Source organism: Pleurodeles waltl, chromosome 1_1, assembly GCF_031143425.1.
Source record: "Pleurodeles waltl isolate 20211129_DDA chromosome 1_1, aPleWal1.hap1.20221129, whole genome shotgun sequence".
In the NCBI taxonomy this organism is placed as follows: domain Eukaryota; kingdom Metazoa; phylum Chordata; class Amphibia; order Caudata; family Salamandridae; genus Pleurodeles; species Pleurodeles waltl.
Window position 1 is genome coordinate 632,160,597 of NC_090436.1, and position 144,179 is coordinate 632,304,775.

The window sequence follows — 144,179 nt, forward strand, 5'->3', positions numbered from 1 at the left end:
CTGTAAATAGACGAGATCTTTAGGAAAATTATTTATTTTATATAGAAACATATATGATGATCTATGAAAAATATGACGTTAACCCTCTAACTAAATTGACTGCTTATTTATCTTGGAAATATTAGTAATTTGTAGTACCGTTTTACGTTTGTTTGAGCCCTAGGCAAGACATACTATGGGCCCTGCTGTTTGGAAAAACTTTGACTGTATTAACCAATTTGAACTAACTGAAGCACTTGTGATACCGAACAATGATGACATTTATAGTAATTTTTCAGAAATAGGGACAAACTAAAACAGCCAAAAGCTCAAGCTGTCTGGGACTCACCATCCAAACAGTATCATAAGAAACTTGAACAAGCAATGATAATCCCATATATTTTTGTGCTATCATCTTGAATTTTTCACTTGCACAGCAACATTTTATGTTGAAAATAAGATCTAATCAACCTGTTCTTTACATTGTAGGAAAGACACCGTAAAGGTGATTTAGTAGCTGTTTAATGGACTAGTACCTACTATTAAGATAAGACATAAGCCCACATAGTACTTCAAATGTAGCTTAAATTGGCACATATTAGTGATTACAAATACCCCCTCCCCTTACAGTGGGAATCTTGATGCTGTTATCAGCCTCTTACTTTATTGGACAAATATGGATCCCCAAGAGGAAATATACCTATCAAACTCTCTTTAGGTAAAAGGAAAACTGGCAGGAGTCTCTCACCCCTCTCTGTAATATGTTACTCCCTTTACGGCACAGAGTATTAGGAGTCAGACTACCCTCTCAGAGTACCTCTCATCTGCAAGAGTTATTTATATAATTCAACACAAGTTCAATGTGGTGTACTTTAAAAATAATAATACATCAAATTATCACATCAAAGGATTATCACGAAAAGTCTTACTGTTATTATGATGGAACTTCTGGGATTTCCCAAACGCTTTGCTGGGGCCCCAGAAAAGGTAGGGACATTGGGCAATTGTCCACTGTGCCATGCCCCAAAACATCCGAAGTTGCAAGTAGATAAGAGCTCCAAATAGGTAGAGACCTGAAAGATAGAAATGTCAGAGATTTACAGACTTGTTTTCTTGAAAATACATCTGAGAGGCAAAACAAAGCACAGACAAAGCTTCATCCTTAAGGGTCCTGAAATGTGGGGCCTAAAGTACCTGGAACAGAAATGGTTGTTTTCATAAAGTTTTACTGGTTGCCAGTGGAAAAGAGAATCTGCACAAAATGAGGAATACATAAGATGTGTAAATAGCATCACAAAGGGTGAGGAGAAGAATGGAATCAGGGTGGGCAACAGGAAAGGCATCCTAGAAACTAATAGGAAACTATAGAGCATCAGGTGAGGAAGAAAAGGTTTGAAAGGACAAAAGGGGTAGCAACTATTCCTCAAGTAAAATAACAGGACACACCCCTTCAATTAAAAGAGTCAGGATTTCATAATTCTCTTCATTCTGGCTAATAAATTTATTGGGAATTGTCTGTCTGCTTGCCGCAATAATAATAATAGTGCTTATGTGGTAAATATTAAAATCACAATGTCTTTACAGTAAATAACTCTTATTGGTAAAAAGGCAATCAATATATCATATTAGAAGTGGAAAAACGTTTCATATAAAGTAAATGCATTTGATGAAGTTGCACGCACAAATTTACACAAAGCCTGCTCTTCTGAAAAGGCTTTACAGCTGGATCAAAAATATTTTTTGGGGGGAGGGGGGCAGAGTGCATGGCAAGGGGGCTGGTCTCCAAACTTAGTCCCACCCGGTGGCACTATATGACACAATCCTTTTATGAAGTTGAATTGGAGGCATTGAGTACAGCTCTGACCTGGGTAGAACTACACTGGGAGTGAATTGAGGCCTGAACTGGATAATTCATTGCTGTAAGATTAAAATAAACAGCGCCTAATTGCTGCACATGCCTAGAGAGAACCCTCAATGGACAGTTGGTCTGAGCAACAAGGGGACGATCTGCAGAAATCATGGTCCTTGGGAGCTCATTCTCCATAAACAGTGGCAGAGCAGGCCATTGGAAGAATAAGAAATGCAATTTTTAGAAACTTGGCATGTTTCAGCCTAAAGCAAAAGTGCCTTTCTGCCGGTGTCCAGGGTCACACGACTGTGAATGGCTCTCCTGTTGTGTATTCTTCCCAGACATGGAGATGAAGGAGGCCTAGGCTTGTGGGCTAATTTAGCTACTTCATAAATTGCTGATATGGGCTTATCTAATGCAGCACATCCCGTTAGAGTTCGAGTGAAAATCAAGCGTAAAATATCGCTACTCTAGCTACTCTAGTTTCAGGACACCTCACTTCTTTGGGTTTGTGGTCCTGTAAGTTAATTATTGTTTTCATCCTGTTGATCAGTAGTCGGAAACGCCCTATGAGTGTACTGAATGTAGTATATTGCTCTCATAAGAATATCTGAACTTACCTGGATTACAGTAGTGCAAGTCATTTTAATCGTTTGAGAGGGAATAGGCCTGCTCACTTATCTCTGCTGCAATCAAGTCTAGTGCTCTTGTGTGTTGATAAGATCATAGCCTGTAAGCGACTTTCTAATTAGGTGTTCATTTGAAAAGGCCAATTTCTAATTAATTGTCTTTCCGAAGAAACCACTCAGCTGCTGTAATTGTAAAAACGTCGTTGGGTATCACCTGTGGGAAAGAATGCTGATAATGTACACGTTAGTTGGATTTTTCGTTTTAACCATGTGCTCAGTTTTTTTGTACAAGCTATGTTGTTTTCTACAAATTCCATGAAAATCAGTTAAACTTAATTAAATATTGTAAATGTTCTTGAAATAAAATGTGGGAATGTTTGTAATATCACTATTTTTCCTAATGGAAAAAATAAAGTTTATAAGAAATTAACACAACATTAGAGGGTCAATATGAATGAATTACAGTTCTCGTTTACTTATGCAAATATTAAAATCACAGTACACACTATGATCTCGTAAACTGAAATACAAGGCGCATACAAAGGCATGGGTGCTCAGGTACACAGAGGCTTCAAATTGAATCCTAAAAGGTTTGCAGTTAAGAGTAATAAAGACATCTGAAAGAAAAAGAATTTCACAACATATGTAAAGACAATGCCTGGTTAAGGAAATATAAACTTTATTACAAAATGAATATAGGATCAACAGTAGAAGTGTGAAGATTCCTCTTCTCACAAAGTTCACACTGATGAGTTTTCTACTGATGAATTTTAACTGGATTCATAACAGACACCAAACACATTGGCAAAGCCAATAGGTCTTACTTGCATTTTGTGTCCTGACAACAACATTAAAAAACCTTTTGTTGGGATAAAACAATAGAAAACTGAATTCTTTCTGTATGCAAAGTATTCATGAGATTAAAAAATGTGTTGATTCAGTGTGCTTGCAATATGTAATACGGCTCCTCATGCGTTGTAATGTAAGCAGTACACAGTAGGCGCAATAATACGCTCATCAGCGAATTGTGTGAGGTGAGAAAGACATATTGTGCTGAATAGAGCCAAAACCCATTCTATGTATAGTTAGAGGTGTAACCATAGGTCAGTTAGAAAGGCGTTCCATTATACCTGACAGGAGCTATGCCGGTGAAAGATTTAGGAACAACCTGAGTGCGTGACAGGGGCAGGAGGGGGCATCCCTGTAATGGAAGCTGAGAATGTCAAATTATTTCTCTATTACCAAATATTCATGCTGAGCTGAGAAAAAGAACAAGAACACTACCTGGCATCAACACTGTGGTTTATAGATTGGCACCATTGTTTTGAAATTCTAGGGTGACTTAAAAGTATGCAATACACATTGACTAAATCATATTAGTAACGCTGAGGGAACCCGGAAGATATCATTTCAAACACTTTCCAGGACTTGTATGCTTAATGAAAACAGATGTAGAAGCATCTAAAGCAGCACTGCTTTGGCCATCTGTCAAAAGATGCGAAGCGGTATTAGAGTAACAGTATAACTTAAGACAGATCTAGGTGAGCCCAGAAGCTATTAAGGCTTGCTCCTAAGGTAGACGTTTTCTGAATACATTTTATAATTTCGTGTGTTCAACTTTAGAAGTTTTTGCAAAAAAAATGATAACTATAAAAAGGATCATGCTGGTTAGGTCTGAGGGACAGTTCTGCTCCATCAAGTTGCTTTGCTCATACAACTGTGGTTTCTATATCGACTCCTTGAGCTGCGTGTCAAACGTTGTTAATGGTACTATAGACGACTTCTCTTCATAGTATGCGCGATCGTGCTAGTAAATGCGTTGAGCATTAGAACCCTGACGTTTGAAAATCCCGACAGTAGAGAATTAACCTGGAATGATACACAGTCACTCGGTGAGGCACACAGCCCCATCAGTGGTGCTTTCAAGATGGTACTGGAATAACAGCTGCCATCCTGCAAAGGCTGACATTTCACAATCGGGACAGATCAGTTCTAGGAACCAAAAATTCTTCTTGGTAGAAACTGATTGAGCACATGCAATGGCACCCACTTACTGTCCTCTGAGGTAAACCAGGACTGAAAATGTCATTATGTCACTTCTGGCGTACCTACATATTAAGCCTGGCAACCCTCTGTGATATTAAACATATAGGAGACTGGTTTATATTAACCCCTTCGCTGCCAGACCTTTTCCCCTCCTGTGCCGAGCATTTATTTGGCTATTTGGGGCAGTTCGCGCTTAGGCCCTTGTAACATTTTGTTCACATAAGCTACCCACGCCAAATTTCGTTTATTAAAAAAAATGGGAAAAAAAGGGCTGCAGAAGAAGGCTTGTGTTTTTTTCCCTGAAAATGACATCAACAACGGGTTTGCGGTGGTAAAATCACCCTCTTCCTAGCTTTCAGGAACAGGCAGACTTGAATTAGAAAACCGAATTTTTCAACACAATTGTGACATTTTACTGGGATATACCCCATCTTTACTATTTTTTGTGCTTTCAGCCTCCTTCCAGTTAGTGACTGAATGGGTAAGGAATCAATGCTGGATCCCAGAAAGCTAAACATTTCTGAAAAGTAGCCGAAATTCTGAATTCAGCAAGGGGTCATTTGTGTAGATCCTACAAGTGTTTCCTACAGAAAATAACAGCTGAAATAAAAGAATATTGAAATTGAGGTGAAAAAAACAGCCATTTTTCTCCATGTTTTACTCTGTAACTTTTTCCTGCAAAGTCAGATGTTTGAAAACAATATACCATTACGTCAGCTGGACTCTTCTGGTTGCGGGGATATATAGGACTTGTAGGTTCATCAAGAACCCTAGGTATCACGAGGCAATAAATGAGCTGCACCTTGCAATAGGTCTTCATTCTATACCGGGTATACAGCAATTCATTTGCTGAAATATAAAAAGTGAAAAATAGGTTTCAAGAAAACCTTTGTATTTCCAAAATGGCCATAAGATAAGATGTTGAGAAGCAGTGGTTATTTGCACATCTCTGAATTCCGGGGTGCCTATACTGAGGAAATTCGATTTTTAATACGATCGTATCGACCCGCCATTTTGTGGCCCGCCGCCATTTTATGTTGCCTTCACTCAGGCAGCACAGCGAACGAAGTCCATTCTGCCTTTTCTGCTTATTCTGCAACATGGTGTTCAAAACAGCCTTCTGCCTCTATCTTTACAAGGCTGGTATTAAGGTCTGACCGAGTACACTAATCCCTGTCTGGTTTTCTAATGCTTGTTTCAACTATCTGTAGGCTCACACTATTCTCCGCCGATCTTATCTTATCGTCTGGCCTTCGCTGTCCTTTGCTAGTATTCTCTCATTTCACAACTGTCCTCCAAACGCACACAAACTTATCGCACCACATGCAACTTCGTTGTGGATCGGTTAATGAATTAGTTCAAGGGAGGGGTGACAAACACAGCTGGAGGGGAGGCAACCTTAAGTCACTTGATACTTTGTTTTCCAATTCCTTCTATTGGTGCTGTCTTGTTTTCCGACATTTCTATTGGCTCTGTTCTATCTTTACATTATTCTTACTGGCTCCTTTCTATGTGTTCTGGGAGTGTATGTAGTTAATAAATGGTTTTTATACGGTATATAAGATTGTGCGCCACAAAGTAAAGTGGCAGTCTCCTGAGAACATACCTTGTGTACTTCTTGGACAACTGTACTAGCTGCAGCTAATAAAATCTGATCTTTTACGCCTGACAGAGTGTCCCGTGTCTCTGTTAGTTGAGGCAGGTGAATCCAAGGAGATTTCAGGCGTACCCTGCGCCGCCAGGCCCATAAGGTTCTGGTTCTTCAACTGGCGCCCAACGTGGGGCGGCTTCAGCGGTACCGGTTGTGCCTGAAGGTCGTGAGGAACCCCGCAAGAAAATTCTGGAGGAATCGCGAGCCACGTCAAGCGACCCCTGTATGTCGAAGTGGTCCGAAGGTCTTTTTCAGCGCGGTTACTCCTTCCTGACGGCTACTGACGACTGCTGCCCTGACTGCCGCCCTGCCTTGGCCCTTTCTTTGATGATGTATGGTAAAGCGAGACGATAGACGGGCCTCTGTTGGTGTAAGAAGACATCCTTAGTTAAGTATTTGGTGGGTCGCGCCCACAAATTTTGGTCTTTGTTTTGTCCTTAGGTCCTTAGATTTGGCCATTGCAGTGGCCAAAGCCGAGGGGTAAGTGCATTTGTGCTGTGTAAACTGAAAGTTTTACCCCCTTGATGTTTGTGAACAGCCAGTAAAAATCGTGAGATGTCTGGTCTGACTAAGTTTGGAAAACTTTGTTGCTTTGGTTGTAATAGGGACTCCCAACTTGAGGACTCCTGTCCGATTCCTTCGGTTGGAACTCCCACATATGAGCTCTATTCTAAACATGGTGTTGGTCCTATTGCCTTTAATAAGACATGGACCCGATATACAAAGAAAGATGGTGTTTTAAAATGGCCAGAAAATGGTAGTTTCGAAACTGATGTGCTAGATAATTTAGAAGCAACGTTATTTAAAAGAAAAGCCCGGCCGGCAATGTTTGACTCTTTTCGCCTTTGGCGTAAGGAAGCCAAACAGAGAGAAATTAAACAAGCGAAACGAGATAGGAAAACACAGGGAATGACGATTATACAGGCTGCTCAGCAATTCAAAAATGATGAAATAGATAATGCAATGGAAATTTCAGACAGACAGCATCGAATGGCAATAGATAAATGCTATCCGACGTTGCCTATTTCTTCCCTTGATAAGAGAAAAGATTTTGAGGAAGATTCCTTAATGTCCCACTTATTGAAATTGCCTCCGCCCTATGTATAAGGTGCTAATGCACCCCCGATGTTACAGCCTGTTCAGCCGCCAGTTGTGCTTCCGCCTGCTCCAGCTTTTCCACATTTGCCTCCTCAAGTATTGCCTATGCCAGCTTTGCCTTTAACTCCTTTGCCTTCTGCTCCTTTGGCAATTCCTAATGCTCCTTTAGTTAATTCACCTAATACCTTGTCCCCTATCCTTATGTCAAATTCTCCATCTATGCGTAAGCAATTTGCAGATACTGTCTCTGGTCTCTTATCACCTTTCTTTGAAGCTTTAAACGTGTCTCCAGCTTTTTCTCGAAGACAGTCTCGTAGTCAATTCCCAGACTCCGAAGAGCGAGAAAAATTGGACTCACTTGCTTGTAGATGGATCAAGAAGGGTCCCCAATATAGTACGTCTGATATTATGTCCACCTTTCTGCAATGGAATGCACCTACGCAGAGATATGTTTTTAAAGTTATGTGCGATACTCTCGCTAAAGAATGGGAGGATATGAATTTGGGTTCGGTCCCACAGGATCTGTTAGATGTTCAGGCTGACTTTGACAAAGGACTTATTGTGGGTCCTAAGGTTGAAAACGCTGTCAGAACACTTATTTCTTTCAGATCCCTATTGTTCTCACAGACTTTTCCTGATTCTGATCCTTCAGTTAGGACAGCACTGAAAAACTATCCCATGAGAGAGGTTTCTCCAATATGGAAGGAAGAAGTTGCAGCAGCAGGTGCTAATCCAGCTATTCCTGCGCATTTTCAGCGCATATGGATACATGTCCCCTGGAAAAGGTCTGAAGTTTTAGCACTTAAACAGTCACTACCAGATCCACGCAAAAATCCTGCTGGTTACTATAAAGAGTTGTCGCAAACAGTTGATGCATGTACTATGAATCTAGCAGATATTGACATGTTGATGGGAAATGTAGTTCCACAGACAATATGGGCTAAAATTCGTAGAGAGGATCACACTCAAGAATTAGGCGGCGATTGGAACGCTATTATTGCCGCAGATAGAGGTCAAGTAGGTGGTGCAAAGCCCGACGCTTTGATCTCAGAACTCCCTGGTAGGATTATTACATTAATGAAAACAATGATGCCTGCTTTGAGAGTTAATTGGGATAAGCTAGCAGCATGTAAACAAAAGAAAGATGAAAGTGTTTCCGATTTCTTTACCCGATTCGAGGAGACATTCATTGATCACAGTGGTCAAGATATGGCTACAGAAGGGGGACAGCGATTATTTGTGGATAAGTTCGTATATAACTTGCTTCCTGAACTATCACACAAGCTAAAAGACTCCGAGAGTTCATGGGCAGTTTCTTCTTCCGCCCAGATATTGGCTACTGCACAATATTATGAAAATAGAGACAAAGAAGAAAGGGAAAAACAAGAGAAAAAGACGAAAGAATTAAAAACTAAAGTTCTCTTGCAACAGGCTTATCCTCCTCGTTATGTTCAGCCTCAGTTTCAACAGCCTCCGCAGTTTCAGAGGTTGTATCAAAAGCCTGAACCATTCATTCCAAGACCTTTGCTAGGTCCCAATCAATGTGCTTATTGTAGGGAGGAAGGTCATTTTAAGAACAGTTGTCCGGCATTGTTGCAGCGTAATGGAGCAACATCTGCTTCACGAGGTCGTGGTGGTCTTCAGTCAGCAAATAGAGGTAGAGGTCGAGGTGTGTTAACCCAAGAGCAGCGTTCTTTTGTTCCTCCAAATTCCGGAAATTACTTTGACCAGCAAAATGTTAGGTCTACACAGTATTACAGTGAGGATCAGTATATTGAAGGAGGGAATGAAAGTCTTCATTTTGAATAGGACAGCCATGGACAAAGTAAGGGGGTTACGTCAATTCCAGTGGATCAGAATGGACCTTATGTTAATGTCACTACAATGGGTGTTTCAGAGCCATTTCTTTTAGATACTGGTGCCATGAGAAGCTCTATCATTCATTCTAAACTCCCTGGCGCACCTTTGTCTGGCTTAACGAATGTATCTGTAGGATTTTCTGGCGCCCCTGTTCGCAATCCAGTTTCTTGCCCTTTGCCTGTTTCAATAGGCCCTTATGATTTAGAAGCTCCGCTTCTTCTGACGAATGGTTGTGGTGAAAATCTGTTGGGTTTAGATCTATTAAAAAGAATGCATGCTACGATATATTGTTCACCTTCTGGTGTATACCTCACTCTAGGACAGAAAATGACTAGTCCAATGTACTTATCAAAAGATCAATTCCCACCTGAATTGCTTTCTCTTCCCGAAACGCTTTGGGCTACGGGTCCGAATGACGTTGGTTGTCTTGAGATCCCACCTTATGTTGTTACTCTTAAGCCCAATGCTGAAATGCCACGTATTCCGCAATACAGAATCTCTACTGAAGGTGAGAAAGCACTTCTGGAAATTGTCCATGATTTGATTCAGAAGGGTGTGGTTGAGGAAACGAGAGGAAATACATGTAACAGTCCTGTTCTTCCGGTTCTTAAACGCACTGATCCTTCTCAGCCTCCTGTTTATCGTTTTGTAATTGATCTTCGGGAGGTAAACAAGATTGTCGTACCGCAGTTTCCTGTAGTCCCAGATATCACTGCTCTGTTGACGATGATACCTTCTACAGCGACTTGGTTTTCAGTTATTGATCTAAAGAATGCTTTCTTTAGTATTCCCATCGCCGAAGAGAGTAGAGATATTTTTGGTTTTTCCCTCGGAGGCCGAAGCTTCCGGTTTAAACGCGCACCTCAAGGTTATTGTGAAAGTCCCTCTATTTACAGTCAAGCTCTAAAATGTCATCTTGATGCCTTTTCCTTACTGTCCGGTGCCGCTCTCATTCAGTACATGGATGACTTATTAGTTGCCGCTGATTCAGAGGAGATTTGCAAAAACGTGACCGTTGCACTGTTGCGTCATTTGTTTGATCTGAATCACAAGGTTTCTCCTTCTAAATTACAATATGTCTGTCGCGAGGTGACTTATTTGGGTCATCTCTTGTCAAAGGAGGGACGACGATTGACCCCCGAACGAATTCAGGCAATTGCACAAATGTCAGTGCCATCCACACAAAAAGAGGTACGTGCCTTTTTGGGCATTACTTCTTATTGTAGACAGTGGATTCCGAGTTTCTCTTTATTGGCTAAACCGCTGTTGGCGCTAACTTTAAAAGATACGCCTCAGCCTCTTCCGTGGACTGACGAATGTCAGAAGAGTTTTACTGATTTGCGTATTGCTTTGTGTTCTGCTCCTGTATTGGGTACTCCTGATTACAGTAAGCCCTTTACGCTCTATGTCCACGAAAGAGAGGGTTGTGCATTGTCAGTCTTAACGCAGCGTTTTGGAGATCAACAGCGACCATGCGCATATTTCTCAGCTACGTTAGATCCAGTAGCTAAAGCATTGCCTAGTTGTCTTAAGGCGACAGCGGCAGCAGCAATTTCTATTCGACAGTCTGCTGGAGTAGTGCTAGATAATACTCTCATTGTTATGGTGCCACATGCAGTGGATACTTTACTAAATAGGACAAAAACGCAGCATCTTACGAGTGCTCGGTTGTCCGGATATGAGCTGACGCTTTTGGCTAGTCACATACACATCAAACGATGTAATACCCTGAATCCAGCTACTTTGTTGCCTCTTCCAGAAGAGAGAGATGTCTCTGAACAGCATGATTGTTTTCTCCGTACTGAAGAAGAGACTAAGGGTAGAATTGACCTAAAAGACACGCCATTAGTGAATCCAGATGGAACACTATGGGTAGATGGTTCTTGTTTCAAGCTCCCGAATGGAGATACAGTTTCAGCCTACGCTATTACTACTTTGCATACGATTGTGGAGACAGCACGCATTAGACATAATTCAGCTCAGGCAGCTGAATTGATAGCCTTAACTAGAGCGTGTGTGTTATCCAAAGGAAAAAGAGTAAACGTGTACACTGATAGCCAATACGCTTTTGGTGTAGCGTTTAACTTTGGGCGTTTATGGAAGGAAAGAGGATTCTTTACTTCCCATGGTACTAAGATACAACATGGTCAATTAGTGACTGAACTTCTTGAGTCACTTACAATGCCTACTCAGATAGCGATCGTGAAGTGTAGTGCACACAAAAAGATTGTGGACGATGTTGGTCGAGGAAATGCATTTGCAGATGAGGTAGCGAAAAAGACAGCCAGAGACAACACAAGTCGAATGTATGTTGCAGGTCCCGCAAACTGCGTAAGAGAAAAGGGAATGTGTGGAGATACAGTAGAGAGTGTGAAATCAATTCAAGGAGAGGCTACGGAGAATGAGTTGAGAAAGTGGAAGGAAAGTACAGGAATGTTAGATGAGATGGGATGTTGGGTTGAATTATCAGAACATCAACGTTGGCTGTTACCAGATGCTTATGTACTACCTGTAGTTACTATGGCACATGGTCCAGCTCACCTAAGTGCAAAAGGAATATGTAAACTTCTGGCTCCAGTGTGGCAAAATGAGGGGATCCCAAAGTGTGCAAATAATGTAGTAAAACATTGTATTGTTTGCTTGATGTACAATCCGGGAAAGGGAACCCCAACTCCAGCAGGTCATTTTGCTCCTCCAACATATCCATTTGAGGTGTTGCAGATCGATTATATTCACATGGAACGATGCAACAACCTCAAATATGTTCTGGTGGTAGTATGTGCTTTTTCTAGATGGGTAGAAGCCTACCCTCTGAAGGACAATACTGCTTTATCAACTGCCAAAATACTTTTGAAAGAATTCTTCCCTAGGTTTGGTTTGCCGCGCATTGTCTGGAGTGACAATGGGAGCGAATTTGTGGGTCAAGTCATGCAAAAAGTTTGTGCAGGTCTTGGCATAAAACAGAAGTTCCACGCGGCGAATCACCCACAGTCGGCTGGTTTAGTAGAATGCTACAATGGAACCTTGAAGCTTAAAATTGCTAAGGTGCAAGCTAGCACAGGACTTAATTGGCCTGATGCTTTACCATTGGCTCTTCTGTCCACCAGAACAGCAGTACACTCTCGTTTGGGGCTTAGCCCTTACGAAGTGATATTTGGTCGCCCAGCTAATGTATGGGGAGTTCCTCGCCCTAAGAAATACTCAGACTTGCCATACCCGATGTTGATTGACTACTTGCATGACCTTACAACTAAATTGCGTGTTCTTCATCAACAGGTTCAGAGTGCTCTACCAGAGGCTTCCACAGACCCAGGTCATTCCATCCGACCAGGTGACTGGGTCTGCACGAAAAATTTCCAACGACAGAGAAATTTGGAGCCCAGATGGAGAGAGCCACGCCTGGTTCTTTTGACCACAAGAACAGCAGTTAAAGTCGAAGGAAAGAAAAACTGGGTGCATGCCGTGCACTGCAAGAAAGTGCCTTTGCCCTTGCCTTTCGATCAGTGGGTCCGTAGAGGCATCAGTGACTCTGAAAGTGAGAAAGTTCCGCAATTTGTACCATTCAGTGATGCGCGTCTAATTGGAACACTTTCTGAGAAAGAGGACGACGACATCCTTCAAGAAGCAATACCATCGCATCGTCGCTTGAACACGACAAATCCAGGAACATTGTTTCAAAACCAGACTGCCTCTGGACAGGAACGCTATAATTTGAGACCAAGACCAAAGAACTTGTAAATTTCTCTCCTATGTAGTACTCTATCCCGGTTGCAGGGTCACGGTAGGAGTCTTAGTTACGACCTGAGTAAGTGGCAATAGGCCTGCAGGACCTCACAGTGTCATAGGACGGTAGATAATCGTGACTACAGTGATTGAGGAAGATTGCCGTGAGCATCCACTTAGAAAGATGGAGGCTACATTAGATAAAAGAGAAAGTAAAAATGTAAAGAATAATTGTAAAGAAATATATAGTCGTTGGAGTATTGCTCTATGCGTCATTATATTGTCGTGTATTCTTTTGGCATCTGTAAACTGGATCATTATTACTCTGCAGCAAAAAGTTGTCTCTTCTCCTACCTCTACATCTTCTTCTACTATCTCTCCGCACCTATTTCACACTCTTCCCCAGCATGAACTCATCAGAAGAACTGAATACTTTAACAATTCCTTCGTCCAGTTGTTACATCAACATCAGTTAGTGATCAATACAACTGACTGTTGGGTGTGTGGACTCATACCACATACGGTAGAAAAAGGAATGCCATATTTAGTTCTTCCATTCTCCTATGAAGGTTCCGCTTGGGCTTATTTTGTCATTTTCAATAATGCATATCAAAGTAAAATTAAACAACCTGTCAGTTCACATAGTGTTGGTTCAGATTTCAGTCATAGTTTATTGATAAAGGGAATGGTAGCTATGGCTAAAATCATGGAAAAAAGTGAAGCTTCCATAGATGAAAGAAAAGCATATACCAATTGGAACATAACTAATTACATTTCCAGCCTCAATGATAAGGTTAAGCAAGGAAAATCTCCTCCGATACGGGTCATACCCCAACAAGGAAATTTCTGTCTGCAAATAAATGGTAGAACTCCAAACACCGGACAAAGAGAAAGTTTATGTTCCCATACATATGTTTATTCAGCCCTGAATTCACCGCCGTTAGTACCATCTCAAGGTACATACTTCGTTTGCCACGATAGGGCTTATACATGGTTGCCAGCTGATTTCTCTGGTACTTGTTATATAGCCTTCCTTCTTCCCCCTACATACACCGCTCCTGCGAACCATCATAAAAATAGATATGGCAGAGGGATTGTGGATTCGAAAGACACAGCAGGACAAGAGGGAGGAGATTTCCTTAAAGGATTTCTTCCCTTCTGGGGTCCAATGGCCAACAGCAGAAATATAAGGCAATTGGTTCGTGTCGTAGAAACCACCATAGACATCACTGTAGGAGCTTTAAGTAACATTACAGCTGAACTACAGGCTGATCGTCTTATGACCTTGCAGAACCGTGTTGCCTTAGACTTTGTTCTTGCGGACCGTGGTGGAGTATGCAAATTGATCGGATCAAGTTGCTGTATTTTCATACCTAATGACGCTCCGACAGTATACCAAGCTATCTCTAAGTTACACATAATCTCCGAGTCGATTCATCAGGACGAAGGAGATTGGTCCTTTTCAGAGTGGTTTTGGGGATTACTGTCCAAATGGGGTTGGAAGGTATTGACATTCTTTGGAGTAATTTTAGCTTTTATATTCTCTTGTTGTCTTTGTATGCACTGCGGTCCTGCCATCTGTAACCTATGTGCTACTACATGTATTCCCAAACCCAAGTCACAAAGAGCAGAGAATATCAAAATGATGGTACAGCAACAGCTTGATGACCTCATGGCCATAGACATCGACTCAGATTAACATGAGTTTGTGTATCTTGCCTGAGTTCTGGCAAAAGGAGGGTCTGAGGAAATTCGATTTTTAATACGATCGTATCGACCCGCCATTTTGTGGCCCGCCGCCATTTTATGTTGCCTTCACTCAGGCAGCACAGCGAACGAAGTCCATTCTGCCTTTTCTGCTTATTCTGCAACATGGTGTTCAAAACAGCCTTCTGCCTCTATCTTTACAAGGCTGGTATTAAGGTCTGACCGAGTACACTAATCCCTGTCTGGTTTTCTAATCCTTGTTTCAACTATCTGTAGGCTCACACTATTCTCCGCCGATCTTATCTTATCGTCTGGCCTTCGCTGTCCTTTGCTAGTATTCTCTCATTTCACAACTGTCCTCCAAACGCACACAAACTTATCGCACCACATGCAACTTCGTTGTGGATCGGTTAATGAATTAGTTCAAGGGAGGGGTGACAAACACAGCTGGAGGGGAGGCAACCTTAAGTCACTTGATACTTTGTTTTCCAATTCCTTCTATTGGTGCTGTCTTGTTTTCCGACATTTCTATTGGCTCTGTTCTATCTTTACATTATTCTTACTGGCTCCTTTCTATGTGTTCTGGGAGTGTATGTAGTTAATAAATGGTTTTTATACGGTATATAAGATTGTGCGCCACAAAGTAAAGTGGCAGTCTCCTGAGAACATACCTTGTGTACTTCTTGGACAACTGTACTAGCTGCAGCTAATAAAATCTGATCTTTTACGCCTGACAGAGTGTCCCGTGTCTCTGTTAGTTGAGGCAGGTGAATCCAAGGAGATTTCAGGCGTACCCTGCGCCGCCAGGCCCATAAGGTTCTGGTTCTTCAATACTAGCATGTGAATTACAGGGCATTTCTCAAATAGACGTCTTATTTACACACTGTCTTACATTTGGAAGGAAAAAATGTAGAGTAAGACAAGGGGCAATAACACTTGTTTTGCTATTCTGTGTACCCTCAAGTCTCCCGATAAAAATGGTACCTCACTTGTGGGGGTAGGTCTAGTGCCCGCAACAGGAAAAGCCCCAAAACACAACATGGACACGTCACATTTTCACAAAGAAAACAGAGCTGTTTTTTGCAAAGTGCCTAGCTGTGGATTTTGGCCTCTAGCTTAGCCGGCACCCAGGGAAACCTAGCAAACCAGCGCAGTTTTGAAATCTAGACACCTAGGGGAATCCAAGATGGGGTGACTTGTGGGGCTCTGACCAGGTTCTGTTACCCAGAATCCTTTGCAAATCTCAAAATATGGCCAAAAACCACTTTTTCCTCTCATTTCGGTGACAGAAAGTTCTGGAATCCAAGAGGAGCCACACATTTCTATCCATCCAGCGTTCCCCCAAGTCTCCCGATAAAACTGGTACCTCACTTGTGGGGGTAGGCCTATCGCCTGCGACAGAAAATGCCCCAAAACACAACATGGACACATCACATTTTCTCAAAGAAAACAGAGCTGTATTTTGCAAAGTGCCTAGCTGTGGATTTTGGCCTCTAGCTCAGTCGGCACCTAGGGAAACCTAGCAAACCTGTGCAGTTTTGAAAACTAGACACCTAGGGCAATGTAAGATGGGGTGACTTGTCGGGCTCTGACCAGGTTCTGTTACCCAGAATCCTTTGCAAACCTCAAAATTTGGCCCCAAAACACTTTTTCCTCTCATTTCGGTGACAGAAAGTTCTGGAATCAGAGAGGAACCACATATTTCTATCCACCCAGCGTTCCCCCAAGTCTCCCGATAAAAATGGTACCTCACTTGTGGGGGTAGGCCTAGCGCACGTGACAGGAAAAGCCCCAAAACACAACGTGGACACATCACATTTTCACAAAGAAAACAGAGCTGTTTTTTGCAAAGTGCCTAGCTGTGGACTTTGGCCTCTAGCTTAGCCGGCATCCAGAGAAACCTAGCAAACCAGCGCAGTTTTGAAATATAGACACCTAGGGGAATCCAAGATGGGGTAACTTGTGGGGCTCTGACCAGGTTCTGTTACCCAGAATCCTTTGCAAACCTCAAAATGTGGCCCAAAAAACACTTTTTCCTCTCATTTCGGTGACAGAAAGTTCTGGAATCAGAGAGGAGCCCCAAATTTCCTTCCATCTAGCGTTCCCCCAAGTTTCCCGATAAAAATGGTACCTCACTTGTGGGGGTAGTCCTACTGCCCGTGAAAGGAAATGCTCCAAAATACTATCTGGACACATCAAAATTATCAAGTACAAAACTACCTGTTTTTGCGGGGGTCACCTGCGTTTTTAGTCCTGGGCTCAGCAGCCTTCTAGGGAAAGTTACCAAACCAAGACATTTCTGAAAACTAGACACCCAAGGGTGTCCAGTGAGGTGTGACTTGCATGGATCCCCCAATGTTTTTTATTACCCAGAGTCCTAAGCAAACCTCAAATGTAGCTAAAAAATCTAATTTTTCCCGCATTTCTGTGTGGGATCACCGCAGTGGGACGAATTTCATACCACCCAATGTTCCTCTCAGTCTCCTGGTAAAAATCATACCTCATTTGTGTATGTGGGCCAAGTGCTTGTGAAAGGGAAGAGCCAAAAACATGTTGATATTGAGGGGGAATTAAAAGGGGCCCAAAAGGGCAGTTTGCAAAAAAAAGTTTTTAGGCTGACAAGTGCAGCAGAATTGTTATCGGTATAGATGAGACAATGCTGGGTGGTAGGAATTTTGTGGATTTCTACAGATTCCGGAAGGTACCATCACAAAAACATGGGAAAAATATGTGAGTTCCAGCAAAGTTGAAGGATTGCAGGGCATGGTGGGTACAAAAATGGTGTGGGGTGCATGTGAAACACACCACCCTGGAATCAACAAGATGTTTAGTTTTCAGATGTGTCTAGGTCTTGTGGGTTTTTCTACATGGCAGCGTCCCAAAGTCCACAAAGTGCAGCCCTCACCATTCCAAGTGGGACGATTTTGAGAGTTAGCCAAGCCCTCATGGGCCAAAAGTAAAACCAAAACCCAAAATAATCAAATGTCTTCTTGCTTGCTGTGAGATAAGATGTTTTAGAGTGCGGGGGAGAGCTGAAAGACTGTTACCCCCTTCAGTTGGGGTGGGGGCATAGCCAGGCTGGTTGGTAGCCACAACTTTGGCCCCATTTATTTGGGGTGGGGGTACCCACCCTCTTATTTTGGAAAAAACTTCCCTGGTCTCTGGTGGGCTTTCTGCCCCCCCCTTGGGGGCAGGTGGGCCTTCCGTAAAATAGGCCTATCTGCCCCTAAGGGGGGCAGATGCGACCAACAGTAATGTGCCCCCATGGGGAGCGACCCTTAACCAAGGGGCTGCCCCCCTAAAGAAAAGACACGCATACACGCACACTATTCCCTGGTGCCTAAGTGGTTTCTGCCCCCTTGGGGGCAGATTGGCCTAACAAAAATCAGCCGATCTGCCCCCAAGGGCAGAAATGGTGTAAATACAATTTGTCCCCCAGGGGAGCAACCCTTGCCTAAGGTGTCGCTCCCCACTTCTAAAAAAAAAAAAACATTTTTGTTATCCTTGGTGCCTAGAGGTACAAATGGCCTAAAATAAATTTGCCCCCCCCGGGGGGCGACCCTTGCCTAAGGAGTCGCTCCCCTTGCGTGAAATTGGTGCAAAAATAAGATCCCCAGTGCCTAGTGGTTTCTGCCCCCTTGGGGCCAGATTGGCCTAACAAAAATTGGCTGATCTGCCCCCGAGTGGGGCAGAAATGGTCTAAATACAATTTGCTCCACACCTCTAAAAAAAAAAAAAGAAAATCCTAATTTTTTTTATCCCTGCCGCCTAGAGATTTCTGCCCCCCCGGGGGCAATTCGGGCAAATAACAATAGGCCGATCTGTCCCCATAGGGGGCAGAAATGGGCTAAAATAAATGTGCCCGCCCCCCCCACGGAGAGCGACCCTTGTCTAAGGGGTCGCTCACCTTGCATGAAATTGGCACAAAAAAATAGGTCCCCGGTGCCTAGTGGTTTCTGCCCCTCTTGGGGGCAGATTGGCCTAACAAAAATTGGCTGATCTGCCTCCAAGGGGACAGAAATGGTCTAAATACAATTTGCCCCCCAGGGGAGTGACCCTTGCCTAAGGGGTCGCTCCCCACCTCTAAAAAACAAAATAATAAAAAACCCTAAAAAAATGTATCCCTGATGCCTAGAGGTTTCTGCCCCCCCCTTGGGGCAGATTGGCCAAATAACAATAGGCCAATATGCCCTCGGGGGGCAGAAATGGTCTAAAATAAATGTGTCCCCCTGGGGAGCGTCCCTTACCTAAAGGGTCACTCCCCTTGCGTGAAATTGGCGCAAAAAAAAATCCCCGGTGCCTAGTGGTTTCCGCCCCTTTGGGGGCAGATTAACCTAACAAAAATCGGCTGATCTTCCCTCAAGTGGGGCAGAAATGGTCTAAATACAATGTGCCCCCTAGGGGAGCGACCCTTGCCTAAGGGGTCGCTCCCCACCTCTAAAAAACAAAACAAAGCAAAGCAAAAAGGTATCCCTGGCACCTAGAGGTTTTTGCCCCCCGGTGGCAGATTGGCCGAGTAACAATAGGCAGATCTGCCCTCAGGGGGTGCAGAAATGGCCTAAAATAAATTTGCCCCCCCTGGGGAGCGACCCTTGACTAAGAGGTCGCTCCTCTTGCGTGAAATTGGCACAAAAAAAAAATCCCTGCTGCCTAGTGGTTTATTGACCTAACAAAAATCGGCCGATCTGCCCTCAAGCGGGGCAGAAAAAGTCTAAATACAATTTGCCCCCCAGGGGTGCGACTGTTGACTAAGGGGTCGCTCCCCACCTCTAAAAAAACAAACAAAAAAAGAATATCCCTGGCGCCTAGAGGTTATCAGCCTAATAACAATAGGCCAATCTGCCCCGGGGGCCTAAAATAAATTTGCCCCCCGGGGAGCGACCCTTGTCTAAGGGGAAGCTCCCCTTCCATGAATTTGCCGTAAAAAAAAAAAACTCCTTGTGTCTAGTGGTTTCTGCCCCTTTGGCGGCAGACTGGCCTCATAAAAATAGGCCGATCTGCCCCCAAGGTGGGCAGAAATGGCCTAAATATAGTTTGCCCCCTAGGGAGCAGCCCTTGCCTAAGGGATCGTTCCCCAACTCTAACAAAACAAAAAAAAATGATCCCTGGCGCCTAGTGGATTCTGCCTCCCCCGGGGGCAGATCCGCCTAACAACAATATGCCAATCTGCTCCCAGGAGGGGCAGAAAAGGCCTTGCAAAATATTGCCACCCTGGGGAGCAACCCTTGCCTAAGGGGTCGCTCCCCTTGTGCCAGTTTCATTTTTAGAAAATATCCCTGGTGTCTAGTGGGCATTTCAAAAGCTGGATTGCTTTACGATCCGGCTTTTGAAAGGCTCTGAGACTTCAAAAGGAAGGAGATTCCTTTCCTTCCCTTTGAAGCCTCTCAGGCCCCATCACATGATCGGAAGAGAAATGCTTTGCATTTCTCTTCCGATCGCGCTGGAAGCTCAGCTTCCAGCGCAATGGGGAAGTGGCCTCTGATGAGGTCAGCGCGCAAATGCGTGCTGATGTCATCTGACGTCACTGGGGAGGGTCAGGGGGGTCGGGTGGAAGGGGAAGAGGTTCCCCTTCCATCGGTGCTTTGAGGGGGTGGGAGGGAAGCCCGCTCCCTTTGAGCTCAGTGCAGAGGACGTAATGGTTACGTCCTCGGCACATGAGCACTGTCCAGTGGACGTAACCATTACTTCCCCGGCACAGAAGAGGTTAAGATGCTCACAATAAGGATGTGGCTAGGAGCTTCAGATTAAAACAAGTTCAAATAAAATAATAGTGCTCTGGTAACCATACAGTTTTGCCAGTTAGTTTGTTAGTGGTGCAAATACACACTGCAGCTCATCTATAACATTTAACTTCTATGTTACTGATGCAATTTCTGAACCAATGTAAAATGGTTTCACTGGAAAGTTAAGTACACAAACTAGGAGAAACCAATTTCACCAGTTCCATATTAGGAGCAGAACATACACTATGTTACTGAATAGCACTGATACAGTCTTATACCAGAAAATACACAATCCAGATAATGGCAAGCAAACTGGGGTGACCACACAGAAAAGGCAACCTTACTACATAATAGCCCATTGACTCTGCTCTTACTCAACTCAAGATGAAGGCCTTCATTATGTGTCTAGACCCCCCACATCACCCAGCCCCATGGCTTCCTCCTTATGACTCTAACCCTTTTCTTCCGCTCTATAATACTGTTCCTATTTGTGGGTTCCTTGAACACCTTTCTCATTTTCCAGTACTAGCTACAAAATTCATAGTTTTACCAGGCCACCGCTTATCAAATTATCGGAGGTATCTAGACTTCTTGGGAGGTCAAGGAAGAGTATGGATGTCTGAATGTGTGAACACCAACATTACTGCTTGCTTTTGTTTTTAGGGAGCCGTAAACAAATGCCCTTTACTTTTAAAAGAAGCATACCAATAAAAAAGTAGCATCATGCTACCCTCTTAAAACCTTGGTTATTTTCAAGGTGACTCAGTCCAACGAGGGTAGTTACTGGTTCCACTCATCTCCAATGGTATGGTGCAATGTGAATAATAAATATTGGTTACTCAGGAAGAAAAGCTGTAGATGGACATGGATGCGTGATTGAGACCATGGTCAAAGGTTTAAATCCTGACAGGTCTATTGAGTCTGTTATTCTCTTGAGGTCAATGGAAAGAGTACCATTGAGTTGGTTAACAGAATACATCTGTTTATCTGTGGCAAGAAACTTTGTACACTTTTTAATAATGTTAACATTAGATTTTATGCTAACAAATATAGGTGTTTATAGACCTAATTTTAGATTGAAATGTGGCCCACACTGAACCACCTGGAATGTTATATTTGTAAAATGCTTGCTTTACTTCTTTACTGCTCTCTCATTTTGAGGTGGCCTTGGAGGAGAGGGGCAGGTTACGGCATGAAGGAATAATAGACTGCACGGATATGGTAGTATTAATATTCTGCATGTCCTAATTTTAAATACTATACACCCTACCTTGTGGGATACAAGTGGTGACTTAATAATATTTATAAGTGAGGTATTCATCTGCACAAAAGTGTTATTTTAATAGTCCACACTGCAGTTTTTACACTGCAGCAGTCAGGCTACAGGGTAGGTGGGTAGTCTTACCTGCACTCCCACTATAGTTGACAGCATAACAGATGCTGCAGTCCACAAGTATCATGTAACTTCCAGGCCCTAGGTGCATTTTCTACACCACGTACTAGGGACTTACAGTTAAGTTAAATTTGGCAAGTAGGAATAAGTCAATGTAACCATGTTTAAAGTGTGAGCAAAAGAAGTCCACTCCTGGTTAGCAAAGAAAGAGGTGAATTTCTCACAGGTGTGTACAAAGTTATTATAATTTTTCCCACACCTAGTGAAGTTGTTTTAAAAACATCCCAATCTTTGTGAACTCTTGAACTTTGCAAAGTTATAAACAGAAAGATAGAGTGTACAGAAACAGGACGCATGCAAGAATGCAAAATCCCAGCTTCAGTCAGAAAACTCTTTCACAAAAGCTGCTATTTTGGGAAGCATAGCGTCACAAAACATTTTTGGGAAACATGGCAGCCAAAAAAGTGGATCTCTTGTGGCAGTCTTTACAATTTGTGCAAGGTTGTTCGATCACAGTCAAAGAGTAATTCTAGGAAGCTGGCTCTGTATATACTATATCATAAGATATAGGCCCTCATTAGGAGTATGGCAGTCAGCGGACCGCTGCAGTGGAGTTGGCGGTCGTACCATCGCAGGCCCTGGAGGTGAAGACTGCCATATCACAAGCACTTAGAAGGCACCTGCAGAACACAGCCAAGTTACCGTTCGGCCCGCCACAGTGGAGGGGCTGGTGCGACTGGCAGCAGCTATCTCCAGGTCAGTGGTCAGGCAGTATCCCACGACCACATTACGGGGTTGCACACTGCCAGGATTTCCGGGGCGGATCCACCGCCACCAAAAGCCTGGTGGAAACGAAGAATATAAAAGGGAACACCCACCTTTAGGAACACAGGCATGTCCACAGGCACAAGGACACACAAATTGCAACTCCTCCCAATGCTCTACCTGACCATGCAACTCCCGGACCAGCAACGGTGACCAACATACCATCAGTAAGTACACTAGCCTAGCACATCCTGGAGGGAACAACGTTAGTACACACACACATGACACAGGAAGTTAAGCCCTCATATACACATGCATACACGCTAATAACCACAACCACCACAAATTCATGTGGAAGGAAAGCCAGGAATAGGTAGGTACCATCAACACCAATGGTGTTGTGGCACTTATATATTATAAATGGTTACATTTTCAATAAAAATATGAACACACAGGCCCAAGGGCCAGTCCAAAAGTCCCACAGTACCCTGAGTACCCTAGGCACAAGGTGATGCCCCAACTTGACTCCTGACTGTAAAGTGCAGGCCTCCACAGGACAGGGGCATCAATGGTGAATGTAGGCACCTCAGGGGTGGGGGGGTCTTTGGGTTTGGAGGGGAGGTCCTTTGGTCTGGGCTTGGAGGGGAGTCGTTGGGCTTGCCCTTAGAGGGGAGGTGCTAGCCAGGGTGGGGGTTTGGGCTTGGCCTTGGAAATGGAGGGAGTGGGCATGGGCATGGGCCTGGATTTGGCAGGAGGAGTAGTGGACGTGACAGGGGTAGAAGTGGCAGGTAGTGTAGGGGCATGTCGAGGGGCAGTGGTGGACTGAGAGGTGGAAGGCAGGGGCCTCGGAATGGTAGCAGGGTGCTGGGGGGAACAGGGATGAGGGCAGTGGTGGGGAACAGGGAAAACTCTCTGAGGAAACGTCTTTTGGGGAAACAAGGGAGGTCAGGGTAAGGACGTTTTGGAGTGGAGAGAGTGGGAATGGTTGTGGGGTGTGTACGTGGAGGTGCCTTAGGTGCAGGCACGTCGGTAAATGAAATGTGTGTGCTGGGGGACTGTTGGGTGGGTGAGCGCAGGTGCTTAAATGCATTGGGAGAAGGTAGGGAGGGAGATGGCAGGGGTACATGTGTGTGTATGTTGGGGTGGTGTCTGGAGGTAGCGTGGATGTGCTGCATGTGGGTGTGTTGACAGACATGGTGTCTGCACAAGTGCTGTGTGGGGTGCATGAATGGGGGTCAGATAATGTGGTGACGGTAGCAGTGAGGGCACATGTAGCAGGATCAGTGACTGATGTGGTGCTGACTGCAGGTGTGAGTGGTGTACTGACTGTGAGGGGGTAGGCGGTGGGGAGTCGGTGCAGGGTGTGGATGTTGTCATGTCTACATGTGTCTGTTGTGTGTGTGTATGGCAGTGGAGGTGTTTGTGGTGCTTATGTCTGCCCTTGCGTACTGTGTCCGTTGATGTGGATGCATTTGGGTCATTAGGTGTGGCTTGGATGGGTGAGGGGAGAGTGATGTGGGTATGGGAACAGGTAGCTGGGGGGAGACCGAAGTAGAAGGGACACTGCCTGCCACTGAGGAGGAGGCCACAGCCTGAAATTACCTCTGTATGCCAGACAAGGCACTGGAATGCCTTCCAGGAACGCATTACTCTGTTGCATCTATGATGCCAGTCCCTGGATGGCATTCCCAATAGTTTTCTGCCCACAGAGATGGACCTCAGGAGGTCAAGAGCCTCCTCATTGAGGTCAGCAGGGCTGACTGGGGCAGTGGCAGAGGTGCCTGTGGCGAAGGAGATGCCCACCTTCTTGGGTGAGCGGGCACGGGCATCTCGGTGGGGAGCTAAAGGGAGGGTGGTGCTGGTAACAGGGTGTGGCAGACAAGGATGGTGCTGGGGTGGTCCCAGATGGGTCCGCCACCACCAGGGAGCCGCCATTGGAGGAGGGATCAGAAGATGGTGTGGTCGATCCTCTCTCCCCTGTGGCACTCCCCTCGCCCTCCATCCAAGTGGGCCCTTTGGCTCCGCTGGTGTCAGCCTTCTGGGTCCCATGGGCTGCAGATTCCCCACTCGCCGGTGCCCCTTCTCCTTTGCCAGATGATGCTGATGCACACAAAGACAGAGGAGGAAAGGGAACGAGAGAGAGAGAGACACGGTTAAATCGGTCAATCCAGCACACGGAGTAGAACATGTGCCATGCCATGATACACTATGCCCACCCCTGCACATCCTACAACAAGGAACACAATGGAGAAAACTACAACAATGCACATGTCAACTGCTGATGGTCTGACTGATGCTAACATCTAGATGAGGAGTGGCATACCGGCCACACCTGTCCAGTACCTCTCCACTACCCATGGCCGTTGAGACAGGCATTTGATGGACTGCACACGCAACAGAATCCTGCCTGTCTAGTTGCCAGGCCTACTTGGCTATTGTCAATTAGCACTCTGACCACTTGGTGCACCAAATCCACTACACATGCAGTGCCTGCCAACTAATTGAGGTCCTGGGATCCACCCCTGGCACAGTGTTTGGCAAGGACTCATCACAATGGCCTGACACCCCAGGTCCAACCATTCTGTTGCCATGAGCTGGTAAGCACATCTATATATTGGAGGTAGCTGCCCCACTACCACTGACTGCATGGCATTACCCATACCTGTGATGCTATTGTACCAAGCACCCACGCCACAGCTAACCAATGGTGCCCACCCGGAGCCACTATGGCAACACATGTAGGAAGTGAGAGTGGGTACTTACCCCCATGTGGCTGCTGTGCTGTCCTCAAGGAACATCCACCTCAGGGTAGGCCACCACCAATATGTGGGCCATTAGGGAGGTCAGTGTCCAACAGGAACCCCTCCCTTGTTCGGAGGACGTCCCCATCTGGGCCTCCGTGGAATTCTGGGCCTAGCGTCTCAGGTCCTCCCACCACTTTCTGCAGTGGGTGCTCCGTTGGGCATGGACCTCCTGGGTCCGCACTTGCTTGGCAATGGCATACCAAATCCCCTTCTTCTGATGGGCGTTGACCTGCATGGAGAGACACAGACAGAAGGACACAGTCATGTGGAGTGGCATCCCTGGGACAGCAGTGGACAGCACACGACACACATCACACATCACACATCACACTTCCACACCCACACATCATCACCCAATGTAGCCTTAGGCCCCCTCACCCATGTCCTTGCTCCAGACACATTGGCACCCACCAAGACCCCCATCCCCATACACACAACTCACATACAGGACAATGACATTGGGCTCACCTGCTGATCTGGTGCCCATACAACTGTCCATGCAGGGGCAGAACCCCATCCATTAGCCACTCCAACTCTTCCTGGGTGAAGGCTGGAGCCCTGTCTCCTGCAGGAAATGGCATCTTGGCTACCGGAGTCAGAACACATCAGCACATGCAGTGGAGCTCTTCAGTGCACGAGGTTCAGGAGTCAAGTGAGCATGACCACGTGAAATGGAGGTCACGTTTGCCATGGACATTACCGTCACCGCCGGCGGCGATCACCATTGGCTTCCACCTCTCATAGGCAACAGTGTTAACCAATGGTGAGTTGCACGGCGGTCGTGACCGCCTACCGCCGCCATGACATGGTACGCCATGCATGTAGGACTGGCGGCTGCCCTTTCACATGTCCAATTTGTGTTGTGGCTGAAATGTTAGTGCGTCATGGGTGACAATTGATGACCTGTGGCCACATCAACACTGTCTACACAGTCTATGGTGCACGACATAATACCCACTCTCTCCTGTTCCCAGGTATGATGTAAGGTTGAGGAAGAGCAATGCACCGGTGTACAGGCCCCTAGTTGACTTTGCTGCCCTGGAGGAGCGTCATGTCATCCAAACCTATCGCCTGAACCGTGAGACCATCATGAAACTGGTGGCCCAGTTGGAGCTGGATCTGTTACCTTTCATTCGCCATCCCAATGCCATCCCTCCCACAGTGCAGGTGTTGTCAGTCTTCCACTACCTTGCCTTACGTTCCTTCCAGATCACAGTGGGTCTGGCAGCAGGAAAGTCACAGCCCATGTTTAGCAACATCCTGAGGGATGTACTATGTGCCCTGCTCAAACATCTGGGCAGATGACCAGATGTTTGAGAACGGCACAGTCCCCCCAACGTGCAGAATAGCCCACTGTCAATGCTGAGTTCTACGGAGTGGCACACCTCCCTCATGTCATTGGGGCCATGGATGGCACCCCCATTGCCCTGGTTCCACTCAGGAGGAGGGAACAGGTCTATAGGAACAGCACAAAATGTCATACGGTTAACATGCAGGTAGTGTGTCTCGCGGACCAATACATCTCCCAGGTGATGGCCAGGTTCCCAGGCTCTGTGCATGATTCCTTCAGCAGCAGCATCTAACACATGATGGCACCACTTACGAGCGATCAGGCCTGGCTCATCAGTATGTACCCCTGCATATTTGTGCCCCTCAGCTCTCTGCACTCTTGTGTCCCTGCCATATCGCCCTCCTGGTATTGACATGCTTCTTACCTCTGTGCACACAGGTGAGTCTGGCTATCCCAACCTGCCCTGGCTCCCGACACCTGTGAGGCATCCAACAGATGCAGAGGACCATTACAATGAGGCCCACAGTCATACCTGACAGGTCATTGAGTGGTGCTTCGGCCTGCTGAAGGCCAGATTCCAGTGTCTGCATGTCTCCGGGGGTGCCCTTCTCTACAACCCACAGAAGGTGTGCCAGATCATTGTGTCCTGCTGCATGCTGCACAATCTGGCCCTGAGGCGTCACATCCCATTGATGGATGCAGAGGAGAGGTAGCAGTACCAGTTGCTAATGAAGGGGACATGGGGAGTGATGAAGAGGAGGATGATGATGATGCAGCTGACTCCAGCGCAGAGCTGATTCAACAGTGCTTCGACTGTGATGCAGGTATGTGTCAACTGTCTGGCAAGTGTCCTCTATGACTGTCTGCCTTGTCCCTGCTACTACCTGTTGCCTGTGACCACTGACGGTATTGGTTTCAGCTCTGCCTCTGGCTGGGTTGGGGGGTGTCACATGTGCCCATGACTTAGGTAGTTGCAGTGTACAGGTCAGGCCAAAAGTCAGGCAGTTGTTGTGCTGGTGCACTAGTGTCATTAATGTGTATGTACAATGGTCCCTGAGCTTCAAGTGCTATGTGTGTGCCACACAGGCTTCTTGCATCTGTGCAGCATTTATCCTGGGAGTCGGCACTGGGTGGCACTGCTACATTGCTGTTGGTGGCAGGGGGTACACAGTCAGATCTGGTGCTGGGTTCTGTGAGGGTGGTAACATAGGGTTGGTATGTGTTGTTTCTGTGTGTTGGTACGGGCCATACTGTATAGTTGGACTTGACTGCCATATTTTCATTGGATACCACTTCCTACAGTGCTTCTGTGACTCCTACTGTGATTGTTGTCCCTGTCGTGCTCTACTTTCAGGATGTTGTAGAGGTGTATTCTGGTCCCTGCCTGACCTGTTGCCTCCTTTGACACATATATCCAGCTACTGGCTGCTCCTCGATCGACCTCCCAGGATTTTGCTCCCCCTCTGTCACCCTCCCATGCATGTGCTGGGTGATGGGTTACCAGTTGCACATGTATTGGCAGTTCAATTTGTACAAATAAAGACGTAGGTGGCAACTGTGCTCAGTGGTCTTTATTTTGGGAGGGACAAGTGCAAGCAGTGATGAGTAGGGTCATGGCAGCTGAGATCAGAGTGTTGAGTCCAGCTGTGGGTAATCCAGGTCCAGCATGCTGGCCATGGGAAAATGGAGACATGAGAGTGGACAGTGGATAGGGTGTCTCAGTCACACACAAGGGAGAATGTTCAGGAAAGGGTCACTTCCTGGCGATGGTCGTTGTCTTGGCATCATGTCCAGCTGGGTGTCCTCTCTTGCAGGGGGGGTGGGGGGTCCTCAGCTAAAGGGGTGGGGTGCTGGAGTCCTGTGGGCCCTTTGGCTGGGCCTCCATACCACTGGCAGCCGCTGCCGTGGAGGGCTCTGATGAGATGTGGCCCGTGGAAGGGCCCTGCTGGTGGGTGGTGGACTCACACATGATAGTGGTCAGGTTCTTGAGCACCCCTGCTATGGTGGCCATTTGTCGCCCCAAGTGATAAGGGTATGCCAAGAGGTGGGTCCCGTGCTTGCTATGCCATCAGATTCAAGCTAGCCTGGCTGATGAAGGGTGATATCCTGAAACCGGTCCCAGGATGCTTGTTTCTGGTTCAGGGAAGACCTGTCCTGGCAGTTTGGGCTGGACTGTTCGCATGGGGAACAGGGTCAAGACTGATTTGTATATGGCTGAGTCCAAACTGGAATGGCATGGCAAGCAAAAAAAATGATAGATTAAACCCAGATCTGTGACTGGGGCTGAATGCTTGATTTGATCTGCATTCCGTCCATCATCTGCTGTTTTTGCGTTTGTCGCCCCAAGTGGGAAGGGTATGCTCGGACATGGGTCCTGTGCTTGCTATGCTGCGAGATTCAAGCTAGCCTGGCTGATGAAGGGTGATAACCTGAAACTGGTCCCAGGATGCTTGTTTCTGGTCCAGGGAAGACCTGGCATGACAGTTTGGGCTGGATTGTTTGCATGGGGAACAGGGTCAAGACTGATCTGCATATGGCTGAGTCCAAACTGGAATGGCATGGCAAGCAAAAAACTGATGGGTTAAACCCAGATCTGTGACTGGGGGTGAATGCTTGATTTGCTCTGCATTCCATCCATCATCTATTGTTTTTGCCTGGAGGCCATGGTTGAATTGTAGGTCTGCCACTGTTGCATGGCCTCCTGATGGTATTCCCCCTGCAGCCTCTGGGTCTCCTGAACGGTAGCGAGGATCTGGGACACTGGGTCCTGGGTATGCGGGTATACACCCAGGACTTGGTTGAGGGCCTCCTAGGCAGTCAGGAGGTGTGGCTGTCGGAGCCTTGGACCACGGTTCCCCTTCCACTACCCCTGGCCCCCTGTGCCCCTGTCACAGTGTGCCCACTCCCGGTAGCAGCAGGGCCTTTATTGTCTGGGGTGTGTGCCCTTGACTCTGGCCCCATACTATGTGGCACACCTCTGATTGTGAGGTCCCTGTGGATCAGGTTTGAGGTTCAGGAGCTGGCTGTGGTGTTGTTGCTACATGGGTGGGGGCGTCTGGTGTCTCCAGGGTAGGTCTGCTGTTGGTGGACTGTCCAGTGGCCGCAGACTGGCCAGGCAAGATGTCCCCATCCAGACATCCATTTGGGCCTTCATCCTGGAGAGGGCTGCCTGAGCCTGGCATCCTCTGCAGGGTGGCAGTGGCAGGGGTACCTGTGGATGGAAAAGGTAGAGATTAGTTGTGTAACTGTAGTTGTTATGTCCCTGTTGTGATTCACGCAGTGGCTCGACTTGCTTCCAAGTGATGGTAATGGAAGCTGCTGCACTGCAGACATTGACTTGGTGTAGGGGTTTGTGGCATTTTTCCATGTGGCATGGGGCGTAGTGGATGATGGTTGGCATTGCCTTCATTGCCATGCGTTGAGATGAAGTTGTGGCAGCCAGTTGGTGTGGGCTGTGGTATGGTTGTTTATGCAGATGTTCCACTGTGCAGTGGGTCTGTGGTGTGTTGCTGTGTGGGTTATTCTGGATTGTGGGAGCTGTGATTCTCCACATTGTAGTTGTCATCCATGCATTAGGAGTGAGTGAGTAGGGATGGTGGGAGTAGGGTGGTGTGGCATGCAGAGGAGAGGTGTGGGGTGTTTGGGATGGGTGCAGTGGGGTGGGTTGCAGTAGGTTGTTGGGTAGTGGGGAGGCATGCAGGGTAGGGGGTGGTTGGTGCTTGGGGGGTATCGTTGACTTACCAGAGTCGAGCACTCCGCTAATACCAGTCAGGCCCTCGGGTTCCATGATGTCCAGGACCTTCTCCTCCCAGGATGTCAAGTCAAGGGGAGGAGGTGGGGGCTCACCCAGTCTTGTTGCTGGCTATCTGATGCCTGGGCGCCATGGACACGACCTTCCCCCTGAGGTAGCTCCACCACTTCCTGATGTCCTCCCTTGTGCGTGGGTAGGTGGCGACTGTGTTGACCCTGTCGACAATCCTCTGCCATAACTCCAGTTTCCTGCATATATATGTTTGCTGTACCTGAACTCCCAGGAGCTGTGGCTCTACTCTGATGATCTTGTCCACCTTGACCTGCAACTCATTGTTGGTGAACTGTGGGTGCTTCTGGCGTGACATGTTGTGGGGTGGGCATGTAGTTTTCTTGTCAGGTGCAGTGCAGGGTGTGTGGTGAAGTGGGGTGTTTGGCTGTGGATGCTGGTGCGCTGCGGTGAAAATTTGCACAATGTGTGCAGTGTGATTGTCTTTGTTGTTTTGGGGTGTACTTCGTGTCGAGTGTGTCTACTTGTATTAGTCGCTAGGGATTGTGGGGGTGTTATATGGTGGCATGTGCAGGTGTGCGTGGTGTGTGTATGAGTTTCAGGTGTGGGATATTCGAACAGCCCAATGTGGTGTTGGCTACTTTTGGCAGGGCCTTTCCGTACCCCGCAGTGCAAACCGCCATCGGTTTTCCGTCTTGCATGTACCGCTGTGCTGGAGTTTGCCTCTGAATATGACAGTCGGAATGCCATCTGCGTGGCGGGGCCTGCAGTTGTTTAGTCACTCTTTCACCGTCGGTTGGCCCAGCGGTGTTGGTTTTGTGTCTGTTTTTGAGCAGTTTATGTTTTGTGACTCATTGATCAGTGTAGGGAAAGGTGCGGAAGACATTGTGACGCAAAGGGTTAATTAGCTTGAACAGTGTAGATGAGTGTGATGCCTGCTGAAACCTGAACAACGTGGAAAAGTCCACAATGTCGTTTTCAAGTTTGTTTTCCAACATCCCATTGATAAAATTATTCACAGCTGCATGTGTAAGAAACAGGATGTGTAGGAGAGAAAGACGGAGGTCGTCTCAACCTTGAGAACGAGAGTACAGGAAAAAGATGGAGTGAAAACAATGGCTAGGGAATGGCAGAGCTGCTAAGGGACACATGCTGATAACATAGCTAGAAAATGCGAGAAAGGGATAGAATCCAAGCTCCAGGTTATTTAAGCACTGAATTGCAGGTGAGGGGATTGAAGCTCAAAGTTGGGGTTGTGAAAGCTGCCATCGCCAGGTCCACAGTGCTGCCTCCCTGTTTTGCTGTTCAGAGACCATGACGCTCAAGGGGGAGAGAGTTCCACCCAGGAATGAAAGGACTTTGTTTCTCTGCTCTATTACTATGATTGATTATTATGCCTGCACTATGTTTATAATCTGAAGATTTCATCTCGTTTATATTTTACTTCCTGAACATCTTAGTGTGAGCTTGCTGCAGTAATTGAAGTATGCGTTTCGTATACAGTTAATCAAAGCTTATATCTGTCAATGAATCCTTTGCTTATATATAAATAGATGTCAATGAACTCTCTGCTCATATATAAATAGATGCTCTTTATTGCTATTTTTCATTCTACTTCGTTGATGTGCCAAATGCTTACATTTACCTGAAGTTCTAGTAAAGCTAAATTGTGTTCATAATTGGCGTGTGGTCCATCATTGAGCGTCCTTATTGACTTATATTGAACAGATCAGGTGTCAATCAATCACCTGGATAAGACACTCATGATCCGATGGTCGCTATACCGCCACCAGTGGCGGTATGGTGGTGCCATTTTGCATGACGGCCTTGCCCGAAAACCACCAAACTCGTAATGAGGGCCACAGTGTGCACAAAGTCCAGGGGTTCCCCAGAGACTTCACAGAGGCTAAAGTAGATAATACTAATGCTCTTTTGTGGTAGTGTGGTCGAGCAGTTAGGATTATCAGAGGGTAGTGCAAAGCATTTGTTACACACACAGTCAATAAATGAGGCACACAATCAATGACTAACTCCAGGTCAATTGGTTTTGTAATATATATATTTTGTAACTTTATTTCTAGGACCAAAAGGATCTTGTTGCAGGTAAATAAATTAGCAAGTAGGTATCAAGCATATTTAGCCACAGCACTTTGTTTAGGTTTGGTAAAGAAAATGGTTTACAGGCAAGTAACACTTTTCACTTTACAAAGTGGACACACTGCAATTTTCAGAACAGTCCTAGGGGAGGAAATATTTTAGTGCAGTTTTGCTGTAAGTACTTGACTTACAGTTCCAGTCTCTGGGGGTTAGGATGTCCATAGGTCAGGGTTCAGGTTGACCTCAAACAAACACCACCAGCAACATGGAGCCTGCCGGACGCAGAGGTCAAAGTTGGTGTTGGATTTAAAATGGAGTCCTAGGAGACTAGGAACACTCGGAAACAGATCTGCTAGCAGGTAAGTACGTGTGACTTCAGAGGGCAGACCTGGGGGGTTTAAGTGAGCACTGGGGGGGAGGGGCATAGGTTAGCATCAAACACACACCCTGAGCAGCATTTTGGCTGCCCAGTGTAGGGTGCAAACACAGCATCAGGCTCCCAATGCTTTTCAAAGTGGGACCGTAGGGGTCACAAAGAAGCTGCAGGCTGGGTCCAGGGGGTCGGTTCCAGGAAACCACATCTTGGACAAGGAGGAGGGCTGCCTGCTGAATGTTGCTGGACTTGTCGTTTGGGCTCTCATTATCCTAAATGAGACTACTGGATTTCTAGGAAGCAGGATCGATAACGGTGTGGGGGACTGAGTGTGACCCACGTGTAAAGAACTCTGTCACCCTAAATCCGGTTTTTGCTCCGGCTAACTAGCAGTGCCTCATTTCTCCCACGGGGAAGAGATGATTGGGCAGCCGAGCGCATGACATCTTTGGAACTTCTCAGGGAAGTCGTGGTCACTCAGATCCAAACCAACTCTCTCATTTAATCAAATCAAATCATTAACATTTATAAAGCGCGCTACTCACCCGTGCGGGTCTCAAGGCGCTAGGGGGGAAAAAAGGGGGGGTTATCGCTGCTCGAACAGCCAAGTCTTTAGGAGTCTCCGGAAAGCGGAGTGGTCCTGGGTGGTCCTGAGGCTGGTGGGGAGGGAGTTCCAGGTCTTGGCCGCCAGGAAGGAGAAAGATCTCCCACCCGCCGTGGAGCGGCGGGTGCGAGGGACGGCAGCAAGTGCAAGGCCAGCGGAGCGGAGGGGGCGGGTGGGGACGTAGAAGCTGAGGCGTCTGTTGAGGTATTCCGGTCCCTTGTTGTGGAGGGCTTTGTGTACGTGGGTGAGAAGACGGAAGGTGATCCTTTTGCTGACTGGGAGCCAATGCAGGTGTCTCAGGTGTGCGGAGATGTGGCTGTTGCGGGGTACGTCGAGGATGAGGCGGGCCGAGGCGTTTTGGATGCGTTGCAGGCGGTTTTGGAGTTTGGCGGTGGTCCCGGCGTAGAGGGTGTTGCCGTAGTCCAGGCGACTCGTGACAAGGGCGTGGGTCACGGTTTTTCTGGTGTCGGCGGGGATCCAGCGGAAGATCTTGCGGAGCATGCGGAGAGTGAGGAAGCAGGCGGAGGACACGGCGTTGACTTGCTTGGTCATGGTGAGAAGAGGGTCCAAGATGAAGCCGAGGTTGCGGGCGTGGTCTGCGGGGGTCGGTGCGGTGCCGAGGGCCGTGGGCCACCAGGAGTCATCCCAGGCGGACGGGGTGTTGCCGAGGATGAGGACTTCCGTTTTTTCAGAGTTCAGCTTTAGGCGGCTGAGCCTCATCCAATCTGCGACGTCCTTCATACCCTCTTGTAGGTTGGTCTTGGCGCTGGCGGGGTCCTTGGTGAGGGAGAGTACAAGTTGGGTGTCGTCGGCGTAGGAGGTGATGATGATGTCGTGCTTGCGTACGATGTCGGCGAGGGGGCTCATGTAGACATTGAAGAGTGTCGGGCTGAGCGATGAGCCTTGAGGTACGCCGCAGATGATCTTGGTGGGTTCTGAGCGAAACGGAGGGAGGTAAACTCTTTGGGAGCGGTTAGCGAGGAAGGAGGCGATCCAGTCCAGGGCCTGGCCTTGGATCCCGGTGGAGCGTAGGCGGGTGATTAGGGTGCGGTGACAGACGGTGTCAAAGGCAGCCGAGAGGTCGAGGAGAATGAGGGCGACTGTTTCACCGTTGTCCATCAGGGTTCTGATGTCGTCTGTGACTGAGATGAGGGCGGTTTCCGTGCTGTGGTTGGTTCGGAATCCGGTTTGTGAAGGGTCGAGCAGGTTGTTGTCTTCCAGGAAGGTGGTCAGCTGTTTGTTGACGGTCTTTTCTATTACCTTGGCTGGGAAAGGTAGAAGAGAGATGGGGCGGAAGTTTTTCAGGTCGCTTGGGTCAGCCGTAGGTTTCTTTAGTAGGGCGTTGACTTCAGCGTGCTTCCAGCATTCGGGGAAGGTAGCAGAAGAAAAAGAAGAGTTGATGACGGTCTGGAGGTGCGGGGCGATGATGTCGTCGGCTTTGTTAAAGATGAAGTGCGGGCAGGGGTCCGAAGGGGCGCCGGAGTGGATAGAGTTCATGATGGATTTGGTTTCTTCCGTGTTGATGTGGGTCCAGTTGTTGAGGGTGATGTCCGGGGAAGCGGGTTCAGTGGTGTATGGTTGGGTCTGGTGTCCGAAGCTGTCGTGGAGGTCGCTGATCTTGCGATGGAAGAAAGTGGCGAGGGATTCGCACAAATCCTGTGAGGGCGTGACGGCGTTGGCGCTGGCGCTGGGGTTGGAGAACTCTTTGACGATGCTGAAGAGTTCTCTGCTGTTGTGGCTGTTTTTGTCTAGTCTGTCGGTGAAAAAGTTCCTTTTGGCAGTGCGGATCAGGTGGTGGTGTTCGCGTGTAGCGTTCTTGAGGGCGGTCATGTTGTCCGCGGTGTGGTCCTTGCGCCAGGCCTTCTCTTTACAGTATGATCTCATATACAAATGACAAAGACAGTATAGGTTTTATATAATGTTTTAATAAAACGACTGTATTTTAGATAATAAGGCGTGAGCCGCAATAACCAGAACCATACAACACAGTAGGATTGAAATAGTCACCAGGAGAGTAAAACATAAGAACAAAGCTATCATCGTGTCTATTAGTTTCTACTCTCCCTCTGCTTGATCTATTTCGAGCACAGCATGTTAAGCTTCTAACTTGCCTTTCTGAATCACTGGGGAGACATCAGCCCTCATACCTGAGCAAAGGCCTGTGATCTTGGTTCAGCATCTGCAACGAGGCAGTCAGCGTCTAGTTGTGGTTCCCTGGTCGGAATCTCCCTCTTGCGTGTATTGGGACAAGGAAGTGTTTTTATAACTAACATGTCAGCGTGATCACAAAGTGGGTCATTCTGACCCTGGCGGTAACTACCGCCATGGCGGAGGTCGGCGGTAGCACCGCCAACAGGCTGGCGGTGCACCGCTGGGCATTCTGACCGCGGCGGTTCAGCCGCGGCCAGAAACGGAAAGTCGGCGGTGTACCGCCGACTTCCCGCTGCCCTTGAGAATCCTCCATGGCGGCGGAGCGCGCTCCGCCGCCATGGGGATTATGACACCCCCTACCGCCATCCGGTTCCTGGCTGGTCTCCCGCCAGGAAGAGGTTGGCGGTAGGGGGTGCCGCGGGGCCCCTGGGGGCCCCTGCAGTGCCCATGCCAATGGCATGGGCACTGCAGGGGCCCCCGTAAGAGGGCCCCACGAAGAATTTCAGTGTCTGCTTTGCAGACACTGAAATTCGCGACGGGTGCAACTGCACCCGTCGCACCTTCCCACTCCGCCGGCTCCATTCTGAGCCGGCGTCCTCGTGGGAAGGGTGTTTCCCGCTGGGCTGGCGGGCGGACTTTCGGCGGTCGCCCGCCAGCCCAGTGGGAAAGCCAGAATGACTGCCGCGGTCTTTTGACCGCGGAGCGGTCTTTCGGCGGGAACCGCTTGGCGGGCGGCGACCGCCGTCCGCCGCGATCAGAATCACCCCCAAAATGTCCCTACGCAGAAATGCCAAAGACTAAACTCCTACCATGTCTATCGGCAATGTACCAGACTGTATCCTTGACTGAAGCACAGAGTGAACAGGCATGTGTTATGGAGAACTCCAGTGCTGAAGTAGGCTAAACAGTGTGATATGAATATAAAACAAGACCGTAGAACTGGCTATTTGAAAAATAACAGTACGAAGCCTAATAAAAAGTATTTAGAGCAAAGTGCACAGAGGCTCTAAGCTGCAAGCAAACGAATAAAATATATCCAGGGCAAAGTGCACAAAGGCCTAAAGCCTGAAAGCTAATGCGCAAAGGATACGTAAAACTAACCACACTACACCCTCCCCTTGTCGGTAGCAAGTGGTTCCAATAACATAAAAGTATGCCTCAGATATAAACAATACCTAAAATATATATTTCGACAAGGTCAGAGGACAACAAAGTCATAAATTTGGGAAGCATGTGACGATAATGCCAAATTAAAAAAAAAAAGTCAATTTTCGAGAAGAAAAAAAATAATCCAATTGTCAGACAGAAGCAATAGAAAGCAGGAGCTCCTCCACTTCGATATATGTCAATATTGGAAGATCCACGCCAAAAAGTACCATGGAGCAGGTGTGTTCCAAAGCCCCAAAACCATTCAGGGTGGCACCCCGTGCAGGGCCTATAAATGAGACAAGACCATCTTCCTCCAGGAAGGGAATCTCATAAACTGCCTCACGAAGCAAACGCTACCGTAGTACACAAGCCTGGGAATGAGCCCTAATCGGGAACATCAACAGATCAGTATCGACCACCGGAGGGCGCTGCAGTGAGAGACAGAGAGCCAGTGCATGTTCAAACGAGCACCAAAGGCACCGAAACACGGGTTGCACACAATCCAAAACTGATCAGAATGACAGAGACCAGTCACACTCCAAATGTCCCAGGAGTGTTGCTCCAAAATGCTGCATCATGCGTTCACGACACAGCTGCGCTGACGGGAGCAGCAACATAGGATCTTGACGCGGCGGGACAGCCATTGCGGAAGAACAGCAGCAATAACAAGAATCCAGCCAATAAAGCCAAAGTAATCGGGAAACCCCCAAAAATGCTTAAAAAAATAGAGTGTATAGCCGAAGGTATTAAACCGAATATGGAAGAGAAGGTGTGAGCAAAACCAACACCAACGGCTTTGAAAAAATTAGCAATTCCAGCAGTGCTGGACGCATTAAATATACGTCCCACAAGTTCACCAAAGTGACTCGGAAAGTTAGTATTCAAAAGAGACTGTATTTCCGCCGATGACCTTGCCACTTGAAGTGCGTAGGTCTCGCTAGCAGATGTAAGGGCCACATGCTTTTGAAACAATAAAGCCTTTAGTCGACTCAACTTGTCGAAATTTACCTTGGAAGTAGCAATATGAGGCCAGATGTCCGCTACCTCCCTAATTTGAGTGGGGGGAAACAACACATTCCCGCAGCACGTAACGGCCTTGTTGACAACGACTACGTAAACTATTCTGGCACGCATGCCACAGCAGCGCTCGCTGTTAAGAACAATGTAACTGCCGTTAGAAAGCACCTGGAAAGTGTTTTTAATAACCGGGACTGGAACTCCCTTCAGATAACAAGCTAAGTAAGCAATCGAAGCGTTACACACCCCGTGCAAGGACAGCTGTTTACAAACCATGGAATGGCTGACAGAAGTTTCACATTACCGCTATGAAAAACCTCCCTCAAACCATTAATACATCTGTATAGAAAGGGAAGCTCCCACACCTCGTGTATGTAACTGTCTCCCAACCGTTCGTATCTACCCACCGGAATGTGCTTCAAACAAGAAGTAAATTGCAGAGTGGAGATAGGCAAATTAATAACCCCATGAATCAACCACTCAGCTGACGGAATCTCAGCAACCGTGAAAGGCAGTTTCTCCAATTTTTCAATATTTAACATGACATACGTTGCTTCCTTTTTTGCCATCAGCTGTTGTTGACGAGTTAAATTAAAGGAGACAAAGATCTCTCTGGCACGAATGTGCTGCCATGGAACGCGACCTGCCTTCAAGGTCTGAAGAGTCCAACCCAGCTGCATGATGGACTGCGTTTGACTCTGCCCATGATATAAAGAAGACATATCCGATTTAATAATGTCTATAGCAGAGGAAACGATGCTGTCAATTGTGTAAACACGGTCAGAAAGGGTATGCATGCCATTATCCACAACAGACAAAGCTTGTATCAGGTTTTCCTGATCAATTTGCCTCAGCCGGGCTGCTGCCTCCTGTTGTGAAAGCTTCCAAATCTCATTATATACTTCATATAAAAATCGTTTTTTCCAAGGTACCCTAGGACCTGACAAAAAATCTTGTAAGTCAGTCTCATTAGACAGTAACGTGAGATGTGATTTAACTGCATCCAGCGTGGATGACTTCATCCACTGCTGACAAAGCTTTCCCACGCTGTATGTAGTTATGATATCAGCATGTTCTGGTGAAATTTAGCGATGGTCTGCCCTACTAGTCCTGAACCCCCCTGAAGAGGAGACAAAACCTTGATGACACCCATTAGTGTCTACGGGCCATAATAACCACCCGCCTGGATGTATCAATGAAGTGTTAAGCGTACCATTCTGGACCCAGTGTGTAAACTCACTAAACGTCGTATTAACATATCGCTGCCAATTGTTCAATTTGGAAGGGACAGGTATACCAGGCAAATTCAATTCTTTAATGGATGCTAAGCCCAAACAGCTAGTCTGTTGTACTGTGTCATTGAGGAAAATCATCTGCACAGGGATAATACTTGCTCGAAATAATGCGTCCCTGCCTTGCATTTGCCAATTCTTCGTTCCCCAGACACTTTTTAAGTCAACAGTCTTAAACCAATATTCATACCCCTCAACCGAAAGTTTAGATACAAACAAATTCGAATACAGCAATTTAGTATCGGTCAATAACATCTGCTTAGTAGCATACGGAGTAACTTTAAAATAGTAAGACTTAGCATTTTGTTGGTTATGCCCAGAAAAATATGCAAATTTATCATAATACGTTTTAGAACTCCCCTGTGGAGGAGTTGGGCAATGTTCCCATTGCACATATTCAAATATGGACTTAGGGCTACTTGCTTTATGAATAAAGTGGTGTCCATAATAGTTGTAGCAAAACATGTCACCATGATTGTCTCTAAATAGGTAAGCATCTTCATCGTCATAGACAGTATAATATTGCAATTCTGTCAGCATAGAATCTACTGTCTTCACATCCCAATCATTAGAAACAATGCCTGGTATAACAATATCATTCATTGATAACTTGAGAACATACAGTATTTGAATCAATTCAGTGGGACCATATATGTCAAACATTACTTTATCCCACACAATCCCATCCGGAATCGGTATCGCAGAAATGTTTACATTGGACAAGTCTCTTCGAACCATATGAGACAAAAAATGTGGTTTTAGCACTGTGTCCACGTGCTCAATGTCAGATCGTTCAGGAAGAAAATGACCATGTATTACTAGAAAAAAGTAACCACAAATCCCAACCACAAAAAAAGAGTCATTACAGCCATAAAAAGCCACAAATAGTTCCAAGGAAAAACAAAATATGTGCGTTTAAGCCAACACAGCAGCTTACGTGGACCTCGGACCGAAGACAGTGAGGACGAGGAGCCTGACACGGCATCATCAGTGTCGTTGAAGCAGCCAGAGGCAGTTCTTGCAAAAGGTGCAACTGTGAACAAAGAAGCAGATGGAGGCTCTCGCCTTGGCACACTATAAACCACATGTTCAGAAACTTCAGCAGAACGTACAGCAACTTGATCAAAAGATTCCAAATGAATCGTCGTCTGTGGAACATCTTCCACCCTCCCCAAGCTCGGAGAGGAAACAGCATCGGTGTAAATCACCTGCAGCGGGACTTCTTCCCCAGTAGTGAGAGGGATTCCGAAACTACTGGGTGTCCCTCTTGGTCTGCTGTGCAGAATCGGCCACATGTTGTAACTTGACATTATCAATGGAAACAAAGCGATTTCCCTTTGCCCCGTGAGGGGCGGTAAAATCACAGTTCTCGTGCCGCTAACCACTAACACAGGGACAGGTGCTCGATAAAAAGGACCAAATTCTTTCTTTACTGTGACCTTTTCACGCACTAGATCCCCAATCCTGGGTATCCAACCAGTAGGTGTTACTGGCTCATCCTTAATTCCTGAGGAGGCAGCGCTTGCAGAAGAGTTATCTTCACGGAATTGTTGGAAATCCTGCAAAACAGTAACACGATCATTTATGTCAAAAGGCGTATCCGCCGCCTCCACACCAGTACCATCTAGATCAGGAACATACATTTGTGTTCCGAACAGGCACTCATATGAAGTACGAACCCCCAGTGACCTTCTAGGCAAGTTATTAAGTGCTCTCTGTACTCCATAGAGGTGGGTTTGCCAACCACGACCCGTACCTATAACTCTGGCCGTTAAGGATTGCTTTAAATCACAATTTTAACGCTCCACGACAGAATTTCCCTCGGGATGAAATGGAGACGAGAATTGGAGTTGGACCCCCAACGAAGGTATGGTGTCCCTGAATGCCTTAGAGGCAAATGCAGGGCCCTGGTCCAAATGAAAAGCCGCAACCGCAAATGTATCGACAAAGATGAGCAAATCTTTAATAACAGTTCGAGCGTCAGCCGAGCGTTGTGGCCAGACCCACACAAATCTGGAGCACGAATCTACAGCAACCAAAATATATTTGTATGCACTATCTGGTGTCAGCGGACCACAATGATCCAAGTACACACACTGTAAAGGTTTATTTGAAATCAGAATGGGCGTCTGCTGCGGGCGTTTAGCCGACGAAGCTTTAATTTGTTGACAAACGTCACAACAAAGGACATACTGCTTTGTCTCTTTATAGAGACCAGGCCACCAGTAACGAGCCTGTAAAAGTGAAATTGTGGCAGCCACACCAGCATGTGCACATGCTGCCCCCTCATGTGCTGAAGAAATTAATCGAGGTCTCTCAATTTTATTGGGCATTTCACGTACACCAATGCCTGGAATATTAACAATAGCATTCAGCGCACTATTCAAGCAGTAACTATATTTAGAAGGAAATCCTTTAGGAAATGGCGTGCCATGAGCCGTAGCCCTTATGGCAGCCGAAATCTCTGTGTCTGGTTTGGAACTCAAATGAGTCACTGCAGCCACAGTGGCAACTGCCACTGCCGACTTCGCGGCTTCATCAGCCAAAGTATTCCCAGCAACGTGTATTCCAACGCGCTGGTGTCCAAGTGTATGCACAACATGGACTTTAGGAAGCGTCTCTTTCAGATCCGCAACCTTATCCCACAACAATTTGTGTTTAATGGTGTTGCCTTTAGAATCTCTGAACCCATTCAACCTCCAATAGTGTAAATATTCTTTGAAAGACTGAACACAGTAGTAGGAGTCACAGACCAGCAAGGTTAAAGTCGCCGGATCCGCGTGCTCCAATGCTAACAATAGAGCTTTGAGCTCAGCCAGCTGTGCCGTACAATCTCCCAAGGTTTGAGTATAAGTATGTCGGGGGCAGAACACTTCCCCCTCCATAGTGCCGCTCACCACCGCACATGCAGCAGAATACTGTTGTTTAGTCCCAACCGCTGGTTGTGCAGAGCCATTGGTATACATGACCATCTGATATTGGTCAATAGGCAAGGTGCCAGCAGGAACTGGGTACTCCATTTCATATTGAAGAAATTCTTGAGTCTGCAGTTTAGGGTCAAATATGTAATCTACATCAGTGGCTGTCAAAGACGTAGCCCATTGTATCCATCGCGGGTGTAAAGCTTTCGAATTAGGAACACTCGCTTTTGTAACAGCCTCTAAGGCTGGAACTGGGGAAACGACAATGATGCGTTGTCCCTGGGCAAGCGGTCTTTCTTTAATCACAGCCATCTGTACTGCAGTCAGTATTTTCTCAGTTTGTGCAAATCGTTGTTCTGCAGCAGAATACAAGTCGGACTTGTATGCAATCTGGACTGTCTCACCCTCATTAAAGGTGACATATGTAAACCCAACAGCCCCAGGTATCACTCTGATGACTAAATGCGTTTTATTGTCCTGTGTGTGTAAATGTTGAACTGCTAAAAGATCAGTTTGCAAATCTCGTAGTATATGTGTATGCTCAATCGTCCAAAATCTACTTGAAAAATTCGGACGAATCAATTCGTATAAGGGTTTTATACGTGTAGCATAATCAGGAATGTAAGTTCTGCCAAAATTCAGAAACCCCAACAATGACTGGAGCTTCCGAACCGTATTAGGAGGCTGCAACTGAGCACATTTCTCCAAAAACTGTGGCGCTAAGCTCTTGCCCTCACTCGACAATTCATATCCCAGGAAAATGACGCTGAGGAAGGCAATCTTCGATTTCTTAAAATTAAACTTAAAGCCAATTTCAGCAAACCCCACAACAATGCGTGCTACACGCCTTAGATGTTGTAGAATCTCATCGTCTGTCAAATATATGTCATCAACATATGATAACGCTTCAGGGTCCAACTCGTGCAGAATTTCAGTTACACGAGCCGAAAATAGTCCTGGGCTATTCTTATACCCCTGAGGCAAACGACAAAACTTTTTCTGAGAGCCAAACACACTGAAACTGGTATAGTCCTGACTTTCGGGCGCTATATTTTGGCAGAAAAATCCATTCGAGATATCTAATGTTGTTTTGTATTTTTTACGCACAATATTATTCATAAGCGCTGCGCTATGTGAATTCTGTATTGCATATGTGCGTGTATGTCCATTTAAATGTCTGTAATCCACCACTATACTATATGAGTGGTCCGGTTTAGCAACTGGAAATAAGGGATTATTCATCGGTGAGACACAGGGTTCAATTACACCCTGGTACTCTAATTGTGTAAGAATTTTCCTAACCAATGCCCTTGCCTCAAATTTGATAGGATACTGCGGCTGAGGTTCGCCCTTTATTGGAATTACATGATAAGGTGATTGTCTATCCCACCCCACGTTATTTCTATATTGGGCAGGGGCCTGTGCTAGAGCCCATGTCTTACTATAGGACTCCGCTAGTTCTCTCGGAACAAGTTGCGAGAAGGAAGGCGTAATAACCTCCTCCCCAACCGGACAATCGCGAACAAAGTCAGGTGGCCAATCTTGTTCGGCCAGCAGGACGTCATATGATTTTACCACATGGTCCCAAAAGATGGCGTGCACAACGCGGTCAATGTCCCCTTCTAATCGCAGAGTCACTTTATATACTCTATCAGGATCAGAGACTCGCATATCCGCTGTTTCGACCTGTATGAAGTCATCAGTTGCTTTCACCTCCAGATGCTCTAGAAGACTCCGGCGAACTATTGTGACCTCTGCCGCGCTGTCTAACAGTGCTAACGCCCATGTCTTGTTCGTCAAGAGAACTCTCTTCTTGAGCGGCATGTCTAACTGAGACTGCTTGCCACTTTCTTCTTTTTAAATTGTTGTTTTTGTTGCAGTGGTTTCTCTTCTTGTTTAATAGAAACCTCTGTTGAGCGTTGTGAGTCCTGTCTCGGTTTCACGTACTCAGTTCTGCACTCAGACTGCCCACCTCTCTCACTTCTCTTGTCCGAGGAGTCCTGAAAGGAACGAGATTGGCGTCTATCAGTATTTTGATATCTATCAGGCGTCTTCAAATTATCCCTATTCCTGAGATTATACCTATTTTGCGGGGTCTCCGGTTGCGGAGACTGTCCCCCATCTTTCTTAGGTGTTTGCTGTTTCTTTTCCCAGCGCTTTTTAGTGCCCTCAGGTTGCTGTTGTTTAGCATTATCTTTATTATTTTTATCCTGTAATTGGGGTTTTTGTGGTCTAGCCCCTAGGCTATCGCGACCAATACTGGAATATGTTTCTGCTATTATTCTCGGGAGTTCCCGTTCTTGATTAATCTGCGGAACGTCCCGAAGACGCATTCGCACTGCTAGTGCTACTGCCTCTCCCTTGAGATTACTCAAAATAATAGAAGAAACGGCAGCAAAATTGCCCATCAACTGCATGCCTAAATCTAAGGCGGGGGCAGCCCCATATTCATCTTGAATTTGTTTAAGTACCGCCGGTAAATTAGCTAATGTCGGTGTACTGTGTGCCGTAGTGTAGAGCGCGGCAAACACCGTGCCCCAGGTATTACAACGATCCACAGTAGGAACCATCCCATACGGCAAACACATTGTCAAAATTCTATGTTTATCCTGAGGTCCCGTATGGGGAAATACTGCTTCCAGCGTATTAATTTTTTGCGCCAGCCAAAATGGAGTTTCCTCGCGTTTTGCCGGTATTTTACCCATAACTGAGTGTACAGTGGCCGGATTAATACCCGGAACCACTGCCTGTGGGTGCGCCGGAGCAGCACGCGCTGCGTTTGTATTTAGCGTCTGCATTACAAACTGAACTAATCGTTTATATGTAGCCGTTAAGTCTGTATATAAGCGACGAACTTCAGCCACTGCCAATTGAGCAACCGCAGGATGTGGTGTATATGTAGCCAATAATGGCCAGGTAGGACCATTATTACTTAGTGGACCTAACCTAACTTGTGCTACTGTGTGTGGGAGGGCGCCATCAAGCCAATTATGGTGTTCTTGATAAGATAAAGGTATCTCTAAGTATGCATAAGCCCTGTATTATCCAGGGGCATTCGCAATAGTGTATTCGTGAAAAGTGTTTGCACCTCCATCAACAGCTGGAAATACGACCCAAGAATAAAAAAGTTCTGTTCTGTAGGCTGCATGGGCGTCCACCACAAAAGTGACGGGACCCCCCTGGACTGTCAGTCCATGTGCTATCAGATGCCCTGTGAGCGGGTGTCGCATATTAAGCACTATATTCACTACATTAGGATTCGCCATTTGTAAAAACAGCACCAGTTCAGAGAAGGCACACCAATATCGGGGTTTTCCTTTCAAAGTTCAAGCTTGAACAACCAACCACTAAGTAATAGGATGCCTATCCTGTGGTGGCGGAAAGCCTCAGTCCCACGGACGTCTCCGCTTACGGAACCGAGGAGTCAAGACATATATGAGACCGAGAGAGTCAGCCGGACCTAAAAATTAGAGCCAGACCAATCGTTGGCGGCGCCATGTCGCATGGGCTCTCATTATCCTAAATGAGACTACTGGATTTCTAGGCAGCAGGATCGATAACGGTGTGGGGGACTGAGTCTGACCCACGTGTAAAGAACTCTGTCACCCTAAATCAGGTTTTTGCTCCGGCTAACTAGCAGTGCCTCATTTCTCCCACGGGGAAGAGATGATTGGGCAGCCGAGCACATGACATCTTTGGAACTTCTCAGGGAAGTCGTGGTCACTCAGATCCAAACCAACTTTCTCATTTATAGTATGATCTCATATACAAATGACAAAGACAGTATAGGTTTTATATAATTTTTTAATAAAACGACTGTATTTTAGATAATAAGGCGTGAGCCGCAATAACCAGAACCATACAACACAGTAGGATTGAAATAGTCACCAGGAGAGTAAAACATAAGAACAAAGCTATCATTGTGTCTATTTGTTTCTACTCTCCCTCTGCTTGATCTATTTCGAGCACAGCATGTTAAGCTTCTAACTTGCCTTTCTGAATCACTGGGGAGACATCAGCCCTCATACCTGAGCAAAGGCCTGTGATCTTGGTTCAGCATCTGCAACGAGGCAGTCAGCGTCTAGTTGTGGTTCCCTGGTCGGAATCTCCCTCTTGCGTGTATTGGGACAAGGAAGTGTTTTTATAACTAACATGTCAGCGTGATCACAAAATGTCCCTACGCAGAAATGCCAAAGACTAAACTCCTACCACGTCTATCAGCAATGTACCAGACTGTATCCTTGACTGAAGCACAGAGTGAACAGGAATGTGTTATGGAGAACTCCAGTGCTGAAGTAGGCTAAATAGTGTGATATGAATATAAAACAAGACCGTAGAACTGGCTATTTGAAAAATAACAGTACGAAGCCTAATAAAAAGTATTTAGAGCAAAGTGCACAGAGGCTCTAAGCTGCAAGCAAACAAATAAAATATGTCCAGGGCAAAGTGCACAAAGGCCTAAAGCCTGAAAGCTAATGCGCAAAGGATACGTAAAACTAACCACACTACAGACTGATGGTCAGATTCCACAAGGCCAGGGGGCTGCAGGTGCAGGGGTACGTTTCGGCATCAGAAATCTTCGTCTGGTTCTCCTGCTGTCATAAGATCCTCCAGATTTAGGCTTCAGGCATTGTTGTGTTGGCCATGAGGGGTCAACCCAGGGTGGACTCAAGGTTAGAATTGTCTGGGGACCTGGTCTGGACCAGTGGGCCACCAGGACATGGGCCATGGGCATCGGATGTAGAATGGGATGGTCTTACGGATCCGGGTGGTTCTGGGGTCCTTCTTGGAGTTTCTTGCGGACAGGGCCGCTGTCCTCTGGAGTTCTTGGTCCTCTGGTGGGCAGGCAGTCCTCTGGGGGTTTGGAGAGGTCACTGGTCCTGCAAGATGCGTCGCCTTTTTGTAGCAGGGCTTCTGAAGCTGCTGACAGGCCGGTAGGGTTTGGGCTAAGTCAGTTGATGGCTGGAGTATCCTCTGCTGGGGGTGGCCAAGCAGTCCTTCTTCTTGCTTCTTTCTTCTTCTTGTTGAGGTCTCCAGGAATCTGGTGAGCTAGGTTCAGGGGAGCCCTTAAATCCTAGATTTAGAAGTGTTACATGGGTCAGAGGGCAGTAGCCAATGGCTACTGTCCCTGAGGGTGTCTACACCATTCCTGAACCCACTCCCCCTGAGGAGGAGGGCACACTCCTAATCCTATTGGTCCCTGTCCTCCAAACAAAGATGGAGGATTCTGCAGGGAAGGGAGTCACTTCATCTCAGGACACCTTAGGGGTGGTCGTAGCTGGAGAGGTCAGTCCTCCCGGTTTTACCTAATTTTCCCCACTGGACTTGCCACCAATAAATGCGGCTTTGTCCGGGGGGCTGGCATCTCCAATAGCTGGAGAGCCCTGGGGCACTGTGACAGGAGGCCTGAGCCTTTGAGGCTCATCACCACGTGTTACGGTTCCTGCAGGGAATAGGTGTGAAGCACCTCCACCCAGAGCAGGCTTTGTTTTTGGCCTCGGAGAGCACAATGGCTCTTACCCTAGTGGTCCAAAACCTGTCTTTTAGTGGCAGGCTGGCACAGACTGGTCAGCCTTACACTATAGGATTGTTTACAATACAGGGGCATCTTTAGGATGCCCTCTGGGTTCATTGTACAATAAATCCAACATTGGCACCAGTGTGGGTTTATTTTGCTGAGAAGTTTGATACCAAACTTCCCAGGCTTCAGTGAAGCCATAATGGAGCTGTGGAGTTTGTGATGACAAACTCTCTGCCCATATACTTAATATGGCCACACTGAACTTGCAATGTCTAAGAATGGACTTAGACACTGTAGGGGCATATTGCTCATGCAGCTATGCCCTCACCTGTGGTATAGTGCACCCTGCCTTAGGGCAGTAATGCCTGCTAGAGGGGTGACTTACCTATGCCACAGGCAGTGATTTGTTGGCCAGGCACCCTCGGAGGGATGCCATGTCAACATTACCTTTTATCCCCACCAGAACCTGCCTTTTAAATACATTGCACCTTGCCCTCTGTGACGTCCAGGGCCTACCTTAGGAGTGACTTACATGTATAAAGAGAGTAGGTTTGGCCTGGCAAAAGGGTTAGTTTGCCAGGTCGACATAGCAGTGTAAAACCACACTCATACTCTCTGCAATGGCAGGACTTAGACATGGTCATTGGGCTACCTAAGCGGTGGCACAGTCTGTGCTGCAGGCTCACAAGTAATATTTAATTTACAGGTCCTGGGTTTATTAGGAACTTATTAAATTAAATCTGCCAGTTGAGGATAAGCCAATGTTGCCATGTTTATTGCACTTTTGTACTGGCTGGCAGGTGCACTTTAGTACTGGTTAGCAGGGGCAGAGGGCATTGAGTCCTGAAACCAGGAAAAAACGAGGTTGGAAAAGTGGAGGTGGTAGGCAAAAAGTTAGGAGGAAGACCAGGTCTAACAACACACATAAAATACTACTAAAACGTATGGCAAAAACACAGCCACAAAATACACACAAAACTATTATATTATCCACACCCACACTATTGATTATTCAAGTAAAAAACTGAAATAAAATGTATGACAGAAACTTCAACACCAGGGCGGTACGTTATACACACTGTAACAGCACTGCAAATCCATGTTAATGCCAGAACGCATGCTGCATAAGTCTGTATAACATGTTGTGAATGATACATCATAACACAACATAAAATTAGATTCTGATCTATCATTGATGAACTGTGATGGGGTCTATCTTCCCCTATATCAACAATGACCGCAGAGACAGTAAAAAAAGACATTCAAATGAAAGATGTGACTATTTCATAGCCACACCTTCTGAATAAATCAGAAGGGCTGCGATAATCCCTCATCCAATGAGATTCACCCTAAGGCAAATGTCTTACTGCGTAAAAACATTTATGAGAATAACCTCAGAGGTTTCTGTACATTTCTAAGACTGTTCATACAAATTATATCATGCTTTTGTAGAAGTGCTATTTCTTCCTGCTTTCAATCAATTGAGTCCACGTGTTAAATCCATAATTCAATTACTTCTGACCTACTGAGTATTGATCGTGCTATACTTCACCAGCATCATCATCTGAAGCCGAGTTGTGCAATTTGTGACTCTGACACTCAGAAACCTTAAAGAATGGATGCAATCACAAAAAAAGAAAAGCAAACAAAGCGTCCATGTCTCTGGGAATGATTTACTGAAATCTTCGAAGATCTAATGACCCATCATTTGCACGCAAAGTGAGTATAATAACCTGGTGTGGTGCTAAAATACCCTAAGTAAAAAGGACCAAAAAAGAGCTACTCAACTCGAGGTTGGGCAGGGGCACTTTTACCTTAACCAAGCATGTAGTACAATATGTTTAAACAATTTATTCCTAATCATTCTTATCCCATTTTTAATGGACGGATTATTAAATTGCGGACTGTGGCAGGGATGTTCCCTGCGGTTGCAGACTGCTCCCCTGCCCACGAGGGTGAGAGGAGGGCGCAAGGAAGCAGAAAGAGAAAGGACATAAAAAAAAAGTGAGAGAGCGGGAGGGGGACAGCGGACGAGAGTGGGAGACTCGAGCACGACTAAAGGAAATGGAGAGAAAGCTGAAGAGAGTGAGTGAGAGGAACGAGGTGAAAAAGAAGATAAGCACTTACAAAAGACACACGAAAGAGGGCTATAGTGAATGACGAGGATAGAAAAAAAGTAAGTTTTACGCGCAGCTGACTCCCATATTGGTGAACATTATTATGTTCTTGGGCAATCAGTTCTGATCCTGAGACACATCTCTATCGGTCTGAAGCAATTGTTTAAGAAGGACTAATGACAAAACTAAATAACAAGGTCAACATAAAAGGACAATAAGGTGAAAGACGAACGATAACAAATCACCTATACTTTGAGCCACAGAAAACAAGCGCCGGCCTACAAGAAAAGGGAGCATTAGGGAAGGGGCCTGCTTCAGCCCCGGGGGGACCATTGAGTACGCGTTGCCCCAGGGGGACTGGTGAATGCCATTGTATTCAGGGTTCACACCTCTGTGTTAGGCACAACATCCAGTGCGTCTGTCCAAATAACTTAATCTCTCTATGCCTGTGAAGCTCTCCTACACTTTCTTTGGGGTTCGTGCTATGTGTTGCACTATGTGTAACATAGCAAATCACTTAAGAAAGAAAGTTCCAACACCAAAGCAGATAAACACAGTGCTGGAGCCTTGGGAAACTGGTAAGAGCAAACAGAGAGGAGCAATCATTGGTAAATGCAAGTTATAGTGCTACAGCCAATAGAAACAGAGGAAAAGTTAAGTATAAACCACAGGAACCAATAAAGCAAGGGGGCAGGATGTAAGCCCCTCTTAACATTATATTAAATTCAATAGATTTCACAAGGGCAGCGCAAGCGAAACCTACAAAATGAATGGAAGTACAAAATAGTGTAGTTGAACCCTTTTATTTATAAGACAGATAAATAATTATCATATAAAAACAGAACTTCTCGAAAAAAGTAAAAAAAGTTATGCATTTTAAAATAATCTAGAGGATTGATTGGGTTGTGTGTACTAGTTAACAAAAAACATAACATTTCGTGTTGTGCTCTTTAATACATGTCTGTAGTGTTGGGGGCCCTAGGCCCTCATGCTACTAATAAAGGTGAAACAGACATGTAGTGAGGGTTCATATTACTGGCCTCGATCATGTGTGCCTGGCCTTTTTTATTAGCAGGGTCACTTGACTGGTGAAGCCTGTGATGGATGGGTGTGCGGTGAGTGTGGAAGCCAGCCATCAGCAGAGTGACTGGTGGAAACACTAGAATGTGTCCTGCCTGACACTACAATGTCAAACAGTGTAATGTTCTTCTATTTTGCTATGCAACTCTAATTGCAAAAACACGTTAGAACACCACTTAAATATAGAGAGTAGTAGTTGTTAGAAGACAGGATACATTGGGTAATCAAATGAAATATTATCAATATTTTGTTTATGAGTGAAAACTCAAAAATAATATTGAGAAAAATTCTTTCACAATGTGCTTTCAGAAAAAGATATTGTTCTTACAGGTTTTAATCCACAAGATCCTTCTTGTTAACCATCCACATTTAGTACAGATTTAAATGAATAAAGTTAGATTGTTTCTTGTCATAAAGCATTGTGTGAGCATTTGAAGGGGCAAATACGCCAACGTTACAAAAACATAAACCCACCTAAAGAGTAGCATAGAAGATGTGCAAGTGCACTTATCAAAATGTGTGCAACCTTTGTTTCTCAAATTATGGTATTCATTCAGGCATACAACAAAATAAGACATAAGTGAAAAGTAAACTCACATTAACTTTTAATAAAGATGTTATATTAATTGTTAGTATTTGCCACCCCAAGTGCTGAGAAGGCCAGCAGAGGTGGGACAGAGAGACCAGGAGAGATTAAAGATGGGGGCAGGAGGAGAAGCAATGAGCTTTATGTATAGAGGGGGCTATCCCAAAACATATATTCACACTGGTGTTGGGCAGCTGGCAGCATGTGGCTCTGGGTACCAGTACTCGCTGCTACCCCATCAGCAATGAGGTGAGGACTACTGCTGTTGCTTTGTGGGTACTAGGGAAGGAGGTAGCAGAAAATGTTATGTAGAGAGGGAGTAAGAGAGGCAGGAAAGAGCAGGAAATAGCTGGTGGTAGAACTCACTCTCTGCAAAATTCGTCCTATCCCACTGTTTAGGACTGTTAGACCAGGCATCCTTGGCATGGTATACCTGTCTTTTTTTCTCTGTTTTTCATACTTTGTCTGCTGGACATTTGCTGTTTTCGGTACTCTGGGCACTTTTAGCACTGCTGACCAGTGCTAAAGTGCAAGTGCTCCCTCTGTAAATTGTTTGTGTGATTGGCTTTTCCATGATTGACATATGTGATTTACTAGTAAGTCCATAGTAAAGTGCAGTAGCGGTTCTGAGGATCTGTAAATCAAATGCTACTAGTGGGCCTGTAGCATTTGTAGTGCCACCCACATGAGTAGCCATGTAAACATTTCTCCGACCTGCCACTGCAGTGTCTGTGTGTGCAATTTTTAACTGCCAATTCGACCTGGCAAGTGTACTCCCTTGCCAGGCCCAAACCTTCCCTTTTTATACATGCAAGGCTCCCCTAAGGTAGGCTCATGGGCAGGGTTGCAGTCTATGTTTAAAGTAGGATAAATACTTGTGTGTTTTACATGCTCTAAAAGTGAAACACTGCCAGATTGAGTTTTTACTGTTGCAAGACCTATCTCTCTCATAGGTTAACATGGGGGCTGCCTTTAAATATATTTTAAGTGCAGTTTCCCTTTGAGAACAGATCGAAATTTGTAGTTTGGTGTCTTTGAACTCCCAATATAAAAATACAAGTTTTGGTAAAGTTGTTTTTCAAATTGTCAGGTTGAAAATGCCACTTTTAGAAAGTGGGATTTTTCTTGCTTAACCTCTTTAGTATGGGTGTCAGCCAGTGGTAGACTCCCGCACTACCTCGGGGGTGCGGGTCATGACCAGTGGCCGACACCAGGGAGGTGTTTGAAAAATCCTCCGGTGAATCGTACCGGAGGATTTATTATGTTTTAATCCCCCATCGGGAGACACAGAAGAGCTTCTGTGTCTCCTCCCTCCTGCTATGTATATCTATATATAGATCTCTCTCTCTATATATAGATCTCTCTCTCTCTAAATATATATATATAGAGAGAGATCACTTTTGTCTATGCGTGTGTGGTTTCCCTGGGGAAAACCACACCCACATATAAAAGTGATCGTGTTACATATATATATATATATATATATATATATATATATATATATATATTCACCACCAAGGGCCTGATTATAACCGCGGCGAGCGGCAGTCGCCGCCCGCCATGCGGTTACCGCCAAATGACCGCACCGCGGTCACAAGACCGCGGCGGCCATTCTGGCTTTCCCGCTGTGCTGGCGGGCGACCGCCAAAAGGCCGCCCGCCAGCACAGCGGGAAAGACCCAGCAACGATGAAGCCAGCTCCGAATGGAGCCGGCGGAGTTGCTGGAGTGCGACGGGTGCAGTAGCACCCGTCGCGAATTTCAGTGTCTGCTAGGCAGACACTGAAATTCCTTTTGGGGCCCTCTTACGGGGGCCCCTGCAGTGCCCATGGCATTGGCATGGGCACTGCAGGGGCCCCCAGGGGCCCCGCGGCACCCCCTACCGCCATCCTGTTCCTGGCGGGAGACCCGCCAGGAACAGGATGGCGGTAGGGGGTGTCAGAATCCCCATGGCGGCGGAGCCGCCATGGGGGATTCTGCAGGGCAGCGGGAAACCGGCGGGAGACCGCCGGTTTCCCGCTTCTGACCGCGGCAGAACCGCCGCGGTCAGAATGCCCAGCGGTGCACCGCCAGCCTGTTGGCGGTGCTACCGCGGTCATTCGCCCTGGCGGTTTTTACCGCCAGGGTTAGAATGACCACCCAATTCTCTTGCAGTTGCAGCTTGCGTCTTTGAAGCAAGGCACATACTTCAACTGACGCATTTCAATTGTTTTTTAGGCAGCAATAAAAAAGTCAAGTAACTCTTGTGATTATGTTTCTGCTACAAAAGGATCTGACTTTTGTCTAGTGGCAGTTTTGATGCCATAAAGTAGCACAGAAGGTTTATATCAAATCTGTATTTTATGTAAATAGCTGAGTGGATTAGTAAAAGCAGCAATTACCTGCACTATAATACAAAATAAATGTATGTGCGAGGGGAGCTATGGAGTGATGGATGGCACTTTTGCTGGCTGGTAGTGAGAGAATCAGAGGAGAAGCTCATGGGGGTGGGAGCACAAATAATGATTGTTGGACTGGGCGCCAGAGGCGCTAAAGACTGTGACGATTGGTATGTGACAAGGTGAAGTAATAATGTGTCTTTTTTTGTTTTTTTGAGTGTCTTGAGAGAACGTGTTGATTGAGGGAAGAAGTGAAGGTAAGGTGACTGACCTTTATTGTTGCACGCATCACACACACACCCACCAGCAATTTTGTGACTGTCTACGAAGGCTAGTGTTTTAGAGTGAGAGTTTAGCCAGTAGCAGAGATGGCATCTCATTGGATGCATGCTGCTCAAGCCCTAACTCAGGTTATAGAGGACAGCTCTGATGTAGGATCAGACACTGAGATAGCCGATACTGAGACAGCATCTGAGGGACAGGACAATGGCGCAGACTCTGGGAGTGATTTTTCCTACAACTCCTCTTCCAGTGATTCTGAGGGAGGTGCTGAGGACAGTCCTGCTGTCCCTTCACGAGCAGTCTGTGCAGCAGGACAAAAGCGGGTTAGCCCAATCCAGAGCGCAGGTGTATGTGGCAGCAAGCACAGAGAGAGTGCTCTCTTGGGAACTCCCCAATTTAGTTCAGCCCCAAATTCCACCGCCCAAATCGAATTGTGGAGACATCAAAATTTTCTATCACAAAACAACCTGGTTTAGTGAGGCAGACACCTCAGTTTTTGGTCCCGGGCTCGGCGGCCATTTAGGGAAACCTACCAAACCCAGACATTCCTGGAAACTAGAGACCAGGGGGAGTCCACAGATGTGTAGCTTGTATGGATTACCCAAAGTTGTCTTTCCAAGAATACCCTGCAAATGTGAAATGTTGAATAAAAACTCTATTTTTTCTTGCATTTCTGTCACACAAACTACAGGAATATCCTGCGACCCACAAAATATCTACCTCCCAGTGTATCCCCACCTGTCCTCATAAAAACGCTACCCCACTTGAGTGCCTGTCCCTTGTGCCTGCATCAGGAATGGATCACCCCAGGGTCAACAGTTGCCCTCATGTAAGGACCAGCATTGACCGTTTTTTGTAAACATATTTTATTGGTTTTTCAATTCCACAACAACTCCCCCATTGGGGTACTCAAATGCTTATCTATACAATATTTCTTGACTAGTCACTGCTTCACTGCTAATACATAACTACAGAGCATGGAAATCATGACTGAGGGATAGTACAATCTGCTATTGCTCATCCTTCTCAGTACATCCTGGTCTTATTGTATACATGCTTGAGGAAAACAGTAGTGAGTGTATTGCTCTGGTCAGCAGACTAGAGTCATAGTTGTTCCGTTCCATTCAGCCCCATCCCACCCCGTGCCTCCTCACCCCCTCCGCCCACCCGTGCCCTGCCCTGTGCCAATATGTCCGGCTGCACCCAAGCTTGTATGGTGTCGGGGTGACTCTTTGCTTACTCCTGTTTATGGGACATGTATGTGTGCAGGCCTCTTCTCTGACAATGGTCTACTATGGAGGTAGTGTCACTGCATGGTGCAGTCGGTATAATATGGATAGACTATTCTGTCTGAGGAGGCTCTACCTCATACTTCAGTGCTGACAATCTGTTCTCAAGCATTCGTCAGGTGACTGGAATTGACTGTTGTGTGTTCCCTTCCTGACATCGTCACTATGCCTACTCACACAAGTGAGGTACCACTTTTATTGGGAAACTTGGGGGAATGCTGGGTGGAAGGAAATTAGTAGATCCTCTCAGATTCCAGAACTTTCTATCACTGAAATGTGAGGAAAAAGTGTTTTATTGCTAAATTGTGAGGTTTTGCAGAGGATTCTGTGCAACAGAAACTGGTGAGAGCGCCACAAGTTACCCCATCCTGGGTTCCCCTATGTGTCTAGTTTAAAAAAATGCACAGGTGTGGTAGGTTTTCCTATGTACCGGAAGAACTAGAGAACAAAACCCACAGCTAGACACTTTCTAAAAAACACGTTGGTTTTCAATGTAAACATTTGATGTGTCTATGTTGCGTTTTGAGGCATTTCCTGTCACGGGCATTAGGCCTAGCAACACAAGTGAGGTACCATTTTAACAGGAGACTTGGGGGAATGTTGGGTGGAAGGAAATTTGTGGCTCCTCTCAGATGCCAGAACTTTCTATCACTGAAATGTGAGGAAAAAGAGCTTTGTTTGCCAAAATATGAGGATTGCAAAAGATTCTTGGTAACAGAACCTGGTGAAAGCATAAAACGTTACCCATCCTGGGTTCCCCAACATGTCTAGTCTTAAAAAATGCATTGGTTTGGTTGGTTTTCCAGGGTACCGGCTGAGCTAGAGACCAAAATCCACATCTAGGCATTTGCCAAAAACACATTGGTTTTCAATGTAAAAATTTGATTTGTCCATGTTGCATTTTGGGGCTTTTCCTGTCGCGGGCACTAGGCCTACCAGCACTTGTGAGGTACCATTTTTATCAGGAGACTGAGGGGAATGCTGGGTAGAAGGCAATTTGTGGCTCCACTCAGATTCCAGAACTTTCTATCACCGAAAAGTAAGGAAAAAGTGTTTTTTGTTGCCAAATTTTGAGGTTTGCAAAGGATTCTGGGTAACAGAACCTGGTGAGAGCACCAAAAGTTACTCCATCTTGGATTCCCCTAGGGATCTAGTTTTAGAAAATGCATAGGTTTGATAGATTTTCTAGGTACTGGCTGAGCTAGAGACCAAAATCCACAGCTAGGCACTTTCCAAAAAACACGTCGGTTTTCAATGTAAGATTTTGATGTGTCCATGTTGCATTTTGGGGTGTTTCCTGTTGCGGGCACTAGGTCTACCAACACAAGTGAGGTACCATTGTTATTGAGAGACTTGGGGGAATGCTGGATGGAAGGAAGTTTGTGGCTCCTCTGAGATTCCAGAACTTTCCATCACTGAAATGTGAGGAAAAAGTGTTATTTGCCGCATTTTGGGGTTTGCAAAGGATTTTGGGTAACAAAATCTGGTGAGAGCCCAGCAGGTCACCCCATTCAGAATTCCCCTAAGTGCCTAGTTTTAAAAAATATATAGGTTTGCTAGGTTTCCCTAGGTGCTGGCTGAGCTAGAGGCCAAAATCCACAGCTAGGCAGTTTGTAAAAAACAGGTCAGTTTTCTTTGGGAATATGTGATATGTCCACTTTGTGTTTTGGGGTATTTCCTGTCGTGGGCACTAGGTCCACCCACAAAATTGAGGTACCATTTTTATCAGGAGACTTGGGGGAATGCTTCTGGGTAACAGAACGTGGTGAGAGCTCAACAAGTCACCCCACCCAGGATTTCCCTAGGTGTCTATTTTTCAAAAATGCACAGGTTTGCTAGGTTTCCCTAGGTGCCGGCTGAGCTAGAGACCAAAATCCACAGCTAGGCACTTTCCAAAACACAGGTCAGTTTTCTTTGGGAAAATGTGCTGTTTCCATGTTGTGTTTTGGGTCATTTCCTGTTGCGGGCACTAGGCCTACCCACACAAGTGAGGTACCATTTTTATCAGGAGACTTGGGGGAATACTGGGTAGAAGGAAGTTTGTGGCTCCTCTCAGATTCCAGAACTTTCTATCACGAAATCTAGGGGAAAAGTGTTTTTTGCCACAATTTGAGGTTTGCAAAGGATTTTGGGTAACAGAACCTGGTGAGAGCCCCACAAGTCACCCCATCCCGTATTTCCCTAGGTATCTAGTTTTACAAAATGCACAGGTTTGCTAGGTTTCCCTATGTGCCAGCTGAGCTAGAGGCCAAAATCCACAGCAAGGCACTTTCCAAAAAACAAGTCAGACTTCAATGTAAAAATGTGATGTGTCCATGTTGCATTTGCTGTTGCGGGCACTAGGCTTACCCACACAAGTGAGGTACCATTTGTATCGGGAGCCTGGGGGGAACACAGAATAGAAGAACAAGTGTTATTGCCCCTTGTCTTTCGCCACATTTTTGTCTTCCAAATGTAAGATAGTGTGTTAAAAAGAAGTCTATTTGGGAAATGCCCTGTAATCCACACGCTAGTATGGGGACTCTGGAATTCAGAGATGTGCAAATAACCACTGCTTCACAACACCTTATCTGTGCCCATTTTGGATATACATAGGTTTCCTTGATACCTGCTTATCACTCTTTATATTTCACCAAATGAATTTCTGTATACCAAGTATACAATGAAAAGCCATTGCAAGGTACAGCTCATTTATTCGCTCTGGGTACCCAGTGGGTTATTGATGAACCTACAAGCCCTATATATCCTCGCAACTAGAACACTCCAGCAGACGTAACTGTATATTGCTTTCAAAAATCTGCCATAGCTGGAAAAGTTATAGAGGAAAACATGGCCGGAAATGGTTCTTTTTTTACCTCAGTTTCAATATATGTGTTTTTTAGCTGTTACTTTCTGTAGGAAAACCTTGAAGGATGTACACAATGACCACTTGCTGAATTCAGAATTTTGTCTACTTTTCAGAAATGTTTAGCTGTCTGGGATCCAGCATTGGTTTCACACCCATTTCTGGCACTAACTGCAAGGAGGCTGAAAGCACAAAAAATTGTAAAAATGGAGTATGTACCAGTAAAATGCTAAAATTGTGTTGAAAATGTGGTTTTCTGATTCAAGTCTGCCTGTTCCTGAAAGCTGGGAAGATGGTAATTTTTGCACCGCAAACCCTTTGTTGATACAATTTTCAGGGGAAAAAACACATGCTTTTCTTCTCAGCCCTTTTCCCATTTTTCAGAAAAAAGGACGCAAATTGGCGAGGATAGCTTATGTGGACAAAAAGTTATGAAGGCCTAAGCACGTACTCCCCTAAAAAAGGGCTCAGCACTGGGGGGGGAAAGGCCCAGCAGCTTAGGTGTTAAACCATTCTGTGACTCTGCCTGCTTGTGTATTCCCTGTCTGGGTCAGACTGACAGTTGGGCTGTTTGTGAATCCCCTCTAGACAGTGACACAAAGGGAGCTGGGGTGTAGCCTTTATATTCTGATGGGCCATCTGGGCTGGAGTGGAGGGAGGAATGGTCACTTACACCTGAATTGGCAGTGCCTGCCTCAACACATTACTAGCCTGGGCAAGACAGGATCTTGTGAACATTCTTTTGAAGTTTGCCTACTTCAAAGACAGAAAGGGGTATAGGTAGTGGACCCAAACCCCCAGATTTTCAGATTACTTCTGGAACCATGTACTGCCCTTTACCTGTGATTGTGCTTTGCTGGGTTGGACTGCAGTTGCTGCGGCTGCCTGAAAGAGGACAAAGACTGGACTTTGTGGTATATTCCTTTTTGTGAAGAATCTCCAAGGTCTTGGACTGAGCTTGCCTCCTGTTTTGAAGTCTCCGGCCCATCAAAGACTGCCTCTGCCAGCACCTGGACCCTCTGCTGAAACTCCTGTCCTGCCAAGTGGTACCCTATCCAGTTTCTGGGACCTTGAAAGGTGAAGCTGGTAGAACAAGTACTGTAAAAATGACACACTACCCACCTTGCGGCTGAAATCGATGCACCAGCTACATTGCGGATGAGAAATAAATGCATCACCAGTATTGTGGCTGGAAACATGACGCAACACCTGCTTGCGGCTGCTGAAAATGACTCAAACCCAACATAGCGTTGTTTTCCCACTCCGTGCCCCTGGATTTCTCACACATCGTCGCTCGCGTCAAAATCATCATGAACCTGCGCGGATCCGAGGTGCCCTATCCGAAAATCGACGCATCTCTCTCATGTAGGAGAGAAAAACAATGGATCGCCTGTCTGACCGGAAAAGAAATGGCACATGGCCTCACTTGCAATGGGGAATCAACGCATCGCTGAAGTTTCCAACTCATGCTCACCCGGGTGGCTTTATTTTTTACAGAAATCAGGTACTTTTATTGTGTAAGACCCTTATTGTTTTGTGTTGGATTTTTGTCATTTTCGTTTTGTTTGATTTAGATCAGTGGTTCCCAACCTGTGATCCGGGGACTCCTGGGGGTCCATGAAGCCTCCTCAGTGGCTCTGCGACTGCTTAGAAATTTGAAAACTATTAACAGATTAGGTCCCCAGCTTTTGTACTGACTCAGTGGTGGGTCCCCGGATTCCAATAATGATTCAGTGGGGGTACCTGGGTTTCAGTAATAAGAAAAGTGGGGGCCACCAAAGTCAAAAGATTGGGAACCACTGATTTAGATAAACAGTGCCTATTTTTCTAAACTGGTGTGTTGTCTATTCTGTAGTGTTTTCCCTGTGCCTTTGAGATAAGCCTGACTGCTTCAGCCAAGTTATCAAAGAGGGTGAGCAGAGGTTATCTGAGTGTGTATCTTCATTGCCCTGACTAGAGTGAGGGTCCCTGCTTGGGCAGAGTGCAAACTGACGTGCAGAAGGAAGAAGGGGGACGCACAGAAGGAAGAAGGTGGGACGCGCAGAAGGAAGGACTCCACACCGGCACCAGGGGGTGGAGCCAAGTCCCCCTTTAAACTGTTCAATGCGCCCGCTTTGCGGGACACGCGTGGGATGCGCAGAAGGAAGAAGGAAGGACTCCACACCGGCACCAGGGGGTGGGGCCAAGTCCCCCTTTAAACTATTCAGCGCGCCCGCTTCCCGGGACGCGCAGAAGGAAGGACTCCACACCGGCACCAGGGGGCGGGGCCAAGTCCCCCTTTAAACTGCTCAGCGCGCCCGCTTCTCGGGACGCGCAGAAGGAAGAAGGAAGGACTCCACACCGGCACCAGGCGGCGGGGCCAAGTCCCCCTTTAAACTGCTCAGCGCGCCCGCTTCTCGGGACGCGCACAAGGAAGAAGGAAGGACTCCACACCGGCACCAGGGGGTGGGGCCAAGTCCCCCTTTAAACTGTTCAGCGCGCCAGCTTCGTGGGACGCGCACAAGGAAGAAGGAAGGACTCCACACCGGCCCCAGGGGGCGGGGCCAAGTCCCCCTTTAAACTGTTCAGCGTGCCCGCTTCTTGGGACACGCAGAAGGAAGAAGGAAGGACTCCACACTGGCACCAGGGGGCGGGGCCAAGTCCCCCTTTAAACTGTTCAGCGCCCGGAAGAGGCCAGGCTGGGCCACATCTCTTAATTTTTATTTTTATTGTTGTGCCTCTTAGTGGTGCTGAGTGAGCTCTTTCATTATTCAGCATGGGAAAGTGTAAGGTCCGCTCCAGCCCCGACCCAGCCTCAGCCAAGTCCAAAACCTCAAAATCTAATAGAGCAACACAAATTCATTCTAATTGTGTCCCTAGAGAAATTGACAATCTAATTGAGGAAGTGGAATCTATCCTTAAGGAAAAAGAGGGCAATGCCCGTAAGAGACTGAAACCAGGAACTTTACTCCCGTTTCTAACAACAGGCTCTAACATCTCTATCGATGCTCAGCCTTCGAAAATTCCAGTTCAAGTCTCCATCCCTTCTAGTTCGACTTGTTTGCTCAACTCTTTATTTTCGCCTGGTTTTGTCTCCAATTTGGATGCAACTTCTTCCAACCCCATCCTTAATGTGATTCCCTGTGCAAATCGGTTCTCTGTCCTGGACCAACCAGAATTGGCGGATGCCAAACAGTCTTTGCCTCCTGTGCTTCCTAACCCCAATTGTGATCCTCCCAGCGAAGATGTCTTAACAATGGTTTCTAGCCTAAAACGTGAAGTTGGGGAGCTGAAGGGTCTACTGTTTGAGGTCCTCAAACTCCTCAAAAAACCTGATTTAACCCCTCAGAGCATTCCGATCCCAGTGCCAGCTCAATCTCCTCGTCCATCGGTTCCTGTTGCACTGCCAGTAGTTTTTCCGCTGCTACGAGAATTTGACAAGTCCCAGTTATAGGCCTCACCACGGAAACTATTCGGCCCCACATCCAGCGAATTTGATATCCTCTTCTTCCAACCTTGACCAATCTGTGGCCCATTCTACTTATGCGTCCAATCAAAACTGTATTGACATGTATAATGTCCCCCATCTTACACCTCACATGAGGGAAGATACTCTTATTAATAAGGTGTCGCATTGGATTCGCCACATCAGGGGCTGTGGCTCCATCATCCATGCTGATATTGTTTCTGCCTCACGTGTGCGAGGTTGTCCTGTTGGGCGGGACACCATTAAACTTAATCTTGTTAGCCCCGCCTTAGTTAAGGGGCTTTTGCAGATGGAAGCTCGCAACCTGTCAAGAACAGACTCTGATATATTTTTTAGAGAAAGTTTGCCTGCTATGGGACACAAGATCTTGTCCTCTCGTCCACCCAGGGTCAAGTCAACTCCTCGCAATGTTCCTGTTTCTGTTGCCCCACCCGGCTTGTCGTCTTTCCCTGGTGACGGGGCTGTCATGGTCTGCAACATTAAAGGTGCTAACACTCGAGACCCTGTTTTTCCAGGGGACACATCCGGTGTGGATTGACTATGCCATCCTAATTCCTGCAAACGCAGCGCTCCATACCCCCAGGCCGTGCTACTTTCAAGATCTTCTCTCAGCTTGGGTGTTAACACTACAGGGGCTCCATCTTGCATTGTTAATGCGACTCCCAATCCAGTTCCAGATGCTGATTTTTGCATGCCTGCTTGTAGCACCATACACGCTCCAGGGAAATTACTGTCTTGGAACGTGGCTGGCATTAAAAGTAAATTATCTGATCCAGAGTGGGGGGCTTATATCGAATCCTTTTCCATCTGTATGTTCCAGGAAACTTGGGCTACGGATTGTGTGTACAGGCAAGGCTATTGTTCCTTTACTAAAAAGGCGATCCAGTCCCCTAGGGGAAGGGCGATTGGGGGACTATGTACCTGGGTTAAGCTGACTGAGGTGGGCAGGGTAAAGGAAATTGCTGTCGACTCTTGCGACATTCTAGCAATAGCAATATGGCCAAACCTAGGTACTCCTGTGTTATTTATTAATATTTATAACAGACCAGGTCCCTCTAATCATCAGTCTGACACTATTCATCTGCTGCATAATCTTTTATCTGAACTCCATTTTAAATATCGTGTTATTATTGCAGGTGATCTTAATGTTCAAATTGAATTTGACTCAGCCTTCGCCGAGTCTATTCAGGCTGAAGATGAAGTGTGGAATGTTCCCCCGCTTTTAATTCAATCAGCGTCATTTACTCCTCCCCCCAGGGTGTCGCACATAATAGATCTTGCAGTAACATATGGCCTTCGTTTTGGAAATGGTCGATTTCCAAATGATAATCCTGTTAGACCTACCTTTTTCAGAGGCTCTTATAGCAGTATTCTGGATTACGTCATCTTCGATCTACGAGTCTGGCATTTTATAATTAATGTAGAGGTGGGTTCTTGGCGTACTAGTGGCCACGCCCCTTTACAAATTGTTTACAACGCAACTCTTTTTAAAGGGCACGCACCGCCTCACGTTCCGGATGCTTCCAACGATTTGCTGGAATTGTCCAGCAATAGGCGCGTGGTGAGATGGCCTTCATTTCTGAAATCCAATCTGCTCAATGATAAGCTCTGCGCCTTAGTTTCCTGACACCAGCTCTTCGATGATTCTATTGTATTATCTCCCCCAGAAGTTATTTCTTCTCATGTGGCTCTCTTTGCGGACCTTAAGGAGCTTTTTACTAAATCTCCTACAACTCAAAGGAAACCTTCTGTACCTAATTGCAAATGGTTCGATAAGTAGTGCCGGGAGGCTAAGAGCCTTCTGTCTAAAGCTCTAAAGCTAAAGTGCCGGGACGCTATCATACATGTGAGAAGAAACTACGTTTCTACTTGCAAGTTATCTAAACTTAAATATGAGGAAAACCTATGGGAGTGCTTGGCAGAGGCGGCCAGTGCTCGCGATGCCAAAGTTTTCTGGACTCTGGTTTCACGCAGAGATCCCGCCCTTTCATTTATCCCTGAATGCCACATTGATGCAGAAACTTGGCTTTCCCACTTTGGGGAACTGTATGGCTCTTGCCCGGATTCGGAAAATACTCCTACTGATTCTTTATTGTGTCTTCCTGCTATGCCGCCCTTTACTCTAAAAGAAACAGAGCTGGCAATTTGTGCCCAAAGAACAGGGAAGGCTCCTGGCTCAGACGGTATCCCTTCGGATCTGTATAAATCAGACTAATCCGTATGGACCCGGTACATCAATAGGGTATCGAACATTGCTTTGTCAACTCGATCTTACCCGGACTCGTGGAAGGTGGCAATTATTGTTCCCATTCACAAAAAAGGAGATAAGAGCTCCCCAGGGAATTATAGACCCATTAGCTTATTAGACAACCTGCAAAAAATATTTTCTTTCCAGCTGCTATCCAGATTAAAACACTGGATAACGAAAAACCAGGTTTTAAGCCATCTTCAGGCTGGATTTAGGGACAAGGTCAGTACCATCGACCAGGTCTTCTGATTTAGTACCATCAAGTGGAAGATCGTAGACGCAGATCAAGGCCATCTATTTGTGGCCTTTGTGGATCTGAAATCTGCATTCGACCTTTTCCCGCGCACTAAGCTCTGGGAGGTCTTGAGCAATACTGGAGTCCCGGGTTCCATGGTCAATATTATTAAAGATCTTTACTCTGACAACTATGCCAAAGTTCGCTGGGGTCTGGCTGGCGATCTGACCCCAGCTTTTCCAACAGCCCGAGGTGTGAGGCAGGGGTGCATCCTTGCGCCTACCCTGTTCCTTCTGTTTATCAATGCATGTATTCCATACCTTTCAGAGTGCCATGGTGATGCCCCAAGCTTGGGTGGGCAGAAGTTCCCTTGTCTTCTGTTTGCGGATGACACCTTGCTACTTTCACGAACTGCCACGGGCCTTTCCAGATTGCTCTCTCAATTCACGGAGTTTTGTAAGGACCATGGGTTGGAAATCAACTCAGCAAAAATAAAATACATGGTCTTTGGGGATAATAGGTGTAAAATGAAGAGGCCGGTATACCTAGAAGGTGTTCCCCTGGAAAGAGTGGGTACCTTTGACTACTTAGGCATTAAATTGGAAGACTCACATCTTTGGCATGCTCACCGCCAGAAATCTTAACTGTGCCTGAAGCAAAGGGCGGATGGCATCATAAGATTTGCCTCTAGATCTCCCAAATTTGCAATGTCTATCGCCCTTGAAATATACAAATCTCAAGCCAGGGGGGGGCCCTATATGGTGCCGAACTTTGGGGCCATTGCAACTTGGTGAATTTGGCAAGGGCAGAAAATCAATTCTTGAAAATGTTGCTAAAAGTTCCCTCTAGCATTCCATCTCTGCCCATCCGAATGGATCTAAACCTTTTTTCTATCTCGCAGATTGCCGCTTTAAGGCCCCTGTTATTCTGGATCCGGCTTTGGTCAACAGATGCCCTTATTCCATTTCGTTGCGGGCTTCTTAAATTGGTGGGCCGTAATCCTATCATCAAAACCAAATGGTGTGCTTATGCAAATGGTCCCTAACTCACCTTGGCCTAGGGTCCTACTCGCTGGATCCATCCTCCATTCCTAAAAATGCTGTGCAGCTTCTGAAGGATGCTTTTTGGCACAATGTCCAGATTGTTCAATTTACCAAGATTGGCCCGTTGTCTATGTCTGATAGTTATTTATCAGTCAAATGTCATTACGAATTTGAGCCCTTCATGGACGTAGCACTATCTCCATTCGCACAAGCCCTTTTTATCAGATTCAGAATAGGGTCTCTCCCATTATGCTCCTTAACGCATAAATGGTCTAGTTTCACCAATAGATACAAGTTTTGTCAGATGGGTTGCAAAAGTGAAGAGTCTGTTTCACATGTTTTTTTTCATTGCCATGCATACCACAAACAAAGAGCTCTTTGGATCATCCCGCTTTGTAAATTCATAGGTGTCAGGTCCTATCTTAATGCTGAGAGAATTTTAAAAACTGACTCATCTGTCCAGATAGTTTTATCAGTGGCAAAATTTCTCGAATCAATCTGGCGTTTTAGATTAGCAATTTTAAAGAATAAGACTGGGTAGCTAACTTTTAGATTTATTTATGTATATTTATTGACTCTTGATGTTTGATTTTAGTTCTCAATTTTTAGTATAGAGATATTGTTTCACTATACTATTGACTATTTATGGACTTAGGGAATTGTTTTTTTGTAGAGTGGAACCTTCTATTATTAGGAGACATATACTTTGCTGTTTATCTTGTTTGGATCTTAACTGTTTTTTTACTTTTTTAACTTTTCTATTGTGTTTATATCTTTAGTGCTTTCCTTCTCTCTCTTAAAAATTCGATGTGTATTGTACTTTTATGGTATGTTTTTACTTACAGAAATAAAGTTAAATGATGATGATGATGACTGCCAACAAGAGACCCGATTTCTAACACTGACCTAACATGCAGGCACCCCTTAATAGATGCATTTAAACCTGGGCTGCAGATGAAGAATTAAATTGAATTAGAGATTAGGGGATTATTTATTTCTCTAGATGTTCTTGGCACTATGTGGGAATGCAATTCCAACAAGAACAGGAACTTTGCAAATAAACCCCACTTCTATCACTAAGTAATCAGGTACACCTTTCATGCATATCTGTAGTTGTCTATGGTATGATAGACAAGTTTAAGTCCAGAGTCCAATGTTGAGAATATCATCATGAGTGTCAACATATCCAAAGAAGTCAGTTCAAATAATTTCTAAGCCTTAAGGCCACAGTATGTATACATGCTGCAATACTACATAAAAGAGAACAAGGAAAACATGCCAAAGGGAACTCCTTTTGACAATACGCTTCACATGCTCCCTCACATTAATTACTTTTTGAGTTAATCAAATTAAACAATTCACATCCAAGATGTTGCAGTCTATAATCAATCAACTCACTTGTCCGGAGGACCAGTGTAATTCCACTCTCTCCAAATTCCATTACCTGCAAGGGGGCCTCCAATCTGAAGGCTGTCCTTGAGGTGCTGAGAGACATGTCCATACTGTGCTGCCTCACAATATTAGAGAGGTCAGATGCTGAGACAGAAAGGAGAAATATAGGCACTGAGGCCCTCATTACGACCCTGGAGGTGGGTGATAAAGTGGCAGTAATACCGCCAACAGGCTAGTGGTAAGTACTGCCAAATTATGACAATGGCGGTGATATCTCCCATAGACAGCCAATGTACTACACCGACCGCCAGGGCAGAAACAACAGTCACCACGACGGTAGCCGCCTACAGCCAGGTGGAAGACAAAGTACCACCCTCCATATTTTGCCACAGGAAACCGCCATCTTTTCTGAGCCGGTACCAATGCAATCAAAAGCCTGGCGGAAACAGAACACAAAAGTCAAAGGATTCACCATTGGAGACACAGGGAAGAACCACGCCGCCATGGAACCCGAACTGCAAGTTTTCCTGATGATCTTCTACGTTATGCTCCACCTAGAACACCAACGCCGGCGAAGGCAACAATGGTAAGTACAGCCCCCTAGCACACAAGGGAGGGTGGGAGGAAAACGAGAGTGACACACACACAGACGCACAACACAAACCCGGCACACACACCCACCATACACACAACCAGCTGCATTACAGTAAACAATTTGTCCCTGAAAATCCACAGAATAATGCAAGGAATTGACAAAAGTGATCGTAATCAGTTCATCAACAAAATCAATAATCTGATTTGGCCATGAAATGAAAAAGGGACATTGCCCAGTCCATAGCTCAAAGGGCCCACATGGCCACAGAGCACAGTCCCGGGCCCAACTTGAATCCTGCCCAAATCCGGACAGAACACTGCAGGGGCATCAATTGTCAAATAGGCAGGCACCTTGCGGGGGGGGAGCACCTCAGCCGGATGTGGGAACAAGACCACTGGTTCTAGAGGGGGCAACATGCCCATTGTTTCTTCCTGGGGAGTGCAAGGCCACAGTCTCTCGAGTGGGTGTCTTCCCCATTGGTTCTGGAGGGGGCAACATGCCCTGTGCTTTGTCCTGGAGAGTGCAAGGCCACAGTTTCTCGTGTGGGTGACTTGCCCACTGGTTCTTGAGGGGGCAGCCCACACAGTAGCCCCTGGAGGGTGGACTGCATGGGGTCTGCTCCTGGCCTGCCCCTGCACTCTGTGATGGCTGCACTGTGGTGGTGGTTGGGGGAGGCTCCTGATCAGCCCCTGCACTCTGTGATGGCAGCAAAACCAAGGCTGGCGGTGGGGGCTTTGTGACAGGTGCTGGTGGTGGCGGTGTTTGGCTGACAGCTTCTGCTGGCATAGAGTGCCTCTTCTCCTCCTGGTCATGGGTTGAGGATCCCTTACCGTTCCTGAAAGGGATGGATGGGCTCTTCCCCCGCTGCCTGGTGATGCAGGCTCCTTCCCCTTCTTCACAGATGGTGCAGGCACTGTCCCCTTCCTCCCAGCTGGTGCAGGCTCCTTCCCCTTCGTCCCAGCTGGTGCAGCCTCCTTCCTCTTCTTCCCAGCTGGTGCACGCTCCTTCCCCTTCTTCCCAGCTGGTGCAGGCTCCTTCCCCTTCTTCACAGCTGGTGCAGGCTCCTTCCCTTTCTTCCCAGCTGGTGCCAGACTCTTCCCTTTCATCCCAGGTTGTGCTGCCTCCTTCCCCTTTAGTATTGTTGGTCTGGTATCCCTACCACCACGAGTAGGTGGTGCTACCACTGTCCCTGTGGACTGTTTGGCTGAGGTGCTGGGCTGGGTCCTTGCTACCCTGCCCATATGAGCAGGACAGGGGGGGTGGTAAGGGAAGAGGTCTATCATGGAAAGGAAAAGCTTTTTAGGTACGTTAGGGCAGGAAGAGGGAGGAGTAATGGGAGTGGAGGATGAGGAAGTGGTTGTCGGAGGTGTATGTTTGCTGGATTTGGGTGCAGGTGCATGGGCTATATGCTGTTGTGAGGTGGATGGCTGTGGTGTGTCTGAGTGCTTGCATTGGTGTCCAAGAGGGGGAGACAGACACGGTGGGAGAGGACACAGGGGACACATGAATGGATGTAGTGGAGGTGTCTGCCAGTGAGGTGTGTGTTCTGCTTGGTGTGGTGATGATGCTGGTAGTGGATATTGATGCAGTGCATGCAGGTGTGAGTGTGGAAGTAACTGGGTGGGAGGTGGAGGAGGAGGAGGAGAGGGAAACAGTGGAGACAGTGGATGTTGTCGTGTCTGCAAATGAATGGTGTTTGTGTGAGTGCCTGTGGGATGAAGTATGGTGCTTGTGTTTGCCTGTGCCACTCTTGTGTGTTGTCTTGTGTGCTTGCTCGTCTGTCAGTGTGCTTGGGATGGGTTGGGTTTGAGTAGTATGGGACTGGGAAGTGGAAGTTGGAGGGGGACGGTTGAAACAGGGACAATGGCTGCCATCAGAGAGGAGGCCAGAGCCTGAATCGATCTCTGTTGGGCCACCAACCCACCATGAATGCCCTCCAGGAATCCATTGCGTTGCTGCATCTGGGATGCCAGCCCCCTGGATGGCATTCACAATTGTTGATTGCCCTAAAGAGATGGATCTCAGGAGGTCAGTAGCCTCCTCCCTCAGGGCAGCAGGGCTCACTGGGGCAGGCTCTGAGGTGCCTGGGGCGCAGGAGATGCCCACCCTCCTGGGTGAGCGGGCACAGACAACTCGCTGAGGGGCTACTGGGAGGGCGGTGCTGGTACGGGGGTGGCAGCTGTACCTGTAGCTGGGGTGGTCACAGAGGTGTCTGCCACCACCAGGGAGCTCCCATCAGAGGAGGTATCAGAGTCTGTGTTGTCCCCTCTAGTCTCTGCCGTGGTGCTCCCCTCGCCCTCCGTCCCTCTGGTTCCCTCAGCGTTGGTGGACTCTGCCTCCAGGGTCCTGTGGGATGCAGCTCCCTCTGTCGTCGGTGCCTCTGCTCCTCCGCCAGATGATGCTAATGCACACAAGGACAGGATGACAAAACAAGAATGGGGGGGAGAGAGACAAAGGATACACAGGGTCAATGACTGCACCAACACCACCGTTGGCGTACCCAGCACCCTCACACACAGGGAACAGGCCTACACACTCCCGGTGAAATGGCTAGTCTCCAAGTAATGAGGAGGGGCACACACCGCCAACTGCAGCACACCTGGGACCCACGCAGCCCTGCCCAGAAGTGAATACTAACAAGGTAGGTAAGTAGTATTTTACATTCAAACCCCTAGCCACCAGAGGACCTATGTTGCTATGTCTGGCCTGGCCTAGGGGCACCCAAGGACACACAACCACCACCAGGATACCACCCCACCTACCATAAGTTGTAATGATAGCCACTGTACTCACCCCCTTGTGGCTGCTGTGATGCCCTCAAGCGCCCATCCAGCTCACTGTAGGCCACAGCCAGTATGCAGGACGTCAGGGGGGTCAGGGTCCAATCGGCACCCCTTCCTCGTTGGGAGGCCATCCCCAGCTGGGCCTCTGCGGTCTTCCGTGCCCAGCATCTCAGGTCCTCCCACCATTTCCGACAGTTGGTGCTCCTCCTGCCATAGACCCCCAGGGTCCGCACCTCCTTGGCAATGGCACGCCACATTCCCTTCTTTTGATTGGTGCTGACCTGCAGAGGCAATACAGACAGGAGAACACTATTAGACAAACAGTCCAGCCTGTCACAGAAATGGCCCACCATACCCGTTTGCATCACCATTGGCAGACACATAGCCCAGCGCACAACATGTACACCGCCAAAAGGACATCCACCCACCCCCTTACACAATGCCTTCACACACAACTCCATGCATTCATGCCACATGCATTGTGCCCACAGTATACTCACCTGTTGGTCTGGAGGCCCATATAGCAGTTCACACTGGGGTAGGACCCCATCCACCACTCGCTCCAACTCCTCGGAAGTGAAGGCTGGGGCCCTTTCCCTGGTCACACTGGCCATGGTAGGTTCCAGACACAGGTCACAGCAGCACATGCAGTGTAGGTCCTCTCCTATGGACGGTCAGGAAACAAGAGAGGATTGAGATAGACAATGGCGGTCACGTCCACGGCAGTACATGCCATCAGCACCAGCATGGATCCCCATTGACCGCTGTACCCCATAGGGCCCAATATTATCCAATGAGGAATTGCACGGTGGTTCACGGCCGCCTACCGCCACAGCGCACAACATCCGCGGCATTAACTCACTTCGACCTATCCCTCCACACAGGACAGGTGGTCGCCATTTCAGGTGGAGTGGGGGGGTGAACAGGCCTATAGATAATTGCTGCGTCACAGGATAAACAGGCACATACTTCATAAATGACACTGTCCCATAACATGTTTGCACGATGTGGACTGCTGTTTTGGCTCCATTGATCAGTTTGTGACAGCCTACTCACTGGGATCCCCCCCTCTTGTGCAGATTCTATCAGTGCCCCATTTCCTGGCAAGTGGTTCTTTCCAAGTGACAGTGAGCTTGGCACCAGGAATGTCACAGCCAATGTTCTCAATTGTGCTAGCAAACATCTTGTCTGCCCTGATAAAACACATATGCAGCTACATTGCTTTCCTCCAGGTTGAGGATTTAGCCACTGTGAAGGCTGGGTTTTATGCAATAGGACATATCCCCAATATAATTAGGGCGATTGAGGGAACACATATTGCATTTGTACACCCCTCCAGAATGAACAGGTGTACAGGAATTGTAAGAGTTTCCACTCCATGAATGTGCAGATTGTGTGCCTGATGGACCAGTACATCTTCCACCCCTTGCTAAGTATTCGGGGTTGGTGCATGATGCCCTTGTTCTGAGGGATAGCAGCATCCCAAATGTGATTTCCCACGTACAGAGGCACAGGGTGTGGCTAATAGATGAGCCCTGGTTCCCACCTGGTATATGTTGGTGTATGCCTATGCTGTTGGCCATAATGGATAGTGTGTGGCTAAATGTTGTCCCTCCATATTTGCAGGTGACTCTGGTTACCCAAACCTATCATGGCTACTAAACTTTGTGAGGAATGCCAGGACAAGAAGAACGTTATACTGAGGCACATGGGTGAACCAGAAGGATCAGTGAAAGGACATTTGGCCTCCTGAAGGCCAGGTTCGGGGGCCTCCGTCTGTGGGTCCCTGTGCTACTCACCCAAGAAGGTCTTTCAGATAGTAGTGGCATGCTGCATGTTGCACAACCTGGCCCTCAGAAGCCATGTACCTTTTCTGCAGGAGAAGGAGACTGGAGATGCCCCGGTGGCAGCAGTGGACCCTGAGGTCAGTGGGGATGAGGAGGCAGAGGATGAGGATGTGGACAACAGAACATCAGTGATACGTCAGTACTTCCAATGACATACAGGTGAGACAGTCCAACTTAACATTTCTATGACTATTGGTGTATTCTGTCCCCTACTTCTTTCCACTACTTACTGTTACCTACGGATATTCTTTTTGCATATGTTTGTGATATGACAACATTTTTCTGGTGTGATCACAACAGCCAGCTACAGGTCATTAATTCTATGCTCATACTACTTACAGTTCATTTGTAATGGTCGTAGCTGTTTCAATCAATACAAATTTGCAATACTTGAAATACTAGTAGTCAAGTTTTATCCAAGGGTGTTTATTGTTGTTCTAATATACAGAGGGTAAAGTGCAAGGGAATGGGGTGATGATAGAGGAAAGTCCAGGGTATTGTTCCAGTCTGTTTGTAGCACAGGTGCATTGTCCATGGGGACATAGGAAGGGGAGCAATGGCAGTTCAAGGTGGACAAGGTGTGTGAGTGGGACACAAGGGGGACAATCAGGAGAGTCTAATTTCATGCCAGTGGTCTTGGCAAGTGTCTCTGGCTTCTGTCTGGTTCGCAGGGAAGGTTTGCGGGGTGGTTCACCTTCTGCAGGTGGCTTGTTGGTCCTGTGGTGGGGCCTCTTGGCCACTAGCGGCAGTGGAAGTGGAGGGCTGTTCAGATGACTGGCTAGTGGCAGGGGCCCGCTGGTGTACTGTTGCCTTCCTCATGATGTTGGCCATTTCTGGCAGTACCCCTGCTATGAAGATCAGGGTGTTGTTAATGGCCTGCATGTCCTCCCTGATCCTCTGATACTGTCTCTGCTGCAGCTGCCTGTTCTCCTGCACGTTGTCTAGGATCTGGCCCATCGTGTCTTGGGAATGTTGGTAGGCTCCCAGGATCTCGGACAGTGCCTCCTGGAGTGGCGGTTCCCTGGTTCTGCCCTCCCCCTGGTGCACAGCAGTCCTCCCAATGTCCCTGTTGGCATGTGCCTCTGTCCCCTGAATGTTGTGCCCACTGCCACTGTCCCCAGGTCCCTGGTTGTCTTGTGGGTGAGGTGTGGCCTGGGGTCCCTGTACAGGTGGGCACACTGGTGATTGATGTGTCCTGGGGACAGAGGTGTGGGTATGCTGGGTGGGTGCTGTGGTGTTGGTTCCTGATGGGGGAGGCTCTTTGGTGGTCTGTGTGTGGGCGTGGGTGATCAGCTGTCCTGTGGTCCCTGATGTGCCAGGTAGGTCATCCAGATCCTGAAGTCCAGAGTTACTGTCATCACTGGGGGCCTCTTCTGTTGGGGGATTGGATAGTGATGGCACCCCTTCTCCAGTGACATTGGTTGGGGTACCTGTGGGGATGTAAATTATATATTATGCTTCAGGTGTCTGACATTTTTACTTCTGTAGCTTCCCCTCTATGGTTGTTCCCCTGCCAGCTTTTGCATGTGTAGGTTGGTGTATTGTGGTTATGTTAGTTTCCCTATGTTCTGCATGCTTTGGGTTGGGAGGGGTGTCAATGCATTGGTACAGCATGCAGGGCCTTGCATTGGGATTAGTGAGATGTGATGGTGGAGTGTGTGGGATGTGGTGGAGTGATAGGAGTGAGGGTGAGGGTGTGTGATGGCATGTAGATATGGGGGTGATAATTGTTAAAAGTAGACTTACCAGTGTCCAGTCCTCTGCCAACTCCGGCGAGTCCATCAGGATGCAGAAATGCCAGTAACTGCTCCTCCCATGCCGTGAGTTGTGGGGGAGGAGGTGTGGGTCCTCCGCCACTCCTCTGTATGGCGAGCTGGTGTCTTGCTGCAATGGAATGTACCTTCCCCCATAGGTCGTTCCACCTCTTCCTGATGTCGTCCCTTGTTCTTGGATGCTGTCCCAAGGCGCTGACCCTGTCCACGATTCTCCGCTATGGCTGCATGCTATTGATATCTGCAGCACCTGTGCTCCAAAGAGCTGTAGCTCTACCCTGACAATTTCCTCCACCATAACCCTTAACTCCTCCTCAGTGAAATGGGGTGCCTTTGTGGTACCATGGGTGTTGGTGAGGGTGTGTTGGGTAATGTGGTGGGGTGTGCTATGTGGAGTGCGTGAGGGGTGTGTGGGTGTGAGCGGGTGTGTGTCTAGTTGTCTCTGTGCTCTTCTCAGTTTTAGTTGTGTGGGTGTGGTGTGTATATGGGTGTCAGGTGGGTGTTTGAATTGGCCAATGTAGTGTTGTTTTGTATGTGGGTGTCCATTGTGAGTGCAGTGGTATGTACCACCAATTGTTTACCGCCGTTGAATGTCCGCTGTGCTGATTCGTGGATCATAATGTGCTTGGGCGTTGTTCTGTTGGCGTAATGGTGTGGGTTTTGGGACCGCCAGTTTATCACTGGCCTTTGGTCTGGCAGATTTGTGTATGTGGCTGTATTCTGTCAGATTGGTGTGTGTGTGTGTGTCATAATATGGTGAAAGATATTCGCCAGTGCGGCGGTCAGTTGCCGGCCGTCAACACGGTGATAAGCGGAATTTACCGCCAATGTCATATTGAGGGCCTGAATGTTGATCTCACAATCATACCACCAAATTATGACAACTGTTTCTCAGATTCCTGTGATGACTGGCTAATACCTCCCTATGTCTCTACATATTGATCACCTTAGCTAACGACATCATCATTTTATGAGGTCAATCAATGGAAAATACACCAAAAGAAGAAAAATATTTGTAAAGGGCAGCTTAGTAAAGACAGCACTATTCAGTGGCATAGCTAGGTTGCTATGGGTCCTATTGCAAGGAAAGTAACTGTGCCAATCACTAGGATGGCATCTCTGCCTGTCAACTACCTTCTTCAACAATCTTCATTCATCGTATCAAATCTCACTACCAGTCCCATACATACACTATTGTATTTCCACTTCCTGCACTACATTTCTGCAAGTTAAAGCCATGAAGTAAAAGCATTTCTGGAAATGGCCCTTTTTGCAGAGTTATCCCCAAACTTGTTGCCTTCTTCCTCCTGTTTTTTCTGATCTTTTTTGCTGGTTTTAGGACTCTGGGTACTTTAGCAATGCAGGTCAGTGCTAAAGTGCAAGTGCTCTTTGTTTAAATTGTGATACTGATTTGTTTTACATGATTGGCATAATTGATTTACCAGTAAGTCCCTAGTATAGTGCACCATGTGTGCCCAGGGTCCGTAAATCAAATACTACTAGTGGGCCTGCAGCACCGATTGTGCCGCCTATATAAGTAGCCCTGTAAACATGTCTCAGACCTGCCATCTGTGTGTGAGGTTTTAAACCGCCATGTCGACCTGGAAAATGTATTTAAAAGGTAGGACATGCACTAGTTTGTTTTACATTTCCTGATACTGAAATACTACCAAAGTAGTTTTTTTACTATTGCAAGGCCTATCTCTCCCATTGGTTGACATGGGGATTGCATTTAAATTCCTCTTAAGTGTAATTTCTCATTGGAAGCAGATTGAGATATAGAGTTTTGGGTCTCTCAACTCACAATGTAAAAATACATCTTTTAGTAAAGTTGGTTTTTAGATTGTCAGTTTGAAAATGCCACTTTTAGACAGTGACTGCTTGACTGCTGAATCCACGTCTGGTCAGACTGACAGTTAGGCTGGTTGTGAATTCACCCCAGACAGTGACTGCATATCCTGATGGGGCTTCCTGGGTTAGAGTGGAAGGGAGGAGCTGACACCTGCACCTGAAAGGGCTGTGCCTGTCCTCACAAAATTCAGTCTCCGACCCCCTGGAGTGCACCTGGATCCAGACCTGGGCAAGGCAGGATCTTGTGAGCAACAGAGATTTTCCCTTGAAGGTTGCCTACTTCAAGGGCAGAAATGAGTATAATCAGTGGACCCAAAACCCCAGACTTTCAGAACCCTTCTGGATCAAGAGGAACCTCTGCGAAAGAGAAGAGCTGAAGAGTTAAGCGGAGGAGTACTGCCACTTTGCTATGTATTCTTTGCTGGGTTGCCTTGCAGTTTCTGCTTCTGCTGTGGAGAGGACAACGGCTTGGATCTGCTGTGTTCCTGCTTGTGACATTTCTCCAAGGGCTTAAAGTAGAGCTTGCCTCTTGTTGGACGTTTCAGGGATATCAAAGACTTCAAATTAATCTGCCTACAGCATTGGGAACTGTCTGTTTTGTGCTGCAACAGAAGAAGAACCACCACAACGCCATCAACAACACCGCTGCCTGCACCATGACCTCTGTATCCCATATGTCGCATCATCTTGCTGCACACCGCAGCCTTGGGATCCCTGACAATGTCACTCTGTGCTGACAGACACTGCTGCCTGCACCATGGCCTGAAGACACAGCTCGTGAGGTACACGAAGCACCATCCCATCTTGCACCACAGCCCCAGACCACTGACACCAGAGCCATCAACTTCAGCATTGTCAACAGATGCCCCTGCCTGCACTGTGACTTATGGGCGCTGCACAGAGCCCGACCCACGTCGTACCGCAGCCATGGAAGACAACAACTTCAGTGATGACGATGATGCTGCCTGCTCTGCGACCAGGAGACACCGCAAGTCGCACCATCCCACTTCACACCTTCCTGGTTTCATCTACACTGCACGATGCCATCACCGAGCCATTTCCTGCACTATGACCTGTGGGCACCGCACCTTAAATCATCTTGCTTTGCACAGCAGCCCGACGCCATCAACACCAGCGCTCCTGAATTTATCATCAGCACGGAGTTCGATCTGCAATGTGTGTGACTTCAAGGGCCCAACAACCGCTACACCGACCTCTGGAACCGACACCCCGCAACACCTACCGACACCAGCGATGCCGCACTTTGGGTCTCATTGCAAGGACCGCAACACCCTGCATTTCCAAGGTACTGTTTACGGGTCTTCCTGACACCTTAGCCAGCACACGACCTCGCGGTTGGCCTGAACTGTTGGATCTGTTGTTCACGATGCAGTGATAGCCACAGAAAGGATTATCAACTTCAACAAACTGTATTTTTAAAGTATTTCTTGCAAAATGTATATCTTTATTATTGTATGTTGGATTTTTCACATTTTGGTCTTGTTTTACACGGATACATATTGGGTATTTTTTGAAAACCGGTGTGGTGTTCTTTTGTAGTGTTTTTACTGTATTACTGTGTGTTAAGTGCAAATGCTTTACACATTGCCTCTGAGATAAGCCTGACTGCTTGTGCCAAGCTACCCAGGAAGTGGGCAAGAGTCATCTTAGGTATGTGACTCTTCTCCTGACTAGGAAGAAAGGTCCCTACTCGGACAGGGTGCAAGCCAATGCAAACAAAAGACTCACATTTCTAACAAACATCACCAAAGCCAATAGGTTTGACTCTTGTAAAGTGCACAGCCACAAAGACAGGCACGACACACTGACACTGCCACCCTCACATGGTCACACCCTTCATGCTGCATTCACACAGGCAGAGGCCTCACTCCTCAGGCACAATGTTCAATCTATAGACCACTTACCCTGCACTCTCAAAAGACAAACCGCCATTGAAAAAACATTAAGGATGTGCCCTGTGGTGAAATGATATACAGTGTGCACCTGCATGGAGTTGCATACAATGCAACACACAATCACACAACAGCAACATTTGCACACTTAATACACAGCACTGCAGCACACTGCACAAATACATATGGGTACACATACCAGTAGCAGGGATAGTGAACAATACACACCAGCAAATCACATGCAACAACAAACATACAAATCACAGTTACACACTCACATTGGGCACATGACATACTGGTGTCACATCACATTTACACACATATAGGTTTGTGTGTTTACATAATATAAAACTCTCAGAAGTCCCTTAAAGGGGTGCATACATCACCTATGTTGTTATGGAATGCCAGTCAATTTGGATAAAGAGTAATGTGTCTGACAAACAGGCAGTACACATATTGTGAACATCCCCTGCACGGTACCCATAGGGACTTCAGTGGAACCCAGGTAGCCACCGACACTGGGTCACACCTCACTCACAAGTGCATGAACAAATCATACCACCACAGGAAACATGGCATCAGGAGTATCAGGGGCAACATACACTATACCAGAAAGTATAAATACTAGTAAAAACATAGGTCATGCATATTGAACAGGTAAGTGTACGGGACACACATCATATGGGACACATGTCCACACAAATGGACAAGTAGGTAGCACCTTTGTATACACCTCATGTGTGGAAAAAACAGATCCACACATGTGGGGTATACAGTTGCCACACAGGAACAGAATGTCAAAATACCTGCATTGGCAGAAACATAAATAAATAAATGTGTACATTGGGCAAGGCAAGATGAAACACTTACCACATGGACCAAAACCCGATGCAAAACACCTGAAGATGAAAACACTCAAAACATCTCACCCTTGTCTTGCATAAAACAGCACTGGTACAAAATTCATATCTCAACAACCATATGAAACAGCAATCAGGTTGGAATAAACACAACTTAAGTTACACATCACATGCTACTCAGGCACAGTAGAATGCTGCAAAAGAAAAGGAAGGGCCAATGGGTCAACAGAGAAACGGGAAGTGGTTATTTTTTAAAAGCAGAATATGCTGTAAAGGCACACAGCAAGTCCAAAGTCATCACAGTTCAAGCACAGCACTATGCCAAGCAACCTGCCTCAAAAACACTGCTGCAGGTATCTCCACCGGCAGGTGCAAAACAGGCACCTCATGACACAGTCCTGGGGGACTTTGGGTTGGGGTGGTATTTGTTTGTGAGGGGGGTCTTGGATTTAGCCTTGGGACGAGTGGAATTCGGTTTGGAAGGGGGGTCTTGGATTCAGGCTTGAGAGGGATGGTTTTGGGTTTGGTAGTGAGGGTCTTGGAGGTGGAAGGGAGGGACTCAGGTGTCTGAGGTGGGGGCTTCACTTGGCTAGTGTTTTGGGTATGATGGGATTTGGATGGGGTAAGGCTAGGATCAAGGGTGGGCTTAACAGGGGAGGTCTTGAAGGTAGAATGGAGAAACTTGAAAGGGGGTGGGGGCCTCTGGACTTTTGTAGGGGGATGGGATCTTCATGGGTAAAGGCAAGGGCTAAGCGGGTATCCTTCTTGGGAAAATGGGTAGGGGTTTCGGGAGGGAGGAGGTGATGGGAGGTTGAGGAAGTGGATGCTGTGTGTGGATGTTGTACCTGTTGTTGCCTGGGTGTCTGGGGTGTCTGCATGTATATCTGTTCAGTGTGTGAGAGCAGGCTTCAGTGTTTTTTGGGTGGCACTGACCTCTCATAACTGACACCTGTTACTGTGACAGTAGTGGTTGATGGTGTAGTGCCAGCTCCTGTGGGTGTTGCTATGGTGACTGCAGGTGTGGTGAATGTTCTGGTGGGTGGAACTGTGGTGAGTGGCTGTTGCATGCTTGAATGTTTGTGTGCCTTGTGTTGGTGGTGTCTGTTTGTGAAGCTTGTGTCTGATGAGGTGTGTGAGTGCGAAAGTGTGAGTGTACTTTGGATGGGTCTGGGGAGGGATTTGTGAGTGGTAAGAGGAAGGTGGTGGGGTGGAGTATTGAAGGGGAAGGCTGACATCAGGGAGGAGGCCAGAGCCTGAAAAGATGGCTGTAGCTCAGACATTGCATTATGAATGCCCTCCAGGTACGTAAGCATGTGTTGCATTTGGCTGCTCTGTACCTGGATGCCATTCGGAATGATGGACTGGCCCACAAAGATACTCCTCAGGAGTTCAATAGCCTCCTCACTGAGGGCAGCAGGGGCAACGAGGGCAGGGGTGAAGAAGATGGCTCCCCTCTTAGGAGAGTGGACACAGCCAACTTGCTGGGGAGCAACAGAGAGAGTGGAGATGGAACTGAGGGTGACGGACACGGATGGAGTAGATGCTGGTCTGAATAGGTCCGCCACTACTAGGGAATGCCACTGGAGATTGATTCAGTAGGTGATGTTGCTGAATCAGTCTCCTCCATGGTACTCCCCTCATCCTTTGGGCCACTGGGTCCCTCTGTGTCAGATGTCTCACAACTTGAGGTCCCCGGGAGAGCTGCTTTCCTACTTTGCGGTGCCCTGTCTCCTTGGCTGGTCTGCAAGGATGCTGAAATTACAAATATAAATGGGACCAGTACATGTACAACAGCTGTGAAGCAAATACAGTGTCCCTGCATACACTTGCCCTCAGTCAACAGACCCTACATAATTGCCTCAAAAAGTAGAATATCCCAAGCATGCTTGGTACATAGTTTGTCAACAGTTGCACACATGAATCTATTCATTATACAACACATACACAATATGATGGAACTGGGCCATTCACTAGACATATTGAGCATGATGGCTAACTGGTCGCATCCAAGTGCCTCATATATGTTTTAAGCAACCTGTTGGAAATGGGGTCTTTGGTTGGCAGTCAGGTTACCCCCTGTCCAAGCAAGGACACTCACTCTAGTCAGGGTAAAAGAGAATCACCCTCAGCTAACCCCCGCTCACCCCCTTTGCAGCTTGGCACGATCAGGCAGGCTTAACTTCAGAGTGCTAGGTGTAAAAGTATTTGTACCAACACACATAGGCCTTCATTACAACCCTGGCGGTAAAGTCCTCTGCCGGGTATTATGACCCACACTAAGAAATCCTCCACAATACAGACACCCACACAAGTCCACCACACCAATGGTCGGTGATAAATTGGCCTTACCAAAACCCACACTGTCACGCCAACAGGAATACGCCCACACTATCACCACCCACGAATCAACGCGGCAGTCATTCAACCGCAGTAAACCATTGGCGGTACACACCGTCGCGCTCAAAATACACACACACTTACAAAACACAGCCACATTGGACAATTCAAAATACACAAACCTGACACACATACACACACTAAACCCACACACCCAATCCATTATAAAACAAACACCAACATTACCCACAACCCCTTACAATGAATAAGTTTGAAGAAGCAGAGAGATAGAAAAGCAAAGACCACACCAGCATCCAAAGGCACACAACACCATCACTCATACACCATCCACGCACAAAACACCACACACCCCAAAACATCACCCCACACATCACATCACACATCACCTCACACATCACTCACAGCACATCATGACACCTCAAAGACACCACAGGTTTTCTGAGGAGGAGCTCAGGGTCATGGTGGAGGAAATCATCCGGGTAGAGCCACAGCTATTCGGATCACAGGTGCAGCAGACATCCATTGCTAGGAAGATGGAGCTATGGCGGAGAATTGTCAACAGGGTCAATGCAGTGGGACAACATCCAAGAATACATGATGACATCAGGAAGAGGTGGATCGACCTACGGGGAAAGGTAAGTTCTGTGGTATCCAGACACCAAGTAGCCATACAGAGGACTGGCAGTGGACCCCCACCTCCTCCCCCACAACTAACAACATGGGAGGTGCAAGTCTTGGCAATTATGCATCCTGAGGGCCTCGCAGGAGTAGCAGGAAGACTGGACTCTGGTAAGTCAAATCTTTACTACTATTTCCCCCACCCTACCTGCATGCCACCACAAACACCTACCTCTACCCTCACACTCATCACTCCACCACCTCTCATATACCCCACTATCACAACCCACCCATCCCATTACCAAGCCCTGCATGTTACACCAATGCATGGACACCCATCACAGACCTGCATGGACACCCATCACCAAAGCATGTCCAAGGGAGAGACTTACCCAGGGCACACAATCACCACTCACACAAGGGCCAAGGCGATATTGCAAGCACAGTAATAGAGTGAGACACAACCATTGCACAAGATGACACACACAGGTAAAATAACAATGCATTATACCCCAACAGGACCCCTACCCAATGTCACCGTACAGCAGGTGCCAGCCATATACAGTCCCCCAACAGAAGATGCCGACAGTGACGACAGCAGCTCTGCACACCTGGATCAAGATGAACAGCCCGGCCCATCAGGGACCTCTGGACAGTCGGTTCCCCTGCCACAGTCCCAACCCACCACAGAACCTCCCCCTCAGGAAACACCACTACAGCACCCACCCAGCGGGCCCAAGCCACTGTCCCCAGGACATGTCAATCAGCAGTGTGTCCACCACTAGTGACCCCAGGCAAACCCACTAACCCAAGCAAATCAGGGACCTGGGGTCAGTGGCAGTGGGCACACGGTTCAGGAGACAGAGGCACAGGACAACAGGGAAGCTGGCAGGACTGCTGTGCGACAGGGGGAGGACAGGCCCAGGGAACCCACTCTCCACAAGGCACTCTCAAACATCATGGGAGCATACCACCATTCCCAGGAGACCATGGGCACTGTACTGGCCAAGTTTCAGGAGACCCAGAGGCTACAGGAGGGACAGTACCTGGGGATCAGGGAGGACTTGAAGTCTCTTAACACCACCCTGGTCACCATTGCAGAGGTGCTGGCAGACATGGACATTACCATGAGGGAGACAGTGGCATACCATTGGGCCCCTGACACCAGCCCAAACGATGAACAACCTTCCACGTCTGCCGGCGCTAGTAGACAGGAGGTCCTGCCACAGGCTCAACAGGCCACCAGCACCCCACCCCCTGCAGAAAGAGAACCACCCCGCAAACGGTCCCTGTGATCCATGCAAAAGACAGAGAACATTGCCAAGACCCCCGCCAGGAAATAAGACTCTCCTGATTGTCACCCTTCTGTCCCAATCTGTCACCCTGTCCACCTTGAACTGCTATTACTCCCCTTCCTATGCCCCATTGAACAATGCACCTGTGATATCAAGAGACTGGGCTCTACTATGGACCTTCCTCCACCATCACCCTAGCCCCTTCCACATCCCCCTATACACATTAGCCCATAAATAAACACCCTTCAATCACAAACCAATCTGGAGTCAGTCTGTACTTTCACAAATGTATAATTACAACATCATCCACAAATATCAATGTAAATGTTCATTTGCTCATACCAATGTATGACAGTTGTTGGGTGGCAGTAAATATAGCAGAAGGCAGAATGAGGTACCCAGATCTGTGAAATTGAAAGCCAAAGTGAACTGTGAGTGTCCATAGACAGAGGTTAACAGGCTGACTCAGATATGAGATGAGCAGTGCCAGTCTCTTACTTGTGTGTCACTGGAAGTACTGCATGATGATGTTGGTTCGGTTGTCAATATCTTTTTCCTCTGCCTCCTTTTCCTCACTGTCCACAGGCTCCACAGCTCCCACAAGACCATCATCAGGCCCATCCTCCTACAGAAAAGGCACCTGGTAACGCAAAGCCAGGTTGTGCAACATGCAGCATGCCACGATAATCTGGCACACCTTCTTTGGTGAGGAGTATAGGGAGCCACCTGTTAGATGGAGGCACCAGAATCTGGCCTTCAGTAGGCCGAACGCCCTCTCAATGATACCCCTAGTTCACCCATGTGCCTCATTGTAGCATTCCTCTGCATTTATCCTGGCATTCCACACTGGGGTCAGTAGCCATGAGAGGCTGGGGTAACCAGAGTCACCTGCAAATGTCGAGGGATATCTGTTAGACACACACTAACCCTTAGTGACTACCCCATGCCCAGACACTTATTCATACTGTGTGGGGACCTTGGGCTCACCTATTAGCCATGGGGAGTTGGCCCATCACATAAGGGATACTGCTATTCCTCAAAATGTAAGCGTCATGCACAGAGCCAGGATACTTGGCATTCACATGAGAGATGTGCTGGTCTGCCAAACACACCATCTGCACATTCATAGAATGGTAGCTTTTTCGATTTCTGTACACCTGTTCATTTCTGCTGGGGGGACAAATGCCACATGTGTACCATCAATGGCACAAATTATGTTGGGGATATGTCCCAGGGCATAAAAGTCAGCTTTCACTATGGGCAAACCCTCCACCTGGGGGAAAACGATGTAGCTGCACATGTGTTTCAGCAGGGCTGACAACACTCTGGTCAACACGTTAGAAAACATTGGCTGAGACATCCCTGATGCCATGGCCACTGTAGTTTGAAAGGAGCCACTTGCCAGGAAATGGAGCACTGATGGGACCTGCACTAGAGGTGGGATTCCTGTGGGATGGCGGATAGCTGACATCAGGTCTGGCTCCAAGTGGGCACACAGTCTTTGAATTGTGGAACGATCAAGTCTGTAGGTTATAATGATGTGTCTGTCTTCCATTGTCGACTGGTCCACCAGGGGTCTGTACACCGGAGGATGACACCATCTCATCATCTGCCCCAGCGGATGTGCCCTATGGAGGAGAAAGGTGAGTAGAGGGTCATGTACCACATAAGTTGCACAAGTGTTTTTGCAGTCGTGTGAGTAAATCCGTGTATGGCGTTGTTTGTCTGTGCCAAAATGTGCTGTGACGCAGTTAAGTGTCATGCCATGTGCCCCCCTGAAATGGCGGCTGCCTGACCTGTAAGGAGGGACAAGGGGAAATGAAGTAACTGTGCTGGCATTGTGCAGCATCGCGGTAGGCCGTCAAAGACCGACGCGCAATATAGCATTGGTTATCATTGGGACCTATGGGTTCCAGGAGCCAATGACGATGTACACCAGTGGGGACGGTACGCACCGCCGCGGACGTGACCGCCATTTTCTATCTGTTCACTAACTTGATACCTGACCTTCAACAGGAGAGGACCTACACTGCAAGTGCTGCTGTGACCTCAGTCTGGAAGCGACAATGGCTAATGTGTCTGGGGAAAGGGCCCCTGCCTTCACCGCGGTGGAGTTGGACAAACGGGTGGATGGGGTCCTCCTCCAGTACACGCTACTCTACAGTCCTCCAGACCAACAGGTGAGTACACTGTGAGCATGATGCGTGGGCAATGCCTGTTTGGAGTGGTGTGGATGGAAAATACATGTGGGGGGGCTGAGGCTTGCATGTGAGGATGGTGAGTGTATGTGCATCAGGGCATCGGTGGGAACTGGTGGGCAATGAGTATGATGGCCCAGACAGGAGAGTAGTTTCCTTTCATCCTGTACCTTTTCTCCAGGTCAGCACCCACCAGAAGAAGGGTATTTGGCATGGACCTCGGGGATCTATCATAGACAGCGCACCCACTGCCGCAAGAGATGGGAGGACCTGCGCCGCTGGAGCAAGAAGACGGCGGAGGCCCAACTGGGGATAGCCTCCCAACGTGGAAGGGATGCCCGTCGCACCATGACCCCCCAGATGTTCTGGATCTTGGCGGTGGCATATCTGGAGTTGGATGGGCTCTTCAGGGCATCACAGCAGCCACAAGGGGGTGAGTACAGTGTCATTCAGCTGACTGTATGTGCTTTACGAGGTGTCTGGGTGGGGGATGTGGGTTCCCCTAGGCCAGGGCGAACTTGGTAGGGTAGGTCCCTTCTTAGGCAGGTTCTGAGTCGCTCTAACCCCAATAATATTAGTGGGCATCTACAACTAGTCAGGCTCCTGTGAGTTCCAGGTGTGCAGCAAATAGTGTTAGGCATAGTCCCCCATGGGCAGGTGATTTTCCTACTAACTGCTAGTGCATGGCCTACTGCATAGGGCTGCTCCCTGTGTGTTGTGTCCCCCCCTTCTTGTTTTCTCACCCTGTCCTTGTGTGCATTAGCATCATCTGGCGGAGGAGCAGAGGCAACGGAGACGGAGGGAGCTGCATCCCACATAGCCCATAATGGTTGAATCTACGGAGTCTGAAGGCACCAGAGGGATGGAGGGCGAGGGGAGCTCCATGACGGGGACAGGAGGGGACATCAGCGCCAGCGACTCCTCTTCTGATGGGAGCTCTCTTGCGGTGGTGGGCACCTCTGTGCCCACAGCAACAACAGGTACAGCCGCCACCCCCCTACCAGCACCGCCCTCCCAGCAGCCCCTCAGTGTGTTTCCTGTGCCCGCTGACCCAGGAGGGTGGCCATCTCCTTCGCCCAAGGCACCTCCGGCCCTGCCCCAGTCAGCCCTGCTGCCCTCAGTGAGGAGGCTATCGACCTCCTGAGATCCCTCAGTGTTGGGCAGTCAACCATTCTGAATGCCATCCAGGGTGTCAAGAGGGATTTGCAACAAACAAATGCATACCTGGAGGGCATTCATTCTGGCGTGGCAGCCCAACAGAGAGCATTTCAGGCTCTGGCCTCAGCACTGATGGCAGCCATTGTCCCTGTGTCCAGCCCCTCCCCTCCAAATTCCACTACCCAGACCTAATCCCCTCTACCTCAGCCTATCCCAAGCCCACCATCAGACCAGCATGCACACATATCAACACACAAAAGTGGCTCAAGAAAACATAAGCACCACACATCCCACAGGCACTCACACAAGCACCATACCCATGCAGACACACCAACATCCACTGCCTCCACTGTGTCCCTCTCCTCCAAATCCTCCACCTCCCTCCCAGTCTTGTCTCCACTCACACCTGCATGCACTACATCCTCAGCCACTACCTCCATCACTAGCATGCCCATCACTACACACCGCTCACGTGCAATCACCACCCCACTACCATTCACAAGTCCCCTGTGTCCACTCCCAGTGTGTCTGTGAGTCCTCCTCCCAAAGTACACAAACGCAGGCACACACCCATTCAACAGCCATCTACCTCACAACAGCCTCCAACCCATGCACCTTCACCCAAACTCAGCAGACGTACACGTCCTACAACCACTACCTCTTCCTCCACTCCCAAACCCCCTCCATCTTCCTGTCCCAGTGTGTCAAAAAAACTTTTCCTAGCTAACTTGAACCTCTTCCCTACACCTCCCTCCCATCCTTCCCTTAGGGCCATGATGTCTAGATCCCAGCCCAGCACCTTAGTCACCAAATCTGCATCCGCTGTGGTCCCTGCTACTCCAATACGGTCAAAGGGGGCACCCGTCAGAGCTGCCAGTGTGCCACCGACAGAGAAGAAGGACCACCCTATTCCACCACCTGCAAATCTCAAAAAGGGACAGGCATCCAGCAGTGGACAGTAACACCACCCACCTAGCAAGGCCTTGCACAAACACCGAGTGGACAGTGCCAAGGTCTCTGCACTGACTGCCAAGATGGGGAAGGGCCACAAGCCAAAGGGCACATCACCTCTGGGCACGATGTCACCTAGTGAGAGGCTGGTGACCACCAAATCATCAGGGATGGCAGCCACATGCACCACAGTCACCACCACCACTCTGACTGCCACCTGCACCGCCACCTGCACCGCCAACGTCAGTCTGCAGCATCCTCCCAAGGATCAGCCATCTGAGGCTGCCGGAGACTATATTGTGTCTCCATCCACTGCAACAGTCACTTGCACCACGGCCAGCACTGGCACCATCTCCGCCGCAGCCACTGCCACCTGCACCACCATCAGCACCGCCACGTACACAGCCGATGCCACTCTGTCGGACGTCAGCCCCATCCCCAGTGTGCAGCCGTCAGAGTCTGCAGGTGACGTCCTGGACCCTGGACACGCCACTTGAGACACCACCTCCAGCGCTGATACGAACCAGCAATTGGCAGCCTAAGTAGCTGCAGGATGGAGTGTGGATCTGCCTCCATGTATCATGCTACCTGTTCCAGGTACATCACGTTGCTGAGACACCCAGGTGAGACGAAGTCAACTGCTACACCCCAGGTGCAGCATCACTGGGCACAAAGCCCCCTCCAGAACCAGTGGAGAAAAGCATCCAATAACACAGTCCTTGGCAGGATGAAGCTCTCTGGGCACAAAGCCCCCTCCAGAACCAGTGGAGAAAAGCATCCACTAACACAGTCCTTGGCAGGATTAAGCACTCTGGACACAAAGCCCATTCCAGAACCAGTGGAAAATGTCACCCACTTGAGAGATTGTGGCTTTGCACTCTCCAGAACCAAGCAGTGGGCAACCCACCCACTTGAGAGACGTGAAAGACTGTGGCTTTGCACTTCCCAGGAGCAAGCAGTGGGCAACCCACCCACTTGAGAGACTGTGGCTTTGCACTCCCCAGGACCAAGCAGTGGGCAACCCACCCACTTGAGAGACTTGAGAGACTGTGGCTTTGCACTACCTAGGACCAAGCAGTGGGCAAATCACCCACTTGAGAGACTGTGGCTTTGCACTCCCCAGGACCAAGCAATGGGCAAACCACCCACTAGAGAGACTGTGGCTTTGCACTCCCCAGGAGCAAGCAGTGCATACAGAGCCCCCTTGAGGAGCAGTGGTGTCGTACCATCATCCGGCTGAGATGCCCCCCCACCCCTTCCCCCTGAGGTGCCTGTTTTTTTTCTCGACCTGATGCCCCTGCACTGTTCTCTCTGTTTTGAGGCAGGTGTAATGTGTGGGCTTCGCCCATGCTTTTTGGGCCCACTGGTCCACGGACATTTCATGGGACGGTGTACGGACTTGTGTACTTGCTGTAAATACTTGTGTATACTGATTATTTGCGTTCTCTTGGTCTATCTGATTGCTCGAATATTACACTACTTAAACTCATTTTGTTTTGTCCTTGCGTTCTTCTAGGGGGTGACGGGTGTATCTGTAATGTTTTTGGATATGTGTGTGTGTGTTGTTGTGGGTGGGGGTGTTGCGTTATACGTATGTGTGTCACTCTCTTTTCCCTCCTCCCCTCCCCTGTGTGCTAGGTGCAGTACTCACCGTCGTCGCCGCCTTCTTTCAACTTCGTGGTGTATTAATAGATACAACAACATGGGTAGGACCTGTAGCTCAGCCTCCATGGCATCCTGGCTCTTCGTTGAGTGTTGACAGGTTAGTGGTTTCCCTTCTGTGTACTGTTTCCGCCGTGCTTTTGATGGCGGTGGTACCGCCCCGGAAAAGTTGGCGGATTGGTGCCGTGTTAATAGTGTGGGCGGTACATTGTGTTCCGGTGTTTGTTGCTACCGCTGTGGCGGTCGGAGTGTTAAAGTGGCTGTCTGTGTTGGAGGTTTCTGCCATGGTCGTGATTCCATTTTTGAACCGCCGGCCTGTTAGCGGTATTACCACTGCTTTATCACCGACCACCAGGGTTCTAATGAGGGCCACAGTAACTTAATGAAAACACTACAAAATGACACAACACATGTTCAGAAAACGAGAAAATATTTATCTAAACAAAATAGTACCAAAACAACAAAAGTCCAACATACACATGTCAAGTTATTAATTAAAAAAGCAAAAAAGGGTCTTAAATCCTTTGCTAAACAGATAAAACACTGTTAGCATTGAAAAGTTCCTGGGTCACGTTAAAATAACACGCACGGGCGAGTGTGTCGGAAAGGTAAGCAGTACTTCGATTTCTCACCCGCCAGCAAGCTCATATGTTGTTTCTCCTTCTCTGGTTGGACCGGCGTGTGTCGTTTTTCCTCCCTGCAGGGGAGGAATGCGTTGATCCGGGCAGCACTCGGGTCCGGACAATCGTTGCATCATTTTTCCACGTCCAGCAAGGTTTGCATCGAAAATCCTGCCGCAGGGTGATAGCAAAACTATGCTGTGTGGGTTGCGACGATACCAGCCTCCGTCAGCGATGCGCCACATAGTTTTTCCAACCACGTGAGTCGATCTCCCAGCCGCGCTGCAAGCACTGTGTCGATTTCAGCTGTGGAGCCAGCGGCGCCTCGTTTCTTCAGCCGCTCTCGGAGGTTGCGTCAGATATTTCCCCGCACGGCGGTCTGTGCGTGGATTTTCAGGCTTGGCCTGCCAGCTTCACCTGTCAAGACCCCAGGAACTGGATAGAGCACCACTTGGCAGGGCAGGAGTTTCAGCAGAGAGTACAGGTGCTGGCAGGGGAAGTCTTTGATGGCCCTGAGACTTCAACAACAGGAGGCAAGCTTAGAAGAAGCCCTTGGAGATTTCTTCACAAGCAGGAATGCACAACAAAGTCCAGTCTTTGTCCCCTTTCACAGTCAGAAGCACAACTGCAGGATAGCTCCACAAAGCACAGTCACAGGCAGGGCAGCTCTTCTTCCTCAGCTCTTCAGCTCTTCTCCAGGCAGTGGTTCCTCTTGATTTCCAGACGTGACTTGAAGTCTGTGGTTTTGGGTGGTCTTCTTATGCCCATTTTGGTCTTTGAAGTAGGCATACTTCAAAGGAAAAGCTCTCTTGTTTGTGAAATCCTGCCTTGCCCCGGCCAGGCCCTAGACACTCACCAGGGGGTCGGAGACTGCATTGTGTGAGGGCAGGCACAGCCCTTTCAGTTGTAAGTGACCACTCATCCCCTCCTTACTGGCACAGATGGCTCATCAGGATGTGCAGGCTACTCCCCAGCTCCCTTTGTGTCACTGTCTAGAGAGAGGTGCAAACAGCCCAACTGTCAAACTGACCAAGACAGGGAATCCACAAACAGACCAAGTCACAGAATGGTTTAAGCAAGAAAATTCCCACATTCTAAAAGTGGCATTTTCAAACACACAATCTCAAAACCAACTTTACTAAAAGATGTATTTTTAAATTGTGAGTTCAGAGACCCCAAACTCCACATGTCTATCTGTTCCCAAAGGGAATCTATGCTTCAATCATATTTAAAGGTAGCCCCCATGTTAACCTATGAGAGAGATATGCCTTGCAACAGTGAAAAACGAATTTGGCAGTATTTCACTGTCAGGACATATAAAGCACATTTCTATATGTCCTACCTTAAACATAAGGTAACACCCTGCCCATGGGGTTTCCTAGGGCCTACCTTAGGGGTGTCTTACATGTAAGAAAATGGAAGGTTTAGGACTGGCAAGTGGGTTCACTTGTTAAGTCGAATTGGCAGTTTAAACCTGCACATACAGACACTCCAGTAGGAGGTCTGACCCATGTTTATAGGGCTACTAATGTTGGGGCCACAACCAGTGCTGCAGGCCCACTAGTAGCATTTGATTTACAGGCCCTGCGCACCTCTAGTGCACTGTACTCAAAGGTAAATCAAATATGCCAATCATGGATAAACCAATCAACAAACCAGTTTGCACTGAGAGCATGTGTACTTTAGCACTGGTTAGTAGTGGGAAAGTGCTCAGAGTTCTAAAGAGAACAAAAACAGATCAGAAAAAATAGGAGGCAGGAGGCAAAAAGATTGGGGATGACCCTGCTTGTGGAAAAAAGTCCAACACAACCCATTTACATGTTAACAGCACATCCAATGGCATTGCCAAACCCCCTTCAAAGTAACACACAAGTAATTGTAATCACCAAAGGCACCTATGAATGTATCACATATCATGAAGAGATGATGGGCAAAATAGCTGCTCTAAGACTAACCACCATGTCACACTGTGCCAACACACCACTGACAAATGCACATAATTTTCCATGTTGTGTCACTCTCATGTGAGTTGCAGTGACATCACATTGTCATATACCTCGACTCCACAGAAAGGGTAGCTGGAGAGTATCCGCCAATATGTCTTGGACATATCCACACCCCTGACCATAGTACAAGGAATATCTTTTGCCAATGGATGTTCAACTGTCCTGACTGCTACTGCTGTCTACCTCCTGCATACAATGGTGCACCACAATGCTTCTTTACTATGAATGTCTTAATGGCTCATGAAATTTGCAGTGCAGAAGAAGGGCACCTTACAATACTCACCCTGGGAAGGCACAGCACTGTATCATGTTGAAATGCAAAAACATGTCCCAGTAATTTACTCAGTGTACATTCTCAAATGTGATTTCATGTGTCCCACACATAACTCCCTGATTATCAACAGGCAGGTGAAGTAGCTTCAGCAATGTTCATGTGCAAAGCACTGACAGGAAGAATAAAGTTCTACGGCATTGAGTCACACATTGATAGGATTCACCATAGGTCTCATAGTCATGTCCTGCTATGAATCTACAAATAAACATGACCCATGATATGCCCTGTTTTGTCTGGAGAAGTTGGACTTACACATCTGAGTGGACAGAAACATGTATGTGTACATACTTGAGCTCAAACATCAATCCCATTGTCACACATATACAATGTGACATGTTGGCACAGACCTCTGTAGGACTCCCACAATCAACATATTTGTAACTGTAACACAGACATATTTGGCAGATACAAGACCTGCCTGCAAAATATTTTTCATCATCTCAGATACCCACGGTGTAGTTAAAAACTGTCACTGTGCAATTGCTATATAACAAGGGAAGGTAATGATCACTAACATTAACACTGGACACTGTATGACATGTAAGATGTATGGGGCCAGGATAACATGAGAGACAGCGGTGACTAATAAGCACTCTTGGCACACTAAAGACAAGTAGACTGTGGGACAGAGGATTCACCTTAGTACACACATGGTGCTGTTCAGTGGTCAAGCATTTCCAGTTGCCTCATGTGTTCTTTGACATTTCTACATCCACTTTGCCATATCTTTGGAGTATCAACCCCAACATGAAGCCATAAGTAACAAAATATCAATGTCCACAGCCGTGTATGTACCCACAAGAGTTAATTGTCATCTGTACCCAACTGTGTACTGATGTGTCCTAGCTGAGCCCGTCATGATAGACACATACATGTGTAATAGCACACATGCTCAATTGTGAACAGGAAATGATCATTCACCATTCACATTGTAGGAAGTGAATGTCCAGGAACAAGTTTGGCATCACATCACTGTAGTGAATCTGAACTCAAAAGAGATGCTGGTGGTGAAACCTTGACTCTTCCAACATGGACAATGTATGCCATGTCACATGTATGTGGCCACCATCACACGATAGACAGCAGTGATGAAAAACAGTCTTAGCATACTGTAGACAAGGGTACATTTTGGCACAGGTGACAGTACACACACTCGAGCAGACACAAGGCTGACCGCAGTGTCCCACACTTCAAGGTTCTCTGTTGTTTGGACTGACAACCTGAAGCCCAGTGGATTGTTGGAAATACATGTCAGTAAACACAACATACAACATGAGGTGCTTGACCACTGACCTCAGTCATATGTATGCCCAAGATAGTGTATTGGTAGTGGGCCTACATTGTTGTATACTGGTTTCAGGAACAGTGGATATTTGAGATCTACAGGGCACAATATTCCTCACCAAACAAACCTGGGTACATCTTGTGTCTTTCACATGGACCTGCACAACATATTTTGTGGAGAATGCTGCCTCAAAGTAATCTACATAGCCAGGTAATGTGAGATCAATCTGTCTGATACCACCTGGTAGCTGCTGTGACATCCTCAAATGCCCATCAAGCTCCGGGTAGCCCACCACCAAGATGCAGGCCATTATTGGGGTCAGGGTCCAATGTGTGTGTGCCATGTCCCCATTGGGAGGGCATCCCCAGCTGGATCTCTGTGATATTCAGGGCCCGGCGTCTCACATCCTCCCACCTCTTTCTGCAATGGACACTTCTCCGGTGATGGAACCCCAGGGTCTGCACCTTCCAGGCGATGGCTTTCCAAACCCTTTGTTTCTGATGGGCTTTGACCTGCAAGGATGCAAAAGGCAAATGAGGTGGACAAACTAGATCCTCATCTAGATAAATGATTGTCTATACACATATTCGGTACACACATAGAAGAGGCAGGTATACATTTCCTAAACAGTACCTGAGGACCACATATTGTGTGCAAGATGCAGGGACATATTCACATTTTCGTGGAGTGATAAGCAGTCTGCCTCATAGCACTGGTCATGGCTACCAGTGACTGCTATCACAGGTTAGCCCATAACATGGCAACTTGCCCTGTTGTGTCACCCTCCCAAAACCATATATCCCTGCTGCCAAGTTATCCCCTTGTGTGTGAATTCACCTATACATCACAACCATGCACATTGTCCTGCTGTAGACAGTGAGAACAGGTATTACCAGTGAGAAATGCACCACAGTAAAAAGTGCATGGCAATGGAATGGCAATAATGGGTAGTAAACTGAAGCTACATCTCTGGGGAGGAGTGTGCATGTCTACAACCTAATGCATCAAATACCATTTCATGTGGTAATAAAGTTTAGCCACAAGCAACATGTGAGACATATTAGGACACATGTGGTGCACCTACAGGGATGTTTGCAAATATGTCAAGGTTTGTTCCTTAAAATCTGGTAAATGTCTGGTAAGCTGTCATGATGTGAGCATCCATTGGCACCGTGGAACAGTCACTTGCTTAATTGGCCTGCACTGGACAGACATGGTTCAGGGGCAAGTGTCATTGGACTGTCATGAATAGGGACATGTATACGCCCACACCTGTTCAAAGAAATGGGTAGTCAATGTATAAATGTAATAGGACAAATAGATATTTCAGTGCTCATCCCTAATATAGTTTATTGTGGTTTAATCAGGCCATATGTACACCCAATGTAATCACCATCCAAGCACACTCCTGTGTGAAGGGTGTTGCCATGATGCCTCATTTACCTTGTCCACTGCCATTGACTTGCCATTTGGGCTACAGCATACACTGTGATTATGCATTGCTAGGACTTGTTGCCTGAATGCTGTTTATGAAGGACATATATGAGCATTGCAGTACCAACACTGGGTTGCTTGACAGGACAGCATGTGAGCACCATTTGGGGGCATCCTGGTTTCATGGCCACTCTGAAGAGATGAGTGAGCTACAACTTTGGTATATGTAAAGTTGTCATAGCCTGAACTGCCTTGAGGGCTCTTTGTTGGCTGACACAGCTGCCTACCACACAGATGTAGCACAGCAGTACTGATGACATGCACATCTTGTTACTCAAATTAGGTGAGTGTGAGGTGAACTAAACGTAACTTTCAGTGAGGGGAGTTAAACGTTTGCAAAGTTGCATTGCATCTGCACAATCATGTAACAGAGAGGCAACGTTGTGCCGCTCGTAGGACATTCTTCACAACAGTCAAGTGTTCTACTTACCCACCCTGGGCATCAAAAGCATGTCTCACAGATTTTGGGACAGGCATCATCCTGACTCACTATCACACATATGCACAAATGAGACCTGTCTGGAGAAAAGTGGATGGTGAAAGATAGACTGTATGTAATGAGGACATCTCACTTGCTCCTCTGGTGAGCCATGAGCTGGCCATAGTAGGTAAGGAAGTCCTCAACCAGCTTCTCCAGTTTATCTGGTGTGAAGGCATGGGCCCTTTCACCTGCCTGGCCAGGCATGATTGCTCCCAGAGTAGACACCCAGCAGCTGAAATGGTGGAGGTGTTGATGGCAGCAGTGTATAAAGGCAAGTGAGGTTTCTTCCAGACTTTGGCATACAAGTATGCAACTTGTGCATTCACCACCACTGACCCATGCGGCCATTGGCCCAAGACCGTAACAATCAACAATGTTAGCCTATGGCTGTATATGTGGCGCTTGTAACTGCCCACACGCGCGGTCGAATTCCGCCGGTTGCGCGCGTTGCCAAATGTCAATTTTGGAGATCAGGCATCCGCCATTATGAGTCTTGGCTACATAGTTAAAACTTACATGATATGATGCATCACAACTTGGAATTGGGTATACTTACACCACTACATTGCTTGGGCCTCATTTGACAGTGACAAAGCCCACAGAAATTGGCTTGTAGTGTGTTCCTAGCCATATATGATATGTGACCACCGTGCAGTGACACTTCAATCAGCAGACACATAGATAAGTACTTTCAAAAGTTGCAATTCTGGACATGAACTATGCGTAACAGAGTCACATATCATGGACACATGTGTAGCATGACAAAGGAATGTTTAGTTGGTTCTTAAGCAGTATTGTGTTGTGAGGTGCAATGGCTGTAGTGGGTTTTGTTTCTGTAATTTGAGGAGATGCTGCCTTTGGTGACACACCTCAGGCATGTCTTTTTAGCTACCGTGTGTCTAGCTATGTATGTTTTGGGTCCACATGCAGGTTCCCTGGGAGAGGGAGGTTAAGAGATCTACCAGTCTACCGTCCACATCCGGACCTGGTAACTATGGTTAAACGTGATGCCATCAGGAGATATATGCTGGACTATCAAACTATCCATTAATTCTGCCATGACTTGGAGCCAGATCTCATGCCACAGAACAGTAATCCATATTGTATACCACCTGTATGTAGGGTCATGGCAGTATTGCACTTCTTGGCAACGGGATCCTTCAACTTCATAGTGGCTACTCAAGGTGGTATGTCCCAAATCATGTTCAGTATGGTAATAAGGAATGTGCTATCTGCAATGATGAGACACGTCGACCACTAAATCAGGTTCCCCAGACATGAGGCTTGCCTACTGTGACGTATGGCTTTTATGGATTAGCATGCCTCCCACATGTGGTTGGAACCATTGATGAAACACATGTTTGGTTGGTGCCGCCGCATAACAGAGAACAGGTGTATCAGAAGAGGAAACACTTCCATTGGCTCAATGTTCCATCATCTGACCTTTACATTCTCATGTGTGCGCCATGTTTCCAAGCTCAGCCCATGACTCATTCATCCTGCTTAACATCACAGTTCCTCAACTGATGCTACAACTGTAAGCAGACAGAGCCTGGCTTCTTAGTCAATGTCATCCAAAACGACTCTGTATGTTAAATGTCCGGTGGTATGACCATGAAGTGTGTGGCCTATTGTGGCCTTTCGTTCTCATCCCATACAGGATACTCTGCTTATCCCATCCCCCCTTGGTTTGTTGACATTGCTGAGGAACCCAAGAATGCCAGGTGAAGTCCGCTTCAACGAGGCCCATGGCAGGACAAGTCAGCAAGTGGAGCCTACCTTTGGGCTCCTGAAGGCAAGGTTTTGTTGTCTTGACTGGACTGGTGGAACCCTCTGCTACTCATCCAGATCACCAGGGCCTGCTGTGTGCTCCACAACATTGCAGTATGAAGGAACATCACTTATATTGCGGAGGACAATGAGCCTGAGGGTCCCCCGGGTGAGAACCCTGACCTGGCAGACGATGATGGAGATAGTGGTGAAGAGTAAAGAGTAGGCATGCATCAAGATGTCATCAACACCTACTTCTTGTGATTGTGAGTAGCTCAAGAGATGTAAGCTCTTTGATTTTCCAGTACACTCCTGTTTTTTGCCAGAGTAGATGATAGTACTTGGATATTTCCCTTTAATTTTCACGGATTGTGTTGTGACTTTGCTATTTTCTAGAATAACTGTAGTCATGCAGCTCATCTTGTGTCGTATATGTTTCAATTACTGTGTTCTCAATTTGTAAACTGTGCAAAACCTGTCCCAATTATGGTCTAGTTTCAATATCTGTTTTTGTTTTTTCTAGGTGACTTCACCATTCCATGATCACTTTGGTATGTTAGTGTGGTGGCACTGTTAGATTTGTGACACAGTTGAGACAGTCATAGTAGGCATGGCTTGCCCCTGGGAATTTGTGTAAGAACCTTTGTACATTCCAACCTGGACCAGGTTTGCATGCACAGTGTTATGATGAAAGTTCCAATAACTTTATTTGACTACTCTTAGGATGTATGTTTTGGCCCACTTACAGCATATACAACATTCTTGGGAACCTTTGATGCTTAGTTTCCTGAAAGGTTCTTGTAGGTATCACATTACAGTGCCAACGCCGGAATTACATGGTTGGACACATTTTGTTTACCGAAGTGTTCACATATGGTATGATAAATTGCCTAGGGCCCATCACATGAGTTTGATGCGGACAATACTTCTGCTGCAGACACACTAGAAAGTGTTATTCTTGTGGTGGATCAGAGTCATGTGGCCAATTGCTGTTCATGTTTCCCTCCTAGACATGTGTGCAGGACTCACATGGTGTCATACATATTGTTGTGTAGCTGTACATTTCAGTGTTGCAGTTACAGACTTGAGACAATGTTGTTTTAGTGAAAATATTTATTTGAGTCAATCAATCAATCAATCAAATAAATTTGTAGAGCGCACTACTCACCCGTGAGGGTCTCAAGGCGCTGGGGGGGAGGGGGGTGGGCCAGGGAGGGTCACTGGTCGAACAGTCAAGTATTGAGGTTCTTTCTGAAGACTAGTAGGTCTTTGGTTTTGTGAAGGTCGGTGGGGAGGAAGTTCCAGGTTTTGGGGGGCGATGTAGGAGAAAGACCTGCCTCCTGTGGTGGTGTGCTGGATGCGGGGGACTGTGGCTAGGGCGAGGTCGGCTGATCGGAGGTTGCGTGTGTGAGTGTGGAAGTTTACTCTTTCATTGAGGTAGGTTGGGCCGGTGTTGTGGAGGGTTTTGTGTGCGTGGATGAGGATCTTGAATGTGATTCTCTTGTCTATGGGGAGCCAGTGTAGGGATTTGAGGTGTGGTGAGATTAGTTCGTGTCGTGGGAGGCCAAGGACGAGGCCCACGGCTGTGTTCTGGATTCTTTGGAGTCTGCGTTTTAGTATGAATATGGTGCCGGCGTAGAGGGCGTTGCCTTAGTCCAGTCTGCTGCTGATGAGTGCGTGGGTGACTGTCTTTCTGGTCTCTGGGGGGATCCATTTGAAGGATTTTTTTACGGTGTGGAGAGTGTGGAAGCAGGAGGAGGTTAGAGCATTGATTTGCTGCGTCATGGAGAGGGCGGGGTCGAGGATGATGCTGAGGTTGCGAGCGTGGGTTGCGGGGGTGGGTGCGGGGCCTAGGGCGGTGGGCCACCAGGAGGCATCCCATGTGGTTTTGTTGGGGTCGAAGATGATGACTTCGGTTTTGTTTGAGTTGAGCTTGAGATGGTTAGTGGTCATCCAGTTGGCGGTGTCTAGGAGAGCGGCGTATAGGTTGGTTTTGGCGGTGGTGGGGTTGCGGGTGAGGGAGAGGATGAGTTGGGTGTCATCTGCATATGAGAGGATGGTGATTCCGTGTGCTCGGAGAATGTTGACTAGGGGGATCATGTAGATGTTGAAGAGTGTGGGGCTGAGAGAGGACCCTTGGGGGACTCCGCAGGTGATCTTGGTAGTGTTGGAGTGGAAGGGCGGGAGGCGGACTTTCTGGGTTTGGTCGGTGAGGAAGGAGGAGAGCCAGTCTAAGGCATTGTGGTGGATTCCTATGTTGTGGAGGCGTGTGTGGAGTGTGTGGTGGCAGACGGTGTCAAAAGCTGCGGAGAGGTCTAGGAGGATGAGTGCGACGGTCTCGCCTTTGTCGACTTTGGTCCTGATGTCGTCAGTGAATGCAATGAGGGCGGTTTCTGTGCTGTGGTTCTTGCGGAACCCAGATTGTGAGGGGTCAAGGGTGTTGGTTTCTTCGAGGAAGTGGGATAGGCGAGTGTTGACTAATTTCTCTGCAACCTTGGCGGGGAACGGGAGGAGGGAGATGGGGCGGTAGTTGGAGAGGATCTCTGGGTCGACTAGTTTTTTTTTTAGAAGAGCGGTAATTTCTGCTTGCTTCCAGGGGTCTGGGTAGGTGGCGGAGTCAAAAGAGGAGTTGATTATGTTGTAGAGTATGGGGGCGATGGTAGGGCTAGCTTTGTTGTAGATGCGGTGTGGACAGGGGTCGGAGGGGGAACCAGAGTGGATGGAGTTCATGTTCCGTTTCTTTGTGTGTGGTAGGGGTCCATGTGGATAGTGTGGTGGGGGCCATAAGGGGGGGGTTGAGTTGGGTGGGAGAGGGGTATCTGTGGTGCGTGTGAGTGATGTGCAGCTGTTGTGGATGTCCAGGATTTTGTGGAGAAAGTGGTTGGAAAGGGCGTCACATAGGGGCTGTGTGTGTGTGGGGTCTATGTTGCTGGCTTTGGGTTTGGCAAGTTCGTTGATAACGGTGAAGAGTTCTTTGCTGTTTTGGGAGTTGTTGTCAAGGCGTGTCTTTTAGTGAACTTTTTTAGCAGTGCGTATGAGTTGGTGATGGGTGTGAATGTTGGTTTTGAGTGTGGAGAAGTTGGTTGAGCAGGGTTCTAGTCTCCATATTTTCTCAGCTTGGTGGCATTTGCGCTTGGAGTCTTGGAGTTCAGGGGTGAACCATGGGGCGTCCTTGATGTTGCGGGTGGTGATATGTCTTCTGAGGGGTGCTAGTGTGTCTGCACAGGTAGTGATCCATTTGGAGAGGTTGCGTGCTCCTGCTTTGGGGTCGTTGGTGTGGGGGGGGTTATGGGCCAGTTGGGAGTTTAGTTGTTCAGTGGGGATCTTGTCCCACATGCGGTAGGGTGTGGTGTGTTGATGGTAGTGTGTGGGGGGTTTGGTGAAGGAGAAGAAGACGCAGCGGTGGTCTGTCCAGAGGAGTTCGGTGGTGTGGGTGTAGGCTATGTGTTGGCTTGAGGTGAAGATTGCGACCAGCGTGTGTTCTGCTGAGTGGGTGGGTGTGGTGACTAGTTGTTTGAGTCCGAGGTTGTTGAGGTTGTCTATGAGGGAGGTAGTGTTGTGGTTTTGTGGGTTTTCTAAGTGAAAGTTGAAATCACCGAGGATGATGTAGTCTGTGGAGGTGAGGGCGTACGGGCTAATGCTGTCTGCGATGGTGTCGCAGAAGGCGGGGCGTGGTCCGGGTGGTCTATAGACTAGTGTACCTCTGAGGGTGGAGTTGTTGTTGATGTGGATGAGGAAGTGCATGTGTTCAGTGTTGCCGATAGTGTCTTGGGAGCTGGTGGTGACTTTGATGGTGTCTCTGTGTAGAATGGCGATGCCTCCGCCTGGCTTGTTTAGGCAGTCTTTGCATTGGAGTTTGTATCCCTTGGGGGTGGCTATGGCTATGTCGGGTTCTGAGGAGAGGTTGGTCCAGGTTTCCGTGACGAAGGCGATGTCAGGTGAGTGTGTAGTGATGAGGTCCCAGAGTTCTATGGCATGTTTGTGAAGGGAGCGGATGTTGAGTAGTAGGCAGTTCAGGTGGTTGTGTAGGGTGGCATTGGTGTGGTGCGTGAGGGTGTTGTTGTGGGGTGTGTTCTGGTTGTGGGCTGGTGTGCTGCGGGGTTGGTTGGTGGGGGCAGGGTGGGTGAGTTTTGTGTTGGGGGTGTTGTGTTTGTTGAGGGTGGGGTCGCTATGGTTGGTGTGTGGTGTGAGGGATGACGAGCAGGAGAAGTGGCAGGTGTAGCAGGTGAAGGGGCCATGGGTGTGTGTGGGGCTAGATGTGGTGCATGTGGGGTGGGGGCCTGGGTTGAGGGAGTGGAGGGTGAGGGGGGAGTAGGTGTGTCTGAAAGGGCCATGGGTTCTGGCACTGGGTGCGGTCCAGGCGTGGACAGGCGCAGACGGCTCTCCGCTGTCATAAGAGGAGGGGAGGGTGGGAGTGACAGCTGGGAGGCGGGAGGGCCTGTCCTATGAGAGGGCTGGGGTGGTAGGGCCGCAGGGGACGCAGCGGTGGGGTTTGGAGAGAGAAGAATGGTGAGAGAAAGGAGGGGGGAGGCGGGAGGGGCTGCAGGGGACACAGCGGCAGGGTTTGGAGAGAGAAGAACGGTGAGAGAAGAACGGTGAGAGAAAGGAGGGAGGATGAGGAGGGGCCGCAGGGGACGCAGCGGCGGGGTTTGGAGAGAAGAAGAACGGTGAGAGAAGAACGGTGAGAGAAAGGAGGGGGGAGGCGGGAGGGGCCGCAGGGGACGCAGCGGCGGGGTTTGGAAAGAAAGAGGACGGGAGAAGGAGGTGGCACGGAGGGCAAGACGGGGAGCGACCTACCTGCAAGCAGGGTCGGAGGTTGCTCCTAGCTAGTGTGCCGCAGCTGCATTAAGAGGAGGGGAGGGTGGGAGTGTCAGCTGGGAGGTGGGAGGGCCTGTCCTATAAGAGGGCTGGGAGGTGGGGCCGCAGGGGATGCAGCGGCGGGGTTTGGAGAGAGAAGAACGGTGAGAGAAAGGAGGGGGGAGGCGGGAGGGGCCGCAGAGGATGCAGCGGCGGGGTTTACAACATCCAAATTCATAGTCCTCCTTCCATCAGAAATGGATTGTGGTTCAATAATAGTCCACAAGATGAATATGGAAAAAAAAAAGGAAGACATCAAGAATGAGTTTTTTTGCTGGTTGTGGTGGGTGACTTGCCATCTGCAACTCCTGAACATTTGCATGGATGTCCCCGCCTGGGTTGTTGGGGGGGTCAGCTTCTAAAGAGGCAGGGGTGTCTGAGACCGATGTATCCTCAGGCAGGGCCTCCCTCCCAGTGGCTGCCACAGATGTTGTTGGACTAGATGGAGATGCCACAAAGGGAGTGGTGGATGTTGTCAGTAGAGACCTGCTCTGGGATGTGAGACTGTCCCTCTGCAGAGCCCCACAACATGCCTGATGGACTCCTCTTCAGGGGTGGCCAGAGTGGCCTGCCTCTCTTTGTCCACTGCTTTCCTCCCATGGACTCTCCCCCTTCGGGTCTGTGCCCTTGACACAGTGTGCTCCCCTCCACTGGTTCCTGGACCTTCCGTTTCAGGAGTGGTGTTCTATCCCCCGGAATCCAGGACTCTGGGGCACAAGATGGTGGTACCTGTGCTAGGTACCCAGGTGGGGGGGAGGGGGGGGGGTTTGCTGTAAATGTTGATGCTACTGGACTGGGAGTTGTTGCTGTCGTGACAGTGATCCTTGCATTTTCTGCCAGATAGGATAAACCTGATCTGCCAGCTTTGTCCTCCACGTCCACATGTCTAGGCTTTTCTTCATCACAGAGAGATTGCTCTGGAGGTGAGTTGGCAGTCTGGTAGGTAGCTGATGTCTGGCTGTTTGATGTCGACCTCTTGAGAAATGGTAGACATTGGCCCTCATTACAACATTGGCGATAAATGCCGCTTACCGCCGTGCAGAAGACCGCCAACACACCGCCGCAGCCGCGGAATTCCGCCACAGCTAGTACGACCCACAGCTCAGAATCCGCCGAAATCCAGACACCTACACAAGTCCGCCACACCAAAGGTCAGTGATAAACTGGCGATAACAAAACCTCCACCGTCATGCCAACAGGAATACGCCCACACTATCACGACCCACGAATCCATGCGGCGGTCTTTCAACTGCGGTAAACCATTGGCGGTACACACCGCCGCGCTCAAAATACACACACTCTTACAAAACACAACCACATTGGACAATTCGAAATACACACACCTGATACACATACACACACCACTCCTACACACCCAATACAATATAAAACACACAACCACATCACCCACAAACCCCTACGACCAGAATTGCGACAGAAGGCCAGAGACAGACACCACCATCAAAAAACTAGCATCCACAGGCACTCAACACAGTCACCCACACAACATCCACGCACCTCACACAACACACACAAACACATACCCTCACACATCACAACACACACCACCTCACACATCAGCCACACCACCCCATGGCGCTGCAAAGACACCCCAGGTTTTCTGAGGAGGAGCTCAGGGTCATGGAGGAGGAAATCATGCGGGTAGAGCCACAGCTATTCGGATCACAGGTGCTGCACACCTCCATAGCTAGGAAGATGGAGCTATGGCACAGAATCATGGACAGGGTCAAGGCAGAGGGACAGCATCCAAGAACACAGGATGACATCAGGAAGAGGTGGAACAACCTACAGAGGAAGGTGTGTTCCGTGGTCTCAAGAAACCACATTGCAATTCAGAGGACTGGCGGCGGACCCCCACCTCCTCCCCCACAACTAACAACATGGGAGGAGCAGGTCTTGGCGATCATGCATCCTGAGGGCCTTGCAGGAGTAGCTGGAGGAATGGACTCTTGTAAGTCAAATCTTTAACTACCATATCCCCCACCCTACCTGCATGCCAACACATACCCCACCCTCACCCCGATCACTCCAACTCCGCACATATGTCCTAGTATCACAAACCACACATCCCAACACCAATCCCTGCATGCACCAACAAAGCATGGACACACATCCCCAAAGCATGCCCACTACACATACCCACACAGACCCCAAAACAATTATAACACAAGGTCCTAGACAAGAATTTAAGCAGTGGGGTACAGGGTCAACCACCCATTGCACACCATGGCACACACAGATGCAATAATCATGCCTTTACACCCCTGCAGGACCCCTACCCAATGTCACCGGACAGGAGGTTCCAGACATGTCCACCCCCCCCACAGAAGAGGCCCACAGTGATGACAGCAGCTCTGTCCAACTGGATCTAGATGACCAGCCCGACCCATCTGGGACCTCGGGACAGTCGGTTCCCCTGACACAGTCACAGGCCACAACAGAGCCTCACTCCTCAGGAAACACCAGCACAGCACCCACCCAGTGGGCCCATACCTCTGTCCCCAGGACACGACAAGCAGCAGTGTGTCCACCACTACAAGGAACCCAGGCAAACCCACGAACACAAGAACAGCAGGGACCTGGGGGCAGTGGGCAAACGGTTCAGGGGACAGAGGCCCAGGAAACCCGGGGAACTGGGAGGTCTGCTGTGCGACAGGGGGAGGACCGGCCCAGGGAACCCACTCTCCACGAGGCCCTCTCCAACATCATGGGAGCGTACCATCATTCCCACAAGACGATGGCAACGGTACTGGCCAAATTTCAGGAGACCCAGTGGCTGCAGGAGGAACAGTATTTGGGGTTCAGGGAGGAACTCAAGTCCATCAATACCACCCTGGGCACCATTGTAGGGGTGCTGAAGGACCTTGTGAACACCAGGAGGGACACTGTGGCACAACAAGGGGCCCCTGACACTAGCCTGGACGATGAACTGCCCACCACCTCCGCCGGCGCTAGTTGACAGGAAGCACTGCCACAGGACCACGACACCAGCACCCCACCCCCTGCAGATGGAGAACCACCCCGCAAGCAGTCCCTGAGATCCAGGACAAAGACAGAGAACAATGCCAAGACCCCCGCCAAGAAATTAGACCACCCTGAATGTCATCCTTCTGTCCCACTTTGTCACCCTGTCCATCCTTAAACTGCCCTAGCTCCACTTCCTATGCCCCTTTGGACAATGCACCTGTGAGACTAATAACTGGACTCTGCCATGGACATTCCTCCACCATCACCCCTGGCCATTTTACAACCCCCTCCACTACTGAGCACTTAAATAAACACCCTTGAATCACAAAACAATCTGGAGTCAGTCTGTGCTTTCACAAATGTGTATTTGCAATAACTGAGGAAAATAGCAATGTCCATTCTATTGTCAACATACCTATGTCACACAGCTCTAGACCATGAGGTACCATAGCAGAGGTCACACAGTGGGAGCCACATCTGTGAAATGGAAAGGCAAACTGACAATTCAGGGTCCATACACTGGGTGAAAGTGACAGACAGATGATAGGTCTAATAATTTTATCAGATGTAGAAGGCAGTGATGTCTTCTTACCTGTGTCTCACTGGAAGTATTGCTGGATTACGTTGCATCTGTTGTCTATGTCCTCGTCTTCTGCCTCCTCTTCTTCACTGTCCACAGGCTCCACAGCTGCCACAAGACCTCCTTCTGGACCATCCTCCTGCAGAAAAGGCACCTGTCATTGCAAAGCCAAATTGTGCAGCATACGGCAGGCCACGATGATCTGGCACACCTTCTTTGGTGAGTAGTATAGGGAACCACCTGTCATATGGGGGCACCGGAACCTGGCCTTCAGGAGGCCGAAGGTCCTTTCTATCACTCTCCTAGTTCGCCCATGTGCCTCATTGTAGCGTTCCTCTGCTCTTGTCCTGGGATTTCTCACTGGGGTCAGTAGCCATGACAGGTTGGGGTAACCAGAGTCACCTGCAAATGTCGAGTGCAATCTGTTAGACACACTCTAACCCTTAGGGACAACCCCAGACCTGGACAACTATTCACAGGGTATAGGGTCCTTGTCCTCACCTATTAGCCACATATGGTGCCTCTGGACTTGCCCCATCACATAAGGGATGCTGCTATTCCTCAGAATGTGTCATGCACTGAGCCAGGAAACTTGACATTCACATGGGAGAGGTACTGGTCGGCCAAACACACCATCTGCGCATTCATAGAATGGTAGCTCTTCTGGTTTCTGTACACCTGTTCACTCCTGTTGGGGGGACCAAGGCCACATGTGTCCCATCAATGGCACCTATGATGTTGGGCATATGTCCCAGGGCATAGAAGTCACCTTTCACTGTAGGCAAATCCTCCACCTGGGGGAACACGATGTAGCTGCGCATATGTTTCAGCAGGGCAGATAACACTCTGGACACACGTTGGAGAACATAGGCTGGGACATCCCTGATGCTATGGCCACTGTTGTTTGAAAAGACCCACTTGCCAGAAAATGGAGTACTGACAGGACCTGCACTAGAGGGGGGATTCCTGTGGGATGGCGGATTGCTGACATCAGGTCTGGCTCCAACTGGGCACACAGTTCCTGGATTGTGGCACGATCGAGTCTGTAGGTGACTATTACATGTCTCTCTTCCATTGTCAACAGGTCCACCAGCGGTCTGTACGCCGGAGGATGCCGCCATCTTCTCACCTGCCCCAGCGGACGTGCCCTATGGATGAGAACAGCGAGCACAGAGTCAGCCAATATTGAGGTAGTAAAAAAATAATTTTATTGCACACATATGTCAATACGCTATGTGCCTGTCTCTGTGTATATGCAAGACCCATATATGTGTGACGCATTAAAAATTGATGCGATGTGGCCCCCTGAAATGGCGGCTGCCTGACCTGTAATGTGGGACAAGGGGATATGAGGTAACTGCGCTGGCGTTGTACACCATCGCAGAAGGCGGTCGAAGACCGCGGCGCAATCCTGCATTGGTTAACATTGGGCCCTATGGGTTCCTGGAGCCAATGACGATGTATGCCGGCGGTGACGGTATGCACCACCATGGACGCGACCGCCATTTTCTGTCTGTTCACTCACTTGATACCTGATCTTCGACAGGAGAGGACCTACACTGCAAGTGCTGCTGTGACCTCAGTCTGGAAGCGACGATGGCTCATTTGTCTGGGGAAAGGGCTCCTGCCTTCATTTCGGAGGAGTTGGATAAACTAGTGGATGGGGTCCTTCCCCAGTACACGCTACTCTACAGTCCTCCAGACAAACAGGTGAATACACTGTGAGCATGCTGTATGGGCAATGCCTGTTTGGAGTGGTGTGGATGGAAGATATGGGGGGGAGATGAGGCCTGCATGATCGGATGGTGAGTGCATGTGCGTCAGGGCAAGGGTGGGAACATGGGACAATGACTGTGACAGTCCGGACAGTAAAAGTTTTACATTTTCCCCTGTACTATTCCTCTAGGTCAGTGCCCACCAGAAGAAGGATATTTGGCGTGCCATCGCCAAGGACGTCCGGACCCTGGGGGTCCACCACAGATGGAGCACCCACTGCCGGAAAAGATGGGAGGACCTTCGCCGCTGGAACAAGAAGACGGCGAAGGGCCCAGCTGGGGATGGCCTCCCAACGTGGGAGGGGTGCCCGTCGCACCATGACCCCCCTGATGTTCCAGACCCTGGCGGTGGCGTATCCGGAGTTGGATGGGCGCTTGAGGGCATCACAGCAGCCACAAGGGGGTGAGTACACTCTCATTCAGCTGACTCTGCGCCCATTGGAGGTGTCCAGGTGGGGGAGGTGGACAGTGGGTTACCCTAGGCTAGGGCGAGCTTTGTAGGCAAGGACCCTTTGTGAGGCAGGCTAAGTGGCACCCCATCCCCACCTGTGGTAAGAGCCATCTACACCTAGTCAGGCTCCTATGACTTCCATGTGTGCAGCAATCGGGCATAGGCCATGTACCCCATGTCCCTGTGATTAATTAGGGAACTCTAACTGCATGGCGTAGTGCAGAGGGCTTTTGTGTCTGTAGTGTCCACCGACGGTAGCGGTATTGTATGCACTGAACATGTCTTTCTTCTTTCTTCCAACCCCCTTTTTGTGGTCTCACTGTTCTTGTGTGCATTAGCATCATCAGGCGGAGGAGCTGTGCCACTGGAGCAGGAGGGAGCTGCATCCCACATGGCCCTGGCGGGCCAGACAACGGAGTCTGAATTCACCAGTGGGACGGAGGGCGAGGGGAGCTCCATGGCGGGGACAGGAGCTGAGACCAGTGACACCGACTCTTCCTCTGATGGGAGCTCCCTTGCGGTGGCGGGCCCCTCTGTGCCCACCGCATCTACAGGTACAGCTGCCACCCCCCCTACCAGCACTGCCCTCCCAGCAGCCCCTCAGCGTGTGTCCTGTGGCCGCTCACCCAGGAGGGTGGCCATCTCCTTCGCCCCAGGCACCTCAGGCCCTGCCCCAGTCAGCCCTGCTGCCCTCAGTGAGGAGGCTATTGACCTCCTGAGATCCCTCACTGTTGGGCAGTCTACCATTCTGAATGCCATCCAGGGTGTAGAGAGGCAGTTGCAACACACAAATGCATACCTGGAGGGCATTCATTCTGGCCAGGCAGGCCAACAGCGAGCATTTCAGGCTCTGGCATCTGCACTGATGGCAGCCATGGTCCCTATGTCCAGCCTCCCCCCTCCAACTTCCTCCACCCAGACCCAATCCCCAGTACCTCAGCCTATCCCAAGCAAACCATCAGACCAGCATGCACACACCTCAACACAGAAGGGTGGCTGTGGCAAACATAAGCACCACACATCCCACAAGCACTCACACAAGCATCATGCCCATGCACACATACCAATATCCACTGCCTCCACTGTGTCCCCCTCCTCCACGCCTCCATCCTCCCTCCCTGTCTCATCTCCACTCACACCTGCATGCACTACATCTTCAGCCAGTACCTCCATCACCAGCACGCCCATCACCACACTTCGATCACATGCACTCACCACCACCACTAACATTGAAACATCATCTGTGCCCTCTCACAGTGTGTCTGTGAGCCCTCCTCCCAAACTACACAAACGCAGTCACACACCCACCCAACAGCCATCCACCTCGCAACAGCCTCCAGCCCATGCACCTTCACCCAAAGTCAGCATACGAACACCTCCTACAACCACTACCTCTTCCTCCACTCCCAAACCCCCTCCATCGACCCATCCCAGTGTGTCAAATAAGCTTTTCCTCTCAAATGTTGACATCTTCCCTACACCTCTCCCCTCCGTCCCCTAGGTCCTGCCTTTCCAGGTCCCAACCCAGCACCTCAGCCACCACATCACCAGGCACAGTGCTGCCAGCAATATCTGGATTCTGGAGTGTGCCAAGCAACAGGGCTGCCAGTGTCCCAAGGAGCGAGTCCAAGGACATTCCCCCACCTCCAAAACAGAAGAAGTTGCCCACATCCCGGAAGGAGAAGGCCAAAAAACCTGCCACCAAGGGCTCAACCAAAACAATAGTTGGGAGTGGCAAGACAGCTGCGCCACCATCCAAGGTGGGGAAGGGCCTGAAAAAGAAAGGCAAGTCAACGTCGCCGCCAACCTGCACGGCGGGCAAGACCACCACCGGCACCACCGCATGCACCGCTACCACGGACACCGCCGCCAGCACCCCAGATACTGAGCCCTTCACCAGCACCGCAGACACTGTGCCCTTCAACAGCACCGCAGTGAGTGAGCCCGCCACCAGCACCGCCGCTACTCACACCGCCGCCAGAACCACAGTCTGTGAGCCTGCTACCAGCACAGCCGCTACTGACACCACCACCAGCACGGCAGTCAGTGAGCCAGCCACCTGCACCGCAGTCAGTGAGGCCGCCACCAGCACCGCTGGCCCAATGACCGCCGAAAGCACTGCCGCCCTAATGACCGCTGCTACTGACCCCGCCGCAAGCACCGCCAGCGGCCATGCGACATCCTGAGCCAGTGGCACCACCCCAGACATGGCTGCCATCTCCAGTGGTAATTCGTACGAGGCTGGTGGTCAGTTCCAGGGGCCTGGGCAGCTTCGATGTTGCCCCACCGTCAGTGGAGTATCAATTCCACTACCTTAGTCCTTGGCAGGATTAAGCACTCTGGGCACCAAGCCCCCTTCAGAACCAGTGGAGAATCACATCCACTACCTCAGTCCTTGGCAGGATGAAGCACTCTGGGCACCAAGCCCCCTCCAGAGCCAGTGGAGAATCACATCCACTACGTCAGTCCTTGGCAGGATGGAGCACTCTGGGCACAAGGCCCCCTCCAGAACCAGTGAAGATTCACATCCACTACCTCAGTCCTTGGCAGGATGAAGCACTCTGGGCACAAGGCCCCCTCCAGAACCAGTGGAGATTCACATCCACTACCTCTGTACTTGGTAGGATGAAGCACTCTGGGCACCAAGCCCCCACCAGAACCAGTGGAGAATCACATCCACTACCTCAGTCCTTGGCAGAATGAAGCACTCTGGGCACAAGGCCCCCTCCAGAACCAGTGGAGAAAGGCATCCACCTGAGAGACTGTGGCTTTGCACTCCCCAGGATAAAGCAGTGGGCAACCCACCAACTGGAGAGACTTGAGAGACTGTGGCTTTGCACTCCCCATGATACAGCAGTGGGCAACCCACCCACTGGAGAGACTTGAGAGACTGTGGCTTTGCATTCCCCAGGATAGGGCAGTGGGCAACCCACCCACTGGAGAGACTTGAGAGACTGTGGCTTTGCACTCCATAGGATAAAGCAGTGGGCAAACCACCCACTGGAGAGACTTTAGAGACTGTGGCTTTGCACTCCCCAGGATAAAGCAGTGAGCAACCCACCCACTGGAGAGACTTGAGAGACTGTGGCTTTGCACTCCCCAGGATAAAGCAGTGGGCAACCCACCCACTGGAGATACTTGAGAGACTGTGGCTTTGCACTCCCCAGGATATATCAATGGGCATGGAGCCCCCTCGTAGTGCTGGCGTTGCGCACTCACCTGGCTGAGGTGTCCCCCTTCCCTTCCCCCTGAGGTGCCTGTTTTATTTTGGTCTGATGCCCCTGCAGTGTTCTCTCCGTTTCGATCGGGTATCGAGTGTGGGCCTTGCCCATGCATTTTGGGCCCAGTGGTCCACGGACTATATAGATGCAGTACCTGGACTTGAATTCTTGGTGTACATATTTGTTTATAGTGTATATAAAGTTTTGACTAATGGATTTTACATGATTACAATTGTTCAAATAATTTTTTTTTGTCATTGCGTTCTTCCAGGAGGGCTTGGGGGGTGTAAATGTAATGTTTCAGCATGTATTGGTGTGTGTGTTGTTGTGGGTGAGGGTGGGGGTGTTGCGTGTTGCGTGTGTGTGTCACTCTCTTCCCCCCCTTTACCTGTGTTGTAGGTGCAGTACTCACCGTGGTCGTCGCCGCCGCCGTTCGTGCTCCTGGTAGAGGAGCAGGAAGACTATCGCAGGGAGTATATGGAGTTCAGGCTCCAAGGTGTCCGGGTTCCTCGTGGGGTGTGTAGAGGTGAGTGTTTTCCCTTCCAAGTCCTGTTTCCGCCGTGTTTTTGTTCGCGTTCAATCCGCCCCGGAAAACGTGGCGGATTGGCCTGTCATAATAGTGTAGGTGGTACATTGTCTTCCGCCTGTCTGTTGGCGGTGACCGCCATGCTGTTTGTACCACCGTGGCGGTCGGAGTGTTAAAGTGGCTGTCTATGTTGGCGGTTTCCGCCATGGTCATAATTCAATTTTTTGTTTCCTTCGGCCTGTTCACGGTTTTACCGCCACTTTACCACTAACCGCCAGGGTTGTAATGAGGGCCATTGTGTTAATTTGAAGTACTGTTAGCACATACACAAGCCTTAATCACAGTCAACATTTTTTCAGTCCATTTGTTGTATTAGTACTGTTCCAATGGCATTGGAGTTATACACTTGACAAGCGATGAGCTTGCCATGCTCATTTCACTGAAGCTGCACATTAGTTATGCTGGTAACTTCCACTGTGGATGAAGATACAGACATGTAAACGTTCAACATAATTATGACCAATACTGTAGGATAGACATGTGTATCTGGCCATTCCAAGGCCTAGCTGTGTTATCTTAAGGCAACCACCCAAATTTGAAATGGGTGTAGTTGTCTCCATCGTTTGCTCAGTGGATTTTGAATGAGCTTGCTGTCATGCAATCTGATGAGACATCACCGATGCTTTAGATGTACAAGTTGTGTCCACTTGCTAAAGTGTCATGTTTGTCCTTTACACATTTCCTAGGGCGTACCAGTACAGGTAAAGGGTAGCGAGACTTGTGAGTTGCATAATTGAGTCTCATATATTAAATAGTTACTCCCATGTGATAGGACGTGTGGTGAGAGGGCACGGAAGTGTTTGACTAGCAATGCAGTGTGGCCTGTTGATTTTACTGATACAAGGCAAGCTGAAGGTATTGACCATGTGACTGTCTGTGCCCTTCCCACTACCTCACAGGTCACCTCCCAGAGGAGGCTAGTTGACTTGAGAGAAAGCATAGAGGTGTTTGACTAGCAATGCAGTGTGGCCTGTTGGTTTTGACTTACAGGGACAAGGCCTCCTGGTAGTTGTGGTCATATCACCCTCCCCATTTCCCCAGACTAAAGAGATATTTGTTTGTATGACATTTCATTTGGCACACAGTAGTTGGGTGAGGACACACATCTCAAAGTTAACACATGATAGAAGTCCTAGTTTGAATTAGTAAACTTTCTACCTTTACTTGGCTTTGTAAACTGTCTACCTTTACAGACCCATAGCAACCATTAATATTTGTTTTTTGGATGACTATGTCCTAATGAGGCTACTGGATTTGGACGGCAGAATCACCTGAATTGTGGGGTACTGAGTACAATCCCACAACATGTGACACCTGTTGGCCTAATCCGGGTTTCTGGCTAACTAGCAGCCCCTCATCTCTGCCCTAAAGCAGAGATGATTGTGGCAACTAGGTGCATGAAAAGAAAGATTCCTCAGGGGAATTGTGGTCAATCAGATCTCACCTCTTTCTCTCAGTTACATTAGCCTCACATAGGCAAAGGCAAACAGATGCAGAATATAGTTGAATAAGGGTTTATTGAAGTAACTGCATCTTAGATAAAATGGCATGTATTGCAATAACTTGGATGATAAAACACAATAGAAGCACAATTGTGACAAGGAGAGTGAAACACAAAAACAGCCCCACCATACTGTCACTAGGAGTGATCTATATTTTTCTTACCTAAGCTATGTTAGAGCACAGCGTAATAAGACCTAATCCGCCTTTCAGGTTTCCCATCTAGGAAGACATCATCCCCCATTTCTGAGCAGGGAAGCCTGTTGTCTAAAAAGACACCATCCCCATATAGGCCAGGGATTTGGTAGTCTAAGCAAGCAGACGATCAGCTCTCAGCATGCAGTCGTGGTCCTCTGGCTGGAATCTCCCTCTAACGTGTATGGGACAGAGAAGTGTTTTTATAATTAAACAATGGATGTTCTTGGAAAAATTTCCCCAAGTAAGGATGTGTATATTTCTATGAATGTTGGAGACACAGCATACCACTTTTGCCGGCAATCCTATCTTACTGCAGCCTTGAGGAAAGCACAAAGTGAAATTAATGCAATACTAAGAATGTGATGCTTCCTAGGCGAAAGAACAATTAGATAGAGAAAATAAAACAACACCCCAAATGTGGCTAATTCTAAAAAATAAAGCGATGCTGAATAAAATGTAACTGGGCTAAAGTGCTCAACGGCAGGCCTAGTTTGAGAACAAATATTGCTAAAATAGCTATACAACAGCTACATGTTGTGTGATATAGCACACTGTACATTTCTTTGATAACACCTCTGCTATTCTGCCTATTGCATAAGGGTTACATGATTGTACCACACAGTGAGAAAAGGTGAGGTGTGGGCATGCAGCTTATGATGCATTGTTGACAGTGTTTGTGTTGTGACTTACCAGACTGAACTCCTTCATGTATTCCTGTCAAACCCTCAGGATGCAGGATGGCCAAGACCTTCTCATCCCAGAGTAAGATTTTTGCTTGGGGAGTGGGAGGACCACCACCAGTTCTCTGGGCCTCCATGTGTTGCCTAGTGGCCACGGAACATACCTTGCCCCTGAGGTCATTCCACCTCTTCCTGATATCCTTCTTTGTGCTCGTGGTGTTTCTGACAGCATTCACCCTGTCATCTATCCTTTGCCACATTTTTATTCACCTACTAACAGGAGAATTGTGGCTCTACTCTAAGGATTTCATGTACCATGACTTTTAATTAATCTTCTGAGAAACAGAGGTTTTTAGGTCGGGACACTGTGAAAAAACAAAAAGGGGGATGGTGCTGATGAGTGGGAGAAATGGATGGTGCAAGGCAAAACCAGATAAATGGTGTAGTACTTGTGGCTCGTCTTGTGAATAGATGAAAAGCTATCTTTTAAATGGAATGCTGCAATGTGAGTGTCTGCTCTCGCTCTGCTGCAGTTGGGAATGCAAAGGATCATGGTCTGGGTTTGAGTGTGTTTTATAGGGTGCTTAGCAGGTGTATCTACTGGCCCAATATGTGTCAGTTGTGTTGTTTTTTAAACTATCCAATGGACAGTTGTCTTCTGCTTTACTGGCTTCATACCGACGCGCTTGACCACCATTAGCTAACCACCAAAGTCGACCGCCATTGGCTAAATGCCGCTGGGAGTTAGCCATATGGCCAGTGTCATCATAATATTGTTGCGGTTCCCCAAGGTCAGTGGCGGTGTTAGAGTGCCAAACTCCATGGCTTTTTGCTGCCACAATGCTAACGTGATGACTATTGTCTTGACGGGCAGCAGGCTGTTTACATTGTCATATGGAAGTCTATTGACAGTGGCCATGGCGGTCTTTTCAGACTTCTACAGCAGTTCTTTGAAGGTCCCACTGTGAATCTCGTAATCGAGCCTTTAGCCTCTAAATTACATTTTGGTGTCTGTAAATTGATTATAAGAAGAGGAGGGTGGGATGACAAACTCTGTCATCTGCCAAGCAGCCAAGCGGCTGTATAAGAAGGGTAAGTTCTGAAATATTTCTACCATTGCCCAGTAATGGGGGCAAGGGCCTCCTAGTCTCCCTCCTGTGTGAGGGGACATCACCCTGGAAACAAAGACAACCTGCCCTGGAGGACCAGTGCCTGCCTGCTTGCCAAGACCAGTGGGCCCTGTAAGGAAAAGGAGAGTCATGGAATGAGCTAGGTTCTGTGGAGATGCCTACCTTGAAGATTCCCTGTGGGAGATGAGAGAATTCAGCTGTGCACCGATCTGGCCATAGCCCATGTGCAGGACTATTGGGTCGGCATCCCCTGTATGCAAGGAGAGGGCTGCCTTGGACTGAGTAGTGAGTTAAGCACTGTGCAGATCTAGACAAGCCAGTACCACCTCTCTGCCGTGACCCGGTATACCAGAGGGGCCACTGGTAAAGCTGCTAGTGTGAGAAGCAGTGAGACATATAACCATCTTGACTAAAGTGCATGTATCACAGGGGCCCTCCCCCTTACTGTCCAGTACCATAGTAACCCTGTATGCCAGGAGGGGCTATTGGTACAAAGTTTGCCAAAGGTTTTGGGTTTTCACCCTTGGGAGTGTGTAGGAAGTTGACTCTGTATATTCTATTTCAAAATAAGAGATAGTGTGCACAGAGTCCAAGGGTTCCCCTTTGAGGTTGATAGTGGCAATAAAATATAATACTAATGCTCTATTTTGTGGTAGTGTGGTTGAGCAGTAGGTTTATCAGAGGGCAGTGTTAAGCGTTTGTTGTACACACACAGGCAATAAATGAGAACACACACTCAAAGACTTAACTCCAGGCCAATAGGTTTTTATATAGAAAAATATATTTTCTCAATTTATTTTTAGAACCACAAGATTCACATTTTAGGTAAGTACATAAATTGTAAGGTACTTCACACAGGTAAGTATAGCACTTTGATTTAAAACTGTAGTATATACAGTTTTAGTTACAATGGCAAATAGCTGTTTTTAAAAGTGAACACTGTGCACAAATCAACAGTTCCTGGGGGAGGTAAGTAATAATTAATTTTTCAGGTAAGTAAAGCACTTACAAGTTCAGACTCTTGGGCATAGGCAGCCCACCATTGGGGGTTCAAGGCAACCCCAAAGCCATAGCACCATCAACACAGGGCCGGTCAGGTGCAGAGGTCAAAGGAGGGCCCAAAAAACATAGGCGCCTATGGAGAACAGGGGTGCTCCGCTTCCAGTCTGCAAGCAGGTAAATACCTGCGTGCTCGGGGAACAGACCAGGGGGGTTTTGTAGAGCACTGGGACACACACACACAACCACACAAAACACACCCTCAGCAGCACAGGGGCGGACGGGTGCAGTGTGCAAAGTAGGTGTCGGGTTTGCCGTAGAAACCTGGGGATCACTCTGGCGATGCAGGCTGGGCACAGGGGGGCTTTTTGGACCAGCCACCAACTGGGCTAGGATGAAGGCCACCTGCTGGTCACTCCTGCACTGGTAGGTGGTTCCTCTCAGTCCTGGCGTCTGCGGGTGTAGTGCTTGGTCCAGGCATCGGGTTCCTTTGGTACCAGGCAGTCGCGGTCAGGGGGATCCTCTGGATCCTCTCTGCAGGCATCGCTGTGGGGGTGCAGGGAGGTTGACTCAGGGTGTCCATATCGTTGGAGTCACCTGGGAGTCCTCTCTACAGTGTTGGTTGTCCTGAACTCAAGCCGGGGGCGTCAGGTGCAGAGTGGGAAGACTCACGCTTCTGGCAGGAAGTTAGAGTCTCTTTAAAGTTGGTTTCTTGTTGCTGTTTTTGAACAGAGCCGCTGTTCTCAGGAGGTTCTTGGTCCTTTAGGTGCAGGGTAGTCCTCTGAGTCCTCAGAGGTCGTTGGTCCCACTGGATGCATCGCTGTGCAGGTTTTTTGAGTCAGGAGACAGGCCGGTAGGGCTGGGGCCAAGTCAGTTGTCGTCTCCATCGTCTTTGTGGGGCTTTCAGGTCTGCAGTCCTTCTTCTTTCTTCAGGTTGCAGGAATCTGATTTCCTGGGTTTAGGGTCGCACCTAAATACTCAATTTAGGGGTGTGTTTAGGTCTGGGGGGAAGTAGCCAATGGCTACTGTCCTGGAGGGTGGCTACACCCTCTTTGTGCCTCTTCCCTGAGGGGAGGAGGGCACATTCCTATTCCTATTGGGGGAATCCTCCAAAACTAAGATGGAAGATTTCTTACGGCAGGGGTCACCACAGCTCAGGACACCTTAGGGGCTGTCCTGACTGGTGGGTGACTCCTCCTTGTTTTTCTCATTATCTCCTCCGGACTTGCCACCAAAAGTGGGGCTGTGTCCAAAGGGGTGGGCAACTCCACTAGCTGGGATGCCCTGGGGCGGTGTAACAACAGGCATGAGCCTCTGAGGCTCACCGCCAGGTGTTACAGTTCCTGCACGGGGAAGAGAGAAGCACCTCCACCCAGTGCAGGCTTTGTTGCTAGCCACAGAGTGACAAAGGCACTCACCCCATGTGGCCAGAAACCCATCTGGTTGTGGCAGGCTGGCAGGAACTGGTCAGCCTAATATTGGTGTTTGGACTGGTATAAAGGGGGCATCTCTAAGATGCCCTCTGTGTGCATTTTTCAATAAATCCCACACTGCCATCAGTCTGGATTTATTGTGCTGGGAAGTTTGATACCAAACTTCCCAGATTTCAGTGTAGCCATTATGGAACTGTGGAGTTTGTGTTTGACAAACTCCCAGACCATATACTCTTTATAGCTACCCTGCATGTGTAATGTCTAAGGGTTGGCTTAGACACTTTAGGGGAACAGTGCTCATGCAACTATGCCCCCACCTGTGGTATAGTGCACCCTGCCTTAGGGCTCTAAGGCCTGCTAGAGGGGTGACTTACCTATGCCACAGGCAGTGGGTTGAGGGCATGGCACTCTGAGGGGAGTGCCATGTCGAATTAGTCATTTTCTCCCCACCAGCACACAGAAGCTGTGAGGCAGTGTGCATGTGCTGAGTGAGGGGTCCCCAGGGTGGCATAATACATGCTGCAGCTCTTAGAGACCTTCCCTGGCCACAGGGCCCTTGGTACCAGGGGTACCAGTTACAAAGGACTTATCTGTGTACCAGGGCTGTGCCAATTGTGGGAACAAAGGTACAGTTTAGGAAAAGAACACTGGTGCTGGGGCCTGGTTAGCAGGGTCCCAGCACACATATTCAGTAATAAATAGCATCAATAAAAGGCAAAAGGTTAGGGGGTAACCATGCGAAGGGAGGCATTTCCGTACAGCGTGCCTAGGCTACTTTCGGCAGGTTGGACCCACAATACAATGAAAATGCCCCTGACTGTCCACTGAGGACTCCCTAGGATGCAGTGTATGATGCCATGCCCCCATTGGGCTCCAATCGGGAGCTGAAGAAAGGATGCCCCCTAACCCACGGGGTAAAGCCAACTTGCCTCATCTTCACGAGCTGGGAGTCGCTCTGACAACTGAGAGAACTCCAGCAGAGCCACTCAGGAGAGAGACTGTGCAGTCAGGTGTTGCTGCATGGGCCATAGGCTGCCATACTTCTGCAAGCAAAGCAGGACTTGTGGGTGCACTCGCTGCATCTTTGAAATCTCATGTGCACTGAGAGATGGGTAAGATGTTATCTGGGCCAATTGGGCCCCAGTAGTCTCACTGCTAATGGCACTGCAGCACTATCGACATTTTTGATTAAATTCTGAAGAACCCCAGGGGAACTCTTGAGTACAGTCTAATAGTGAGCATTCCCTGGATGTGACCACCTGTGAATGGGTAATAACCCTGAACATGTTACAGGGAGGAGAGTGGGACTGAGGTTTGCCTGACAACTACTAGAGCCCCAACCTCAAGAGGATTGTGTTGCTACTTCTGAATGTCATATTCCTTTACATTTGAATAGTTAGAAATAAAATACTTCTATTTCCTATGAAATAAAGTATTTGACTTGATATGGGTGTATTGTTTATATTATTTGCACTTTGAATTATTAATTGTGTTCACTGATCTGTGTCAACACTTTCCCACTGAGGGCGCCTTGACGGGTCAACCACAGCTACCACTGAGAATCAAGTGTAAAAGGGGTATTTGGCCCAGTTGAGCAGTGTCAATAGTAGGTTTGGTCCCGGACATCAGAAGTAAAAGGGCTTAACCACTGTGGTTGGCCCCAGTCACCCCTGCATACCCCGTGGCCCTCTGAAAGGGGTGACTGGGCCCAACCGTGGTGGTTGAGGCCTTTTATTCCTGATGGGGTTCTGCAAGTGGTTTTAAAAGTGATTCTGAGACCATATTATTTTTTTCCATCAAACAAAAAAAGTGCTTCATCTGTGCTTCCCTGGTCTTTTTAAAATATGTGTACAGTTCATTTATAGGTATTTATATTTTGTTGTAAGAAGAAGACAACATCCTATAGCCTTTCATTTCACACAAGCAATATTTTCACATAGTTCACTTTACAAAATAAACACCAACCTCCATGTTTAAAGAATAGGCAGCAATTTTTCAGAAGACTAGACTGACATTTGACCTCTGTCTTTGAAAGCACAACAAAAGTTATAAGATAAAAACAAAACTGAAAGTCATCTTCAATGCTTGTTTATCTTAGGAACTCCAGTATGGTAATTTAGATGCCTTCTCAGGGCTCAAGGTGCTCTTGTAGTTAGACCCCTCCCAACTCTGTGTCCGGTGCATTACACCGGCTGCACCACGGGTAGCTATACACCTAGCACTATTACCACTAACATCACAATGCTTTTGGCTTTGTGTAATTGCAGCAAGTGGCACCATGTGACCTCTGGACCACCATGACTTCACAGGAAGTAACCATTTTATTTTTGGCACTGATGGGAATCTAATTTCAATGATCTCCTTTCCATAATCCCACTTTGTAGCATGCTCGTCCTGGCTGGTGGTTTCAATATCCTATATTGCTACTTGTTTCCTTCAGGAAGTCTCTGATTCATACATGAATGTATATCTGTGCATGTTGGGACTTGTTGTCCTGATATAGTTCAGTTCATTTAATTAAACAACCACACCTGCAAACAATGACCTGTAAATGAAAAGTCTAATACTGTCAAAGTTGTGCCTTCATAATGTACAGTCAAATACCTGCTACTCAGGAGCATTTGTGACGTAGGCTGATAAATGGAAAGGGGTTGCACTCATCCGAAATAGTTAGTCTACACCGTATTATTTAGGACTGGCTGTATTTTTGAGCTTGCGTTTCTGTATCGTACCATAGCTAGCTAGCAAAGAAGCTCTATTCATCACAAAAGACCGTTTGAGATTGTGTGAAAATGTAAGCCAGGGTATTGGTTGCAAGTCTGGTGCCTGGAGGAGCTCGAGCGTGATGGTGACTTTTTAATATATAACATTCCTACAAAATACTGAAAACGCACTGAAAACAAAGGGCCTGATTTAGATATTAGCAGAGAGGTTACTCTGTCACAACGTTGATGAATATCCCATCCGCCGAAATCTAAATCCCATTATATCCAAAGGGATTTAGATATCAGCGTACGGGACATCGGTCTCCGTTGTGATGGAGTAACCCCTCCACCAATATCTAAATCAGGCCCTAAATCTATTTAATATAAGGTAATGATATGGGGGATATGTTCATTTGAATATGAGAAAGACAGCATTGTCCGAGGTAGAATAAGGGTAAATTTGAAACCGAGCGTAAATGTTGCCCTCTTGGTCACTTTTTGAATGCCGTTAGCTAAAGTAAGTGAAAAGTAACATTTTCCTGTGTGCCTTGCACACATTCTGTGTTTTGGCAGTTACAACTATTGTTTAAAGTTGTCTGACAGAAGAATTGAAAGGCAGCATTGGTCAAGGTGGAATAAAGGTAAAAATGCAAGGCCTCACATGCAAAGTCCATTTTGTTTGAGATAAAAAATGTGCTTCCCATACTTGTTTCACTTGCAGTGTTAAAATAGGTGGAGGAGGAACTGGATTCATTTTTTTCACATGTCCATGTTAACAATGTTTGCACCACAATAAAAAAAATTCTAGCTTACTTGTCAAGAATTTTCAATTCTATTAAGGACACGGAGGCGAGGATTATGCTGTCTCCTTCTTTACTGACCCAAAAACAGCAGCCAATCAAATTACAGAAAAAAACATTAACTACATTTCCCATGAAATTTCTTCCCACCCGAGATATCTATATGGCATTGAAGCTTTGTTTTTACACTAAATTACATGGTATTACCTTTTGCTTATATTATTTTTCCTAGGTTCTGATCAGAAGAATACTTGAATCTTTCGGTAGATTCCTCTGAAGATATCATTTTGCGGATCTGTTGTCCGGTTCAATTGAGGAGTTTTGGTTCCAGTGGAGTTCGGATCGTATTTCACTTAGGAGTTTGAGAACCTTTGACTCTTTGACTATGTAAGAAGTTTTGTTTCTGAAGTTCATTATTGTCGGATTTGGATAAAGAAAGAGGAAGTGACATTGGGGGTCAAGACATTTATGGACAGAGGGCATGGGAGGTGATTGGACCATGTGATAGCAGGCTTATGCCTCATGGGAAATGTAGTTAATGTTTTTTCTGTAATTTGATTGGCTGCTGTTTTTGGGTCAGTAAAGAAGGAGATAGCATAATCGGAGCCTCAGGTCCTGAAATAGAATCACAAGAAGTTATGGCACTGGTGGGACCTGAATGGGTTCCCCAGCTTAACAGGCCACAGCTCTGCCCATACGTCTCCTTCTCTGCTGATCAGTGGCCTTTGAAGCGGGAAACCCATAAAAGTCCTGGAAGCACCTTTTCTTATCTTAAAGGGGACGGAATGTGAAAGAGTGTGTGTATAGCAGGCAAGCAGTTAATGTGATAACGTGGGCTTGAGCGAAAAATAAACCAACACTTACTTGAAAGATTCCCTTCTCTGTCACACATTAAAAAAATAAACTTAGGCAAATGAAAAAAAAATTTAAACACAATAAAGAGATGGTCATACAGGTGCAAACAGTGGTGAAAGTTAAATAAGCAAGATAACACAGTGAATGGGAGGTAGCAGACAACAGATAAATAAAAAATAACTCCCAAAAGTGTGAGCAGTGGAAGGACACAAATACTTGGGCTATGCTGTAGAGGAGGGGCACATGAAAGAAGAGGGAAGTGCCTTGAAGTCCACGAACAGTAAATAAAATGCCTCGAAGAGATAGTGCTTACGCTGTCTAAGCAAAACCTATAAATGCTTTGAGAGGTCAATATTTGTATATGGCACACTTCTCACAGAAATGTGACTAAAAGTAGTTAGTGTAGGAAAATACCATCTTGCCTGGCATGTTACCCCCATTTTTACTTGTGTGTCAGTTTGTTTTTGCCTGTCTCTCTGGGATCCTGCTAGCCAGGACCCCAGTGCTCATAGTTTGTGGCCTGAATGTGTTCCCTGTGTGGTGCCTAACTGTGTCGCTGAGGCTCTGCTAACCAGAACCTCAGTGCTTATGCTCTCTCTGCTTTTAAAATTGTCACTGTAGGCTAGTGACCATTTTTACCATTTCTGATTGGCACACTGGAACACCCTTATAATTTCCTAGTATATGGTACCTAGGTACCCAGGGTATTGGGGTTACAGAAGATCCCTATGGGCTGCAACATTTCTTTTGCCACCCATAGGGAGAGGGAGCTCAGACAATTCTTACACAGGACTGCCACTGCAGCCTGAGTAAAATAACGTCCACGTTATTTCACAGCCATTTCACACTGCACTTAAGTAACTTATAAGTCACCTATATGTCTAACCCTCACTTAGTGATGGTTAGGTGCAAAGTTACTAAGTGTGAGGGCACCCTGGCACTAGCCAAGGTACCCCCACATAGTTCAAGGCAATTTCCCCGGACTTTGTGAGTGCGGGGACACCATTACACGCGTGCAGTCCATATAGGTCAATACCTTTATGTAGCTTCACAATGGTAACTACGAATATGGCTATGAAACATGTCTAAGATCATGGAATTGTCCCCCCATGCCAAATCTGGTATTGGGGTGCCAATCCCATGCATCCCCGGGGCTCCAGCATGGACCCCGGGTACTGCCAAACCAGCTCTCTGAGATTTTCACTGCAGCTACCGCTGCTGCCAACCCATAGACAGGCTTCTGCCCTCCTGGGGTCTGGGCAGCCCAGTCCCAGGAAGTCAGAACAAAGAGTCTGAGAGAGAGTGTTACACCCTCTCCGTTTGGAAATAAGTGTTAAGGGTTGGGGAGGAGTAGCCTCCCCCAGCCTCTGCAAATGCTTTGAAGGGCACAGATGGTGCCCTCCTTGCATACGCCAGTCTACACTGGTTCAGGGATTCCCCAGCCCCTGGTCTGGCGTGAAGCTAGACAAAGGAAAAGGGAGTGACCACTCCCCTGTCCATCACCACCCCAGGGGTGGTGCCCTGAACTCCCCCAGTGTGTCCCAGACCTCTGCCATCTTGAATGCAGAGGTGTGAGGGCACAATGGAGGCCTCTGAGTGTCCAGTGCCAGCAGGTGACGTCAGAGACCCCTCCTGATAGGTGCTTACCTGACTAGGTGGCCAATCCTCCTCTGAGGGTTATTTAGGGTCTCTCCTGTGGGCTTCTCTTCAGATATCGAATGCAAGAGCTCACCATATTTCCTCTGCATCTCCCTCTTCGACTTCTGCCAAGGATTGACCGCTGACTGCTCCAGGACGCCTGCAAAACTGCAACAAAGTAGCAAGAAGACTACCAGCGACATTTTAGCGCCTAATCCTGCTGGCTTTCTCGATTGTTTCCTGGTGGTGCATGCTCTGGGGGCTGTCTGCCTTCACCCTGCACTGGAAGCCAAGAAGAAATCTCCAGTGGGTCGACGGAATCTTCCCCCTCCTACCACAGGAACCAAACTTCTGCTTCACTGGTCCTCTGGGCCCCCTCTCATCTTGACGAGCGTGGTCCCTGGAACACAGGAGGTAGATCCAAGTGACCACGACAGTCTAGTGGTCCATCTGTCCAAATTCGGTGGAGGTAAGTCCTTGCCTCACCACGCCAGACAGTAATCCTGTGTACTGCATGAACTGCAGCTGCTAGGGCTTCTGTGCATTTTTTAAAGGAATCCTTTGTGCACAGCACAGCCCAGGTCCCCTGCACTCTGTCCTGCATTGCTCAACTCGCTGAGTTGACCACCAGCTTCATGGGACCCTCCTTTGTAGTGTTGAGATGACTGCCATGCTCAGTTTTCTTGAACATGTGTTCAAGTGCTTCTGCGGGTGCTGCCTGCTTCTGCGTGGGCTCTCTGTGTTGCTGAGTGCCCTCTCTGTCTCCTCCTCCAAGGGGCGACCTCCTGGTCCTTACTGGGCCCGGGCAACACCCATTTTCTTCATCTGTGACATTTGCAGCTAGCAAGGCTTGTTTGTGGTCTTTCTGCGTGAAAACAACAATGCATCCTCCAGCACGCTGTGGGACATCTTCTGTGCAAAGGAGAAGTTCCTGGCATCTTTCGTTGTTGCAGAATCTTCAGCTTCGTCCACCCAGAGGCAGCCTTTTTGCACATTCATCCGGGGTTTAGTGGACTCCTGCTCCCCTGGACACTTGCGTGACTCTTGGACTTGATCCCCTTCCTTTACAGGTCCTGAGGTCCAGGAATCCATCTTCTGTGCTTTGCAGTCATTTGTGGTCTTTGCAGAATCTCCTATCACGACTTTAGTGTGTTTCTGGGGAAGTAGGGTAACTTTACTCCTACTTTTCAGGGTCTTGGCGTGAGGTATCTTGGACACCCTTAGTGTTTTCTTACACTCCCAGCAACCCTCTACACACTACACTAGGCCTGGGATCCCTAAGTGGTTCGCATTCCACTTTCTTAGGATATGGTTTGTGTTGCCCCTAGGCCTATTGCATCCTATTGTATTCTACAGTGTTTGCACTACTTTTCTAACTTTTTACTTACCTGATTTTGGTCTGTGTGTATATTTTGTGTATTTGGCACAAGGTGTAAGTACCATCAGGTATCCACTATAAGCCAGGCCAGCCTCCTACAGTTAGACAATGGGAGCTAGACCTTTTATCAGGCTTTTATTAAAACAAATCCTATGCACCCGGTGTTCATCAAAATAGAATGATCAACAATTGCACCCTGATTAAAACAAAAGTTATTTACGTTAACATGCAAAAATAGCAGACAACGTGGGCCTTCTCCAATGAGAGCAGTCAAAGCATTGAGCACCTGCTGCCTCACCACTGTCCCAGCTGCAGGGCCTTCCTGTGTGCTATTATACGCATGGTGCGGCCCTGGGTCTGGGTAAAGAGACACTGCAGAGCCAGGCTGGTACACATACCATGTCATATCTATGCTCTGTGCCCCAGTGATACTGACACTTACACTACAGGTCAAGACAGGGCCCAGTAAAGACATCAATGTAGTGATTGCCTAAAGGGCTGAAGCTGTCCACTCTCCAATGGGGACACACCTGCCCACATTCATATATGCACATGTACAATGTGCATGCTGCTACTAGTGCATGCCTCTGCATAATCACACCAGCATGTCCACCGGCCTCCAGTTCCACTTTTAAAAAATAAATGCATAAGATGTCACTACAATGCCCTGTTTTTTAAAAAGTTTACCCGTGTTCTGACACATCTACAAAAATGTGTCCTGATACACGTGTATGGGAACCAGGGATCGCAAACAAAGTGCCAGGGGTCGCAATAGGTTGCTTAGTGGTCACAGTTGAGACCCCTGGCGACCCCAATGATGCCCATTGCTGAACAATGCTTAAATGGAAACACATGGAATAGTTATATGTTAATTATTTAGAAGACTACTACTCAAAATACTGAAAGCCCCATCAATAATAACCAAGTTCGCGATCCATCTGTTATATCAATGCCTGCCCTCCATGCACCTGACGGTAAAACTCCCATATTTAATAATGGTGTATTATTCTCAACCACAAAGCATCAATTCTTCTCAATCTATCTTATCCTAGTTAATAAGGAACTTGTTAAATTCCATAACCTGGAGAGTAAAATGGTACATAAGTCAATCAATCAAATAGCATTTGTTAAGGGTATCCAGGCATTTGCTGCAGGTGTTTATTTGAAGAGCCAAGTTTTCAGCCTCTTTCTGAAGTGGATCAGCGATTGTGCAGCACAGAGGTGGAGGGGAAGAACGCTCCAGGCCTCAGAGGTAGGAGTAGAAGTGTCTTCCTCAGTAGCAGCAGAGTATGTGTGGTATTTCTGCAAGGTGTGTGGAGCGGAGGTTCCTGGGCAATTGGTGGGGGTGAGGCAGTGGTTTATGTAGGTATGTCCTAGGTTGTGGAGGGCTTTGTAGGTGTGAGTTAGGAGCTTGAAAAGACATCTCTTCTGTATTGGGAGCAAGTGGAGATCCTTCAGGTGCTGGGTGATGTAGGTTCTTCTAGTTATGTTGAGGATCAGTCTGGCAGCTGCGTTCTGGACTGTTTGGAGTCGCTGCAGGGGTTCAGTGGTGGTGGTGCCAGCATAGAATTCTTTGCCATAGTCCAGTCAGCTGGTGATGAGAGCCTGTGTCAATGCCTTCCTTGTGTTGCGGGAGAGCCATTTGAAAATGTTGCAGAGCATGCAGAGCGTGTGGAAACAGGCTGAGGAAATGGCATTGACCTGTTGTCTCATGGAGAGTTCACTGTCGAGGATTATACGGAAGTTCAGAGCGTGATCTTTAGGCGTTGAGCTGGTCCGAGTTCCACTGGCCACCAGGAGTCATTCCAGAGCATTGAGACCCTCATTATGACTTTGGCGGGCGGTAGAGGCCGCCTGCCAAAGTCTCGCATTGGGAGGAACGCATATGCGGCCGTCCCTCCGCTGTACCTATTGAGACTTTCCTGCTGAGCTGGCGGGTGGAAACAGTGTTTCCGTCAGCTAGCCCAGTGTGAAATATACCACAACATTGATGCCGGCTCATAATAGCTGACAATGTTGTGGTGCATCTGTTGCATTTGGGCAGTGAAAATGGAGACTGGGCTGTCCATGGGGGCCCCTGCATTGCCCATGCCAAAAGTATGGACAGGGGCCCCCCTTTCTGCCAGCCTTTGCATAGCAGAAACACGAGTCATAATCCGAAGGGCAGTGCTTCCCTGGCAGTCAGACCGTGGCAGCTCCGCCATGGTCATAATATGGAGGTTGGGCTGCCCCTGTTGGCGGGGGTCCTAGCCCCACTGCAAGTCTGGTGATCCATGGACCGCCAGACTCGTAATGAGGCCCTGAGTGCCTAAGATCAGTGTCTCTGTTTTGTCTGAGTTGAGCTTCAGGCAGTCGACCCTCAACCAGTATAGAGACCCTCTTCATACATCTGTGGAAATTTATCTTCGTTCAGGTGGAGTCTGTTGATAGTGAGAGGATGAGCTGCGTGTCATCGGCATAGGAGACGATGTTGATGTTGTGTGCTCCCACAATGTCTGCTAGTGGTGACATGTAAATGTTGAAGAAGGTTGGGATGAGTGAAGATCATTGGGGAAGGGAGGGCAGACTCTCAGGATGCGTCCCTTGAGGAAGGATGCCATCCACATGAGTGCATCATGAATGATCTCAATCTGGCGTAGTTGGTCAATGAGTGTGTGGTGACAAATGGTGTTGAAAGCGGCAGAGAGGTCAAGTAAGATCAGCGTAGATGTTTCCTCCTGTCAAGTAGAACATGGATGTCATCTGTTGTGGTGATTAGAGCAGTGATTGGCTCTGAAACCTGATTGGGATGGGTCTAGAAGGTTGCTTCTCTCCAGGTGTTCGGTGAGTTGGAGGTTGATGGCCTTTTCCAGGACTTTGGGGACAAGTGCGAGAAGGGAGATGGGGTGGTAGTTTTGCAGCTCGCTGGTGTCTGCTGAGGGTTTTTTAAGGAGGGGTCTGATCTCAGTGTGTTTCCAGGCTTCTGGGAAAGTGAGTAAAGTGAGTGAGGTGTTGAGGATGGTGTTGAGCTGGCAGCTGATCTCGTCTCTTCCTAGGTTGATGATTATGTGGGGGCAAGGGTTAGCGGGTGCCCCGAATGGATGGAGCTCATGTCAGTGGGTGTGGTGGGTTCACTGAGCTGTTCCCATGCAGTGAACGGGTGGTTAGCGCTGGTTGCGGATGGGAAGATGGGGGGTTCCGAAGTTTGGGGGTCAAAGTTTTTGTCTTTTTGTGGAAGTGGTCAGTGAGGGCCTTGTAGAGTTCCTTTGAAGGGGTGGGTAGAGTTTTCAACAGCTTACGGGCAGGCAAACTCTTTGATTATGGTGAAGAGTTCCTTTGTCTGGTTGGTGCTGGTTTCAGTCCGGTGGGCCAGAGTGACTTTCTTGGTGTTTTGAATCTGGCAGTGATAGTTGTTGAGGGCTGATTTGAAGGTGGCTCAGTTGGTGAGGTTCTTGCTGGTGCACCATCTTCTCTCTAGTTGTTTGCATTTGAGTTTTGCCTCAGTGAGTTCTGGTATGTACCAGCTGACCTGCTTGGTGGTTTTTTGGGTCTTGGCATTCTTGACTGGGATGACCCAATCGGCTGCTCTGGTAATCCAGTTGTTAAAGTTCTGTACAGTCTGGTCCACATTGGTAGTGACGTTGGGTTGTGAGGTGCTGAGGGAGTCTGTCCAGTGCTGCTGAGTGACCTTGGTCCAGCTGCGGGATGTGGTTCGGGATGGCACAGTGGGGTCCGGTGATGGTGAAGTGTACAATGGAATGGTCCATCCAGGTAAGTTCTGAGGTGTGACTGTAACTGAGTGTGGCTGTAGCTGACTCTGTTACTGACTCTGTTGCTGGATGTGAAAATCAGGCCCAGCATGTGTCCTGCTTTGTGCATGGGGTCGGTGACCAACTGCTTGAGACTTCCTACGAGGTTGGTGGGGTTGGTGTCAGTGGTGTCGTCCAGGTGGAAATTGAGGTCTTCCAGGAGAATGTAGTGTTCATATTCAATGGTGTTTGGGAATTAATTCTGGGATGTTGTGGCTGAAATAGGTTCTCAGACCCGGTAGTCTGTACGCAAGTGTGCCTTTGATTATGGTGTTGTCGGTGTGGAACTGGAAATTCATGTATTCCTTAATCAGCGAGGTTACATCATTAATGACTGCAGGTGATTGACTCCTTGTGTATGATGGCAATGCCACCTCTGTACCTGTTGGTGCGGTCACGATGTTTCCTTTTGTAGCCAGGGGGGCGTAGCTTTGGTGATGTCTGGGGATGAGGCAGGGGACAAAGGTGGGGATGGTGTCCCTGACTTTGGTTGTGAGTTTGCAGACTGGTGTTGAGCAGGAGGCATCTGAGATGTTCTGGGGGTGTCTTGTTGAGGGTGGGTGTTGGGCTGCTGGTGGCAGATGTACCGGGGGTGGAGCAGAATTGGCAGTTGGCGCAGGAGAAAGGTCCCATCATGTGACAAGGCAATGCAAGGTGGCAGTTATTGTTGAGTCCGGGGTTGAGGTTGTAGTGATCCCGTATGAGTATTTTTGGTGCTGAGTTGGACCAGGGTTCCTGGCACTGGGCACATTCCAGGCATGAATGGGTGCAGATGGGGTTGTCTTTGGCGCACCTTTGGCACGCTGGCAGCGCGGTCGTGCAGCGGCCTCCATAAGTAATTCTGGGAGGTGAGAGGGACTGGCAAGGGAGACAGGAGGAAGAGCAGGAGGGAAAAAGGCACAGGGAGCAGGAAGATGGAACAGAATGGAGCTACAAAAGGAACCAAATAAATTACTAGCAATAAATCCGATAAATTAAGAACAATAGTGTAACAATGACTACAAAATGCCAACAAATACAATTGAGACTAAAGTATTGACAATTACTGTTATTACTGAGCCACTTACCGCTAGATGGCAATACCAGGTCGGGCATACCTCAGGCCTGAAACAGCGGACTCGTGGGCTGCAGGCTAGGCAGCAGACACAAGGAACTGTGGCGAGGCAGCAAGGGAGAGAGCACACAGAATGGGGTCAATGCTACTCAACTAAAGGCTGTGTTGCAGCCTCCATAAGTAGTCCTGGGAGCTGGGGGTTGGGGGCTGGCAGGGGAGGCAGGAGTGCAGGAGAAAGAGCAGCAGGAAAAAGGCACTGGGAGCAGGAAAAGGAAATGGAGTGGAGCTACCAAACGGACAATATGAATCACTAGCAATTAATCCAAATAAATAGAGAGCAGTAACAACAACTAGAAAATACCAAGAAATACACTTGAATCCACAGTATTGACAATTACTGTTATTATTGAGCCTATTACCGCTTGATGGCAGCACAAGCTCAGGCTGACCTCAGACCTGAATAGGTGGCCTCATGGGCTGCAGGTTAGGCAGCAGTCACAAGGAACTAGGGTGAGGCAGCAGGGTAGAGAGTGCACAGACCAGGGTCAATGCTACTCAACTAAAGGCTGTGTTGCAGCCTCCATAAGTAGTCCTGGGAGCTGGGGGGGGGGGCTGGCAGGGGAGGCAGGAGTGCAGGAGAAAGAGCAGCAGGAAAAAGGCACTGGGAGCAGGAAAAGGAAATGGAGTGGAGCTACCAAACGGACAATATGAATCACTAGCAATGAATCCAAATAAATAGAGAGCAGTAACAACAACTAGAAAATACCAAGAAATACACTTGAATCCACAGTATTGACAATTACTGTTATTATTGAGCCTATTACCGCTTGATGGCAGCACAAGCTCAGGCTGACCTCAGACCTGAATAGGTGGCCTCCTGGGCTGCAAGTTAGGCAGCAGTCACTAGGAACTAGGGTGAGGCAGCAGGGTAGAGAGTGCACAGACCAGGGTCAAGGCTACTCCTAAGTGGTGATGGAATTGCAAAAACAACCCTGTTTTTAGCCCTATGGTGCTAAATTTGCCAGGATTTGGGCAAATCAGAATTTCACACTCTATGGTTAGGATCCAGACAAAGTTTTACCTGAAGTAAACATGCAGGCAAATAGTGTGTGATAGGCAAATTGCACATTGGAAAACAACATATGCAATTAAGGCATGGACAACTACTGCCCAATTTAAAATCCAGTTTCAAATTCAAACAGGAGTTGGCCCCTAAAACAGATATAACTCAACAAGTGTTATCATGGGCTGCATGTACGCTCTAAATGTTTTCTGCAAACTACCTGATAAAAAGTCAGGTAACTTCTTTCCTGAAATCCCAGACTATTCCCAAAACCTAATTCATAAATTACTAAAACATATAAATAGGTACTATCTCCCTAGAAATCCTTTTCGGACCCCTTCGCTGCCAGGCCTTCTGAGAAAATTTTTTTTGTTTTTTTTTATAAATGGGAAAAAGTGCTGCAGAAGAAAGCTTTAGGTTTTTTCCCTGAAAATGGCACCAACAAAGGGTTTGTGGTGCTAAAATCACCATCTTCCCAGCTTTCAGGAACAGGCAGACTTGAATCAAAAAAGCACATTTTTCTACACAATTCTAAGAATTTTACTGGGACATACCCATTTTTACTATTTTTTGTGCTTTCAGCCTCCTTCCAGTTACTGCCAGAAATAGGTGTAAAACTAATGCCGGATCCCAGACCGCTAAACATTTCTGAAAAGTAGACACAATTCTGAATTCAGCAAGGGGTCATTTGTGTAGATCCTTCAAGGTTTTCCTACAGAAAGTAACAGCTAAAATAAATAAAAAAATTGAAATTGAGGTGAAAAAAAAGAGCCATTTCTGTCCACGTGTACTTCTATAACTTTTTCCAGCTATGGAAGATTTTCGAAAGCAATATACTGTTACGTCTGCCTGGACTCTTCTGGTTGGGGGGATATATAGGGCTTGTAGGTTCATCAAGACCCCCAGTTACCCAGAGCCAATAACGGAGCTGCACCTTGCACTGGATTTTCATTCTACACCGGGTATACAGCAATTCATTTGGTGAAATATAAAGAGTGAAAAATAGGTATCAAAGAAACCTCTGTATTTCCAAAATGAGCACAAGATAAGGTGTGGAAAAGCAGTGGTTATTTACACATCTCTGAATTCAGTGGTCCCAATACTAGCATGTGAATTACAGTGCATTTCTTAAATAGACATCTTTTTTGCACACTGTCTTACATTTGGAAGGAAAAATGTAAAGAAAGACAAGGGGCAATAACACTCATTCTTCTATTCTGTGTTTCCCCAAGTCTCCCGATAAACATGATACCTCACTTGTGTGGGTAGGCCTAGTGCTCGCGACAGGAAACAAAACATGGACACATCACATTTTTACTTTGAAATCTGGCGTGTTTTTTGGAAAGTGCCTACCTGTCGATTTTGGCCTCCATCTCAGCAGGCACCTAGAGAAACGTACCAAACCTGTGCATTTTTCAAAACTAGACACCAAGCGGAATCCAGGATGGGGTGACTTATGGGGCTCTCACCAGGTTCTGTTACCCAGAACCCTTTGCAAATCTCACAATTTGGCAAAAAACACTTTTTCCTCACATTCGGTGACAGAAAGTACTAGAATCTGAGAGGAGCCACAACTTTCCTTCCACCCAGCAATCCCCCAAGCCTCCCGATACAAATGGTACCTCACTTGTGTGGGTAGGCCTAGTTCCCGTGACAGGAAATGCCCCAAAACTCATCGTGGACACACCACATTTGCCTGGCTGTGAATTTTGACCTCCAGCTCCGCCAGCACCTAGGGAAACCTAGCAAACCTATACATTTTTTTAAACTAGACCTAGGGGGATTGTGGGGCTTTTACCAGGCTCCGTTACCCAGAATCTGTAGCAAACCTCAAAATTTGGCATAAAAGAACTGCAAAGTTATGGAATCTGAGAGGAGCCACAAACTTCCTTCTACCCAGCATTCCCCCAAGTCTCCGGATAAAAATGGTACCTCACCTATATGGTTAGGCACAGTGCCTACAAGAGGGCACCTGCGTTTATGGTCCTGGGCTCAGCAGCCTTCTAAGGAAACCTACCAAGCCCAGACATTTCTGAAAACTAGACACCCAACGGGGTTCAGGGAGGTGTGACTTGCATTGATCCCCCAGTGTTTTCTTACCCAGAATCCTCAGCAAACCTCAAATTCAATTAAAGAAATCAAATTTTTCGCACAGCTCTGTGTGGGATCACCACACCAGCACAAATTTGCTACCACCCAACCTTCCCCTCAGTCTTCCGATAAAAATGATACCTCATTTGTGTGAGTGGGAAAAGTGCCTGTGTTGGGGAAGAGTCAAAATTGAGGGGGTACCAAAACAGGTCGAAAAGGGCAGTTTGAAAAAAAAAAATTTAGGCTGACAAGTGGGACAGAATTTTAATCGGTATAGATGCGACAATGCTGGGTGGTAGGAATTTTGTGGATTACTGCAGATTATAGAAGGTTCCATCACAAAAATGTTGGGAATATGAGTGATTTCAAGCAAAGTTGGAGGTTTTTAGGGCATTGTGGGTAGGAAAATGGTTCAGGTGCATGAGAAGCACACCACCCTGGACTCACCCAGATGTTTAGTTTTCAGATGTGTCTAGGTCTCATAGATTGTTCTACATGGCAGCGTCCCAAATTTAAAACAATGCAGCCCTAACTATTCCAAGTGGGATGATTTTTAGAGTTAGACAAGCTCTCATGGCCCAAATGTAAAAACAAAACTCAAAATAATCAAATGTCCTCTTGCTTGCCATTGGGATAAGAGCTTTTAGTATACAGGGGGATAGCTGAAAGACTGCCCCCCTTTAGTTGGGGTGGGGGCATAACCATGCCCATACTGGTTGGTAGCCATTACCCCTCTATTTGTTTTTTAATTCTCTGGCACCTAGTGGGCTTTCTGTCACCCCCCCCCACCCGGGGAGTAGATCAACTTTTCCCCATTTATTTGTGATGGGGGTATGGCCATACCCCCATCCTATTTCTTTGTAAAAAATTACTTCCCTGATCTCTGTTGGGCTTTCTGCCCCCCTTTGTGGGCAGATGGGCCTTCCAAAAATAACAGGGGCAGAAATGGCCAACAGTAATGTGCCCCCATGGGGAGCGACCCTTGCCCAACTGGCTGCCCTCCTAAACAAAACACACACACACCAATCCCTGGTGCCTAGTGGTTTCTTAGGGGCAGATCGGCCTAGTTAAAATAGGCTGATCTGCCCCCTAGGGGGCCAAAATTGCCTAAAATAAATTTGCCCCCCAGGGGAGCGACCCTTGCCTAAGGGGTCACTCCCGTTGTGTCAAATTGGCGCAAAAAGAAAATTCCTGGTGTCTAGTGGTTTCTGCCCCCCTGGGAGCAGATTGGCCTAAGAAAAATAGGCCGATCTTCCCCCAAGGGGGGCAGAATTGGCTTTAAAACAATTAGCTCCCCCGGGGAACGACCCTTGCCTAAGGGTTTGCTCCCCACATGTAAAAAAGTGGTGTCTAGTGGGTTCTATCAGCCTAATTAAAATAGGCTGATCTGCCCCTGGTGGGGCAGAAAAGGCCTAATAAAAACTGTCCCCCCTGGGGAGCGACCCTTGCTCAAGGGGTTGTTCCCCTCATGTCAATTACCACACATAAACAAACAAACACAAAATCCATGGTGCCTAGTGGACATTTCTGCAGCCCAATCGCTTCAGGTTCGGGCTGCAGAAATGCTCAAAGAGACATGAAAGGAAAGGAAAGGCCTTTCCTTCCCTTTCATGTCCTCTGCCTGCCCCCACACCCTGATCGGAAGAGAAATGCAAAGCTGAGCTTCCAGTGCAATGGGGGCAGTCTCTAATGAGGTCAGTGTGTGATTGCTACTGATGTCATCACATGTCACTGGGGGGGTTAGGGGTCGAAGGGAATGCAATTCCCTTTCCATCCCTGCCCATGGGAGGTGGTTACATCCCTGGCACCTAAGCGCCACAGCCGAGGACGTAACCACCTCGCCCCGGGCACCCGAGGGGTTAAAAGCTCATTTGAATATGGCATTTTATTTTACAGAAAATTAATAGGCCACTTTCCAATAGCCCTGAATACGATGGATATATAGGGCCACATGTGGGTAGCTTTTTGGACGTCGCAAACAGCAAATTTAGCTGTTTGCGATGTGCAAAAAGCACATCACGATGCACAAACCCAGTTTTGCGATTCGGTAACCTGGTTACCGAATCGCAAAACGGATGTGTGACTCGCAATTTGGAAGGGGTGTTCCCTTCCTAATTGCGACTCGCAGTGCAATGTAAGATTGTTTTGTGACAGCGAACGTGGTCGCAAAACAATCGCAGTTAGACCCCTTCCCCCTTGTGAATGTCACTGAATACATTTTTTCAGAGCAGGCAGTGGTCCTATGGAAAAGAAAAAAAAAATGTTTCATTTTTTGTTTTTGTAATGCCGCTTGTTTTCCTTTAAGGAAAACAGGCTGCATTACAAAAAAAATAAAAATACAGCTTCATAGAAAACCAGTCACAGACATGGTGGTCTGCTGTCCGCAGCAGGCCACCATCCCTGTGAGGGCCGCCATTCTCAAGGGGGTCGTAAATTGCGACCCACCTCATGAATATTCATGAGGTGGGCATTTGTGACCCCATTGCAAATCGCTAACAGTGTCATTGACACTGTTGTGCATAAGATTTTGCGACTCGCAAATTGCGAGTCGCAAAACCAAACATACGTACATGTGGCCCTTAGTATGTAGCACAGCTGTGGTTTGCATCATTGGTAAATTGCATTAAAACCGTCTGCAACAAATGTTTAAGAAGTTGCTGTGATCAATGCATAAGAAACTCAGGCCCTTATTTTGAGTTTGACAGAGCAAGTGAACCACCCTAAAATGATGTTAACCTGTTCCACTAAACTCATGGTTCCCCCGTGCCATTTAGAAGTGGAGAAACGACAGGGCTACCATAAGTAGGCCCTCACCTGTCCCCTCTGGTAAAAACCCTTGACATAATGAACTGTCTATCACAGCACTGTCAAGTGATAATGATGGTCACCCCACCCCATTAAGGGAGGGACAACCTTCAATAGCTATCCTCCCGAAGCCGTCATGTTGGTCCCGGCAGGGCAATCACTCTTAACATGCAGGGAGAAAACGTTAACCTCATCAGGGTCATTGATTCTTTTTCAATAACAAGCTTGCATTTGCCATAACTAGCTTACTTGATTTTCCTTTACTCTTGTGTACCGTGATGGCCATTTGCATGTTTTCCCAATTGTATCAAGCATGCACCTCTGTTGCCAAATAAAAACATAAAAGGTTTTTCAATTTTTCTTTGGCTCATTGGGCTTATTTCGCAATAAAAGCAAGGGGCAGATCCCAGAAAGCCTTGTATGAACTCGGCTGCTTGTGAAGAAGTTGAGGGAGTGCAAAGAACTGAGTCTTTTTTTCCAACTAACATAAGAGGCATTTCATACTTCTGCAGTCCTTCCAGGGTCCACAGTAGACTGGAGTGATTTTGGAAGCTGGAAGCAAAGAATACTTCTTTTGCAGACAAGAAATGTTAAACATGGCCAGCAAAGGAAGCATTCCAATTGGCTAGCCAGCTCTCCACTTTTGTTGCTAATTAAACATTGTAGTCAACTGCCAAATGAAAAAAAGTTATTAATTGCATTTAAAAAAAAACTTGAACAAGGATGAGGGCCTTTATCAACCATGACAGCCCAAGGCAGAACAGCTGTAATGCTGTTAAAACGTTCCACTAAGTGGTAAGTTTACAAAAAGCATACTTGTTGGATTTTTTTGTGATAAGCTGCTGTTGTTTTTGTCCATTGAAATGCATTGTAGTGAATGTCTGGTTTTGAGGGACACAAAAAGGGACAAATATTGGGGGGAACAACAGATTTTGGCCTTAATGCAAGTATTTGATGTTGGTATCATACAAATTTTAGGAACTGTGGTGAGTTCCAAGGTGATTTTACAATGTAAAAATAGCTTTTTCTCTCTTCCCCTGTTCAGATTTTAAGAACACTCCATATAAGTTATGGAAGGGCTCCAGTAGTTAAAATGAGAACACATTTTCTATAAATTCACAAATATCTGCCTCAGGCATTTGTGAAAAATGTCAGAGAAAAACATGTCATTCCAACAGCAACAGTTGATTTCCAAGTGTTCTTCTGCAGCCTCATCACAGAGCCCAATGAACAAGAGTGCTAACATTCAATGCTCATGATAAACGTGAGGCACAACTGAATACAATTCTGTTAGAATCAAAGCAGAAAGCATTTCCTATGGAAGAGCCTGCAGTAAATTAACAAAATGAGAGGTTCTGTTTTTCATGTAAATTATGGTTAGTCCTTTTGAAAGTTAGATTGAGGACACAGATTCTTTAAACCCTGGAATATCTTCCTCCTCAGTGTCAGAGAAGAAGTCTGGCATAGTGAATGAAACATGTACTTTGAACACCAGAGGTAGTCTGTCAGTTTACTCCTCAGAGATCTACTGTAAATTTATCAGTTTTCTAATAAACAACTTGAGTGCTAACATTCTGTATTCAAGACAAAAGACACTCCTTAATGCCTTTTTATTAGAATCAGAGCTGCGGAATTGAAAGCCTTTCCTGTAGAGCAGGCTGAAGTTAATAGCATTTAGGAGTTAGTGCAGATATGAAACCGAATACCTAAAACATATGATAAAATGTATGGGCCTTTAGCCATTTGAGGCATCATATAAGTTGTCTAAAACTATTTGAAACAGTGATAGCCACACCTAATGCCCGATTAAGAGGTTCACGGATAGATCATCGATCCTCCATCATGACGGAACGAATCCATAATTCAGACCAGCAGATGATTGTGTCCATATTTAGGATTTCGGCTGACAGACCCCCATCCATCATGATGGAGGAAGAACCATCAGCTGTCCTGCAGTCCTTTGTCTAGGTCACCCCATCCTTTATTGTCAAATCGCACTCCATCAATGTTGGAAAAGCATACATCCATCTGCCGTATTTAGGGTTGGCTGCTGCCAGAATGCGATGGAGGAATCCTCATGATGGAGGACAGCAATGAGAGTTGGGGGTTTCTGATGGCAGATGGGTCTTTCAACAAAGTTGCTTAAAATCATCTCAGCAAAAACACCAGCAGCCCCTACTTCAATGGGCACTGCTCGATCCACACAAAACATTTACCACACACAACATGAAGCAGCAGCAGCCAGCCTTCTTGCTACACAATTATATAAATGGCTGTATGAAGACAACCCAGAGACTTATGAAATGAGCTGTGATTGTAGATTACATAATTAGGGTTGATCCCCACTTGTTTGGGATATAGATCCATGCAAAACCATGAGCAAGAGGAGGGAAATATGTGTCAGAATTTTGAATAAGGTTAATGCTGTCTGTAACTCCAGACCCTCCCAGGAGGACTCCCATGCTTCCAGGGTACATCAAGAAGCCACGACAACTGGTGGTGGATCCCCCCCCACACCCATCAGCCTCATTCCCTGGCAGGAGAAGGTGTCTGGGAATTCGAGGGAGAGTGGAGGCTGGTAAGTACAAATACCAGCTCTCTCCTATTAACAAATACCCCCTCTTTGTACTCAGGCACCCCTTTTGCCTAATGCTAATCTCTGCACAAATGACAACCTTTTACACATGTATGCTACTTGATGTCTGTCAAAACTCACTACATTCCATATGTAACCACAATCTACACTTTCCTCACTCTGTCACACAATTGCTCTTAACACAACTCAAAAAGCGCTCAAACAGGTGTGACTTCATATTCTGTCAACAAATTGCCCACAAATTGCATCCTCCCCAACGCAGCAGCACAATTTATCAAGTTACTGTCCCACTGTAATGTATACCCACTCTTATCATATTCTGAGAGTACATAACTTCTCTCTGAACATTACAATGTCACTTCAAAACAGCCAGTAGTACTAAGATAACCAGCTTAAACAATGTCACTAGGACAGATCTGTTCCAGTTCTGGGATATGAATTATCATGTCACTGCATACTGGGTGTTTAATCTTTTACTATTTCATTGAGCCTATTGACCTAACACCAAAAATGTAATTATACGTAAATGCAAAGTCAAAGAATAGAAAAGAGATGTCACTGTGAACTTGAACTATCTCGTCAGCTAACAGGCTACTGAGGCACACATTATCCTCATCATAACTGTGAGTAGCTTGAAGACTAAAGTGCAAGGGCTACTCATTTGTTTTTTTAAACCAAACCGCATCCATTGCCCCATCGACACTGAAATGGAAATAAAGTGATGTATATATGAGACTCAAAAGTACACAAAGTGGTATCCATCACAGTAATACAGCTGTCTTACTCAACTGTGGCACTCCATACCATGTAACACTTAATTGTAAGCAGAAGGGTCGCTGTTGCCTAATGACCAGTTATTGTTTGAGAGTCTGTAGCAAAAATATTGCCACAGAAACTAGGTCAGAAAAGAGGAGTAGTGCAACACATGCACAGTGCATCTTGCTAATTGACTCAACACTTTAGAAGTAATCTTTGCATTTTTCTGCTTATGTACCACCCCACTATATCTTCATATATTCATTTATTTGATTGTATATTTTTCACTTATAAACCCTGTTAGAAATGGGGACTTTGGTTGGCAGTCAGGTTACTCCCTGTCCAAGCAAGGACACTCACTCTAGTCAGGGTAAGTCACACACAATCCAAATTATCCTGTGCCCACCCTCTGGTAGCTTGGCACTGAGCAGTTAGGCTTAACTTAGAAGGCAATGTGTAAAGTATCTGTGCAATAAATCATACAATAACACAAAATTTCACCACGAAAATACACCACACAGTGTTTAGAAAAATATATAATATTTATCTGGATATTTGCAGGTCAAAATGATCAAAGATGCAATACGTAAATGTAGAGATATCACTGAAAAGTGATGTAAAGCGTCTTAAGTCTTTTTAAAGCAAACAAAGTCTCTTTTAGCACAAAGTACCTGGTTCGCGTGAAAAATCTCTGCAGTGGGCTGCAGAGGAGGAGAAGCGTGGAAACAAAGAAGGTGTGTTTCGATTTCTCGGACCGCACACAGTGGTGCATCATTTACTGTCCACGCAGGGACGGCCGTGCGTCGATTTCCGGCTCTCAGTCGTGGATCCTCTTCGGGTTGCAGGGTTTTCCAATGCCCCGGGTTCTGTGCGTGGAATCCTAGGCTTGTGGAGCAAAGTCATTCCAGTGGGTGTTGCAGGGAAGTTTCTCCAATGGCAGTCCTGAGACAAGGTTAAGGGGCTACTTAAGTGGGTGGCACAAGTGCTGCAGGCCCACTAGTAGCATTTAATCTACAGGCCCTGGGCACATACAGTGCACAGTACTAGGGACTTATAAGTAAATTAAATAGTCCAATTGGGTATGATCCAATGCTACCATGTTTAAGGGGAAAGAGCATATGCACTTTAGCACTGGTTAGCAGTGGTAAAGTGAGCAGAGTCTAAAAACCAGCAAAAACAGTGTCCAAAAAGTGGAGGGAGGCAGCAAAAAGTTAGGGGTGACCCTGCAGAAAGGCCATTTCCAACAAACCCGAATTGCATTTAGTATTGCTTGAACGTGTACTAAATATAGCATTTGTTTTATAATAGCTTTATAGTGCATCAAATATTCATTTATATATATTCATATGTTTTATAATGTGTTATAGAATTAACTGAAGGCAAAATACGATCAATATGTTAATTCTTGCTTTTGACATCACTCATTGGCAGGCCTGCCCTTTTAAAAAATACTCAGAAAGGTGTATTTAAGCTTGGTTCAGGCGAGTATTAGGGTGATAGGAATGTTTGACTTTCTGAGAGAGTTGGGAATCTTGGTTCATGCAAACTGTAGCTGTACCATTCTCTGCAGAGGCCATATGTTTCTTGAAGCAGTCCGGGACCTAGCAACGTGCTTGCGAACACCATAACTGAGACACAGTGACAGGGAAACAACAACCATAGATGTCTCTGTCGCACAAATGCATATTGCCTCTCTGAAACTATGTTTTTTTGTGTATTTGTTTTTTAAATTAAGATAAAGGTATTTCTTTTACCAAAATTGAAACATTTTGATGCTCAGTTTTTGTCATGCAATGTACCCTATATGTTGCACTTGGAGTGTGATGTGTGCCCATATTAACCTCCATGGGAAGCCTGTGATTGCTCACAATTTCTAATACTGTCAGTGTAGTGCTTGACAGGCTTTAATTTACATAGTTTTGCTAAAGCATAGTAAGATGAGTCCATGGACAGGGGAGTTAATCAACCCTAGGCTTCATGTCTGAGACCCATTGGGCCAGGCATGTCCTGTGGCAGTGGACCTAACATGTATTCGTGTCACTCTGTATTAATAGGCTGCACAATATATTATAGGTATATGATATTTAGCCCCCTTCAAACAATCAATAGGGCAATGAAAATTAGCAATGAGCTCTCTGACCTTCTAAACATCAATAAGGGGCATAGGTTCAGTAGCATCCAATCAAAATTTATATAGTAAGAATTTCCAACAAGTCACAATCATTTGGTTTTTTATATTTTCTTCAAGGTGAAACAGCGAGGTCACAGTCATTTGCCTCAACTGCTTTGTCCACTCTGCCTGAGGGTACAATATCCCAAGGCATCAGTGGAAAGAGCACTTCTGCCAGCAAGGAAGGTCTTGAGGACCAGCCTGGATCATCAGGTTTGGGTAGACAGCACCCTTGGATGCTACCGTTTGCTGAGGGCACAAGCTCAAGAACAACAGTCAATCATGCCCCATTGCCTCATTACCAACATCATTGACCACACAAGCCCTTTGTACCCTCGCTCCAACAACTATGGCCACCAGTCTCTCGGCTCCTGTGATAACCACAGCCAGAACATATGCTCTTCTTTCAGAACACACTACACCTGTTGCCACCCAGTGAAGGTCACAGGGTGGTTTTAGAAAGAACTGGGGCAGGGCCTCCTGCAAGCATCGAGTCACAGGGAGCAGTCACTAATGTGAATATTATGAGTAGAGCCCTGATGGGTGAAGCTATGTGGCAGGAGGACCAGCTGCACCAGAACTATAAATAAATAAGGGACTGTTAGAAATGGGGTCTTTGGTTGACAGTCAGGTTACCCCCTGTTCAAGCAAGGACCCTCACTCTAGTTAGGATAAAAGAGAATCACCCTCAGCTAACCCCTGCTTACCCCCTTGGTAGCTTGGCAGAGCAGTAGGCTTAACCTCAGAGTGCTGGGCGTAAAGTATTTGTACCAACACACACAGTAACTTAATGAAAACACTACAAAATGACACAACACCAGTTTAGAAAAATAGGAAATATTTATCTAGACAAAACAAGACCAAAACGACAAAAATCCAACATACACAAGTCAAGTTATGATTTTTTAAAGGTTTAAAATAAAAAGAGTCTTTAGGTAGTTGTAACAACACACTAGCGCTGCTAGCGTGTAAATGTACCTGGTTTGCGTCAAAAATAACCCCGCACGGGCTGTGCGCGTCGAAAATAACCCTGCACGGTTATATGCGTCGAAAACAACTCGGCACGGCGATGCGCGTCGAAACAGCCAGCCACGCGACGGTCCGAAAGTCCCGCGGCGCAGGTTGCGATCTCTCAGCCTTCGTCAGCGATGCTGCGCGTCGTTTCTCCTGCTCCGGGCGTCGATTCTCCGGTCGCGTTTCCTGCGGCGTCGTTTCTCAGCTGCGGAGCCGGCGTCGCGTCGTTTTCTCAGCCGCGATCGGATTCGCGTCGATCTTTTCTCCGCACGGCGCTCGGTGCGTGTATTTTTGTCCTTGGGCTGCCAGCCTCTCCTTTCAGGGTCCCAGGAACTGGAAGGGCACCACAGAGCAGAGTAGGGGTCTCTCCAGAGACTCCAGGTGCTGGCAGGAAGAAGTCTTTGCTATCCCTGAGACTTCAACAACAGGAGGCAAGCTCTACATCAAGCCCTTGGAGATTTCTTCTTCAAGATGGAAGGCACACAAAGTCCAGTCTTTGCCCTCTTACTCAGGCAGAAGCAGCACTGCAGGAAAGCTCCACAAAGCACAGTCACAGGCAGGGCAGCACTTGTTCCTCAGCGATCAGCTCTTCTCCAGGCAGAGGTTCCCCTTGATTCCAGAAGTGTTTCTAAAGTTTGTAAGTTTGGGTGCCCTTCTTATACCCATTTTAGTCTTTGAAGTCACCTTCCTTCAAAGGGGACTCACACCTTCTTGTGAAATCCTGCCTTGCCCAGGCAAGGCCTCAGACACACACCAGGGGGTTGGAGACAGCATTGTCAGAGGCAGGCACAGTCCTTTCAGATGAGAGTGACCACTCCACCCCTCCCTCCTAGCAGAGATGGCTAATCAGGAAATGCAGATTACACCCCAGCTCCCTTTGTGTCACTGTCTGGTGTGAGGTGAAAAACAACCCAACTGTCAAACTGACCCAGACAGGGAATCCACAAACAAGGCAGAGTCACAGAATGGTTTAAGCAAGAAAATGTTCACTTTCTAAAAGTGGCATTTCCAAACTCACAATCTCAAAATCAACTTTACTAAAAGATGCATTTTTAAATTGTGAGTTCAGGGATCCCAAACTCCACCTGTCCATCTCTTCTCTAGGGGAATCTACACTTTAATCATATTTAAAGGTAGCCCCCATATTATCCTATGAGAGAGAGACAGACCTTGCAACAGTGAAAACGAAATTGGCAGTATTTCACTGTCAGGACATATAAACCACATTACTATATGTCCTACCTTATCCATACACTGCACCCTGCCCTTGGGGCTACCTAGGGCATACCTTAGGGGTGCCTTACATGTAAGGAAAGGGAAGGTTTAGGCCTGGCAAGTGGGTACACTTGCCAAGTCGACTTTACAGTGTAAAAATACACACACAGACACTGCAGTGGCAGGTCTGAGACATGATTACAGAGCTACTTATGTGGGTGGTACAACCAGTGCTGCAGGCCCACTAGTAGCATTTGATTTACAGGCCCTGGCACCTCTAGTGCCCCTTACTAGGGACTTACTAGTAAATCAAATATGCCAATCATGGATAAACCACTTACATACAATTTAAACAGGAGAGCATATGCACTTTAGCACTGATTAGCAGTGGTAAAGTGCTCAGAGTTGAAAAGCCAACAGCAACATTTCAGAAAAATATAGGAGGCAGGAGGCAAAAAAGTCTGGGGATGACCCTGCAAAAGCAAAAGTCCAACAGGGACCAAAATGATACTTAGCGGGTGTCAACACCAGAGCAGTACGCGCTCTATTGGCGACAAAAATGCAAAAACCCAGCACTCTCAAAACAACGTAATTTATGCATTGTGCTGATATGTTGTGGTTTAACCTTTTGCATTGCAGAGTTGAATCCTGAAAACTTATTTTTAATATGCTTACAAATACTGTTCCTTTGCAATGTATTGCTGCAGGTTTTCAGAGTGTGTTTGGGTGTGGCCCCTTTCCAGGGCCTTCCAGAGACTTACCCTGCAACATGCCTGGGCGTGGTTCTGGGCTGGGCCAAGACTCTATAAAAGAGAGCCAGCCCAACTCCCAGTGCTCACTATTCAGAGGTCCTGGTGCAGAGCAGCAGCTTCTTCCTGAGCTCCTGTCCTTCATCCTTCATTGGTGATCATTGTTCCAGGCGGTAAGACGGTGGTTGGACTGTTCTGAGAATTTTCATATTCTTGGTTTAATTCTTAAATGTGTAACAGATTACTTGCGCACTACCATTTCTTGACATTTATATGGTCGTTTACAAATAGGCAAGACGCGCGATTTGTTTCATAAAGGTTTGACTTTGTTATTCATTGCGTGCTACCATTTCTTGGTATTTTACATGGTGACACTCGAATCGGCAAGACGCACGATTCTCTCCTCGAGTTTATTTCATGTTGTTTATTGTATGACGCTATTCTAAGATATTTATTATGTAATATTCGAGTTGACAAGTTATGTGATTTGTTTCCTGAATACATATTGTGTTATTCATGGTGCACAATCCTTTTATGGTGTTTACTCTATATATATATATATAAATATATATATATATATATATGCAATATGCGCAATTTGTGTTTAAACATTTTAAGAGTACACAGAAGGCAAGAGTTTCTAGATGCAATATTGTATGGCCCTAGTATACATTCTCAAAACAGGATTTATATGACTGGTTTAAAATTTAGTCAGAATGTTTTTTCTGATTCTCATGTAAAGGAAAGTACTTGAATAAGAAAGTTTTCATTTAATTCATCTTGATTCCCTTACAGGTATCCGGCCATTTTGAAACTTATTCATTTTAAACTTAACTCTTAGATTGTTCATGTTTTCAGAGTGACTAGGCTTAGAATCATAGTCTAGTATTG